Genomic DNA, 131,929 nt, shown 5'->3' with positions numbered 1-131,929 from the left:
TCAAGAAAAGAGACCTCGAGCAACACACCTATTCCTCTTACCTTTTTTTTTTTTTTTGACACATCTGGTTTTGGTGTATTTTGTTCAGATAACTCAGCTTTCAGTACTTGAGCAGTGAATACTATGGAAACTAATTTAACATATTTTCCCTGAGTCTTTTGTCAAGCTGTCACTTTAAGTAATTTACTTCAGATCAGGCAGACTGCCCATCCCAGAAGCTATATTTGGGGCTGGTTTTGGCCTATAACATTGATCTAATGTGCAGGATTGGGCAAGTCACGTTATCTTTCTGCATTTCATAATCTCTGATGCATTCAAAGGCACATTGAGTGGGAGAAAACTCTCAGGGATATAGGATGAAGCCACCCAGGGGCTTTTAAGAGTCTCAATAACTGTGCAACTTCCTCCTACCATGATGTGGGAGCACCAACTGGCCTTGCAAAACATCTGCTTGCCATTGCTCTGCTTTGACGATACTGAGGGTCTTAATCATACTTTACTTCAAGTCTTTCCACATGTGTGCTTATATGCTCAGTTTTAGTGTGGTTATTCATGTATTTGTGTAGCAGAGAAGTCAAATCTAGTGGGTTTCTTTTTTTGCTTTAAATCCCTCTGCAGTTGGGCCTCCATCCAGAACTCAGGGCCTGCTTTGACAAAAGGGAGCAATTTTTAATAAAGTTTATATTGCATTTATTTCATCACAGAATCATAGAATGGTTTGGTTGGAAAGGACCTTAAAGATCACCCAGTTCCAACCCCCCTGCATGGACAGGTTGCTCCCACTAGACCAGGTTGCTCAAGGCCCCATCCAACCTGGCCTTGAACACTGCCAGGGAGGGGGCAGCCACAACTTCCTTGGGCAATCTCTGCCGTGTCTCACCACCCTCAAAGGAGAGATTTTTTCCCCAATGTCTAACCTAAATCTCCCCTATTGAAGTCTGAAACCATTTCATCACTGCTTCATCACCTAGGAAAGCTGCAATGCTTCCCCCAAGCACATGACATCATCAGCTGAAGGCGATGTGAGGATGAAGAGTGGGAGAGGCAGATTTATGGGCTGAGTGTGTGGGAGGCTCACAACAGTGGGAGAAGGAGCTCTCCAAGCACAATATCCATGGGTGGCTTGGGAAAGGCTCCAAGACCCTGTCTACTCCAGGGACATGTGGCTGCACTGTGTGGTAGGGAGGGCATGAACAGTGGACAGGGCAGAGCCAGACCTGCAACTAACACCTCAAGTTCATCCCTCCTCCAGCAGATCCTTGCATGTAAAGCTTAACCCAGATGAGGTTCATCTGCCTTTTAGCTCCTTCCTGGCCCCTTGACACAGAAGGGCTCCTCCAGGACCAGGCAACACTTGGCTGCAGATAGCTCAGGTGGCTGTGAAATAGCCCTACAGCAGTATTGGTGCAGCTCCTGTTTCCAAGGGGCTGTGACCTTGCGGGGGGCAAGGAGATGTGGTGAAACCTCTAACCTGTGGGAAGTGTTGTAGGAGCCAAGTGTGGGAGATGTATCATGCAGTCCCTGCAGGGCTGGGGCTGCTGATGTGGCTAAGTGACCAGGTGAGCAGCATTGCAGTCCTGGTGTCCCTGCTGTTGTCCCTGTGGGGAGTGGTGGCTTTCACCCAGAGCTTCCAGGGTCATCCTGCTGGTGCCCTCCTCAACATCCCAGAAAACCTGACCTGAGCTGCTGTGCCTTCCCACTCCCTGGACAGGGAGATCCTTGGGAAGGATGTGGCACTGCTTTGCAGGCAGTCACTGCCTCTTCAGGCTCTGAAGGAGGTTACTGATGCAGCAGCTCTCTGTATGGGTGTATCATCAGTACCTAGGAGGGCTCTCCCACACATGCGTAGCTTTGTAGACCATCCAAATGGAGAGAAACACATTTGTCAGGCTAGCAAATTCTTTCCCAACTATTGGTGGGCCCAGAAGAGACTGAGAAAAAAAACAGGGAGAAAAAAGTGGGAGAAGGGAATCAAGAGGCAGATGCCAGAACTTGCAGAGCTAGCTCAGGAAAGAACTGTTATGGAGGAGTTTCTTTATTGGTATGGTAGTGTCTGGGCTTGGAAAATGGACTGGAACTGTCAGGAGAAGCAATAATTGTCCAGGGTGATCATGGCAGCTGAAATGAGAAAGCTGCTTTCCTAGGTCTTTGTGAGCAGCCCACTCCCAAAAGACTGGGGCAGAACACCCATAGGAGAGTCCCCATTCCTTTAACACTGAAGATGCTTTAGGAAAATGATGTGGCAGTGTGTTAAGTGCTCTGTGAAAATCCCCTGAAGATCATTGTTTTGCGAAACTGAGAACCAGCATCCCAATTTAAGACTATGAAAGAATGAGTCATGCCATCTCCTACTCTTATTATACTGCTTTTCATTCACTAGTTAATTTTTAAAAGAAATTTATTTTAATTGCATTCTTCTTTCATAATGTCTTGGATTGTGATGTAGGTATTACAGGCATGCCATGAGATGCTTATTTTATATACACAACAATGAACTCTTGCTCATATAATATTAAAAATTTTCAGTTTCATCTAGATATTGAATTTCAATCAGTAGTTTCAGCTAAAAAGATTGAAAATACAATCTTGTCCCCAGTCATAAACAAAGCTTATAAAAGTTAAGCCTGAGACCTTATTTTAGTTGACATTTGATGTTTTTGCTAAAAATTCAACATTTTCTTGATCATGTTTGGGGAAAAACACATTTTAATATTATATTTCTTTTGAATGTCTGTGTGACTAGTGGCTTGTTTCTTCCTTGGTGCTTAATAAAACTGAAAGGACTAATCAACAGCTTAAAAACTGTTTTAGCAAGTTGCTTTCTGCTTCTATTTCTGACAAGCAACAAGCTTACTGAAAACTTTTCAGCTTGCATCCTTTAGATTCCATGATCTTCGACATATTTTTAAGGTCCAGCCTCACAACAGTCATCCGGAGAAGATGGAGAATTCCTTTTGTCTTATTTCAAAATTACTCAGAAAGATACAATCAGAGCATTTCTCAGAGATGACAGTGTTTGTCATTGGCAAACATCAGTATGGTGTGAAGCAACATTGGTTTTGTTACTTCAGTCCTTTTAAGAGAAAATTTGGGTGTGGGTACTTTCAGGACCATTTTCAAGAAGCTAAGCTGATGGCATTGGAATTGTGTGGCAAGCTGGAAAAATTAAGTGTAAGAATTTTTCTTCATCTGGCCTGAAGTCTAAAAAAATCCCATCACAAATGAGGCACCTACAGTTTTTCAACAGACAAATGGGTATAGATTATAGCATACTTTACCAATGCATTGGAAGTTCTATTCCTCAACTGCTGTAAAATGTACACCTCAGCTTTCAGAAAAGGATTTGTGGAAAGCTCATGTTAAACTAAAATCAACAGCTTCTTAGGTAACGTTTTCTGTCACCAAAAAGAAACAAACACAGAACATATGCCTAAAATCAGAGTCAGAAAAAAATGGCCAAAGTATTTTTAGATTGTCTGGGTTCCCAGCCTAAGTAAGGGAATGACTTTAATTAAATTTAGCCAAGCCTCAGCCATTCTTTCTGTGGTTGACTTCAGTTGTACATCTCACATCTTTGAGCAGCTCTTCTCAGTTGCACACAGGCAGCTTTGTTTATAGCACAGGGAAGGATCAAATGGCTTCCACTGAGGGGGAAGGGAGAGCAGAGGAAGGCATTTTCTTCTCAGTGATCCTTGCTTACAGAGGAAGCTTTATAACTTCACAAGAGAGAGTACAATATGCTCAGCATATGTCAGTCTTTCCTCCCAGTAAGAGAGATGAATCACCTGTTTTCTCTAGAATGGAGATGTTTAAATCCTCTCTGTTCATTAGGAATGGGGAGCAGCTTTTTTATTATAATGCATATTAGTAATAATCCTGGCAAGAATAGTAGCATATGCAGTTGATGCTTCAGATTGGCTGCTGATACTGGCAGAAGGGATCTTGAGGAAATACCCATTTTTCATGAATAATGCAAAGTACAGTGTTTGCAGTTCCAGTAATTCAAGGCCTGGGGTATGAAGCCTGGTTCGTTCTGCTTCAGGTCATCCTTCCTCCCCAAGGGCACTTATCATTTGGCTGGGAGCCCCCAGCAGACTCCAGAAGAGGAACCGTGTCACCTCAGAGAAACAATCTGGCTCATAAACACAGGGCCTGGAGAGGAGTAAGACAGGCAGCACATCTTCCAGGGTAGTGGGCTTTAAAAAACACCTACAGCAAAACATGTATACGTGGACTTCAGTTCCCCTCTGTTCAAGAAGGCATTTCAAGACAACTGGAACAGCAACAACACATGGGATAAGTCTTTGCTAAAAGCCAGGTTTATGTCAGAAACTCCCCAGAATAAGTGTGGTTGGCAAATCAGCCTGCAATGTTAAGGAAAACATTGCTGAGTAACCTCAAGAAGGGCCCTGCAGTTTCCACTGTAAATCTGATATTTGCAATTATTTCTGTGATGACAATACCCACTAGCCTTAAATGGGACCTATTTGTGCTGGGGAGGCTGCAGACTGGGGGGGAAGAGGATGCTCCTTGCTCTGGAGAGTTGACAAGTATAAGGTAAGGCAGTTTATTAGTATAAAACAAGGGCAGATGGAGCCCAAGGAAACTATAGTATCATGCCAACCAGAAATTATTTGTCTCATGGATGGTTCGACTCTTTAGGCAATTTGTTGATTCTAACAAACTGCAATTCTTTCAGGAGGCTGTATACATCATTCTGTGTCAGGAATTTCTCTAAGTTCATTTTACTGTTTGCTTTGAAACAACTTCTTTTAAAATTGTCATATAAAGGGGAGCAAAATTTTTCTCTTGGTTGGCAAGAGCAGAAAGAAGTACTACTATGAAAAGGCCAAATGATTTAAACTGTTTTTGCAATCAGCCTTTCTTGTTATATGAATTGATCGGTCGTGTGGGGGAAAACACCCTGCCTGAGCAGACAGTCATGATTGCATGGAGGTGGAGGAGAACACATAACCTGGGGTGGGTCAGGCTCCCCAGAGCACAGGTTTGTCATTCATTTTTGTGTTAACGAAACCCAAAACTGAGCCAAAAAAGCATCAAAAAGTACTCGATGTCACAGTTTGCTTCTGATGATGGGGCAGGGCAAGAAGGTGGGATTTGAATGCAAAAGAGAAATTGTTGCTCTAAACTCATGTTGAACTAAAATAGTTCAACAAATGAAAATTAGTAAAGTATCCAGGGAATTAAATGTGGAAGGATTTATTTGGGAAGTAAGTAGTTAGAGCAAGCTTTAAAGAAACACTTTTGACATCTTTAAATTTGAGATTTAAAGTGCTTGTTATTGTCTCTAACCATTTGATCCTTGGAAGCAGAGAAGGTTTGCTGGCAAAGGAGAATGTTTTATCAACCTGGTCTGTCTGTACCTTCCCTAAACACCTGTAAAGTCCTGTCACCTTGCCAGTCCTGGCAAGGTTATCGAGTGGACAGCCTGTGCATATGGATGCACAGCTGCCTGTGTGCCCCATCCTGGAAATAAGAATATTGGTGGTGTTGGGACTGTTGTTCTCATCACACTGCTTTCATATATTAAAAGTCTATACACTTGGCTTGATGGCTTTTCTCTTGCTCATTCAAATCCTAGGCGTTGATTAGACTGAAAATCTTCCTCAGTTCTCAAAATATTTTACTGTACTTAGAAAAAAAGGAATATGGACACCATTTGTCAATGAGATCTTAGAGTCAAGCTCCCTCTGATACATTTATTGCCATCTGTACATGTCAGTGTACAGTGCTGTGTTCATGTCAGCAACTTCATATATCTACAAATTTTTTTAATCCTTTGCAAAGTATTCCAGAAAGTATCATGTGCATAATGTATGACCTGGATTGTTAAAGTGTTAAGAAATGTGTTTCATTATCTCTAAGATCTTAGGAAATCCATTTCCTATGAGCAGAAGAAAATTAGTCTTTCTCCTGACTAATTCCATCATGTACCCTCTGTCTGTCACTGAAACACTCCCCATCCTGTCTTGGGATGAATATTGTAGATGGTAAATTTTTCTCAGCACCTTGAGTCCTGTCTCAAGTTCTTCAGCGGAATAGAAATATTCCTTATTGATTTATGCAAAGTAAACATTCTAGCTTGAGTCAGAATAATTTGGATTATTTTTCTTCTTTTAAAAATATCTTTTTGAAGTTGAAAAGTTTAAGTGTTGCCCCAAGCATGATAGTTGTGGAAAAGCCTGAGGCTGAAACTATACTACCTTTGAATCTCTGATAGTCTGTTTTATATGTTGGAGAGTAAAGGTTATGCAAGTCTATTTTGGAATAAAATAAAATATTTTACTTTTACAGCTTGACAGTTTATGGGCATTGAGGTGAATACAAAGGCAGGCTTTTCAGATCAATACCTTTATTATCAGCCCAGATATTTTACCTTTGAAAAGTAATCTGGCTGAAAGAGCTGGAAAAGTTTCTTTTAGTGAGGTGTCCCTGGTTGCTGACAAGACAGTATTTACAGAAGCTGGGGCACATTTTTCAGTAAGCAAAGGATAACCTCAGCTCTCTGACCTGTGTTTATTTCTTCCATAAAACAGACCCTAAAGTTCAGGGCCCTGAACACTGCTAAGCACATAATGGCCACTCTATTCCCTCACAAAGTCAATGCCCTCTGCGCTTCCAAGTTGCACTTGTATGGGTAGCGACCCATAAAACCCAGTTTGAGGGAAATCTGGGGTGGGAGGTGGGTTAAGCCTCAAGAAGCAGCATGAAGCTATGGCACTTGGCTGTGCCCTGGGGTTTGCTGCAGGGATGGAGGGCACCCAAGGGGCCCCGGGGTGCTGGGGCCGGGAGCATCCAAACTGTGGGGGGAAGCCTTGCCCTGCCTGCTGCCTGTGGGATCAGACATCATCTGTAGTCAGTGGTTTCTCCACTGGGATGCCTTTGTGAAGAGGGCTTCAGATCTGGTCTTTTTTTGCTGCTATTGCTGCAGTAGCTGCTGCCCAAACCCTCCCCTGCCATGGTAGCTGGGATGGTCTGAAGAGGCCATGTGGTACCTGAGCCTGGTGCAGCCCTCCCCATCAGCCTCACACCACAGCTGGCTCCAGCTGAACAGGAGGACCTGTCTTGAAACCAACACGACTGGTTTTGTCCTCACCTGCAGGAAAACTCAGGGTGGATGAACTTCCCCAGGGGCTGTCTGACCTACACAGCACCAGAGCCAAGCCAGCTCTTCAGCCCCATGTTGGATGCCCCATGGCCCCAGTGCCAACCCCGCTGGCTCTGAGATATTTTTCTTGGGTTTCTTTGTTTAATGAAGCATTTGCATCTCCTCCGCTAGAGCTCTGGAGCTTGGTCCAGAAGAACCCCCCCATATAGTCTGGAGAAGAGGAGGCTCAGGGGAGACCTCATCACTCTCTACAACTCCCTGAAAGGAGGGAGTAGCCAGGGGGAGGTTGGTCTTTTCTCCCAGGCAGCCATCAGTAAGACAAGAGGGCATGGACTTAAGCTCTGCCAGGGGAGGTTTAGGTTGGATATTAGGATTAAATTCTTTACAGAGAGGGTGATCAGGCATTGGAATAGGCTGCCCAGGGAGGTGGTGGATTCTCCATCCCTGGAAGTTTTTAAGAAGAGACTGGATGTGGCACTCAGTGCCATGGTCTGGTAACCACAGTGGCAGTGGATCAAGGGTTGGACTTGATGATCTCAGAGGCCCTTTCCAGCCTGGATGATTCTGTGATTCTGTGATATCGGGCTCCAGCTCCCCAGGGAAGATCTTGCTGGCCACCCACAGGGACACAGTGACAGGCAGGATGCCACAGAACCCTACCATGCACAGCTGGTCTTCCTGGGCAGGCAGAAAGGGGCTGAGGGATCAAACAGAACAAGATAATTCTCAGAAATGCCTCAGCAGAAGCTATCTCTTTTTTCCAGGTGCTGACCTCATGGATGTAAAGCCAGGAGCAGATCACTATCGTGCCTGTACCACAGTCAAAGGCTGCCTGTGTCCTGCTATGAAAGCAAATCCAGAGCCACTTCTACACTAACCTGCCAGTCAAATGGCCTTTCATTTTCATGAGAAACCTTGAAATTTAAAAATGAGTTTTCATTCTAGATCAATAGTCAACTTGGAGTTGTATAACTGTCAGTGAATTTAGGTTGCTGGAAAATTTTTTTCAAGATTTTTTTGAGTCCATCTGTGTAGCACATTCAACATGATTTCTATCTTCTATTGCAAGGAGGAATCTCAGATGTATTCATTTAATTCTGGGCTGCTTGTTTGAAAAGCCATAGTTTGAGGTTTTTAGACTTCTTTGATCACATTTTCTCTTAATGCAAAATTCATGGCATAATATTTGTAAACTATGTGTTGCACCTTGTTGGGTGATTCTCTCCAAATCAGAGCTCATGCATTTCAATGTATAGGTAGTGGTTTTGTGCATGGAAAATCAATTGAATTCCCTAGAGAAAGTTTCCAGATTTAACATCTATACTTACTGTCGGTGGAGATAGTATGTTGGAAACAGAATATTCTGTAATGCATTAGAGGGATGCAGTCTTAAGTCCTTACTCAGACAGAGTCTCAGTCTTAGTCTGCCGCTGATTGCAGACTCTGGCTTTAGGCAAGCAAAGAGTATAATACACAGAAACCACACTCTCAAAAATGTGCAAGCAGTTCTGTGGGAATTATGAGGATTTACCACATGCATTTCTCAAGCTGATAAAGGGCTACATTTTCAAACTTGACCTTAAGTGCCAAAATCTTTTGTGTCTACTAATTCACTTTGCATGTGCGCACCAACATTTTATAGTGTTGTAGTTTCTCCTGCCTGCTATAAATCTCTTCAGAAGGGATCAAGTTGTACACACTGAGAACACACAAAGCATATTGAAATCTTGGTCCTGAATGAGTGGGAGTCTTGCCTTTCATTTCTGTGAGTCCCAGAATTTACCCACAAAGTTTAAGGAACAGGAGAATTTTTCAAGGCCTAAAAGTGTTGTGGTTTGATTTGGGTTTTTTAATCCTCACTGGCGTTTACAGTTACACTGCATTTATTTCTTTTAAACATTGTATTTCATTGCTTCAATAAAAAGAAAAGGCAATGCTTTAAAGCTAAAAAGAACAGTGCCTAGTCCACTAATGAACTGTAATTATCCTTCTATTCACTAGAAATTGCACTTAGCCCTGAGCCTAATGGGTTGCTAATTTTGAGAAGAAGCAGATTCTGGGCAGATTTTGTACATTACTACATGCAGAGAGATACCTGTATGTACAAACAGACACACAAAAAAAAGGTTTTCCAGTACCTATCAACTCAATCATCTGACTTTAAGAGCACCAGAACAAAACTAAAATAAAATTCTGGCAATTTAGCTTTACCGCAAACTCCCTCTGGTCTGCTATTTGTGTATTTTAGACCATTTCCCTCTGTTTTCCATGCAGATGACCAGACTATAAAATTCTTCATGTCAGTCGTGCCTGGGGAAGACACTGAGATAAGTTCTCAGTCAGTAGATTAGATTTCTTTGTCATCTGTGGACAGCTACAAAACATCCAGGAAGATCACTCAACACAACTGATTTCTATGTTATGCTCATCCTCAGTTCCTGTTAAATGTCTAAATAATTATATTTACTCTGGGAATACGTCTTCAACAGCAATTCAATTTAATTATTACTTAATTACACTGTTTGTCTGGGTACTAAAGGCTCTGACTCAAGTTAGCCAGACTTACAGATTGTATTAGCTGGCTTATCTCACATCAGAGGCTAAACCAAGGTCAAATCTAAATTCTGTGGAGCTCAGGAATACATTGGCTTCATGGTGGTGGTAGAGGCAAGCTCACAAAGAGCTATTTGGTTTGTGGTTCCCTTTTATGGGCTCAGTTTTCCTGATGATCCTGAAGGAAATGCAGACTCTTCCCAGTCACTCGAGAGCTAGTGCACAGCTGCCCAGCTCAGTGTAGGACCTTGCAGCTGTGCTCCTGGGGCCTGGTAAAACCCAGCAGAGACTCATGTGCTAATATTTTGCTGGGATACACAGCCACACACCAGAGGATGGCATGGTTTCATTTTGGAGGCGAAATACTTAAAACAGATGGAGTCTTGGGTGGCTAACACTTGTTTTCCTCACACCAGACCTGATTCTGGTCTTTGTCATTTCAAATGGCTGCTTTCCTCTGAAGCCTTTGTTCTGTCACTTAAAATCCCTTCTGTGAATGCACTGCAGTCACAGTCATATTCATTTTGTTGCTACTCCATTTGTACCTGTTGCACAAGACCAGAAGGAGAATTTCTAAGACTGTAAGTGGCCTCAGGAGTAATTTTTATTGGACACAATCACCTCTGTTCGAAGAGATCTCAGTAGTCGACATTCCTCATAAAAGCTTCTGAAAACATTACTAGGCAGTGATGATGTGGACATATTTTGGAGAAGGTTTTAATCTCCTTCAGACCCTTGTAAGTGTCAGGCTTTCCTGTGACAGTGAAGATCAGTCCTCTTTCCTCCTCATGGGAGAATGCTTTCTGTGACAGATAAGACACACATCACACATCAACAAAGTGGTGTGCTTCTTGTTTTATTCCCTTTGTCCTTGAATTAACACTCACAGGGAGGCTGCAACTACTTTAAATGCTAGCCACTGCAGGGCTTTGATTCCCAAGGCTGAGGGCTCTGAAACTGAAAGAATTATTTGTTTGCTTGTGATCAGGCCAGCCTAAATGGGAACATGATTACTTATTGAGTTCTTAAAATAACCCTCTTTATTTGCATTCCCACTGCCTACAGAGATCATTTGGACCCATAAGCAACACTGATTGGTTTTAAGTTTACATTGTGCTTTTAAGAACAAGAGGTCTCACATGCCTAAACCACCTCTTTCCTTTCCATTCTTTCATTAAACCATCTGCCAATTGAGATGTTTAACTTTCTAAATAATAAAAAAAAAATATAGTAAAGTTCAGAGCAGGCATATGCATGGAAAGGCTCCCCTTTCTTCAGATAGCCAGCTGGACCAAAGCCATGTCAAAAACTTCATGCAAGGAAGAGAAGACATAACTAGAACAGGGAGAAGATTTTTCAATAACTCCTGCTGCATTAAAAGCAGCTCCGGAGAGCTGCCAGCTTGCTGAGCTGGACTCTGCAAGGTCACAGCTGTACCAAGCTCGCAACAGCTTCCATAGGGGCATTTCTATAGGTGTATAGGGCTGGATGCAGCAGGTGTGAGGATGGAGAGCAGGGGGCACCCAAGAGTTGCGTGGCTGCTGCCACATCATTGAGATGAGAGCATAGGTCTGGAAGCAGACGTGGCTGACCGGATGGGACAGTCAGGATCTGCTGCTCAGTAAATCACTCCTGCTTGACTCTGTGCTTGCCCTTTGTCTCCTGTGACTGCATGTATCAATAATCCTCTGAACCAAGGCCAGAAGCCTGGATTTCATCCTTGCTCTGAACATTGTGTGGCTGCAGCCTACTATGCAGCATTTATGTTTGCTCCAGAGACCCTCAGAGTTAATGGGAGGCTTTCCAGCAACATCTATGAGCTTTTAATTAGCCACAGGTTGAAAAGCAGAACTCATGGCCTGAAGGTGATGGAGCACTGTTGCCTCTGTCAGCAATGGTTTGTCAGTGCAGAAAAACATACCCCACTGCCTTACCCCAGTGGGTAACTTGCTGTGGAACAGAGAAAGAAGAAGCCACAGCTTTGTGCAGAACATCTATTCAGTGTGTTCTCTGCATTAGCTGAGTCTTAAAGTGCAGCCGTGTCCAGTGTTAACTCTGGTTTCTAGCCAGCTAAGCAAAGAACAAATCCTTCCTCTGGATGACCCACTGAGACTGGTATTTGAATCACTCTGGAAAAAAATGCTAGTAAAAATTTGCAGGGGAAAAAGAAAATAAAAGTGTGATGTAATGTATGTGCTGTCTGGGCTTACTCCTCCTTGCGTTTTCATCACAGGAGTTGGCAGCTCAGTGCAACACCTGAGAGCTGCAGGGCCTGGAGAGTCTGTGTGTTGCCTGTGTTATAGGAGCTGGCTTGGCAAAACCAGTACCACATGGATACCATGATTTTCTTGGCTGCCCCTCCACTGTATTCAGATCAACATTTGACTGTGGTTGTCCTATCTTTACCCTGTTACCTTTTCACCATGTTCCCTGTTACAGCCTATTTTGGACCTTGATGTGTAGGCTCTCTGTGCAGCAACTGTGGTCCTCCAGCAGAGAGCAAATGCTTATTCTCCTCTGACTCACTTTCCAAGCCTCATCACTTGTAAGAAGCAAACAAGGTGGAATTCCAGATTTCTTGGCTGGTTTAAATGGGCAATGTCCTGCTGGGCAGCAGAATCCTAGCGACTTTGGGATGCAGCAACACGAAGTGGGATGTCACAGTGTGCTCTTAGCTGTGACATGTATGTCCTGGTTTGGGCCAGGATAAAGGTGGTTTTCTGTTTCTGTACTTTTGCTTTTAGCTAAGTCCCTTGTAAGTAGTTGCATTTGCTGAAATTAACAGCAAGTTTCTCATGCAGTGTGTGTGCTTTTAGGACTGATAACACTTGATGTTTATAGTTACTGCTAGAGACTGGTATGCAGAGCCAAGGACACAGAGGTCCCACCTGAACCCTCCTTTAGGGAGGAACGGACAAGATAGATGCCAGAATTGACCAAACAGAGTATTCCATCCCATATACGTCACACTCAGTATAAATTTGAGGCATCACGTGGGCCGAGCCAGATCTTTTCCTGCTTCCCTTCCTTCACTCGGCATCCTGGAAGGATCCCGTCCGTCCGTCTGCCTGTGGTCCTGATCCGTGCCAGCCCATATCTGTGTGTTCCTGCCTCCGGTTCCCGACTGCTGCCGACTCCAGGAGTCCAGCCTGGACTTTCCCAGGGCTGCCCTACAGCCTCGGCGGTGACGTGAGAGTTTATTGGGGGAAAGGGGGGAGGAATGTGGTTTCCATTTTCCTGTATATTTGTATATATTTAGTAATTTTTTCCCTATTTACCATTACTGTTTCATTAAAGTTGTGTAGTTTAGTTTCCAACTCATAAGTCTCTCTCCCTTATTCTCTCTCCTTTCTTCATTGAGGGGAGAGAGAGATTAAAGAGAGCGTCTGTTATTCGGTTTAATTGCCGGGCCAGTGTTAAACCGTGACACATGTAGGAACAGCTGATTCCACCTTCACCAGGATGGGGATTTAGTCACTCACACTGAGTATGAAGCATTTGGATGTATCAACTATAAACAACCACCCAGGCTCAAAGATAATGAGAGCAGGGAGCTCTGGCACTTGAAGGAGGGTATGTCCTTGTCTCTCCCATGGTAAAAAAGGGCACAAAAGGAAGACAACCATCCAGTTTCCCTCAGGGTACAGGACTGTGGCAACTGAGGAGACCTGGAGGTGCTGAAGGCTCTGGTGGCAGCTACACAGCCCTTCTTGCCAAATGGAAAGGAAACAGAGTCCTGCTGTGACCAGGAACAGCATGGTGCTGAAAGCTCTGATTTTAGGAAAGCCAGGGTTGCCACAGGACGTAAAGATCCCAGCTGCTTCAAATTGCATCACGCTGGAATTTAGCAAACAGAACAAAACATGCTCATTTGCAAAGTATTAACTGGTGTCTTCAGTGTGAGACTTGGCTTTACTTTTACTTGCCATCACAGCTTTCTGTTTTTTTATAGGGCTCTGAAGCATGGGTGTGGGTTGCTTTTGAGCAGCCCTGGTGTTTGAAATGTCAAAAGCCTTCCAGTCCACAAGCAGTCCTGCTCCTCCAGCTCATGATGCATTCCTTTTTTTCTTCTCCATTGTTGTGTCACTATACAACTGGCTGAGCAGAGGATCCCTACACAAAAGCCTGTCACTACAGGCCTATGGAGATGACACAAGAGCATCATTGCTATCCCAGCACAGTGTCAGGCCAAATGCACCAGGACAGCATTATAGACAGGGGGACTGCTTAAAGAACACAGAGAGATATTTTCAGGGGCATAGAAGGTTAAGATGTTTTAATTCTGAGATTCAGGCACTGTTTCATAAAAATGAGCAGAGGAAGAACAAGAGACTGAGGCAAAAAATGCATTTTAAATTATCTCTGGTCAAAGAGGAGCAAGGGGGATGGTTTGCCTGGCTTCTACAGAAGCATGCTCAGATCTAGAGCAGAGGAAGGGACTTCAAGGCCCTCAAGCAAGATGCAATGTAGGAGGTTGCAGAAAAGGACATTTCCCTAGCAGGGTTCTGGTCAACTTCTGCTGAAGTTAATACATAGTTTTTTGCCCTGGACTTTGGCGGGAGATTCAGTCACTGCATTGTAGAAAGTGGTAAAGTCTGGTTCATCCTCAAATAGCTGGCTTTCAACTCACAGGTGTTTTGTGGTTATACCATTTCTTCTCCAATTCAGCTTCCAGGGATTGCTTTGCATTTGCTGCTGAAAATGTTACTTCTCATAAAACAGCAGGGGTCAGAATGAATTTCTTAACATTCAGACCCAGAAAGTCAACTGCATCAAAAGAAGTGTGGCCAGCAGGTCAAGGGAGGTGATTGTCCTCTTCTGTTCAGATCTTGTGAGACTCCACCTGGAGTACTGTGTCCAGTTCTGGAGCCTCCAACATAAGAAGGACACGGAGCTCTTGGAGCAAGTCCAGAAGAGAGCTGTGAAGAGGATCAGAAGGATGGAGCACCTCTCCTATGAAGACAGGTTGAGAGAGTTGGGGTTGTTCAGCCTGGAGAAAAGAAGGCTCCAGGGAGACCTTCTAGTATCCTTCCAGTACCTGAAGAGGGCCAGTAAGAAAGTTGGGGAGGGACATTTTACAAGGGCACGTAGTGAGAGAAGTAGCGACTTAAAAATGGAAAATGGAAGATTTAGATTAGATGTTAAAAGACAATTCTTTGCTGTGAGGATGGTGAAACACCAGCACAGAGAAGCTGTGGGAGGCCCATCGCTGGAAGTGTTCAAGGCTGGGCTGTATGAAGGTTTGAGCAACCTGGTCTAGTTGGAGGTGTGCATCCATCTGGTTTCCCCATCATGCAGGGAGGGTTGGAACTAGGTGATCTTTAAGGTCCCTTCCAACCCCAGCCATTCTATGATTCTATGAAACCCAGATCCTCAGTGAACTCAAGAAAACCCACCCATTAAAAAATCCCAGTTAATGTCATCTTTTTATAGGCCAAAAGATTTCAAACAAAACTATTTATTATGGGTGTAAACCTGTTCCTTCATATCAGCTAGAGACAACATTAAGGCAATCTATTGTCTTTGATAGGTAGAAACTAAATCAAAACTATCCAAATGCTGTTCTCCCTCCATTTGGGAGATACCTGAATGCAAGATCTGTTTAGATTTCTGAATTACGCTTTTTTTCTGATGGGAGAGCAATTCCAATTTGGACTGAAAATTCATACACGAAGATGAAAGTACTTTATAGGCTTCTTTTGAAGCCCACAGCTTCTCTGTATTTCCCACTTCAGCTTGTAACCAATTTGCAACTGGAAGGGCTGAGAGCTAAAACCCAGGTAATTTAACAAGCAATTAAAAACAAATCCATTCCACGTGCTAAACGATTTGCAAAAGCAAGTTACTGTAGCTCCACTGAATAGTGCCTGTAGATTTTTATGCCCAGGGGAACATCACTGAGGTAATTGCCTTTCCATTTAGAATAAATATGTTTTATTCTTTGCTGCTTAACTTGGTGTTTTTAAAAGAATGATTTCCATTAACATAAGAAAAAAAACACAGAGAAACTGCTCCTCAGGCAAAAAACCCCTGAAAGTTCTTGTTAAACAGGAATAGAACATCTGCCACTAACATTAACTATTTTGCAGCTTATTTTTTGGCTGTTGTATTTTATTTTTGTTTGTTTGTTTGGAATTTTTCTTCCCTAAGCAGAGTTCACTTGCATAATTTGGAGACTGCACACACTCTAGTCTCTTCCAGTATTAGACTAAATATCTTACTTTTCATTCACCTAGCTCTGTTAAGCTTCTGTTCACAATTTTTCCAACTAAATCATCATCATTCACAATCATGACTAACACTAAGACATTTTTGTCACCTGCATATGTTGTCATTTTACAGTTTGAGGGGAGGTCTTAGTCATTCATAATATTGGTTTAATTTGAATTAAATCTTTCTGAATGTGCATGTTTAAGTAACCTCCTCCACTTCCAGTTATTGAAAAAACAGATTCAAAGAAATATCTATATGTTACCAGGCATCTCCTCCCAAAATGAAAACATACAAATAAAGGGATGAGGGGACGCAGAGAGAAAAAAGGAAGGTGAAGACTTGGGTGTCTCTAAAAGGGACATAACAGAAAGATGGAATGAATTCAAAGAGAAGTAAAAAACCACCAGATGCAGCTTAACTTAGCTCTAGGGATACACTACTTGGAAACTCCTCTGGGGATATTACTGATCAGAGAGTTGGCTGAAAGGAGTCTGAAAACTGGAAGCAAAGAAGTTGGCTTCTGCTGTGGGCTTTCTACTGGCTTTGGTGCAGCAGTGTTTTGTCCGTCTTTTGTTAACAGGTTTCTATCAGGGGCCCTGAGTGCAGATGATGACTTGAATCAGAAAGGCTAAAAATATACTGACCAAATTCATATCTTGCTGTGGGAACGTTCATGGGCTCACTGAGGGTTTGAAGGGATCTCAAGACTTCAATCTCATGGCTTAAAGGCAGGATCTGTTATACTTATCTGTTATACTTATCTGTTATACTGTTATACCCCTCCTGACAGATGCTACATCATCTTGTTCTTCAAAACTTCCCCTGCTGGAGCTTCTCCAGTTTCCCAAGGTAAACTGGTCAAGATCTTTGTCCAAAGGTCATTTAAAAACTTTCCTCATAACTAACCTAAATCTTCTCTTGAGGCCATTAATGTGCCCTGAGCACATGAAAGAGCAGTTTACTCTTGCATCTGTGCAGCTACCGTTTTTGTATTTGAAGATTACTGGCATCTTCCCTTTAATGTTTCTTTAGGCTAAACTTTTTCATTTCACAGAATCACAGAATGTCAGGGGTTGGAAGGGGCCTTGAGAGATCATCGAGTCCAATCCCAACATTTCCTTCCTTCAACATTTGCTCACAGGTCTTGCTTCTTAAACCTGGTTCTCATCACTCTCCTCTAAAACATTTTCCAGTTCACAATCTTCTTGGAGAAGGATCCCCAGAACTAGGCAGAGCAGTCCAACCAACATCTTCACAATTTGACCCAACAGAGTGAAAAGATTTTTTTCTCATCTTATGTGTGGCATTCGTCTCACCACTGGGTGCTTTCATCTCAGCAATTTGTCATTACCTATCCAAATTCATCCTATAATTGTTAAACAACCCAAACTTTTTCTGCAAAACCGTTCCACAGTTGTTTTTTCTTCCCTGCATTTGTGCAGATGGTCCCTCTGGAGTCACGAGCAGTGTGCTTGTCCCTTTTGGATCTCAACTAGTGTTTTTTTCATACTGGATTCCCAGTTGCACAAGATTAATCTGAATTCTATGCCAGTCCTTCAGACATCTTATAGTCCTACACAGCTTCATACTTTCTGCATAATTGTTAGGCGTCTCATCTATCTCATCAGCCTTTAATGAATGTGTATCACTGGCTCCAGTAGACATTCTTGGGGAACCCAGCTCAGTCTCCCAGGTTGATAATGAATGACTGAGAAATGCTGTCTCACTATCTTCCCTTTCCTTTCTCTCTCTTAGAGCTGTGAGCAGATGACAAGGACATTGGCTGAGCCCTGGCCTCAAGTTAAGCTAACTGAACAGGACCTGGGAAATTGCTGGACAGGACATGAGAAACTGCCATACCTGAGAGATAACAAATGTGAGAAGATGAAAAAAGTTACAGATAGAGAGGTAAGGGGTGGCTGGATTTTGCAGGTGGTTAAGGAGGTGTTAAGTGAGCAATGGCCAAAATTAACAGATAACTGGAGGAAAGCACTGAGGAATTTTCCAGGGAGTAGAATTTTGCAAGACCAACAACGCACACAGGTTACTGTACCCAGGAGTGCCATGCAAGGACAGTAGGTACCAGTGTCAGAAATATTTGAAATATCAGAGTTGGTACAGATGTAGCAAACAGAGCAAAAAGAACTAAAAATTATCAGGGATGGGTTGTTTATTTGGAAGAAGTGTGGGGTGGAGAAAGAGAGGAACAAAGTACATCAGAAAGAAGGATTAATACATGAGAAAAGGGAGAATACATGAATCATGCAACCGAGGCTGAATGCCAGGCAGTTCTGAGCTTGACTGCAGCTCATGCAGGGCAATACAGCAAGCCTGGTGCCACACAAACCCAACTTCCCTCTGTGATCACGAGGATGGGGAAGAGGGCTGCTTTCCTTAGCGAATCCAGGGAACATCCAAAGATGGATCAAGCACCCTGATGTCACTGGGTCCATGCCCATGCCAAGCCTGACAGAATTTCTCAACAACTTGCAAACATTCTTTTATGTTTAAACTTGATTAGATATTTCCTTGAGCCTGTTTACAACATGGCTTCCCAAACAGTTGTGTTAATGCAGTAAGGGCATAGTGTGCTGCTGCTCAGGAGCAGAAATAGAGGCCAGGAAAGGAACCTATTTAAAGCAGCATGGTCACTAAAGCCTCCATTCCATCAAACCTTGGCCCAAGAATAAAAGAAAAATATTTTACACTATACCCTTCTCCTAGCCAAGGTTCAGACCCTTCTGAGTGAAATGTTATGTGTTTCTGCCTTTCATTTCCTCTCTCCTTTCATTCAGCTATTTATTTATCATCCAAAATCAGAAACCTGGGGATTAGCTTATTCCTTACAGTGTGTTGTTTTTCTTACTTCCAGACCTTCCATATGAGTAGGAGAGAATATTTGTTAGCCATTAATATGTCCCCGTTCTATTTATATTTGCATTCTTTCTTTCTGTGATAGGTACTTCTCTTCACCCTCTGACATTTTATTAGTCCAAAATTTGTAACTCTGGCCCCACTGACATTAAGAGGAGTTTAGCTATTGATTTCACTACAAATGCAGTTTCAAACAGTGACCTGACAGACTGCAAAAAGCTATGCCCAGGCTCTCTGCATGCAGGGGGCTGTCATCCTCATCACACACCACTTTCATTTTCCTCTTATCCATCTCTAGGTCCAGCTCAAAAATACTCATAGGAATCAGTAACAGACTGGAAAGATGTGAGCCTTGATATTAACTATCTGCTTATATAGTTTCTCTGATGTTGGCTTCAATTACCCATAACTGGGGGTTATGCTTTGCTGCCAAGTCACTGAGCAACTTCCTCTGTTTAAGTAGAACATATAAGCCTTACTTTTTTCCAGAGTTCATGACTCTTTTGTAAAGTGTTTTATGATACAGTTGTTATAGAATCCACCATCACAGTAACAGCTACAGACAAGGCTTCGCTGTGGGCCTGGCTTCAAGCCTGTTTAATTGAATGGAAGTTTTTCCATTGCTATCAGTGGATACATACATTAAACTCCACCACACATCCCACTGTAATAACAATGTCACAGGGTATTGAGGGACATGTCTAGTTGCTGGGGTGTTTTTTTTTTGGGAAAAATCAGAGGTCATGAAGCTAACCCCATGCAGAGGATCCACAAAAGGTTTGTGCACCTTTGAGGCCCTTGAAATAAATTCTGAATGCATTTGCAGTCTCTTTGCACTGGCACTCAGCACAGGATCCAGGGAGCCAAGTATTGTCATTATGCATGAATTCACACAAAAGGCCCAAACTTCTCTTCTTTCCCTTCCATCCATAATTTTCAGAGTCTCTGTTCATGTGAGATTTCATATTGGCTGTTCAGCCTTGAAAGATGGAGCAATACATGGAATGTGGTGCTTCCTTTTACCACAGAGTTAAGTCAGGTCAGCTCATTAAGTCATAGCTCTGCAGTAGTAAAGCAAAGCTGGGTAATCCACTCCAAAGGGCTTAGGACTGCAAGTACTTCTGAAGTTTGGGGTAAGCATGGGGACATGAACCCAGCATGCCTGTCCCCTAAGTATGATTATGCCACAGCTTTAGCAGTCACCTTTCTGCAGAGAAAACCTGTTACTGTACCTAATGAGGAAAGAAATACCAGCTTTTCACATGGCATTGGTTTGCATGCATGCATCATTTCCTTTGAGAAAAGGGTGACATTTAACTCAGCAAGTGAAGCACCTACTGTGCAAAAGAGCATTTGGGAGATGGTGCCATTTAAGGCAATGAAGGAAAAGGCAAAATCAGCACATTGTATCATATTTTAAATAACGTCATATTTAAATCACAGTATCTTGTCAGGGATGTTGGAATTCAGAGCAGTTTTTTCATTTCATAATTTTAAGTCTCACATATCTTTATTATTACAGGAAGCATAAAGTCAGTCTCCTGTAGCTGAGATATCTGCTGTTATTTGACCAGAACAGAAAAAGTACATTCACATTGTTCTTGTGCATGCAGTTTCAGCTGAACACTTAAAGGCACACAGATTAAACTTTTACTGCACTCTAAAGGTTGTGTTTTATAGAATCAATGTTAATACATTCTTATGCAAGCAGAGGCTTTTCCCCCCATTCCTTTAGGTTCAGATTAATCCTTTATATCCTGACTCCAAGAAGTGACCAATGCCAGATGCTGCAGAACAAGGACTGGACCATTTTAGAGTATGTTGGACAAGAGGAAAGCTTTTTCCCAGTGTTAGTTTGAAGCACAAGTTGGCCTAACTTCTGAAGCATGTGAGGGGAAAAGAGAGGAGAGGCTGCGCCTTCATAAATTCCCTTTAATGTAGATCTAAAATGGAGATTTTTGGTTCCCATATGAACACAGAGCTATTTTCTCTTCTGCTAAAAATGACCATGAAAAAAACCCCCAACCTTGTAAACCATAGATTTTTGATCATCAAGAGGACAGAAACATCTCTCTAGTAACTTCTAGGGGTCACTGGACCATGGCCCATGCTGAGTTATCAGTGCCCACTTACCCTGGTCATTTGCTTTCCCCTAAACCTTCTCTGAATGCTTTTCATATGGGAGTATCTGGTTTTTCAGTGCTAACTGTTACTGCCTGGGCCTGAGGGAGTTCAGCAAACTAATTCAGTTTCTCTCTTTTATTTGCTATGTTTCTGTTTTTAAAGCAAAACAGCCTGTATTTCAAAATCCCTTTGTAAAGGATAAAAAAGTAGTCCCTCGAAGTCTCTATTAACATGCCAATTCAATTACAGTGTAATTAGCCAGTACTGTTACTTGTTGAAATCCTGTCAACAAAAATAACTCGCCCTTCCCCTTCAGATTACTCCAGCATCTCCATCTTCTTGTCAGGGGTTTTGAAAGGCAGACCACCTTCCCCCTGCCCCTTTCAGGCTGAAGGCAGGGAATGAAACACAGATGTGTTCCCATTACAAACTAAGGAACGCTAGAAAATAGTTGGGAGAAAAGAGAACAAAGCTGACCCAACTGATCCACAGTTGCTTTTCCAGGGTGGGATAAGACCTTTGGGCAGGCTGGCCCTGGCTTTCCCTTGGTGTAATCCTGCAGGCTGCAGCTGCCTTCCCTGATTTACACCAGCCCAGGCAGGAGGAGGCCCAGTCCTGGCAAGCATTATGGGCAATTCATTTAGAAAAAAGGCAGGTCCTCTCCTCTGACCTAATTGAAAACAGGCGGCCTCCTCCTAATTGTGCATTAACAGAGGAAATTGGAGAGGAACAGGGTTCTGAGTTGTCATTAATTTCCCACACTCAGAGAGCTGTACATCGGGAATGCGGGCTGTTCATCTATATGTATCAGTCACATTGTTCTGCTCCTTTATGTAAAAACCTGACCTCTGGTAAAATACAAGCATCAGAAATTTTTTTCTGCTATAATTCTAGGCAAGTGTGTAGAAGGCTACTGTTTATCCAAAAGGCACTTCCTAACCTAATGGGGTGGGATTTTTTGTTCTTTTGTTTTTTTAATATAAAAACCTCATAATGCCAGCAGATGACTGTAGAGTTAATGCTGTTCATAGTTTTATTCCTTTCCTCAAAGATACTTTCCGTATTTGGTTCTGTTCACCTGCAAGGAGCCCTGCAAGAAAGTCATCTGGGTTGCTTAAAATGTTGCAGCCCTGAAGCAGAAAGTGGCTGCCTGGGGGCAGGCTAGCCAAGGACACCTGGAGATCCAGCAGAGTGGTGTGGGAAAACCCTGCAGACACATCCCATCTCTGCCACAGTGTGGTCTTATGGCTTTGGGGGGAACAGAGTGTCTCACAGAGCCTGGAGGGCATCTAGCAAGTTATAAAAATCAGACACCAGGAGCAGGAGAGGGCCTCACCCCTCATCTGGGGAAGGCATTCATCACTAGCAGCTGCCCCTAAACCTAGGGGGGAGGGGGCAGGGGTCTCTGGGTGTGTCTCCATGTCCCAGCAAGCAAGCATTTCAGTAGAGTATTTCTGTCTTTATATCAGTTGGTGGGACCACCCTGTCCATGTCTTCTGCGCAGTGCCAAGGGCTTCCTCAGGCAGGGGCTGCACTTGCCTGATGGCAACAGTCTCAGAAGAAGATGTTTCTGTCGGTGGTCCACTTGGAAACACCTCTAAGGAGATGAAGGCATTATTGTCCTTGCGCTGTGGAAACACCACCACAGCTTCTCAGCTTTTTTCTTGGTTTTGTTTCTGTTCTTTTTTTAAATATATTTTGCAATACTATTACTCCTCTCCTTCTTCCTTCAGACCTGGGACATTCATACACACTTGAAAATGTACGTAAAATGCAAGTCTTTGTTAAGAATATATCTATATTAAGAATATGTCCTATAGCTCCATTAAAACCAACCCTCTCTCAATGTAAGCCTGCAAGAGGCCTTAAACATTGCTTTGTTTGAATTTGAGCTCCACGATACTGGCTAACCAGCTCCATTCAACCCAGAGCCTTCAGGAATTTCATGACTGAGATGGTCCCTGATACAGTCAGTCTAGATACACCCAGGGGGGGAGCCAAGCCCCAGTGACTCCTGTGCATGGCCCTGCATCACAGGGTCTGACATATGGGGTCCATACAGTGTCTGGACATGTCCCTCTGAGCAGCCTGGGGGCCCCCTGCCACATTTCCCAGTTTTCCACCATGGAAGGCATGGTGGGAGCTGGGTGCAGCATATGGAGCTAAGCTGTGTTTGTTTATATACCTGAGCAATAAAAACTGTGATTTGGAACCCAGCTGTGTCTTTATGATTTCCTCACACTACTAATGAGAAAGGCTTCCTTAACAGTGTGCTATTAGTGGTTATCCAGGCTGAATGAAAAATAAAGTCACAGCTCGTAGATAGGTGTTGCATGCACCTGATCTAAGGAGATGACAACACCTCCTGTCTTTCAGACTTAAACTCCCAGATGGATAGATATGCAGCTTTACCAAATTCCTTCTAGTCACTGCCAGTACAGAAAAGTAAGAAGACTGAAGAAGAGAGATTGGACTGATGGGGAAGGATTTCTGCAGTAATTGTAGTCTAAAGTTGTATATGCTCTTTTCAGTAAGTGAATATCCAGCAGAAAAGTTGTTTTTTTTTTCCCATTGAAACTGAATAACTTTGGTCCAGATCTCTTCTGCCTACAATTTAAAGCCTTCAATAAATGGCAAACAGGATGAGAAATCTGCTTTTCAGTCAGCAGCTTCAGGAGGTCTACATCTGCAAAGTTATATGTGCTCTGAATATAGTTACATTACACTAATACAACAACGGCAGTAAAGCTTCTAGACAGTACTTAAAGTCTGTGTTTGTATTTTCAGTGTTTCTGTACCTATACAGGTCTCAGTGCTGGCAACTCCCACACAGTCAAGGTCCTTAAGAGCTATTTCAAAGTCACTGTAGGATTTGGAATCTTGATTTTACCTATCTGGTCATGTATTGAATGTGATTAAGCAGAAATAGAAATTACTTTTAATTGCAATCAGGGGACTGTACATAACAAAGTCACCTCAATATGCTAAGGAGGATGCTAATGTCCCCCAGCATATGTTGATGCAGTGATACCACGATGGAGAGAAAGAGAGAGAGTGGTTTTGGGTGGGAGGGAAAACACAAAAGATGAAGTCCTGAACCACACTGAATGCAGAACTTTGAAATCTAACTTCTTGCCCAGTCTTCCTGCCCCACTATGTAGCAGCCGGGCCCTGGGGACCCTGGCTATGGCCCCTCTGAATCTTGCTCCCATGTCTGGTGGTCATGGCTCCCAGCTACATGAAATCTCTCCTACAGTGATGGAGGACATCTTACGGCTCTTTTCATGGGCTTTGCCAAGTCCCTTCCTGGATTTTATCCACTATACAGAACCATTTTGCAGTCGTTTACTGAGGTAGAGTCATAAGGAAAATTACTGCTTATCAGGTGGCATTTCTGCCACCTGAAACTGGATGCCTCCCTTCAAGGCTGGCATAGGCCTTGGACACATGCATGACACTTGAACCTTGGACCTGTGCTCTTTCCAGCTCTGCTAATGCATGTGAAAAAGGGAACCTGCCTTCACTGTTATGGTTAACTGCAGAATTATTGATGGGAATTTTAAAGCTGTTTGTCAGGCGGAGGTTTGGGGAACCAAAAGGGGCAAACAATTTAAAGCAAGTCTGCTGGTTACTGGCCAATAACACAGACTAAGGACTGAAAGTGGGTGGTCTTGGAAAAAAGCCAGTCAAAATAGGGCCAAGAGATGGTGTCATCCTTGACTCCAACACATTCATATTTTCTAGCAAGTGTTATTTCTTCTCTTTGTTCTGCTGTTCAGCACAAACATTTCGTTTTCTAAAAGCTGTGGGATGACGTGTTCCATCCGCCAAGTGCAACACAGTTTACCAGAAAAATTACAGCAAATTACTAGAAAGAATAGACCAAGAGCAAACCCAAGAGAAAGCATCACACCTGCTAAGTTGTCCAACTAGGAAAAAATCTTGGCATTAGACTCGCAGAAAGGTGTGTAAATGAATCTTGAATATTACAGAATAAACATGCTTGACTAGTAGGACCTGCCCTTGCACTGAGCTTTGAAACCTACCTTAAAATAGGTTGCAGGGCTGGTGCAAAGTGGGTATGACATTAGCTGCCCCTTAGCTGCCATCAAAGTTTTAAGCAGAGCAGCTTGACATTTTCCTAGCAATAGGCAGGATTTTTAAATTTTAAATTGTTACTTATTCTTTTTGTTGACAGTAGAGGTTGGGTAAGTGCATATAGGTTTTGTGGCACGTCTGAACAGGCTCCAGCTGAGTTGAGAGGTGCCCTGCATCACCCTGTTGACACTGAAGAGCCAGTCCCAAGCCATGGAGTTCCGGGGGTGTCTCCAAATCACCCTCAGTGACAAAAACATTTTAAAGATTTTAAATTATGGAGCCAAGCTAGGCAGCTCTGCAGTCCTCATGGTCACCTGACTTCACCTGGAAATCAGAGTTTCCTATCTCTGAGACTAGATTAATGAATCAAAAGGGCAAGCATTTAACTGACCTCAGATTTATTCCATAAATTCCATAAACTTATTCCATAAATGGTTTCACACTTAACGTATGTCACCTTGAAAACCTCAGTGTTCCACTAATGGTAAAGCATGATGGAAATTTTGATTTGTTCCCATAATTGGTGCCACTTTGGTTTCTCATTGCTTTATTAGTGCCATGTGATAAAAATTCCATGGTAGACACATAGGTTAATTGTAGTGGTGATTTGGATTTCATATTATCCTTTGCAGAAAAACATTGCACAGTACATTAAATGTTATTCTTATCTTTTTCAGAGGCGTGCAGCTACAGTGTTATGAGCTACGGATAGGTAGAGCTGTAAAAGGCAGAGGATTTGCAATTAAAGTGTGAAAAAAATCGAAAAAGAAAAATGTTCTTTTCTCTTTTTATTTATTCAAATTCATCATTAAATGACAAGAGAGGATACAGAGCATTTCAGAAGAGCTTACTGGGTGCTGCTTGGGGCCAAGAAAATAAAACTGATTTTTCAGTACATCAGCCCAACAAAACAAATCGGTTCAGAATCCCTCTGGAGTGAACCAACTTATGAAAGATTTAAAATTAATTTCTTCTAGGGGAAAAAAAATCAAAACCAAAAGAAGGTGCTATTTTCTGCACAAAATAAAGCCTTGAACCTGGACAAAATTATGTTTTCTGGGCTTGTAAAAAAAAAAAAAAAAAAAAAAGCAATCAAAAAAAAAGCAAACAAGAAGGAAAGCAAGGATATTAAAACTGAAAGAAGAAATGTCCCTATTTTCAGTATTTCAGGCTGAAAGGATTCACTGGGATGTGGCAAATTTAGTTCTCTTCCTTCCTCTACTTGAGGAAAGTTGACTCCCACTTCCCAACTTCCAATCAGTTTTATGAATCTCTTCCCAAAATAAATGTATTTCAAGCACAGACATTTTTAAAGCCACTGATGATTTCAGAAGGACCAAGGCCACATTTTTCAGTGAATTTACTATTTGTCAATGTATATTCATGGCTCTGCCCTGGTCTAGCACAGAGTTTTAAAAATACCACTCATCAGACATGTTAATGTCTATTTTAAGTTGCTTTCCAGTGCTCTAGAAATTGAAAACAAGCAAGTCCAACAGAACTATGAAGCTGGGTTCAAAATTTTTTCCTTTAGCACTCAAGGCTTTCAGTAGGACTGGAGTGGCCAGGTGGAGGTAGAGACTTGGCTGTCTCAAGAGGTCATCTGAAAAGGACCAAAGGAGGTCGCATATCTTGAGGGCACAAAGCATGAAAGCTTCCCCACTGTAGTGCTCTGAGTTGACTTGTTTGCTATCCTCCAATGAGTTTTATGAATCTCTTTGCAGAATAAATATATTTCAAATCCAGAGTGTTCTAAAGCCACTGCTGGTACTAGAAAGACCAAGTCCAGTGTAATGGGAACCTCACCCAAGGAAAGAAAACAGGGAAGTTTTTTCCCTTTCCCAGAGCAAAAGGGGAGATGGTTGGTAGTCACCCTTGTTTGAACACCAAGGTGTCTCCCTGTGACGCTGATTTTCAGACAAAACCATCTTGAAATTACTGCTGATGGGATGGAGGGATTGCTGCCCAAGCCTGAGCACAGCCAGTCAGTGTATCCAGCCATTCAGGGCTGGGCAGTACCAGAGACACTGGAGCAAAATCAAACACACTCCACAACAAAAATAGGGTACATCCTACCCAGAGACCATAATTCCTCTTGGCTATGCTGCCCAGCAGCTGACTGAGATGGTGAATCTTAAATAGTCTTCAGTCTTAAAAAAAATCTTTTCTAGCATAATACCATTTTTAGACTCCAAGTGAAACCTGCACCTCTTGTACTTTTTGGGTAAAGCGTGTGTTAATGGGAAAGTATTTCTTGTCCTCCAGTCTCTTCTTCTGTGACTGAGACCAACACTGTCAGGTAGGTGTGTCTTCCTCCCCTGTGCTATGCCCTCTTCTTGTGGGTGGCACTGCACATCATCTGGAAGCGATGAGAAACCGAAGCCAGGCTCTTCCCCCAGTGAGGAGAACAGAGCCAAGCACACATCATTGGATGGGGGAAATCTTCAATCTCCATCTTCACGTGCCTTGGAGGACCTTTGTCCTGCCACCTTGGAACAGCAAGATGGAGTCATGGCTATGTTGACAAAGAAAGATATCCAGCCCAGCAAACACCAGCCAAAGAAAGGACCCAACATTTATGGGCTCTTCAAGGCAAAACACAGGCTTAAGCAGAATCTTGTTCAGCAGAAGAGAAAGCAAAGGCCAGCCTGTGTGTAAAGATAGTTTTAACTATTGGCAGCTAAATCTGTCTTTAGATGTTGCTGAGGTATTTATATAGCTTCTGGAATGGGATTTGAAAACATGCTATAATTAAACATTTGAACTGGAATGATGTTATGATAAATTATCATATGGAGGTTCCAAACACCTTAAATAGTCACTCTGTGCTTCTAATAAGAATATTATTGGTTCTGGTCTTGATTTAATGTCCTCAATAGGGGCTTTAAAAACAAAGGCAGGACAGAGAAGTCAAGAATCAAGTTTTTATTTCAGAGTTCAAAAGCCCAATGAAGTAAGGAAGCTACCAAGAGAACTATAAAAAGAAACGCATAAGGCTGAACAGTCAACAAACTTAAACAGGAGGTGCTTGCAATGTGCATGATATACAACACAGGACAACTGTTGAACTTTTTATTCACATATTAATCAAAGCTTTTCAAAATAGAAGCAAGAAAAAAGGATTAATTCCTTTTTCTGAACTTCATTGGATCGCATCCAGACTGCCCATCAGCTGTAAAAAGGCTGAAGGTTACTGGTTGCTGGCTGCCTGTTCTGGTAATAAGGTTTTGATGAGGAGTGAGCTTTTTGCCAAAATAGTTGTATTACTGTTTTCCCTATCACAGTCGTAGCTGAACTGGCATAAAGGTGTATTTTACTATCAATAAATCAGTCCTTACTGAAGATGATTCAGCAGCAATATACATTTGCATCAGAATAACTTCAGTCATACTAAGGAGACCATGCCAGTATCCACCAATCTAAGGACTTAGTTAAACTGAAAGGGCTATACTATCATCAGAGAAACCTTCCAAAAGGCAGCAAAGATCACTCTTTTTTTGGTGGAAGTTTATCTCAGCTGCATTTGGGTCAGATGGCAAACAGCAGAAATTACTGGCATGTGTCCTGCCCTTGAAAACTTCAAAGCAAAGAAAGCAAAGCAGTCACACATTTTCATCCCAGATGACACTCCAGTGATAGCCTGGTGCACCTTAAAACAGCTTCAGCTTTAAATAGATTCTCACTTGTATGGTAGAAATTATTTCTGTACTACATGACTATACAAAATGGCAATGTTAGCAAAAATACACCAGTCAGAATTATGATAGAGTTATCACTTGAGCCTTGGCCTTTTACAGAATCTTCTACCATGTGTTAACTTTCAGAATGAGTGGGTGAATTTTGATAGTGCAAAGAATCCAAAATGATACTGGCAACGGACAGTTAAATCTTTGACATTTTGGCACATCCTCATTTTGAGTGGCTGCTGATCAGTGCTGAAGGAGCTATAACAACTTGCACCTCCTACATGTCTTCCTAGATCTTCCTTCTTTACTGTACAACTATATATAACACAACAGTTTGACTTAGACTGATTTTGGAGGTGAGTTAGCTGGCTGGCCTTTTGGATTCAAATGCAATAGTCACAATGAATGCTATGGTGAAAATGCCACTGGATTTTCCATGGACAGCCTTTTGTCTCATCTTGTCTGCTGGCTTTCCTGACAAATCCAAGGCACTATTTTTTGAAGTGCCTGTCTAGTTATGGATTTCCCCTCTTTGTAATGGAGGCTGGAGCTCAGGCAGGTTTCTCTGTCCTCCAAAGAGCCACTCAGAGCAAACATATTGGGGAATCCAAACAATTCCAGCAGCAAGTTGTGAGCAACCTGTCTTCCCTCAATACACATTGCCAAACAAATACACTGACATCATCCTCATTCATCGCACAAAATCTATAGCAAGTGCAAACACCCTTTTCCTTCCTTTCTGTTCAGCTTTAAAAATGCAGAAACTAATCCTCCCTTGCCATAGGAGAAATGATCTGTGTTTTTTACATTTTCCTGTTCCTGTTCTTCCATAAATAAACTTTTTACATCATTGTCTATTAAACCAACACCATTTTCCTTAACCTCTTTGACAGATGAGCTGGACAGGATGTAACATGGTCATGGGGTGAGTCTGTGGCAGTGTTATTTGGTTAAGTTCCTGACTCTACAAACAAAGTTTTGCTGACTTCAGTGAGCTGAATCCTGGCACAAACTCAAGGGCTGAACAAATGTGAAGGATCCAAGTGTGGATCCTAGGGAGACCAACACCTTAAGAATACAGTGTAGACTTAAATTTGGATTCTCCTGATTTCTGTGTATTGAGTCATTCTTTGGTTTGATATTACAGTCATGTCTTCTTCATGCTGTCATTCATATGCATAAACCAAACATGGCAACACTCACATACAAATGTTAAGTGTATTTTAATATCTTCCAAGACTTTATAACCATAGAGGATGAAGTCAAATGGAACAAATATTCTAACACAGCATTATAAGCAGTAATGTGCTGAATAATTCCAGATGTATAGTGCCTCAAATACATGAAATCAATTAGTCAAAAGCAATTGGTCCATTAAAATAATGAATCTGTGTGTGGAAATAATGACATGAGTATCTTTGACTGCTTCTGTGATTTTTCAAGAGGTGCTAGAGGTTCTTTGTTTGGAGTGGGTTGTTCCATTGGCACCATGGCTTTGCTTAAACAGGCAGGAGACTTTCGTGTGTGGATTAACACATCTTTTTGCAAGAAGCTGACTCGGCATATTTTGATTTCTCCTTTAATATGTCTGCATATACATACACGTTCATATATATGTTTATATGCAGAGAGGCAAATCAGGGGCCAGGTCCATGGGAGGGCCACTTTTCCCTCCACCCCTGAAAGCTGCTTGCAGGAGGTCATTGACCTCTGCCCACCTGACTGTATAATCTCTGTGCAGTGCCAATCCTCAGGGCACACTAATGCCTCCCTCCTTCCTCTGCCCTCACATCCCTCTGCAGGGACAGGGCCTTTATCCCACTCCTTGATCTCTGCAAGGAACACCAGCCCACTCAGCAAAGCACCTAAATGCCAGAGATCATTCAGCACTGCATCATCCCTTGCTTTTTGCCTTCACACTTCATCCAGGACCTCCCCCTGTAAAAAGCCTACAGCCCCCTGACACTTCCTTTTGGAGTCTCAAGTTCCTTTTTTGCAAAGCTGGGTTCAGACCTTATGTCCAAATAGAGGAGTGCCTGTGGAGAGCTCAAGTCCAGATTCAAAATGTATGTCTAGCTCTTGTTTATGTATAGCAAGCTCAGGAGCACAGTTGCAACTGTAGACACAAATACATTCAGACTCCAAGGAATTCAGGGTTCAGACTTACTGATGGCCCTTCTTTCCTACTGTGAGCCAAAGGGAAAACTGCAAGTTCCATGGAGCAGCTCTGAGACTGGGTCTTGCAGCTGGCTGTATTTATAATATGCTTAGGAGTAATCAAATCCCATTATATGACTAAAATGGTTGTGATAATAACAAAACGTGCTCCACTTTTCCTGAGCAGTGAAGTTCATGGCTCTGTGTGTTGTGTGGCTGTTGCATGAGAGTAAATATGATTTATGGGCTGTATGTTTGGTGTCTATGAGTGTAAGACTTCATAAGTAATTCTAATAATTTAAATCAACACCACCATAGGTTCTCCATTCTAGGGTGAGTAGCTACCTGTTGAGTTGGCAATAAACACTCTAAGAACAGTATACCTTAGTAAGCAGACAGAGATCCTCAGAGAGTGTCACCAGTGTGGGGAAACTCCTCTTGGGTTTAATCACCAAGTTCTCACTTTTATGGATAACCTTGATGTCAGCCATTAAAAGGTAGCTGATCAATGAAAGATTTAACCAAGACTGGCTAGGAGAATAGTAAGGAAAACCATATTAATTTGGAACATGTTCAGCTTCCTGCTGAACCTTCCCACATGGACTGTTTAATGTGGGAGCATACAGTGGGACCAAAGGGAGGACAATGAGCTGGCCACTGGGAGCAAAAGCTTTCCCCTGGCCTTCAGTAGAACTGAGCACTTGGGAATTTGCCTGGACTTCTCAACAAAGAAACAGCAGAGCTACAAACAGGACCTTGTTATAAAATGTTGAAGTGTTTTTTTGTTAACAAGGGAGCATAAACCACCCTGTAGTGGCTTCACCAGTTTTGCTCTACACACTTCTAGGCCTCTCTCAGGACAAACCCTACAATGACCTCCTTGAAGTGTGCAATACCCGCGGGCAAACCTGAATGACCACCTTGCTGCAGGAAAGCCACGGGAGCCCCTAAGCAGCGCTCCCCCTCACCCCCCTACCCCAGGGGCAGGAGCCACCCACCCAACCCCACGCAACACGTGGTGAGGCTCCGGGACCACCCGATGGATCTCTGCTGCATCTGCTCCTGCCAAAAGTCACTGGAGAGGGTCCAACCACCTCGTGAGCTCTCTTCCCTGCAAATTACTGCAGCACGAGGTTAGTGACAACGCGGCCAGGTGGAGAGTATGTTGCTTCTCGCTTTTGGAAGGCGAGCAAAGGGCTTGACTGGCTTCCAGCTAGCGCCGCGGCGCATAAATTAGGTTGGTGTGTGGAGTACTTGGCAGGAGGAATCCCCCACAGCAGGAGTACAAATGCACTGGCTCGAAGCCCCGGTGTTTATCAGAACCAGAGGAGCCATTCGAGGCACGCAGGGGGCCCTGCAAGGACATTCTCGCTGGTGGAGGCTCAACCTCCAGCCCTGATGGAGGAGCAGCCCTGAGAGGGGATGGGGTGGGGAGAGATTAATCCTGCCTGATGGTTTCTAGAGAAGTTTCGGTGGCCTTAAGTCAATAGAGGATTACAGCAGATGGGAACAGCCCAGGAATGCTGCTTCAGCTGTTTAATAAGGAAGGAGGCTTTGCTGTGCTTATAAAACCAGTCAGAGTGTGTTTCTGATACCTTTAACCTTTGTGGGGTAGCTGGACTCTTGGCTGAGGGAATGAGAACATTGTGGAACTGTGGCTGTATCTGCAGTGCTTGGGATGTTTTCTCAGCAAGAGTCCTGTCCTGCCAGAAGGGGTTAAGATGGTGAGGAAAAGGCTGGTGGCAACTTTGGCAGCTGCTGTACCATTCATTGGAGAGATAAGTGGATTTTAGATACACTGAATGCTTCCTCTGTGTTACCCATCCTGTGACACAGCACTCTGTGCCAGTGACAGTGAGATGATAATGAACTGCTTTGCTTATTCACTGGATTAGATACCTTTGACTGAGGGTAACTTTTCCCAGCCCTTTAGTGACAAAGTTGGAAAAGAAAACTGAAAATGTGTTTGCAAGTGAGTGAACAGAAAGGAAGGAAAAGTGCAAAGCTGAAAGCCAGCTCTCCCAGAAAGATTTTCAGTATCATACAAACCACGATAAAAAATTGAAATAATTCTCTTTTTGTCCATCCATGGAGGTCACTCGGTGAGTCAGGACTGGGGGAGCAGGACTGGGCACAGGCAGCATGAGATAGGCCTTGGGGGGTCCTGTGGGCAGCAGTATGCATGGGGGTGTCTGAGGATGCTCAGGGCCATCAGGGCCTGTGATGACTGACTTGGCTTTGGTAACAAGGAGAGTCAAAAGTGAGGACGATAGGGAAGACAGGTTGCAAACATGCAGCCTGAGCCTTGAAAGGGAGGTCTGCATCCCTGAGGGAAACTGAGGCACTGGGACTGGATCTGAGGATGGAGATGAACAGCACATCTCATAGCTCAAACATGTGCTAAAAGAGTCCAAAGGCAATGCATTTTTTATGTCCTGTGTTTAGACTCTGGAAGTATTGGTCATACCCTCCATGAAGGCTTCAGCAGCCATCTCTTCCCCTGCAGCCCAGAAAGTGGGGGTCAGTGTCTCGTGGGGTCAGTAGGTTGGCTGTGGTGGCCCAAGAAAGGCAGCCCCACCTCACAATATAGCTCTACAGATGAGTATTTTAATGTGACTGTCACCATTGGCCTGTCTTCATGACAAGATTAGGTTGAATTTAAAGCATTTTCAAAGCAGTAACCATGGGGTATTTTTAACTGACTTGTGCTTGCAGGAAAAATATAGTTCCTCTTATTTAAATACAACTTGAAATTACTCAGCCCACATTCATAGGACATGTCAAGTGGGATGTGTAATGCCAAGTTGTCCTACAGTTGTCATGACATAACTACATATGGTGGAGCATCCATTTTATATAAAATCCCTGTGCTGAGCATGACATGAAAGGCTTCTCCACACCTCATGCTTAGAGGGGGAACACCATAAAGTCAGCTACTACAGAGGCTTCTGTCCATTTTGCTTCGTGATGTGTTGTACAGAATAACACTCTTCTCTTCATGCAGCAGTTTAATGTCTCCTTGGTGTGAAGGTGATGCCTTGCACAACACAGAGGCCCTTCCAGATGGAGGTTTTGGGAAATAAACCTTTAGCAGCATTAACTCCTGATAAACAGGGCAGCCTCCGGCCAAGTCCCGGTCATCTGCCCTGGGGTCATCTAAAAGTTTATCATCCTTGATCTGGCCATTGGTGAAAACTGTCACCCCCAGGGCAAGGGTAACCAAGGAGGGGGTGTGCTGTTGGGTCAGATGGCATTTTACATCATTGGTGGCCAAGGCATGGCACACCACCCAGCCCAACACTCCTACTCGGAGGAGTTTGGCAGCCAAACAGGGCTGCAAGCCCAGGCAGTAAATTAACTCAGCCAGGCTCACAGCAGCTCAGACAGACACGTCTCTGCAACCAGACCCCTACACAGCAATTAATTCCTTATGCTTGGACAGGGAAACTGCTCATATGGGCCAAATGGGAAAAGCAGAACCCCCTGTGTGCTCAACAGGTAAGCACCTTGCAGACTCAGGGTTGCCCTAGGGCCACCTGGCACTTGAGCCATATTCCTACTCAATGCCAATCACACTGACTCTCTGAGGTGGTTTACATCAACCCTGTATCTGGCTCTGAGACTTTACACAAGTGATTTTAACTAGGTTAAAAAGCATGTGACACGTTGCAGATTGTCCCACTGAAATTTTGCATTGTCCACCGTTGCCAAATCAAGAAGGCTCCATTCAGCTTCATCATGGCATTGGTGCTGAGCTGCTCCACAGAGAAAACTGTAAATAAATGGGAACTTGGCCTCTAAAAGTAGGTATGTGCAGTATCAGGACCCCCAACTTTACTTAAAATTTAAAAAAAACACAAAACAAACCGACGAAGTCAAGTTGGCCAAGTCATTGGAATTGCCATCCTTCCTCCTCCAAGGGAGAAGTTGCCTTCATAAATAACAAAACACCAACCAACACAGAGAAATATTACATGCTCTTGTCAAGTGCAGAATTAACAGAATATATTGTTATGCCTGTATTATACCTATCAAATGCAGGAAAACATGAGAATCTGAAACTGAAATTATAAACAGACAGCAGAAATCAGCCAGAGGCATGCACAGATATGATATACCATGGAGAGATTTTTCAGGCTATGATGACAGAAGGCATTCAGAAACATTTTTCTGGGGCCATTACTTGTTGGGAAAACTGAGACCAAAATGACTTTTCAACTCTCTTTCAAGGCAGCCTGACATGCATGTAGCTGTGCAAGTCTAACAAAAGTTAATAAAACAACTGGCAGCATTTTAGAATCCATGCAACCACTGATTTTTCTAGCTTTTTTTTTTTTTTTGCTGCTATATTATTGCTATATGGACTTTTTTTATACTAGGGCAGATCTAGATCTTCTGCATCATCATTTACTAAGACGTGATGTTCATCTGATTGTAGGAATTTAATAAATGAACACTGGTTGATAAAATAAAAAAACAACAACAAAGCGAGGGAAAGGAAGAATGGCTCAGCCTTTCATCTGCTGTGAAGGTTACTGTGGGACAGTGGAAGAGCCAGGGGTGCTGAGCCGTGTGACGTGACAGCCTGCAGAGCCTCTGACAAATGGGCTTTGACAAGAGCAATTGACAAAAGCAAGAGTCAGTGCCTGAATTTTAAGGACTCTCTGCTGCTTCTTTTACTTTTTAGGTTCTGTTTTTTTTTTTCGCTTGCTTTCAGGAAGGCTGTGTCAGGCAGCTGTTTGATGCAAAGCAGACTGATATATTGCATGGCCCTGTGGGGATCTGAGGGAGATGAACATAAGATCCAGCCCATCCTCTGGCCACACATCTTCACTATGTCATATGTGAGGTGCCCAGCAGCCCCCAGCCAGCCTCCTACCTCTCTTGGGTGCTGGGGGGGCATATCTCATCTCTGAGGGGGCCTTGAGGAGAGCTGCATTCATTGCATTAACAGCCACTGCCTGATCTCCCTGTAGTACCTGAGGGGAAATTCCCTCTAAGCATCTGTAAAATCAATCTCAGCTTTTCCTCCTAACCCCCACATAAATGCTTTTTTTTTTTTTTTTTTTTTTTTTTTTTTTTGTGGGCCCTGCAAAAAATACACAACTTCTGGATGCTGAGGAGATAGTTTATGACACTAACCAAAATTAACTCCTTGTTACCCTGCCTTTCTGCATTTGTTTGCTGCAGAGGGAGGAACCATCTTCATCGTGGGTATTTGCATAGCACTTAGGATTAATTCCTTGCTGGTCCTTGACAGTCTTGCAGGCTACCCACACAAAATATATGAAAGCAGCAAGTAACTCTCTTACAGGGCTTTAGCTAAAACCGCCATACACGTAGCTTGCTCCTCTAATACCCTGTTCTTTTTATTTCCTTCCAAATATTTAAACAAACAGTATTTTCATTTCAAGCTCTTTAACTCTTTCCCACATCTTCCCAATGAAAAGTGCCAGCATTCCCAAATCCTGACGATCCTGGTTAGCAGATATGTGCATGTGGATGACACACACCCAGAGCTTCATACGTGCCTCAAGAGCCCCCTAAAATCCTCCCCCTGCCTCTGTTTTCCCAGCAGATATTTATTCCCTGTCTCTTTTTCACAGCAGACTCAAGCAAAGAGCTTGGAAGACAGTCAACACTTGTGGGCTACTCCAGCTTCAGGGCTGCTTTACACACATGGAGCTGTGTAGAGAAAATAACCCAGTCCTATCCTTTCATTTCAGTGGTTTCACCTTAAAATAGAAATTACAGTTTTGCTTTGAAAAATTAACAGCATAAAACTTCATACCCAGCTGGTGACTGATACACATTTTAGTCCAAATACTAGAAATGCAGGATGGGAGGGGACGAGCTGGGCCAAGATGCCCAAACCCTGAGTGGTACAGACAAGTAAACCTTACCTGAGAGTTCAGAAAGGCAGGCAGAGAGTTCAAACTTCATGTGGGACTGTGCTAAGCATCTATGCATTCTATCTATCTAAATGAACATGAGGAGTAAAAAATCCCAAAGCCATCATGGCAGTGTGCCTCAGGGAGAAAACAAGAGGGATCAGGGATAAAATCACCCCTTAGTAAAGCTGAAGAGACAAAGAAAGCCTGGAGGTGGAGTGTTGAGAAAGGAAAAGAACTGTGGGCTACAAAGAGAAACTGGCTGTGCAGCATCTAGGCTATGTCTGGAGGGCCTTGTGCAAAGTCTGTCCATCATTTGTCATCAGAGTTAGGGGAAGGTTTTGGGTTTAGAGAGACTGACAGTAAAAGCCTGGAGGTACACCTAGAGCGTGGATGGAAAGGGAACTGTGGGCTCACAGGAGAGGTTGAGTGTGAGGTATTTTTCAACTCAGGCAAGGCCCTTGTCTAGAGTTCGATCATCAGCTGTGACTATTTTTGAGAGAGAAAGAAATCAAGGACTTGCAGTTAGAATTAGGATGGAAAGGACCTGGCCATGGATATTATGAGCTGTTCAGTGGGCTAGGCTGTGAGATATTTTTCCTTAAGGCAACATCTAGATGACCTTGTGTGCAGGTAAATTTTCATGTTGCCATTAGGTTGAGCATAAACATTATGGTCAAAAGAGGGAGAGAGCCTGGACAGAGCTTTTGTGTGGATGGAAAAGAGCTGCCCAAGGGAACTGATGGCTGTCAAGAGAGCTTGGTTGCAATGTTTTTTGTTTGAGCTGTCTGGGTGACCTGTTTGAAGGTCAGCCTGCATGGAGGGTTACAGTGAGGGTTAAGGTAAAGGGATGGAGACAGCATGGAAGTACAATCACTGTGTGCAACAGGAAAGGTGTCTGTAAGAGTGCTTGGCTATGAGATACTTTTTTGCATGGGATATCTGGAGGGCCATGTTGAAAAGTTGTTCCTCAGGTAAGGTTTGGGGATGGGGAAGGAAGGAAGCCTGGAGTTGCACTTGATGTGAAGATGGAAAGGGACTGTCCAGAGGAAGTGTGGTGCCAAGAAAACTTTGCTGTGAGTTATTTTCAAATTTGACTAATGTCTATGGTACCTTGTCCAAACATTGGCTGTCAGTGTCATGTCTGGGGTTTGAGTTTGGGTTAAGAAAGGGAGATGGCTGGAGTTGCTTTTGTCTTGGGGGGTGAGAAGGCATCTGCAAAAGGGAAGAGTGGGCTGCCAAGAGAGATTGGATGCAAGTTGTGCTATATTTGAGCAATACCTCAAGCCCATTGCCCTTAAGTCAACTGTTAGTTAGAGTTAGGACTAAGGGGGGGAGAAATTATGAAGCTGCATTTGATATCAGGATGGAAAGAGAAGTGTGGGTTGCTGAGAGAGCTTGGCAGCGAGATATGTTTTGTCTGGTTACCCTCTCCAAAGGCTGACCATCCATTACTGCTTGGGTGAGGTTAGGATTAGGCTTAGGATTCAGAGTGAGCCCAGAGTTGCCATGGGAGAGGGGCTTGAAAGGGGCTGCCACAGGGAAAGTTGGGCTACGGAGAAAGCTTGGCTGTGAAACAGATTTATATGGGATACATCTGCAGAGCTTTGTCTAGCAGTCTGCCTTCCACCAGTCTGTAGCTGAGATAGAAAGCCGAGTGCTGCTTTTGGAAAGGGGCCACCTAAGGGAAGTCTTGGCTGCAAGTCAAAGGCAAAGAGTTCAGACCTTGCTGTTCAGGTGCTCCTTCCTTCTCTGCAGCACAGTGCAGACCCCACACTGAGCAACTGGTGCAAAAAACATGGAGCAATTCTGAAACAGTTTCTATCTACTATTTTTTGTCCAGATGTGGAGGATGACAGGAAAGGAAAGTGTAATCTTGAGGTTATTTTTTGTTAAACCTCCTCCTAGTGCCCCAAATACGAATTTGTCTCTGTGTGTTGCCTTCTTCTGGATTGCAAGGCTGGTTTGAAAGTAAACGTTGTTCCTCCTGGTGATCATTTGGGAGTGGAGTTGTGGGAGTTTTAGTATCACAGATTAGCCCAATTATCAAGCTTTAAACAATTCTGAGCTTGTTCCACTTGTCTCCTTCTACACCTTGTCCCCTTCTTAGTACTGCTTTGCCCTCTCCCTGCTGACAGCTAATGGAAGAGCCCAAGGGCTGGGCCAAGGGCCATGGCCACAGGGTCTCAGCATAGCACTTCTGTTGAGTACCAGCTTTTCTGAAGGCAGTGCTCAGGGAACCTTACAAGAGGGTATTTTCCCAGCTGCAGCTTGAGAGATGGCCCCTGCCTGATCACACTTCCCTGCCTGCGTGGGGTGTGGGGTACACTGGTGTGCAACAAAATGAGAAGGTTGAGAGTAAGGACAGATGCAGGGAGATGTGACTGCTGTATCTCAGCAAATTCACTGATTAAAATACTACTTACTTAAGCCTTGCTGCCAGCATCCTCTCTATGGGGTCGAGTCCCTGAAGCTTAGGGGAAAAACAGGATGTGGCTCACCACGCCTGTTTGCATCTGTTCTTTGCAGAACTTAGCTATCACCTGTAGAAGGGCAGCACAGGGGACATTTCAGAGTGCTCTCCTCAGCCATCTGGCATCTCCACCTTTTGAAAGGAAATTATCATGTGCAGAGCTTTGAGGTTCCCCTGCAAGCCATGCTCAATCACAACACGAAGTCTCAGAGCAGGGTTTACACTACCAACAGGGTTTTCCTCAGCTGGCTTTATCCTGCTCAACTGCTCCTAATATCCCTGTTTGCCCAGGATGTTAGTTGACCTAAAAAAAGTACCAGTTCCAATTCTTGGGGGCTTAATGGTTTTGTTTTTTCCCCTCCCCACAGAAAAGGAGAATAGTCCAAATCCAGTGAAGCACATGCTAACCTTAAATTCATGTCTGTGACACGTTTGGCTGGACTGAGGCAAATGTAGACTTTCTTCACTACTCAGCAGCAGCCTTGCACCAGCTACATAAGGATGGAGGAGTCCAGTAGGATCTATTTTACAGACATGCCCTGAGGTTTTAAATTGTCTTAGTCTTTTACATAGTTTGAACAAACCCCACAAAGGTGCTGTATGGCTCTTGCTCTTCAGTTATTTTGGGGCTGTGTCCTCCTGCGCCAAAATACATGAGACGGAGGAAACTTGCCAAGACTCTGAGAGGTAGAAAGAACAGGGGAGAAGAGTCATTAAAATGCTTAGCACCCACTGTGAGTGCAATTTGAGTCTCTGTTGCATTGTAGAAAGACTAGCTAAATTTTCACAGTGACAGCCAGAGATAAATGAGATGAGCCTCCATTTTACACATAAAGAAAAGGAAATAAAGATTGCAAAAGCCTGTTTTTTTCATGCCTATGAGGGGCCCAGTACTCCTCTTGGAGACAACTGGGGGATGCTGGGTTGGTGTCTTTAGAAGCACCATAGGAAACACCTGGTGGGATACACATCCAGCCCAGACCCCTGAGGGACCGATGACTCAGATTAAAACCAGCCCTGTGGGCATCCCCACTGTGTTCCCCCCTGCTGTCCTCACTAGACTACATCAGCTCATCAAGAAATTACAGGCTGCTCCTTGTCATCAGGAAAGCTCTGTTCTTCAAATGGAAATCAGAAATGCTATTTTCCTGCAAGCTTTAGAATTTAGGCTTGCTTGTTTCCCTCACAATCTCTAATGGGAAACAATGACTGATAAAATTATGCCTGACTCATGCCTTTACTGATTCATGCCTGAGGAGCCCCAGTATTGGAAAGAGCTGTGCAGATAGTCGGGGGGAGCTGTTATTCAGTGGGTTGAGTATCATTTGCATCTGTTTTTGTGCAACCTCTTGGCATTTCATGCGGTGCAGCTGTGGTGTGGGTTAGGGTCTTACACAAAACCCTGGGAGGTGACCTAGAAGCCCTTCACCCCTGAAGTCACACAGCTGCTGTCAGTGAAGACTTTTCCTGAGCCTTGGATTTTCCCAGCAGGTCAGAGTATCTGGAAGAAACAGGTGCTCAGCATAATTTGTTGTTGTAGATTAGCAAGCAAGAGCCAGCAAACTAGTGTCATTTTACATTAAGCTTTCAGACCTCTGATGACTTTCCTGATCCCACATGTAAGAGGACTGGAAAGTGCCAGGTGTGTAGGACTCCTCACCCTATGTCCTGAACAAAAGCAACCCTGTTCTTGGGGCAGCCCAAGAGCTTGGCAGGTATCAGACCTGCCACCAGCAGATTCCAACTCACACATTGCAAGGAGAAATGGTACCAGACTAGGGGCTCAGTGACCCTGAGTGATGGTGAAGGAGCTGCTGCCCAAGATCACAGCCCACCCAGGGCCACTGTGGAACTCATAGTGCAGTCCCATACCATATGGCATATCTCCTTTATCCAGCTAGGTCCTGTACTTTCTTTTCATTCATGAAGCCCCAAAACAGCACATCTTAGCTTACATGTTTGCTCTGCCCTTCATGATCCATGGTAAACTACTCTCCAGGGCCATAAGAGCTTGTAATCTAAACTGCACAAGAAATACAAATGAGACAGGAGGGTGTCTCCTCAGGAGAGAGGGACATGGGGGGGTGATTTATGAGGAGTGGGGCAGGACTGATTGCAAAGAAAGGTTTTATGGCAGTCATTGGCCTAATAGTACTAAAATAGGACAATTTCTTATTCTGAAATCTGTCAGTGCTGTGTTGGGTGACCTTTGGCAAATCAATTCATCTCTGTCTGTGACTCTGGTAAATAGGAATAATACATCCTCACTGTCTGGAGAACCCTTAGTAATTCTCAGATGAAAGATGCTTTACTGGTACCAGTATCGTCCTTTATTGTCATTAGCATGATAAGAGATCTATCACCTAGCAACAGGGCAGCAAATCTTCTTGCTCTGGTTGTCCACATATTTTTCTTCAATTTTGGCTCTCTGGTAGCCTGCTTTTCCTTTGGTGATACTTAACAGCTTGTGACTGTTCTTCCTTCCTTGCCTTTGCCTGCCACAGAAAAGCTCAGCTGCTACATTCCAAGTCCCCCTCACCTCCTTTCATTACCCCTTTTAGCCTTTCTAAGGCCCAGCCATGTATGCAAGTGGTGAGAGAGTATTGGCTAACACAACAAACAGCATTTGCTTCTCTTAGCTAAGGCACCCCGGTAGAAGTCTTGAACTTTAAAATATAAGCATAAACTTTAAAGTACAGTTCTTTCTCAGATTAGCACCAATTACAGAGGAAAAAAAAATAGTTATCAGGAAACTTTCTAAAATCTTGCAGAAGCAACCTTTGTCACAGATATTCCAGGCATCAGTTTTAAGGACAAAGATACATGTAAATAACACCAATCACTGGAGATTTGGAGTCCTGCCAAGTCCAGTGATGCCTTAGACATGGGGTAAGAGCAGTCCTTCCATCCTCAAGTGGATAGACCAATATTAACCATTAAAGCCAAGAATCAGGGTTCTTATTGTTTGATTAAGCTATTTTGTTATATCATTACTTAAGGAGAACCATTAAAAAAACCCAAACAAAATCTCCAAAGTTTGGGTCAGAATCTGAATCCAAGATCCAGTCTGCTGGTTCATTAGTGTGACGAGCTATAAGTTACATTACCTCCACTAAGATCAGTGAAGCATCACTGATTTCCTTCAGGTAGGGTTTTGAGCTAAAAATACTCTTATTTCTTCTGTTGCTTTCTCTTTTGCTACTTACAGCGTTATCCTGTAACCTAAAAATATGACGACATACCAGTTCTGTTCGTCCTGCAAGATAATTCAAGGAGTGGTATCCCATTCCTCTTTGGGGGTGAGAGAACTGGGAGATACGGCTTCTCTCCCTGGGAATGACTGCTATAAACCAGCAGTGTCCTGGGTCATCTGTCTGACACTTCACAGGAGGATAATGTGCCAGCGGGATGTTTATTGCCCAGTAAACCCCATGCTGTTCCCTGCCCTGGTTGCTGTAAGCAGAGTGATTACTGGCATTCAATGCATATGCAGCTCCCGCCTATGGAAAAGGAGGGACAGGAGGGAGTCTGGGTTTCAGATGTTTCTGGGCGCCAGCGCTGTGGGAGGAACCCACACTTTCTGCCTCAGAAGATGCCTATCAGGAGGAGCACAGATGTTTGCTCATGGAGCTGATGCATCCATCATCATTAGGTTTCCTTTTAGAGAAACCTTTGCCAGGACAATTGCTTCTTCTGTAGTGTTTGTGCTCTGGAGTGTGCTCTGTCCTTTGTGTGTACTTTCATTCTTTGTGTGTATCTTCCTTCTTTGTGTGTACCTTCCTTCTTTGTGTGTATCTTCCTTCTTTGTGTGTATCTTCCTTCTTTGTGTGTATCTTTCTTAAAGGTACTCTGCTCTCATGTGTGAGAAGGAATTACGGTTCTGATGTCTCACCTGGCTGTGAGAATCCCCTTCACCAGCCTCATCTTCTTCCAGTCTCTTCAGGTCACTGCTCATAGCAGCTCTTCTAAGTCCTGCCAGTCTTTTCCCCAGAGAACTGAGGGATTAAAAAACACTGGAAAACAACATGGAATTAACTATAACTTCTTTACTGTGCCCCTTCCCCTGCCCTCTGTTCAAGCACAGCAGCTTTGGAAAGGCTTCTGGCTGAAGATAGGCTATTTTTATACTGCTTATAGAGCAGCACATTGAAGAATAAAGGAGGAATAACACTGCAGGAGACCAGGCCTGTTGAATAGGAGAGCACTTGACATTGCTAAAAAAGCAGATTTACTAGAAGCTGCAGCTTCTCCAAGGATATATACAGAGGTACTCAACCACCTCCCTCAGTCAGCAGAGACAGCTCAGCTCCTTCCCAAGGCAAAGGCAGATCCTTCAATCATACTCCTCCATCGGCTGACTCAGAGCAGGAGCCTGTGAGTCCCCATTGACTGGTAAAAAAAAAAGTTTCACTGCTGAATTGAACAAGCACAGTGCAGTGCAGGAATGCTTCAGTCCAGGAGTTATGAGTGTCTCCTCCACTCAATGCTGGTCAACATCTGCTCATCTGTCTGACTCTACCAGCCTGATGAGCAGCAGAGAAGGTATTAATCTGATTTGATCTCATCTCCCTTTCTGTGGCTGTCAGAAGCATGGCTCTCCCTCGCAGGAAAAAACACTTCCCTAGGATGCAATTTATAGCCCTAAGGAATAGCTTATACAATAAACTTAAACGAGGGACAAATAGGGAGAAGTTGTCAACAAGAATTTTTAGAACATGAATTAAAAAGGAGAGGAAAGGAAAGGGAAGGGAAAGGAAGGGAAGGGAAAGAAAAAAGAAAATCCCTTGATGCTTGCCAGGGATTTGAGAAGGACTGAGATGATGAATTTAGCACCCAGTTGGAGTAGCTGGTTGCATTTTAAAGGGGGAGGGAATGGGGCATCACTGCATGGTGAAAAAAGAGTAGTTGCATAAGCAGAGGCAGTAACTAAGACAAGCCTCCCACAGATCAGTCCCATGGTCAGAGACTGTGGAGCCCATGGAGGACTCAGGCTTTGACTGAAGCTTTTCCATGGCTGTGGTGGTCACAGCAATCACATCCTGAGCAGGCACTGCAGTTTCTGTTGCAAGTGGAATGCTGCCTGCAGCCCATGCTCTGTGCGAGTGGAGTGCTCTACCTTCTCTATCTCCCTGTGTATTCTCATGAAACTTCTAGAAAAAAAGTGATTTCTGCAGTTGCTGTGATCTGCAGCAGAGCTTGGGTCAACAGTGCAGAAATGACTAGGGAAGACAGACACATGCACTGAGGGACAGAAAACAACTGATAATGTTGAAAGTCTGTCTTCTCCCACTTACTCTGAGTGTGAGTCAGGTAGCAGACACCTGTGAGTTATATATTCATGTACAATGATATTCATGTCTACTAAAAATGCATGAATACATAACTGTAACCCTCAGATTATATTACTGACTATTTATAAATATGTTATAGTCGGTAGCTCTTTAAAACTTTGAAGGCACAGCAGCCGCTCCAATGCGTCAATTACTTTTTCTTTCAAAGATTAAAAAAAAATAAGCACACAGCTGTATCATGTTTCCAGGTCAGTACCTGGGTCTAAGCAGTGCCGTCACCATGGTGCTGTCTGGGACTTGAGACAGGGAATGACAAGGGTAATTGCCAGCAGTTTGCTTTTCTTGGCCCTCACCACCTGAGCACGAAATACAAGCCACAATGGTTTTAGGAAACCAGCTTTTGAGATTTCATTTAACATCCCTGAAAGGATTTGAGGTAAGGACAGTCAGTTTAAAACACTTGTACAAATGGTTTGCAAGGTGTCAGCATCCCTTCTAATAGGCTGGGTCTGATTGTCTGTGAATGCCATATAATCTTATTCTTTTAACCTGGGATGCACAGGCAACTGTGAAAACTGATCAGTTTTCTAATCTGGCTGAGAGCTAGGGATTTGGTGTCTTCATTCAGAGGACTGAACATAACTGAATAAAGATAAGAGAGGATTCTGAAGATGACACTGTCCATGAAAGCTACTCTCTTGGCAACCACAAGTTGAGAAGCAGAAAACATCAGGAGAAAAGGATGACCTGGAAAGAGGAGCATTTGTCCAGTACAGGGTTGCTAGGCTCTCACAGAATACATCTGCAAAGACAGAAAAAGTGGAGGACACTTTTATTATGGCATCCTTTCTTCCCTGTAGTGTTAGACCATCCTTAAATCATTCTCTTAAGAAGCTCACCCAGGTATCCCACCCCACAGGCAGTGAGTGGCTCAGGTGGATGCCACATCTCTGTTTCCTGGAGGGACCATTCAGTACATGTGTTGCCAAACACAATGAGGATTTTCATCCCCCAGTGCTGTCAGCCCACTCCTTCTAATCACTTAAGCATTTAGATCAGTTGCAGTAGGGAAGTGGTGTCTTCCACGAAGTAATTCATTTGGGTTGCAGGGGGAATTCTCCACCTCAGCCCCTTCCACAGACCTGGAGACTCCAAGGAGCATCAATGGCGATACAGAGCAGGAATCAAATGCCTCTTGCCAGTTTTTTCACATGCCAGGAGGCTTTCTGTTTCTGCATCCCTGCCAAGTCAGGCTGCCCTGTCTGTGGAGGTACAATTAATCACTATGGAGACTGTTGCAAAGTTACCAGTTTGGGCTTAGTCTATCAGCTGAGCACTAAGGGGTGGCTTTGGGAAAGAGGTTTTAGTTTTGTTTTCTTTTGTTTTTTTTTCCCCATGCTGGTCTGCAGTGGCTAAAGGCAAAGAGAAGTTTTTCCCTCCCAGTTATCAGTATGTGTGTAGGCCAGATGTTTATGTGGGATTTCCCAAAGCAGCGGAATCCGCATGGCATGGATCTGATCCCTGTCCCTGGTGAGGTGGTGGGAGTTTGGACTTGCTCATCAGAGGAACAGTCAGACTCTGCTCTGCCAAGTCCTGCACAAACACAAGTCTTGGAGCTGAGACTAGCATGTACCTTTTAGACATGGGAGCCCCTTCCTGGTGCTTTGGTACTGGTGAACTGGGGGACTGCACTCAGTTTAAAGCACCCTCCTGGAAAGCAAACCTAAATATGGCATCTTTTCCAAATCCTATCCCTGTATAGGGTACCCCCAGAAATGCTCTGTGTATTTCAGCAGCCTTACAGCAGGTGAATCTACAACCTCACAGGCACTCCGTAAAAGAGCAGTGATGAATAACTGCATCCAGAGGCACCTCAGGACAGCAAGGAAAGCATTTTTTAACCAGGTGCTGCTGATGCAGAGCCATCAGCAAAACTTCATATGAAACTCCCAGTGCAGCTGAAGGTTCACATCCTCACCCAGTTGCCAGGAAAGGACAGAGGAGTTACATCCAGATGCATAAATGGATGAAATAGTTAAAGGAAAAGCTGTGAAAGGGATCCCTGGAGCATGGCAATAGATAGCCCTTGTGATGCACAAGACAACCCACCCTACTCTGGGTCTCTTCTTTGGCCTAGTTCCATTACTACAGATGTAAAGACAATAGATGTAGATCCTGAATAATTGTTCCTCTTCCTTCGCTCAGTGTTTTCTTGGTAGGGCAGACACACTGCCATACCTGTTCACAATGCCAGAGTGTAATTTTGGCTTTGAGGTATACTGAATACCTAGCAAAGGAGATCTTCCTGTTTGCACCCAGAGGCACCTAAACCTTAGAGACACATGTCAGCATTTGATTCAAAGCAGTTCTGCAGCTTCCCTGCCTGGGCTAGGCCTGAAACAGTCTCCAGGAAGCCCTGTCAAGTGGGAACCCTCCATTTCTGCTTGCTGTTGAACCTTCAGACATTGTACCAGCCCCCCAAAACTTCAATGGAGATGCTCCAGCCAAATTGAGTGTTGTGGAAGATCTACCGAACAGTTTGCTGGTTCAGCAGAGAAACCCAAAACACAGCTGCTCAAAAAGATAAAGCATGCCTTTAAAAGCATCAGTTGCAGCTGTTTTCCAAGCTGAGGAAGGGGAAAGGTTAGAATTGGTTTCAGTTTGGGGAAAACCACCAGACGCACTTGAATTTTATCTCAATCTCTGCTCTTAGACTTAGGCCATATGTCACTGGTGTTGTGGTAGCCCCAGAAGACCATGGGGCTTTGCCCTGTTATGTGTTCCTTAAAAATAAAGAAATTATGCACTCATCAAAACTGGCCCAACAGAAATCTGGGCCAGCAAGGGCCACTGTTGAGGCAGAAGTAGTCTTTAATGTTGCATTCAGCAATCCTCCCTGCAATTTCACCTGTTTCTCTGCAGTCATCTTAAAAATGTTTATTTTCTGACACAGTTTTATATTCTTACCTAATTTCACTGCCCAAACATACCAATTTTTTCACCTGAGGCTTTGCACCCTGAGGCTGTCTCGCTTAGCTGCAGCATAGCCCCTGGCAGAATCTTGAACCTGCAGAAATTATAATAGTGGATTAAAATTGTTCCAGTTTGCTTGCAAGAGGTTTGGGTCAGAAGTGTTGGTGAATTGTCACAGTTATCACTGGACACTGATGGAGTGTGGCCCTGTTCCTGGCAACTGTGATGCCACCTTTGCCCAAATGTGCTGTGTCCTCTTTCTCCCATGCAGGAATAACAGATTTTCCTGCCTCTGGGGCTGTGGATGGGAAAGGTTGAGCAGGTTTTGCTATGAAGGCTGAGGCAGACCCACTGCTGAAGCAAGCATGTGCAGATCAGGGAGCTTTCTCATCTGAAATTTTCCTTCATGTTCAAATGAAGAAAAAGGCCTTTGATTTCTGTTTGAGAGCTGTCACTCATGGTCCTCCCCGGGAGCAAAGCATCTGAGGATGAAGTTCTGCAGCACCTTGGACTGGTTGCAGGGGCTGCCCTGGCTGGTTGGGTGACAGGCACCCCCACCTCATCCATGTGCTTCCATCCCCTCTCCACGGTGACAAAGAATGTGGGCTCAGGAGAGCTGAAAACCATCCCAGTAAATAAGTTAATTATTTTTCAACTTTGTCACCTCCTGCAGTTACTCCTTATGAAGTGCCAAAAAAACAGCCCCAAGGTGGGAGAGGGCAGAAACAAGTCAGCAGAGCTGGAGGAGGGTGGTGGGCATGAGAATAAAGGGGTACATGATCCAGCCTCAGCCTTGATTTTGTGAGGTTCCAGCTGTGGGAGAGCAGCTCCTCATCTACTCCTTGTCTTCCCTCTGCCTGCCTTCCATTTTTGTTTGTCTGAGTTAATAATTAGTGAGGTGACTCTCAGAGAAAGCAAAACAGGACAGTCATTGCTTCAATGGTTTCTGCCATGCTCTTGCTACACAGCAAGTAGAGGCATGGGACTTACCCATAAATACCAGTATGTAGCTGAATACAGGCTGAAGTCAGATTTTCTCTCCTAACATAGAATATAAGCCCAAATCGAAGAGCTCTCTTCTGCTCTGTGCTAATAAAGCAAGCATCCAGCAGTACTCCCAGAGCCACAGATTTTATCCTGAGGCAGTTGTGCTTAGCTGTAAATGTAATCTTCTCTCCTGTTGTTTCAAGACACTCATCTCTGAGGGAGGTGTTTTATATTAACTTCTCCTTCACAATTTCCCAGGCTCTGTTTGCCTCCAGTTTCCCTGAAGCAGCACCGATGGGGTCCACATCCTGGTTAATCCCACCCGAGCCCCTTACATGCCCCAAGTGTGTCCCACACCAGCCACTGCCCATCACTTGAGACATCAGATGGCAGCAGCAGCAGCATCTTTCTACCAGGGAGATATCCTCCTCTGCTCATCCCATGTCATGCCCATCTCAGAGGCTCAAGATACTGCTGCATTTTATTCCCATTAAACCTGAAAATCACACTCACCAAAGTGTGAATTCCCATGGAGCTCTCATTCCACTGGAACGATGTGAGTTGTTGTCCTCTCCCAAGGCTCAGCTGCCAACCCAGGGATGAGGGGGACATGCTGCCTCATGGAAGCTGCCAAAAAGCATGCATGAAACCTGCTTGTTCTGAGCACTATTTTAGCTGTGGCAAAGACAGAAAAGTCCCATCGAAGAACTGCACTCTAGGGCTCCTACTGTCAGTCCACTCCCCTCAGATAGGTCTCCTCTTCCTGCCCTCTTGCCCTTAGCTAGCACCTTCCCTGAGCCAGCACCTGAAGGATGCAGCCAAAAGTTCACCTTCTGCAGCTAACACCTACTGAGCATCAGGAGGGAGGCTTCTCTTTCCCTTTTCTCTTCTTCAAAGGTCCTTGATGAAACAGCTGTGTGAGTTAAAATATTAGCTGCAACACCCAATACACCATTGTTTTCCTACAGCCAGACTGGTTTTGTAACTTGCAATTTTGCTGTGTGCTTAAGTAACCAAATAAGAAGGTTTGTGTTGCACATGGTTGTTAAGAAGGTAAGCCTCGAAGCCATCAGTAAAAAGCCTATCAATAGCCCTAGGGTTCAATGTAAAATCAAATTAATCCATAAACCATCACAAATTGTTGGCCTCTGCAGGGACTGGAGAGTTAACCACTGATTTAAGACACACTCTGTTGGGGTAGCTAACTCCTCCACTCAGAAGCCATGCTGTGAAAATGGACTTTTTCACCCCTCTCAAATTGTTTTGCATTCTACGTAATTGCTCTTTGAAAAGTGATAATTAGCAAATATGAGAGAGGAACTTTTTTCTGGAGGACTTACTGAAAGCATCCTAATTAAAATGTTAGGGCAGATCCTCCCAGTTTTAGAGATGTCATCCCTTGGGGACTTCTGCTCTGCTTTAACTTTGAGGGTGGCTTCCCAATTCCCTGCTCCCCCAACTGCACTGGTGGTGTTTTGTAGAATGAGCTCCAAGGTCTCTGGGCACTGCTTGGAGGACTTCCCAACAATGCTGCTGGGTGCTGATCACACTCAGCAAGATCATGTCAGAAGCTTGTCTCATCCTTCAAAACCTTCTGCAACTCCATATCCTACCTCCAGCTTTCACTTAGGGATTTGGTTCTGCCACCCAAAATCCCTTTTTCCTGCAGTGCTGTGGTCTTCCAGGCAGTCTTTGGGGAACTGAGTAGCTAGAAACAACACACCCTCCTCTCAAAAATCTGCCCATCACTGTTTTTCAAAGACTTTATGGTCTCGTCCAATGTGGATGGCTCTCATGGGAATGGACAGACCCCTTCCTGGCACAAAGGCCACCTGCAGGCACTCTGAAGGTGTTTGTACCTGAGGGTTTGTACTCAGAGACCTGCTGTAAGACAGAAGCTGCAAAAACTTGCCAAAACTTGCTAAAAGCCTGGCAATTACAAAACTGTATTCTTCCCTCAGAAGTGCCAGAAACTTTTTAACTGCATTAAAATTGTGTTTTAAAAGTGGAGCCTCACATCAGGCACCAAACCTCCCCATCATTTCCAGTGGCTGGACTGGTAGACTGTGCAATCTCAGTGCCAGGCCTTCCAGGAGATTTCCTGCATCAATGCCCAAGTAATTCCTGGGGTAAATGCCCCATGCATTGGGTATCAGTATGTGTTGGATACTCCCTGCAGTAACAGTTGGGTCAACGTTGGGTGAAAAAGATATTTCTGTCATAGATCCCAGATCAAGCTGTTCAGTCTCCCGAACAATGTCTGAGCCCCCCAGGCTGCTTTCAACCAGAGGTGGTCTCTGAAATCTGAAGTTTTCACAGATTTTATGAGGATCAGTGACCAGGTCAGCTCAATTGGGCTGCAGAGGAAACACAGGTCCAAGACCACACGCAGACAAGTTGGAAACAACTCATCTGGGGGCAGGTAGAGATGGGAGGGAAAAAACCATTTTATCAAACAGCCACCCCTGTGCTATAAGCTCAGAACAATACTTCTGTTTCCTTCTGTGAAACAGAAAGAGGAAGCTATTTCAAAATAAAGCCTGTGGTGGCTCTTGTTCTCTTTGTTTTAGATTGAGTCTATCTTTTCTGGTTGCAGGTGACGCAACAAATTAAGGGATTTTTACAATTATAGATAGGTAGAAGAGTGGTATTCTTACAAATATTAATGAATATATTTCTTTATAATCTGTATCTCAAAAATGCAACAGTCCTGATTTCAGATATTGACCGACATTTTAAATTAACTCACCTTTAAGCAATAAACTTCTTCTTATTTCTTCTCTCTTGGGTATTTCTCTGCCCTGACAAAAGCAGGCACACAGCAAAGATGCTCAGATGAACTCCAAATGCTTCTTCAGGCTTCATCCTGACACCCTTTGTTTCTAACAGCAGCTAATTGCCTGTACCTAAGTAACAGAAAGTGTTGTATTACAGGTTTCTTTTGCTATTAAACACTGAAGAGGCTCAAAATTATTTTGCCTGTCCTCCCCCTGCACACATCTGCAAACCGTCTTTGTGAGGAACAACTGCAGGTAAGGCAAACATGCCTGGGGAAACCCATGCAAATATACACGGATAAGGAATTAATGCTAAAGTAGCTCCCTTGACAGAAAGCCTGCTGCAAGTAAGACAGTCACTCACTCACTCCTGAGGAAGCATGTTTCTCTCAATGAGAGGCCATGACATGAAGTTGAACCCTCTTATTCCCCCGGTGCTATTCCTGCTTGAGACCTCCTCCGATGCAAACAAGTCACAGAAGTAGGAGGCAGGGAGCTTGCTGAAAGACTGGAGGAGTCACACCTAATAATGTATTTGCCACACGGCTGTATTTCTGCACGTGAGTGATTTGTAGCTCTCAGTCTACAGCACTGTGATAACTTTTTAATAGGAAAAACAGGCCCCAGTTTTGCTATGCTCCGGGGATGCTATGTGGAAGGGGAAACAAAAAAGAAAACTGACCACCAAGTATTAAAAAAGCAGAGTAGAGGAGGGCAGACTCCAAACCACTGCACACAGCAACAGCATCCCTGAAACTTCACCTTACCTCTTGATAAGCAAGGGCCTTAGGAGCTTGGGGTGATTCGAGCAATAAAGTTTAAAGCTTAATTACAAATGAACAATTACAAATGGGCTGCTTCCCCTTGGGCTGGAGGTTTTTATCACACCAGTCATGGAGGGGGTGTATCTAATATCACATAAACTCCCTTACGACTAGCAGCAGCCCTGGTTCCAGCAACAAGCCAAGAGTTTACCCACCAGCCTCACACTTTGACAGTGGCACACAATCTGTCTGTCAAAAGTACAGCACAGCTATACTGACCACTGAGCCTTACCCCTCTCCTTTCCCTTCTCCCACACACTTATCACAGCTGCACTGCTGGCCTGAGCATGTTTGTGCTCAGCTGCCCCCAGGGAGTGGCTGACAAACCATCTTACTGGTACATTGGAGAGCTAAAAGTCTTCTCCAAACCTGACCCAACAATTCTGCAGCTACACACTGAGAGATTTTGTTGCAAAGATCAAGTGATGTCAAGTGCAAAAGTATGAAAGTCACCACTATTTATTTTTAGGATTTCTAAACCTAGGTCCTTGGGAATTTTAATATTTATCAGCCCATTTACAAGACAAGTACAAAGGCCAACACCCCTAGCTAGAGATGCTGATTTGTGCTCTTTGCCTTGCTGAATAAATTTTTCCAGGCAGAGAGCCTGAATTAAATTACTTTCATTCCTGAACTGCTCTCCAGTGATCAGCTAGTCTGCATAACCCTTCTTAAATGCTTCTCAACTGCTCCATTGATTCCATTAGGCTATGCAGGTAAATAGCACCTCAGAAGGACCCCATAAAGTCAAGGTGCTTCCAACCTGCACCCACAGCTCTGCAGTGCTCCTTTCCCCAGTGCACAACCTGACATGTATGGTGTATTTCAAACAGGTGCATTACAAGCTCAGTGTCAAGCTTGTAAAAACACCAGAAAAAAAACTCAGCTGATTCTGGTGGTCTTTGGATTGGTTGTTTTTTACAAAAGAGTTGTACAGTGGTAGGAGGAAGAAGAAATAGTACTTACAAGAACTGTTGGATCAAGATCAGCAATGCCTCACCTGAAGCTGCAAGAGATGGTCAGTGTGCAGGGCTCTGCTATGCTTAGTGAATGTAGGGATAGTCCCAACCAATTGAAGACATTAACTAAAGAGGCACAGAAAGCTGATCAGCAGAAGTTGTTGGTTGGTTTTTGGTTTTTTTTTTTTTTTATATTGAGGTGACTTCCTATGGCTGTTTAAAAGCTGGATTCACACCTGAACTAGCCAACTCTATTCCCTTTCTCGTATCTGCATATAGCTATGTGTTGCTGAGGAGAAATTCCCATCATTTTTGAGTTCTGTTTTAAGTTGGGAAGAACTGGAGATACTGGGCTCCACTGGTGACGAAGAGAACTTGGATAAGCATACACTCATAGAATTGTTCTGGCTGAAAAAGACCTTTAAGATCATGGATTCCAACCATTAAGCTAACTGTACCATGTGCAGTGCTAAACCATGTCCCTAGGCACTACATCTCTATGTCTTTTAAACATCTCCAGGGATGCTGATTCCACCACCACCTTGGGCAGCCTATTCCAGTGTTTAATCACTCTTTCAGTGAAGCAGTTTCTTCCAGTGTACAATCTAAACCTCCCCTGGCACAACTTCAGCCCATTTCCTCTTCTCCTGTTGCTTGTTAAAACAACTTACAAAGGGTTCAAATTGAACAAGAGAAAAATCCCCTTGTGACTTTTAGGTCATTCTGGGTTTATAAGCAAGTCACCAGCCAGATTCAAAGGGATAGTCTTTGATGGGTGAATGTAAAGGGGCTGGTAATACTTCTGGCACTTCACCATTTTGCTGGTTGTCTTTGTACTTAGATAATCTTTGCTACATAGTGACCTGGCAAACAAAGTCAGCAGTCCGTGGCAATCTTGTTCAAAAAGTACATATATTTAATAATGATAACAAATACAAATTTTTCCCCCTGGAATTTCCACTACTGTATTTAAGTAAGTCCCTACTATGGTCACTGCAGTTTGACTGTACATAGCTACTGTCTAAGCTGGATACATGGTTACGTTTTAGCTGTGTAGTACTCATATATTCTCTATAAATATAATAAAAGATTTAACATCTGTTTTCATTCTGATTCTTCACATATTTACTGGGTTTTCACAAAAAAAAAAAAAAAAAAAATTACATGTCTCTTTCCTGCCTCCCCTAACCTTTTATTGGTTTCCAGATAAACCTGAGTTTGCAATTCAAGTCAGTGTCTGCCATCTGTTCAGGTACACAAGTCTGATGCACATAAAAGATGGGATTTCAGTGTTCCCTGCTCGCTAGCTTTGCAGCACAAACACATTCTTAGCACGAAGAAAAAGAAAATGCTTAGACTTGGACATTTTTAAAACACAAGGAAGAGCTAAAATGGACACCTGAGAAGCACAGGTGCTCTGTACAAACATAAGATGACATTTTTCAATCTGAAAATGAGTAAAATTGTTTCAGGGATGTCTTTCTTCCCATACTGGGATTTTTATGTATATTATTTCACAGGTGGCTGAACTACTCCAGAGGGTGTCCTAGCTACACTGAGGAATGCAACAAGATGCATATGGACTCCCCCATACCGAACTGACAGGCAGCTTCAGAGCTGAGGTGAAGGTCCCATCTGCAGGGATGAGAAGGGTGCTCTGGGCATTCACACACTGATGGTTTTGCCAGCAAGCGTTCCTAATACTGAACAGTCCAGTTATCTGCTCTGTCAGTATCTGGTTTAACGACCCTGGTTTTTTTTTCCTTGCTCATTTTGGTGTAAGGCTGACAACTGGGAACACGCACTCAGCTATGGGCTCTGCTGGGGACCATCTCCCCTGCCCCTGCTTGCCCTTCCCCCACCCAGTCCCTGTGTATATTTCTCAAGAAACTGGAAGGAAAGCTTTTCAAACAGGGGCAATTGTCAGCATTTGTACAGACACCAAAGCAATGGGACCAAAGAATATTGGTAAAAATGGGGCATGGATTTCTACTGATGGGCTTGATGCAAAATCCCTGTTTTCCAACAACGGCCCCATGAAAAAGACAATGCCTCTGCTGCCTGGGTTTTGAAATAACATCAAGGGAGTGAGTAGCAGTGGGGCACATGCAGGACAGGGCTGCCCACTTGAGAACCAGACTAGAACAAGCTTTGTGGAGATGTCCTGTACATACAAACAGACACACAAGCGCAGTGCTGACAGTAGAAAATAGTAGTCTTTGGCTAAACCTTCTAATTTATAGGAAATGGTCTGAAGAAAAAAAACGAACAAAAAAAATGTTGTCAGCCTCTTAGATGTAACATTTACTTAGAAAAACAAGACCAGTATGCAGAACATGGTGCCTTTTAAGAAAGTTAATCTTCACTGCTCATAAATACAATTTTATGGTAATCACTGTGCTACCAGTCTTCCAGTATAAAATGGCATTGGTACAGTCTTACGTGTCCTTTGTTAGTCTTTTTAATTCACTGCAGTCTCTCAGAAAAGCTTTCAGGTATTTCCAATGCTGTAAAGGGGGCTAAAACAGTCCTGCACATAGGCACGCCATGGAACTAGGATGGCTACAAAAATCAGAGGTGACTGCATCATTTAAACACAGAATGTTGCAACCTGGATTACTGCTTGAAGCATCCTCTTGGAGACCCGCCATGTGAGAGGAATGTGTAGTAGATTTCCAAGTGATGAAACTTGTTTTCAAATAATCATGTTTCTTCTGATTGACATATTTAAATCACCATTTTCTCTAGGAAAATAATTATTCTGTGATTAGCTACTTTAGGTAATTACCAGTAAAATCTGCTTTTTCACTTCCAGTACTCCCTCTTCTTCTGAATTTTTAGATCACTTGTGCCTTTATTCAGGCTTCAACCAGCTTCATCTTTGTGGCAGTGTTCACTTAGCAAGTTGACTTCAGTATCTTGAGTTTTTTCCACTTGTCTAGCCACATGAACAATGCCTGTAGCAGTACAATGGACTGTGCAGTACAGGCAGATGAAGCACGCACAGTCTTACCACAGATCCTGGATGGGACTGGCATTCATGGCATCACACAGATGGCCATGATGAATCAAACCATTAATGCTTGCTGGTTTTCCAGTCTAGAAGAAAGCGGTGAAAATACATAGTCATGTAGCTCTTTCAAGACATGTCTTACTACACAGTCAGATGCCAAATGCTCATATTTCCAAACATCACAAGCAAAGCCCTTGTCTTTAAACTTTAATATACAGGACAATACCTTCCTTACAAGCAGACCTCTGATTTTCTACATTGGACCACTGTAGTGTATTATGTAGTGTCAATAACATGCCTGTGGCTTTCCTTTTTTGTTAAAGGTAAAAAAGTTGAGGTCCCAGAGAACAGCAGTGAAAATCCCAGGATGTCAGACTAACACTGGCCACTGACAGCATCTGCTGCATTGAAGGAAATCTGCGTGGGGCTCATCTGCTGCAGCTGAGGCATCCTTGCTTCCAGCGGCTTGTCGCTCGCCGACTGCATCGTCTGGTTCCTCTTCCGCAGCATCTGTCCAATCCCCATCATAGGGAATCTGCCTCTGCTTTTAACACAGTTAGGGCTGCCCAAGGGATTGTTGGAAACCAGCTGAGTAGGGGACACTGCTTCTTCCTTCGCTTTTTCTTCATACGTGAACGAGACTTGGGTGGGGTGGATGGGGGACGTACTCCCTGGCTGAAAAAGCGGGGACAGTGTCCTTTCACTTGAGCTTTTGTAAGGGAAGTTCATTGGTGAGCCTAAAATCCTGTACTGATGAGAGGGGGAAACCTGGTCTGTTTGGTCCTCTCTGTCAACCGACTCGAAGGAGTGCACAATATTCAGGATGAGAGGAGAGTCCTTTGCCCGGCCCCCGATCCGGGCTGGCTCCTGCTGTGGAGACTCCTGCCTCTTGAGGAGCCGAGGGGTTCTGGGGGGTGGCTGCTGGACTTCAAGGTACTCCAGAGAGCTGGAAGTGACACATCCTGTCTTGGTTGCCAGGGGTTCATGGAAAGGGCTCACCCCACCGCTGGAGTCTGCAAAGCAATCAGAAAAGGGACCAGAAGAGCCAATTGCATTTAGCAGCACTGCCTCTTTTGCCTCACGGCAGACAGCATCCAACATCATCTTTAACAAATTTTAGAAGAGCGTGACAAATGCACTAGCTAAAACAAATGGTCTCAGGGATCTACTCAGAACCTAATTCCCTGACTCCCATTTGATACTTACGTTGTTGTTTCACGGGTAATTTATCTGCCACTTTCCTCAAAGGCAGGAAGAGTGCTTAAACTCAGTAAGACAAGGACATGAAATGGAAAACCACAGATGTCTTCAGCTGTTTTTATTAATTATGTCCTCTAAGGCCATGTCTGAGAAATCTCACATTTCTCCTTTCTTAGCAGAACTTTGCATGGTTTTAAGTGGGTCTGTGTACTATATTCACTCACATACCTAGAGATGCAGGGGACAACAGTGAGCTAATTCCTAATGCCCTGCATTGCCTTTTGGAAAAGAATCTGCTCTTGGTTTCACACATGTAAATACGGAGTAGCCAGATTCAGGCAGTTCCAGTTGGAACAGATTTGCTGCATTGACTTCAATGAGAATCTTCCTTCAGCAAGGACTGAATATAATTGAACAATCTTTGCAGGATTTGGTCCAATAAAGCAAAACAACTCATGGAGAAGATCTGCTCAGTTTCTACAGGATGCTGCCACTCCCTTATGCCAAGCTAAGTGCAAGAAAACACATTTTGCTGCCTTTATGGAAAGCTCTCCAATGAGCCACCTTTGCTAGGTTGCCCCTAATTGGAAGAATATCAGATGGGCAGTTAATCACTGTTCACAGGTTCCCTCGGTCACAAATCATCTAAGAGGGAAATAAAATAATTTAGGTCTGCCAGCCCTCATGTCACAGCCACAAATCTCACATGTGTTTCTTTTGAAAAGGGTGACTATGGTCTTGCCAGGGGTTGAGACCTAAATGGGTGCACAGGATAAAATCACACTGAGAACTGTTTGGAAAAAATGTTTGGGGAAAGCAGACCAGGTTTAATTTCATTAAATTTTTTTCCAAAATGGGTCAAAATTATATGACCATTTAATTTAAGAAGTGTCAAAACATAGCTTCCATAAGCAGATAAATGCATTAGCTGAGATCCGAATGCTTTTGAGGTTTCAGTTCAAAAAAGCAGGGAGAAACCTAAAGAGGAAAAAAAACGACCCAAGTCTGCTTGCCCCTGTATCTCCCTCCCAAAAGAAATGAGGATATGGACAAAATGAGCATTTTTAAAAGTTTTTTTACATTTTTCAGATGAAGTATTTCCCATTTCTCTCCAACTCAATGGATCACTGCTACCTTGCAGCAGCGGTGCTTGTGCTGCCAGATGAACATCATTTTGACATTTTTTTTAGGTAGAAAACATCAAATGATAAGTTTTCCAAGCCACCATTCCAAATAACACCCTGACACACAGTAAGCATTTTACATCACTGTATTTCCCCACACTCCCTCCCCTTGTTTAGTTTCCTCACTTAACATCCAGCTATGTCACCTTCCTGCTCCTCCGTGTCTCCTGTCCACATGTTCAGTAGTGACATCCCACTTTCCCACTGACTCCCCTTTTCCTATACTTCTTCCTTCTGCCTCCTTTTGTGAGCAGCTCTCCCCCATCCTTCCCAGGCTGTCTCCTACCTTGTGTGATTAGTGCTCTGCTCTCCTTTTGCTGTCTGAGATGTGCTGGGGTTGGCAGTCCCACCTGAATTTCTTCTCAGCTATTAAATTCCCCTTCCTCCACCATCCCCTGCTGCACCTGCTGCACACTACTTCTCCCAAGGATGCCCCATTACTGGCATTCTCCTCAGGATCAGGGATTTCTTCCTGTGCTGCCCCTTAGTTCCCCCTAAGCAAAGCACATTCCTTGGTAGGAAGAAGCTTGTCTACCAGCTTTGGCTTGTAGTGATCTGGGGTGGGTGTTGATGCTTTGAAAATGCCAGTATGAAGTGCAGCTGATTTTGTATAAATATGTATAAACAGGGAAAGAAAGCTTTTTTTAAAACACTGTGGGAATTCTATCAAACAAAAAGAGAAGTAAAAGTGAGCACTCATGACTGCTGAACATCACGGTTTCCTCAGGACTTTTCATTCAGTGTTTGACTATGTTATCCACTCCTCTTTCCCATACCACCTACAGAGCAGACAGTGAGTCCAAGCCCACGACTACTTACAAGCAAACACAAAGCACAACGTGCAAAACCACTGTCATTAACACCACACATGCCCACACATGCACATGCACACAGGGACACACCACTGGCATTTCTCCCTCTGACCTTTCTCCAAACCTCCAGCCTTGGTGACTTTCCGGTCCTTCAGCAGAGCCTTGGTGTTCTGTATCTGTGAGATAAGACAGGAAGAAGGCTGTCTATATGAAACTGGACTTTTCTCTGTTTTCTTTGGGAGCTGACGGTGAAGACTTTCCCCTTTCTTTTCTTGTTCTTTGAGTTTTTTGTCCTTTAAGTTGTAAAACAAACAAGAACAATTTGGTTTACTTAAGGGAGGTTTAAATGAACCCTAGACTTAAAAGCACAGCACTTACCAAAGCCAAATTAAAACCTATACAAGGAACTTACCCTGGCTACTCAGAATGACTAAAACTTCCATGCCTGATGGATCTGTTTGACATGATTTCATGGCTCCCATCTGCTCTGACATTCACGCAGTGTGGAGGTTGGTTTTGGAAAATAAAGGAAAAGGAAAGCTTTCTCCTCAGAGGCCATTTGTCCTAGGAGACCACATTGGAGCAAGCTCCTCCATACCTGAAATTTGCCTCAGCTATTTAAGCACTAAAAAAAGTCTTCCATTTCTCTTTACTGCACTTCCTCTGCCATTTGAAAAGGTGAGCTGCAAAGCTTCAAACAAGTTTAAACTCTTTGAGTCAGTTATCCTCTACCTGAAAAATATCCAGAGGAATGCGGTCCTTGTGTTCACAGCAAGCATCTCTGCAACTGCACAAGACATGGGAGGTGGAGGGAGAAACTCCTGACCCAACCATCCACTGACCCCTAACTCCTTCTCATGGCAGTGAAGGCAGCTGAAGGTAATACTGCAAGCACATACATCCTAAAAGACAAGTCTGAACTCCAGTGACAATGGAGGAAAAAATGGAACCTGGGAGTGGGATTCTGAAGAGGAATCCAATTTTCGAAGCACTGTTCTACAGTGAAATACATTTTTCAAGGTGAAGCACTACGTACAGCAAGCTGTGTAACACTCTCTAGCCGCCACTGATTTCAGGGGGAGCCAGAAGTCCTATTTCACTTCTAAAAACAGGGGCATCAAATTTGTGGTCCATATTTTGCTATCCCTCAAAGACCTCAAGAATCTCTCAGCTTTCTGGAACATATCTGAGTGGTTTTGTTTTAGTTGTCAAACTCAAAGAATAATAGAATGGGTTGGGTTGGATGGGACTTTACAGATTACCTACTTCCAACCCCCCTGTCATGGACAGAGACACTCCCACTATACCAGGTATTTGCTTTGGGGTTGATTTTTTCAGAGGGGCAACTATGTGGCATTCTTTGTGTGGTTATAATTCTCATTTAAGTAGCACATTTTGCTGCACCTTATTGAAAAGTCTTGTAACTACAAGCCTATTTTTTAAAAAAATGCAGCAAAAGTCCTTCATCCAATTATGTGCTGTAGTTTTCCTGGTAATAATGCACTAACCAAAGGCTGGCTCTCTTGGTGATTTTGCTTTGAAAGTTCATTGACATGAAGGCTATTGAAACCCTAAAATGCAAGGTAACTTGCAAACATATGAGAGAAGGAAAGAAAGATGCAGAAGACAGCTTGGGTCTTCCACCAAACAGCTCGGGAGACATACTAAGACAACTAAGAGGAAAATAAATGCACAGAATCTGTTTTGATGATTCCCAGCTCAGACAGAGTTCAGACCCCTGCACAGACAGCATCTGAGCACCACTGGGCTCATTAACCTTTGAATTTTCAGGAATTACGGAGTCGGAAGGCAGAGCTTCAGTGAATCATGAACTGAGGTTTTTACCTCTCAAGAACCAGAGCTCTGTGAGCTCCTCACTGTCCTCACCTCAGTCTCCTTTTGCATGAGTTTCTTGTCCCCAGTCTTCTTATCCTCTCCACTTTATTTCCCTTTAGCAAGCTAAAGCTGGCTAAGCCTTCCACAGAAACAAATAAATTGTGGAACCATCATCACTTTGTTTGTGTGATATCTCTTCTTTCACCTTATGTCTTCCTCCTTGCATTTAGAGGCAGCAAACACCTCTGTCATGGAATATTTAATCATCCCTGCCTGTGTTGTGCTTGGAATGATGCAACATTTGATCTGTCCCAGGCACTATCTTGGCAAGCACAGTCACTATTGATGATGATGAAGTAATAACAACAGCAGCAGTAATAACAACACTGCTGTGTGAATAACACCTTGCAATAATAGAGACAGTGGGAGCTGTACAGTTAATTTTAAGCCCACCAGACTGGTTTTACTCTCGAGGCTCTGAAGCTGTTGTCAAGTTCAGCAGAGATTGGGCTCTATCGAGTTGTTTTTTTTTTAAAGGTACTTGTGAGGAAGACACCAAGTTCTGACTATACCAGCCCTAAAGGAGACAATCAAGGCTTTCCTCTATTTTGGATAGGCGAGGGAAGAATTTGCACGTCATTTGCTAGAGCATCTGTCAGAATGCAGGACTTCTCAATTCCGAGATGTTTTTAGCCTAATGGTGCAAGAGTCAAGCTGCAGCTCCTCATCGCTCTGCTCTGAGACACCTGACAAGTGCCCCTGACTTTGCCTTCCCACTGCTTTAATGTTTTATAAGCAGCAGTAACACAGTCATACCGCACAATTACAGCACCCAAGTAAAAGACAACCCATATATCCGATGCTAGCAATTAATTATTTTGCCTACAATTGATTAATTACAACTGATTAATGTTGCAAATAGTCTCATAAGAATTTTTAAAATTTATTAAGATCCCTTCTCTTACATGACATTTGTTGGAGGGGAAATGACCAAAATCCTAAACCCGCAAGGTGCCACATACTATTATATTTTAAAATTAAAGGAAGATTTTCTTCAGAGGAGGTATAAAAGTTCCCTTTTCACTGTACCATGCACAGCCATGTAATGGCATGCTGTCACACAATGCAGGAGTTGTACCGGTATGTTATACTTGAATAGGTTTGGCATTACATCATCCTCTGCTATTTCCTGTCCTGACCTCAACCCAAAAAACCTACTCTTAATCCTAGCAATGGATTTAGAAAGAAGATAAAGGGTGTTTGCCTTGGCAATGTCTGAAATAGTGATAAGACAGTAACATGAGTTCTGAAAAATTGCAAATTCTCTGAGTCCGAGCCCACTGGCTACACCGTAGGAGGCAAGTATCCCCAGAGCTGGTCCCCTAAATTCTCTGCAGGGACCACTCATCACATAAGACCCCTCCCAAAAGAAGAGAGTGAGCTGGAGAGAGAGAGGTTGCTGCCTCCTTCCCTCTTCTCTGCATCACCCATCCACCCCAAGCACCAAAATGGAATCAGCCTGCCAAACAGTCTGGTTATTCAGCACCCATGGCACCTCTCAGCACCCTCCGTCCCAGTGCACTAATCCCAACACCTCAGGTTAGGAAATCTCACGGAGAAGAGGGTCTGGACATGGACACAGCTTGAGCACCCTTCTTCCTGCCCCAGCTACAGGCAGTGCTGCTGCCAGGCAGCCCCTCACCCAAGGCAAAGCCCTAATTTCACATCTCTTCTGTGAGGTGGAAGAAATTCCATCAGCTGCTGAAGCTGAAGCTGACCAGCTCTCTCCCTGCTATTCCCATGGCAACACACAGATACACTCTCTTTGCAATGTTTGCCTAGGGACCAGTTCCTCCCAGTTCTCCTATGGAAATGGGGGCTGGTAAGGGGACTCTATCTACAGTTAAGACCCATCCCCGAGTTCTGGTGGTACCCTCTGATCCCAGAGTCATGAGAGAGAGACATTACTGGGGCTATGCTCCCATACACAGGAAGGCATTTTAGGAGAGATCATAGAACCATGGAAGGACTTTGGTTGGAAGGGACCTTTTAAGATTATCTAGTCCAATACCCCTGCAGGGAGCAGGGACATCTTTAACTACATCAGGTTGCTCAAAGCCCCACCAAGCCTGACCTTGAATGTCTACAGAGATGGGGACTCAACCACCTCTCTGGGCAACCTGTTCCAGTGTACCACTCTCAGAGTAAAGAACTTCATCCTAACATCCAATCTGAATTTACTCTTCCACTTCAAGACCACTGTCCTTCATCCTATCATTACATGCCCTCATAAACAGTCCCTTCCCAGATTTCCTGCAGGCCCTTCAGGTACTGGAAGCCTGCTGCTTGGTCCTTCTAGAGTCTTCACCTCTCCAGGTTGAACAACTCCAGCTCCCTCAATCTGTCTTCACAGGAGAGGTGCTCCAGCCCTCTGATCACTTCTGTGGACCCAGATGTCTGTCACAGCTACAAACAGCTGTAGCATCCTAGGGTCTGTATTCACCCATGTGTGCTGTCCCAACACAATAAGTGTAACACACCTATTGACTCATGTAAATACAGCTAGAGTGTTATGAACATGCTTTATATTCACCTATCCCCAGTCAGAACATGCTGCATTATTATTATTGTAGTGTCTGCACTGTGACTGCATCATGATAACTATTTCAAGAAAGAAATGACACCCTCTCATTTTCTGCTGGGACTAAGTCCAGGGAGCCTTTACTCCTGGAGTCACACAGCAGTGCTACTTTCAGTTTCCAATTATCCTTGCAGAACTCAAATACCAGTTCCCCTCTAAGAGCAGTGGGGGTTTCAGGACCACCACCAAACCAGCCCACATGTTTTTCTCTTGGCCAGAAATAGTGCACAGGCAGGCCTTGCTGCAGCCTCCCCTGCATGGGGTAGATACCCAGAAGCTGTGAGCTAATGGGCAGGGTGTGGCTCTCAGTCACTGCACAGAGGAGTGGCACCAACATCTGGAAGAAGCTGGTCCAGAGAGCATCAGGATGCACCATGCCACATCCACAGCATTCACTTCCAAGGACTTGCCAGGGGAAGGCTGCCCTGCAACAGCTTGAAGTAAACTGTAAAAGAGCATTTTGAAATATCATACTCACTGAGCCTACCCACTGCTGATGTGTTTTAGGTCAGGTGGTTTTTGAGTTATGTATGAAAAGAATGGTAAGTACTTTGCCCTGATATTTCCATCTGGCTTGCAGTTCAGATTGCCTTGCAAGCAAGACTTTAAAATAAACAAAACCAGCCATCATACAAATCTGTCCCTGCAATTAGATCATCCCTACAGTGCCGAAGAGTAGCTTTTGAATTAGGTATACTCTTCAGGAATACTGCTCTTTGTGTTGGTAGGTAGGACACGGCCCATACTACTATTGTAATTATAGTGCTTGGCAAAGAATCAGCCAGGGAAATAAAATCCAGCCATGAAAAGACTCCTATTATCTGATACGTACTCTTTTAATACAATTTTCCCTCTTTATTTGCAGTCGTAATTACAGGAGACCAATACAGCAAAAGGAAACCTGGTTAAAACTTTCTCTGGCCAAAGGAAGTCACTCATGATGCAGTGCATCATGATGCTCTGCATCACTTCTGCTAGGAAGCAAGCAGTAGTAACCTGGGCTGAGTTTTGTGCTAACACAGTTTCACTATTTTTGGTAGTCAAGACAGTGTTGGCTCAGGACACCAGCAACAACATCAGGCAACCAGGGAGGGACACCCTGACTGTCACTAAGCTCTCTGTTCTACACCAAGGTGCTGGTACTCAAGGCAACAGTTACAGGTTTCTTACAACACCAGCAACTTGCACCCCAGAATGAAATTAGAGAGCCCCCTGAAGAAGTCTGTTATTATTTTGTACTTCTATTTTGTTCATAAAAGCTTTACACTTCCACTCCAGGGGGTTGATATTTATTCCTTCAGAAAGAAATCGAGGCAAATTTCTTTCTGCACAGGCAAGACCACAGGTCTTTTTTTTCTCCACAGGTCCAGAAACCCATTGCCTTAATCACAATCACCAGGGAGCCTCAAATTCAGTCTGCTATCCAAGTGCCTTAATGAGTTTTCATGAACTTTACCTCATGGGAGTCTTTATTTGCCTTGTATTTTTCTATCTGGTATAATTGGTTCTTGTGGCAAATACTGTCCTGGCCTTCAGATTTCTGTGGAGAGAAAAAGCACAGAAAAGTAAAGTACTTAAGATAACTAGAGAAAACTAACGTCAGTTACTGCTTAATGGACCATATCCAGTCTTGACCTTCAGTGGAGATGCATCAGCTTACAGAGATGGTGCATTTGGTCCATTACATTTCAAATATCATTGATGGCATCATCATTAAAACAAGCTTGCTAAAAAAATAGGAAAATGAAAAAACTAAGAAGCTACTGTCAGATCAGAAGGCTGTTGGACATAGTTTTGCTAAGATTCAAACACATTAAGAAGAAAACTCCATAGGCATCTATGTGGAGAGGCCCAGGAAAGAGAGTGTGCACCTTGTCTTTGTGCACCGTGCCCATCCTAGCACTCAAGCAAGTACCATGCAAAGTGTGGCTGAAGAGCTGAGATCCCCTGGATGTACAAGGAAGGGTAATGTGATGCAGCAGACTCCTGCCCCAGAGAAAGCTGCTGTGCAAACCCTTCAGCAGGGTTTCTGACACCCAAGCCATACCCAGCCGGGGGCATGGGAGGTCGGCAGGAGATTAGGGATTTCATATTTGTATTATATCTCATGTAAAACTTTCCACTATGTTTCCACTTTAAAAAACAACACAATTTTAATGGCTCTTAAGCTTCCTCTTGGTTTTCTGAATGAAATTACATTGCATTATTGATATTTCAAGAAGCAGAATTATCTCAACATATGGACACAGTTCAGCACAAACCACAAGTAAGGCTCTGCATGACAAGTTTGCTTTCTGTAGGGTTAACTGCCTAGACAGGAGATCTCCTCTGGAAACAGGGACTCACCAGATGTAAAGCTCTCAGCAATTACCTCTGAAACCTGGGGAATACTTACCTGAAATGCTGTCATTAGTTTGCAAGGAATACTTCCCCTTCATGGCTACTGCAAAAAAATCAGTAAGCAGTACTTACCCTAAGGCTTGCCAAGTAGCGCTCCAATTTCTTATTAAGTAGAAAGTAGATGGCAAGTGTGTGACTCGCCCTGTTTGAGAGCACAGTGTTGATGACATCGCTGTTCTTGTAGCCAAGCTTCTCAGTCATATGGAGCAGGACACTTTGGCTGAGGTCCTCAAGGTGAATCCTGCACAAAGAGAGAGGCAGAACACATTCTTTGGACCATCCTGCCAGTGAAAGCTCTCTCATAGGTGGGACATAGCTGAGTGTAAAGAAGAGGTCTGAAAAGCTCAGTAACAGGGGAGTGATTGGCATGGAAAGGGCAGGCTGTCTGGAAAACACAGGAACTGTGGGAAGCTGTGATAGATGAATGAACAGCACCTTCCCCACCATGTCCCATCCTGAGACGAAATGGCACCACGATGCTCAGGATGCAGCCTATTGTTACCCTACATCTGACCAATGATGGCTGTCAGGATCATCCATCTGGCTTTGAATAAAAAAAGGTAATATCCAACTCAGGTAGCTACCTTTGACTTTCTGAAATTACTCTTTCCTCGTAATCAAACACCACTGCATTCAGTTTCACTCCTTACCTATTGCACAATATTCGTGCACTGAGCAGCTAGGGAATTCCATGCTGAAGAAAGGGGATGCAGGGATGCAGCAACTCTCAAAATGGTAAAACTGCTGCTATATTCATGTCAGTCAAAAGCACAAGACAGACTTATGCATTTGCTCTTCTATAAAGTCTACAATGGACTGAGAAATTAAATGAGAAATTAAATACAGCAGCCTTGTGGATATGGCAAAGCATCTTCTCAGTCTAAAATTAAAACCAGATTTTCCAAAGAACTCTGCTCCTATTTAGACTTCTAAATGTGCTAGCCAGCTTCCAGATGAACCTGTCAGCTCCTACCCATCTCTAAAGAAATGCTAGGTTTCTAAAGGATATTCCTTACTCCTAATAGTAAGCCTAATATCTGGCTAAGGCAACTTAGGGGAACTTAGGTTGAGGACTTTTTCACAACCTATCTTCCTCCTCCCAAAGGACCATTCTCTGGTTTTCTCACTCCTGTTCTCTTGTCTCCCTGTCCTGTGCACCTGTGATGCAAGGAATGGTCAGACAGCAGTCTAGGTCTGATATAGATGATTTAGACAAGATGTAAAACAGTCTGGAAAATCTCAAATAACTCTTTTCCTTTACTTGGTGTGCTTATTAACATTTGCTCTGCACTAAGGAATGCTTGGCATTGGATTTTTATTTTTTTTTAAAGTTCAAAAGCAAAACTTATCTTGGTCATTGCCTGTTAAAGAATGTGGATAGCAAAAGAAATTCAAGCATTTTCTACTTGAAGTGCTCAGCAAAATGGGCATTTTTTGCTTCAGGGAATGTCTTTAATAAAAACAAACTTATAAAAAGCCTAGGAGAATATTCTCCTGAAAATGCAGTTTCTGCAACTTTTCCTCCTTATCTCCATGCTCTCCTTTTTCCTACCAAGATCTTGTTTTGAGAGCAATGGGTGCTATGTCCAAAATCATGAAAGTGCACTGCAACAACGTAACACAGTTTCTTGTTTGTTATAAAAAGCACGACTGGGAGAGGAACTGTTTTTTCCTTGAAAATTCAGTAATGGATTTTTTCGTACTTATTATGATGCAGCTCACCCACATTTGCACGCTAACAAAAACTTAAGAGCAATTCTGTCAAAGCTGACTCAAGTGGTACTTTTTGAGGCAAGCTCAAAAGGACTCCAGTCATGTCTTTAAATATTACAAACTTCAGTGTTTTCCCTATAGGATTCCAGTGTGACAAATTCCAGACAGGTCAACCCTAGGGCATCAACTACTTAAACTAAAGAAACGCTATCAAAAAAATTAAGTGAAAGAACGAATCTCTATGGATTTTGTTCTTTACTGCATCACATAAAATCTGAATTCAGATAGGAGTTTCTCCTTTTTTCTTGTTTTCAGACCAAATGGAAAGAAAAGCACTTCAGTGAGAAAGAAAAAAACCCAAACAACTGTTTTTTTCAATAACAAGGCATAGCATTCCACATTGATACTCCCTTTAGAAGTGCTTATAATAGGAATGGATTATTATCATTACCATATACCCATACATGCATGAGCAAGCATATGCCCTCTCCATGGTTTGTCACTTAATTTTCTTCTGTTTTTCCATTTGTTTCAATTGCCTTGAGGAGGGAATGATTAACAGGCACCTCATAAATAAAGAGCATTGCACAGCTTTTGTGCCTAACAGAGGCTGGCCTCTTCTCAAAGTCACCCACCTAACTACACCAATGAGCAGACCCTAGAAGGGATGCTTGCACCACAACCTGAGTAAAGCCTGACAACTGCAGGCTAAGAAATCAAAAACAGAGACATGAAAATGTACCTACAAATGCAAAATAACCATGAAAGCCCATTCAAACACGATTTCTTTTTTCTTTTCTACAAATCAGATGATGCACACAGAAAGAGAATTCAATTACCCATACAGCTTTCAGTTACACTTAGATTCACTTAACAGATGCCACATTCTGTAGATTGATTAGACTCATTATGACAGTGATTTCATTAGCTTAATGACTCACTTAGTTTACACTCGTTTTCCCTTTCTTTACCATACAGTGCTCATATGTACCATACTTCAGTAAAGTCCAGTGCAACATGGAAACTCAGATTTCCTTTCATGGATAAAATGTTACTACACAAATTAACTCAACCACCCTTAACTTTGGGCCAGTAGCATCTATATAATGTGTCTGCCTGTTCTTGTTCATATTCCTTGCAAAGCAATTGTTCACAGAGGGCATCTTTAGAGTCAGTCTATGTAAGTCTGAGGACTGCAGAGAGTTAGCCTCACATTTGCCCTCCCCATTGTCCATCTAGTGATGCCTCCAGGCATCCAAGCTGCTCAACATCTATCCAACCATACTGTGAGAGTGGGAAATCTGTTAATCTCTTCAGGTCAAACAAAATCATAGTCACAGCAATTCTCCACAATACAATAATTGAAAGTCAGGACCCTGCCTCTGGAAGGGAAATGCTTGCAGCTAAATTAGCAATTCTCTGTCAATGCAGAGAGAAAAGGGAGATGACTCAGGTAGGAGCCCAGACAATGTGGGCTGCAACCTGTAAGCCAGCTAACAGCAATGTCAAAGGGAAAGGTCTCAAAAAATTCTTGAAGATTCAGGGGTCACAATGATTTTCTGTGCCTAGGTCTCAACATGATCAAGTGGTGGAAGTACTCATCACCTGCTTCAGTAGTAAGGTGGGTGTCTCAGGTACCTCTTAGCCTCACAGGAGTTGGAGACCTGGCGCTGAAACATATCCTGCTAGGAGTGGAGCAGAAGGGAAAACAGGCACTCTCACCAGCAAAGCTGTGGCCTGGGCTGAATGCTGAAGGCTGGCTGTAAGCATAGCTTAAAGATGCACGACAATGACACAAAGGCTGCTCAACATCAAACTATCTTTGGGTGGAGGACAGCAGTTCAGCCATTCAGACAAAAGCGAGTTGCCAAGCCCTTAGGCAAACACTATATCTGGTATATGGCAACTGAATTAACTGTAGGGGAGAAGTTAGGATCTTCACTCAGGGACTCCCCTCTCAGCAGGAAATTGGGGCACCTTCAAATTTTAAGCACAAAAAATTGGTTTTAAGTTGCTGTCTTTGCCTCAGTGTTCCTTAAGATCTTGGCCTGCAAGCTCTAACTCCTATAGTGAATCCTCAGCTGGTACTAGACTATGCATGAGACACAGCTGGAGGGCTTTGATATGGGAAAAAGGTTTTATCTGATCAAATACATATATATATATATCTATATATATATATATATGTCTAGGTGGGTTGCCTGAGGCTCCATTTACAATAACTGGAGAGGGATTTGGATCTCCTGGGCAAAATGTTATCCTATTGCAGAATCAAAAAGTCAGATGAATAATTCTATGAAAAGTGCCCTTATTTCTCTTCATTGACTGTAACGAGAGACCAGGCTGGATGGGTCATGTGTTGACTCTACATTGCAGATGTCTGAGGTCAAGCAAGATTGTTTTCTTTAACCAAAGTGGATCACAAGTATCTTTCTTTTTTCTCCTAGATGGTTGTTTGACTGACTATGAAACTTTTTCTCTGTTTGTATTAATTTATCCATTCAGCGTTGAACAGGTATTCATGATCAACAACCAACAAAGCAAGATCTTTAAACTCTGACCTCTCTCACCTGGGTTTTCATATTTACCTAATCCACAGAACCTCATACATGTATGACAAAACAAGCATAATATCATAGCTGATGTCACTCATATCTGTTCCAAGGTCTGGAGCCATTCAGTCATACAATCTGCACCCCAGACCCTTCTGCAAATAATGTATCTATGCCAGCTTCTAATTTAAGGTGGGGTTTTTTTACCAGTTCAATCAACAATATTTAATGTAATTAAAACATTACAGTCACAAAAGCAATCCCAGAAGATGCAGTGGGATGCTGTCACACAAGGAATAAAATTTCAGTGCCAGAGACATTTACTTTTAAAGGGATATACACCCTGGCAGGCTTTCTCCTTTTTTTTGCACAGTACCTGTTTGGATATGTGACATTAGGTGGTGCTCTCCCAGGGTAATTCTCATTAAGCCATCGATTCGCAAGTGCTTGCTGGATGTTTGGTCTCTTTGCAGGATCTGGCTCTAGTAGAGATCGTAGAAAGTTTACGGCCGCTGTGAAGAAATCAAGAAAAACAACAGCTATGTCATATACTTTATGATGTAACATGGTAGCTGAGTTACTACAGGTGTGTAGCCTGACCGAGAGTATACTAAACCTTATGGTACATTCTAATGTTCTTGAGAAAAAGGAAAACCCAATAAAGTAAGTAAAATAAACAATGATTCACAGTGATTTATAGTGTCATAAAGGAGAGGAGAAAAAGCACCTTTTGTTTCAGAGGTTTTGTTTGAGGTTTCCAAGCAGTTAGCTAAAACTTATCTTTTGTCTGAGGACAAGAGGCTGATGTCAGGTCAGAGGCAAATCACTCCATCTGTACTTAAAGTAGAAGGAGATAGACTGCGGGTGAGTGGAGGGGAGGGATGCAGAGTTGGGGGGGAAGACATGGAAAATTGGCTCCCCTTGACATCCTAAGGACAAATTCTCTCTTGGTTTCCATCCAAGCTACAATCAGTTGCAGGAGGTTTTAGCCAAATTAAAAGAGTACAGTAAAATCACAACACTTCCTTCATTCTCTTTGCAGATACTGAACCTTTAACTTTCAGTGACATTCAACCATCCCTCAGGAATTTCTTGCAAAAACCCAAGAAAGTACTTTTCTGATATGTTTGGAGTCATGTGCTTCTTATATGGTTAGGAGCACTGAAATCAAGTGATTTTTAAAAAGACTCACAAAAAGTGCATATCTGAGCTGAAAACAAACTCTGTTTTGACTAGGTCTAGTCTTTATTCCTCATATTACCAGGGCCGGATTCAGTTTATCAGCTACAAGATAGTAGAGTTAACTGTCTCCTACAATTCCCTTCATGAAAGATAAAGAAACCTACATCTGGGAAAATTAAAATTGGAATTATTTTGTAGAGGACATACAGTCAAGTAAGATCATGCCGAATTAGTCCCAAATGAAGTCAATGGCAAGTGAGAAGCAGAAGTGATGACTGCAGCAGAGGTTTCACCAGGTCAGATGGGCAGAACCGTGGGGACTTTTTACCACCTTCTGCCATAGCAGAGCCATGGTTGCCCTCCTGCACTCTCCTGAGTGTGTCGTGTCTACTCCTCTCCTTGCTGCCCTGGGCAGTGACAGCCCAGGACCACTGTGGCACATCATAGTGGGATGCCTGCTCTGGGCAAGCTGCAGTACAGCCTTGCTAACAGAGTTACTTCATCTCAGTGCAGGCAACCCAGACCCCATAAAAGCTTGTGATACAGAGCAGATCAAGCTGCATGTGCTAATACCTCAATGCTAGAAAACTGAATTACAAGCCAGTTGCTCACATTTGGCTTTAGAGGTGTTTGGTCTGACCACCACAGCATGCATACAATCCATGCCCTCTGTTCTGAAGCAAAGTAGCAGTGATGTCCCTTCTGCACCAGCAGTAGAGTGAAACCTTCATGAATCCCCACTCCCATATGCAACTTAAGGAGAAGAACATTCCTGCCATGAAGCCATGATGTCCACATCTGAAAAGGGCATACACCTAGGTACAGGCATACACCTCGGTACAGTGTACCTGGGCATACCTAGGGACAGTGCTGCTGCCCTCCACAGATTCACATTTATAAGGCTGCTGCCCTCCTTCATGTTTGCCTGGGCGCTCTCCTCAGCATTTTTTTTATTATTATTATTCATTTTTATTTTTCTTTTTTTCCTTGAGCTTACCTGCATCACCCCACACACAGTATGGGAAGGGATGGCTGGGCTGATGCACCAGGCCAGGGTGGGTATCAGGGAGGGAGGCTTTATCCCCAACTAAATTAGAGTTACACACAATTGTTGCTGGCTCCTACAGTCTGGGTAACCTCAGTGTTCTACATCCTGCAAAAAATCAACTATCAGCTGGAGGGGGCCCTGAGAGGCTATCAATTTCACTGCAGGCCTACTGTCAAAAAGTTAGTATGTGGAAGAAAGAGAATTCTGATCATGTATTTACTGGTTCAGTTAAGCATCAACTGCTGCTTTGTTTTTTTTTCCTAAGCTCTGTCTTCACAAATTGCTGATTTATTTGAGATACTTTAATATTTAATATTTGAGATACTTTAATATTTTGAGATACCTTCCCACCATTTTTTGTTTTTTCTTATGACAGCAATATTGCAGCAACAGCAGGTAACCCCACATCCAGGTTCATAAACCTGCTGGAAGCTGATGCTGTGGCTGCTCTCCACATGCCCCGAGTGCCTCCCGTGATGCCTCCCTGGCACAGAACCCGCTGTTAGGACAAACAACAAACCCCTTGTTCTTCCATCTGATCTCCTCTTTCTCCAGTACTTCCCTCATCTCAGAAATCACATGCATCCCATGGGTTTACAGCAAAGTAAATAACCTTTTCCCAATCTAACAACCTCCTGTCCATCACGACCACCTTTAGTTCCCACAATATCCCTGAAATATTTTATTTATTTATTTATTTATTTTTCCCCCACATCCTGGGCTAAAGAAAACTAATTAAATGAGGCTTGTGAAGCGCCACAAAAATAACAGATCTAGACCTGGAATGACTAATTCTGTATAAAGGATTCACCCCTGGTGAGGCTCCCAGGCCAGCTGGACCCAGGTGACATGGAGCAGATGAGAAAGAGCACCTTAGCCACTTTGAGCTGCCAGATGGTACTGGAAGAAGATAAGCCTTTTCCACTTAGTCCCACGGCTGTGAGATTTAAAAAATAACTCTCCAGGAAGCAAACACAAAGTTGTCCAATTGATTTTTGGACCCGTTGCACCTGAAGCTATTTTTCCTGCTGCACTAAGCAGGCTGGTGAACAAAGGCTGCTGTGAACCATCCCATGGGCCTCATTTTGTGAGGCCTCATCTACGATTTGCTCAAGGACAGCACTAATCTGATTACCTGGTGACCTTCACTCAGTGGAATTTTGTTCCTGTGGTGTAATTTTTAGTCAAACTTTGCTCTTTTGACAAATGAGAGACCAGCATCATGAGACACTGCATCACTCTCCTAACTTCCTTGAGCATACTGAGCTCAGTGATGATAAGAAACAGTGGCTTCAGGGGGGATTACAAGAACTCTTGCTCTCTTCATCTTCCTCACCATGAATGAAAACAGCTTGGTGTCTTGCTTATACTGTGAGGGCCAGCCTGGCTAAAATCAGGTGTACAGGTGTTGTTTACAAAACCAGCTGGAGAAAGGGCAATGAGGTCATTTCACAAGCCATGAGCAAGGCCCACTTAATAAAATCCTCCCTCTACACTACAAAAATAGGCAATGCCTCTTCTTAATATCTCTACTTCATTTCTCTTCTGCGGAAGAAAGACCATGAACCATGAAATGTTGGATCCTTGAGGTCCTTCCCAATATGGCATTCTATGAACACAGAAAAGTAATAAATTGAGGATAAAAAAGGAACGTGTAAGAGGTGAGTGCCAACTTCCTGGACAACTAAACTCTGCTCACCTAAAATCAATAATCAGATAGCTGTGTTGCTTAAGAAGCTTAATGAAAAATGGTTTCCTAAATGGGAAAATCAAACACTGATTCCAAATTTTCCCTGTTGCTACACAGTTGCTTAGCGTGCTCAAGGTCACCCAGCGTTTTAACTAATACAAATATAGCATACACTTGCTCAATGATAAGACTGTCTACTTTATGATGGGACTGTGTTTCGAGTAACTGTGAAATTAAATATTAAACAACAATGTACTGAAAAGGCAAAACAGGCTCCTGCAAAAAATGTCTATAGGTGAATATACAGAAAAAGAAAATATGATTAAAGAAGAAGATCCATAAACCTAAGAAGTTAACAAACACAACAACTGGTAGAGCAGAGGAGCAGAGTTTCCACCTACTGACCCAGAGCCAGAACAAATGTCATGTTAGTTAAGTTTGTCATGTCAGTGAATGAGCAAGGCTGCTAACTTAGACCAAGAACCCACACTTACCTTTGTTCACAGTGAGTAAAGGTTAACACACTTAAATCTATTCCTTTATTTTGCCATCATCTCTTAAAGTTCAAGCTGCTATAGGTCTTGCAGGACAAACAAAATACCATATGCACTGGAGACCATTGTGTCAGTGAGCTACAAGTGTTACAGAGATGCATTTGGGATAAAATTTGATCTCCCCTATGAAATGGTAAGATGAATGAAACAGCAAAATGAAACCTGTCAAAAGTAATGTTCTCTTTTTTGCTGGTCTCCTTTAGGCCTTTAGTTGGTGATTCAACCTTTAACAGATGAGTTGCCCCAGTGAAGTCAGTGAAATGTCCTACTCAAAGATGACTGAACAAAAACAATTAGGGAAAAGGTCCATTGGTTCAAAGGCACTACACAGACATGATATAACTGCTCTTTATTGGTAAAAGCCTCACAATGGGAGGTACGTTTGGTAAATTACTTGATAAACTTGAAAAATGTTTATTATCAGGTGAAAGTCCTTGAATTCAAGAGTAACTTTGGAATTGATGCAGGATTTGTCATCTAGATCAGTAGAGCATGAAGCAGGCTGTATAAACTTTCTTCTAATTTACTCAGCAGGGCTTTAGAGCATGTCCTAGAACATTAAAATCACCATTCTGTGCAACTGAATCCTAACGGGAAGTCTCCAGAACAGAAATACCAAACACTCTAATTGCATCAAATGAACTGCAAGACTTGCAGCATCCCAGCTCACTTTTAAACCTACCACTTCACAACATGCCAGCAATATGAACTGCTGGCAGGAAAAGCGTACTTCATACAGATGCTGAGTGAGCAAAGAATAACATACTCCACTTGATTCCTGTGTGAGAAACCCTTAACTACCTACTTCTTCCGTATGCAGGTAAATTTGTACTTGGAGAATTCATCTTGAGACACAATTTCCAAAGGCTTTACCTCACCCCCCATGACAATGGTTGCCCTCCCTAGTGCACTGTGAAAATGTATGCTCTGTTACCCTTTTTCTCTTTCTCAGTCTTTTAATTTCAATGAATGTCCCTTGTAAGCAGGCCGACAGATAAGGAGAACAGACGCTCTCTGTGAACAACAAATGTATCAAACAAAAATAAAACCCAACTACAAAACAGAGTTTGTTCCAAATGCTGATGATGGTCTTGCAATAAGCTGAAAAATTATTCTGTTGCCTAGTGACATGGCTTTCAAGCAGGAATTAGTATTTCTAATACTAATACATCAGCAACTTTGCATTTTGTGAATACACAAAGGTTATCGCAGGCCACTATCCCAAAATAATTTTCTGCATATGTGTGATTATTCCATATAATTAGGAAGTCATTCAAGGTACCGTATCACTCAACCTTAATCATAATAATCTCCAGGAATTTGTTTCTTCAGAATAACCTGTTCATGCATCCATACCCTATGCATTTAAAATCTTCTGAACATCCAAACTTAACCAACTACTCTACAAAAGCAATTGCACAGATTTTCACAGATTTGTTCCTTTCTCATATTCAGCCCAACCTGGCACTTCTCCATCTTAAATAAAAAAATAAAAGCAAAAGGAGTTATACTAGAGCAGCTCCCGCACATCTTTTGGAGGATAAAATACAAAGAGGATTGTTTGGGGTTTTTTTTAGTGTGCCATGGCAGCAGCAAGACTCCACATTTCAATGCAGTGGTTCTGATGAACTGGATCTGAACAAGTCCCAGCACACCCCCTTGATTACCTGTGGAGAGCTGGGTGGGAAAAGGGTTCATTTCTTTGTCCACCATTTTCTGGTATAAAGCTCTCAAGCTGAAGGGCTCCACGGTAAAAGGTAATGTTCCTGTCAGCATCGCGTACATGTTCACCCCACTAAAAGAAATCAGAGAAAAAAGAACGCAAAATGATCAGGAACAAGGAAAAACTCAATCTTAGGTTTTAATGACTGTACTTCATATTTAATGTCTGACTGCTATTAGAAAATATGGAAAAAAAAAATCTCTTTCTTCTGCTGCACACAACAATTTGGGCAAGAATTCCCGAACGTTTGCTCATGGAAGGTCACACAATATGTAGGACATAAGCTTGGAGCTAGAGAACTCAGCCCAGCTCTTAGGCAGCTCCTGAGCTAAATGCCACACCACAGTCAGGCTGCGGTCTCTCCTCAGGCTGCAGAAACATGCTGCTTTTGGAGACCATGTCCCAGACCTGCCCTGGGTGTGGAAAGACTGTCTGCAGCAGTGGGGACATCACAGGTCCTGGTTCAGTGCCCAAAGGTGACCTCCACAGCCCCTGCTGCAGCCCAAAGATCAGGTGTAAACAACTACATTTTTTAGAGCAGAAAAATTACTGCTAGTTTACACCCAGAGAAGTCAGTGATGAGAAGTAGGTTGGTCACTCTTGTTCTTTTTCTTCTTAAAAGGGCTTTAAGTTCAATTTGAGTGGAATTACTCCCATTTGGGAATTTGTTTCCCCAGGGTGCTGAATATACATATATGAACTGAAAGAAACTAAACCAGTGTGCTGTCACAAACTGCAATCAAAGACACCAATTGTTCAGCTATGAGGAAGAGTAGGAGTTAACCATATTTTCTTTTTTTATTATTATTATAAAAGGAAGTGGGACATTATTTCTGGAGAAATTTAAATGGTTTACAAGAATGACTGTGCTCTGTTTGCCTGCAGTGCTCAGGGTTGGTACTTTCAACCTTGATGCTGGCGGATGTCCCACTGCTGAGGTAAGAAATTCAGTAGCCATACAGATTTAGCCATGGGTCTCCTTGGAGAACAGACTGCAAAACAGGCTTCAGCAGGGGAGTTTCTAAAGAGCCTTGAGGTGCAACAGGGGACCTACCAGAATTTGACCCACGTCCTAGTCTAATATATAAACTCGGACCAATTTTTCTTAGCAGTGTCGTGCTTATACAGTACTTCAGACCTTCCAAATGCGCTAAATACTTCAACTTGGGAATTACTGTAATTCCATTATTTCACTGAAATTTATACTGATGTTATTACCTCCACTTGGTGAGTGAAAATCTATTAATACTAAAGTAAAAGCTGAAATTTAACTGATTTCAACTAATTCCTCTCCAGGACTTACCAGGATAACTGATGCCATTTCCATGGCCAACTGGAAGGTAGTGGGATTTGCACAGTCTACAGCCGTACTGCAGACAAATTCGTTGACCCCAAAACATCTTTGTAGCTTCTTCTACCCCTGGTATTGGGGACTTCTGTCTGATCTTTTGCCTGAACACTAGTAAACTCAAAAAATCTCATGAGTTTTCTGGCTGTTTTGATTTCCCCTTTAATAACCACGCTTGACTCAGTGTTACATTTCCTGTCATACTTGACAGTGGATAGTGCATGGAGCTGAGAATTCTTGAGTATCCTTTGTGGAAAACAAAAAAGTTTTTGGTCTTCTTCTGCCAGAGCCCTGTCTTCTACTCTGTCTGAACAATTGATCGGCAGCTGTTCTTTATTTCAATTTCTCTATGCTACATGTTCTAGCAATCTACTTACAGTTATGTAAAAGATCTATATCAGAACCAAAGAGCTGTGCAATTTAGTTCAGAGTCACCTTAATCAAACAGATTTTCTTGCTCAGACTAGACAAATGCACAAATAAGGTTTTGAATTGAGCAGTGGGTAAAGATGACAGTAATAACGATTATAAACTAGAGAAGAAGTAACTCACATGGACCAAACATCTATTTTGGGCCCGTATTTTTTCCTTGCCAGAAGTTCAGGGGCTGCATATGCTGGGCTCCCACACTGGGTGCTGAACGGATCAGAATAACCCAAGATGCCTGCACAGTTGCTCAATCCAAAGTCTGTGAAAGGCAGAGAGATACGGTTATGAAAGAGACAGATACAGTAAAACTGCACCAGAATACGGGGAAAAAAACCCACTTTTTTTCCAAAAGCTAAGCAATGAACTGCCTAAGAGACAAACCATCCACATGCAAAAGTTTTATAGAATTTGTTTCTCTGAGGTGATAAATAACCACAGATATACACAACAATAAAAAAAAAATCCTAGAACAGACACGATCATCTATTTCATACAAAAAGAAACTACATTTCACTGGGAACTGGTTGGAAGCACCCAGAACTGAGCTTATCCCAGGCACTACGTGATGTGTACGGGGCAGAAAGTTGCATCAGGATGTCTCATGGATTCCATACTGCTGCAGTATGCCACACAGAAGCCAAGTTTAAGTAGGACTTCTTCAACATTTTCCTCTAAATCGTGTAAATGAGGCACCAATTGTAAGGCAGGGTGGGGGGTGGGCTGCTTCTGGTAATGCTGTGGTGATGCACAAAGGCACAGGGCTGCAGACTCAGCATTTCAGCTCTGAAATAACACGGGGAGATCTCAGAGCAAGAGGAGGAATGTGCTGATTTGGCTCTCCCCCTCCCCAACTTCTGCCTTGAATTATTGTCTTTCTGGCCCCTGGGTGTATCTGACACTCTTTTGCTGGCAATAACAGCACGGGACTGGCAAAGGCTGGCACCATGAGCTGAGGGGAGACAAGAGGCAGGCTCCCTGCACCGAAGGAGGCTGAAGTTTCCCAAGTGCTCTCAGCCAACCCAAGGCCAGACTGGCGCCAAGCAGGGTGTTTCCAAAATCTCCCGTCTGCCTCAGTGCTGGTATGGCTGCAGGCTGAGCTGGGTTTAGGGAAGGATCTTAAAAAGTAAACCACAGAGCAAGGGAAGAAAGGCAGACAGAGTTGCACCAGTGGCAGAAGCAGCTGGGGGCAATGTGCAGCCAGGGGAGTGCAAGCCCACCCTGTTGAGTGGTAGCCCATGCTGGGCCTGGGAGAAAGCAATTATGGAACCACAGCTGACACAGAAGGAGGAGAGAGGTTTCAAAGGATCTTGAAAGTAAAGTCAAAAAACTTGACGGGATCAGAGGAAGAAGCAAAACAAGCTTGCAAGGAAGAGGATGACATGGGCAAAGCTGACAGGCTGGGAGCACAGCCTTTGCTTTTGGGCAATATATCCAGGAGTAGAGGATCTAGGGAAGTCACAACCAAAGATACTCACATTATTAATAATTGTAATTGATGACAGCAGCAACAATAAAAATACTGCTATTATGTACACCGATGTCTCTTTTGTTCCTTTCTTTTTTTCTTTCTTTTTATTTGATCTAATCTGCTTAAAAATTCCCAGAATGCATGGTTGCTTAAAATGCAAACTATCTTATACATAAACAGGGCAGTCAGGAGATGGAGAACACTGAATCTTCGTCCTCCAGACTCGCATCTGGCATCCATGTGTCTCATAAACCAGGATATTTCTGTGTGTGCTACCCACCTGCTTGGATAGGCTAAAAGCATCACATCTTGCAGTCCAAATATAGCAGGCAACTGTTGAGCTCATGCAGTACTCTCTCTACAGTCATTAATTTGGGTCTCTCTCCCTTATCTGCTGAAGACTTGAAGTAACCACCTGTCCTGGAGATTTTACTCCAGATTTGGCTGAAATCAGGCAGGAGATCCTCAAGGTATTCAAAGCACCCTGACAGGGGGGTCACATAACCCTTGTTCCCTTACAAAACCAGGTGAAAAAATAATAATGTTTTTTAAAAAGTGCAATTATAAAGATGACTATGTGAGCTGGAGTTCCTGAGTGACTGCACAGGACTTGCCACTCAACTGGCTGCACCTCTGAGAGTGAGAAAAGCACAAGTGAGAAAGAATCACCATGCCTAAAGGTCCAAAGAGGCTCAAAGATGTTTGCTGGGAGAACTCTGTCAAAATGGAAGGAAAGATCAAGACAATATCCTTCCCTCTGATGCAAAACAATTTGTCTCTGGATACTGCTTAATCATGTCTGCTAGATGTGTATTATCCCTGGGGCTTATATGCATATTTCTGAGGATCTATTTATTTAAGTAATGTTTTTATTAGCTATGGCCTGAGATGAGTTATTTCAACTGTAAAATGCCTTTTAAAACTCCTAGAAATAATATCCCCACACACTATTATTCATGGTCTTTTCTGTGTCATACCACCTCAAAATTATTTGACTGTAATATGCTTTACAATCAACACAGAAAAGGGCTATATTCTGAGACCCTTTTGTCATTAACAATGGAGGTACACTCTAGTGGAGGTTTTCATTATCTTACTCGCTTAAACTATAAATAACTAATTCACTTTTTTCAGTTCATGCATTTATTCTAGGCTGGTATGCTTTTTTCTTTTTTTCTTTTTTTGTAGCCCATGTTGAAATACAGAATGCTTGTGAATACATGCATATTGGGGACAGGGATTTTATCACAAAAGAAATAGGAATATTGTTATTAACACTGTGGCAGCACATCATAATAGCAGTGTGATTTTATTAAGGATGCACTGCTGATCTTGGTAAGAACGGTATTACCACCAGCACTGATAATTGCACTGCCATTCCTGCCTCTGTCTTCCTTTCAATAAGCTGAACTAATTACAGAATTCAGATCAAAGGCCACACTTGGTTTTCCAAAGTAAATATTATGACATGGGAACTCCACCACCCCCACTGTTTGTACTATCGAAGTATTGCATTACACTACAACTCTTTTAACGCCTCCAAGAAATCACCCTCAAGCTATGGATCTATGGCTACCTCTGAAGTTCTGACAGTGGGAATAGGGGAAGAGTTTTTCAATTAACAGAAGCCTTAGCACCAAGCTCATGGACAAGTGTGACCACAGAGCTATGTATGAGCAGGGTCTTTTCGGTGCCACAGGTCTCTGAGCAGGATGCCAAGGACTCCACATGGCCTCTGAGTGGCTTTCAAAGCAACTTTTTCAGACAGCAAACACCATGGGCTGCTACATATAAAGAAGCAAATTATTTCCAGTGACTCCAATCCTTCTGTTCTTAGATTTGAGACAGAGGGCTAAGAATAAGTCCACTTAACAAAGCAAAGGGATTTTTTTCTAATAATACTGTCTAAGAACATATTATAAATCACCTTGTCACATAGCTAAAAAGAGTAACAAAAGCAAGGTGCCATTAAGCAGCTGGGTGAAGAAATGGACTCAAGGGATTCAGGTCTCATTGAAATGCATGAATGAGCAGGTACTTTCAATGTCCTGGTACATTTTTTTAATCTTCGTTTCACCTTTTTTTTTCCCTTTATGGTGTTTTGGGTTTGTTTTTTTTTTTTCATTTCACAGTTATTACAAGAGCAACATTTTTATTAGGCAGCTGCTCCATAAGACACAGACACCAAGCTCCTATCCTAAAACAACAAGTGTGAGATGGTTTGTAGCTTAAAGTCTCTTCTTCCAAGCACGAAAAGCAGCACATCATTCCTCAGAACATGTACTTGACTCCTGAAGAAGGACTATGCAATGACACAACTGATCCATCATATTTCTAGAAAGACGGGCTACATAAAATGCTTACTAAATGCTGAATGGCCTGATTGAGAGAACAGGCAGGAAAGAGGAGTAAATTAGTTGGTCTATAAATTAATTCTACCAGCCACAGACATGTGCTGGAAAATTTTCCTCATCCTGGGAAAATTTGGTGGCAATGGAAAGATGTGCACTGCTTTTGCTACCAGGTGGAAAAGAGGTGTTGGTGAGGAGAGATTGCCCAGGGACCTGAGGCCAGTTCTGGAAGTTCCCAGCCCCAGCTTTCCACACAAGCACAGCAGACAGAGCATGAAGATTGGAGGCACTGTTTCTTCAGAGTGAACAGCCATAGATCGCCAGCATCACTAATGTAATACAGCATAAGCTGACTGTGATACTAAAGCTGGTTTTACTTACAGCAAAATTATTACTAATAAAGCAACCTTTCTTTTTCTATACCATATCCAGTTGGACAGTGGGATTTAATTGCTTTGTTTTAAAATGCACACTATGTACAATCTGCTTTGCTTAAAACATCAGGCTGCAGACCTGAGGACAATTTATTTCAACACTAGGGAGGCTATGGGAGATCAAACTGTCTATTTTTCCTATTCTTCCCACACCACCCACTGAGAGGAGACCTTTCTATGCAACCAAAGCAAATGAAACGGCAGGAACAGTTCTGAAATAATTTTTTGGCATGTGAGTTTTAGCTATACATGTATCATCTGATTAGGCCTGGGTTTGGATGTCAAGTTCACACACTGTTGTGTAACCAAACACCCAATAACAGGGAAGTTATAGAAATTCTTTAAATCTATCAGATGTTCATCTAGTGCTGTTGCAAACCATCTGGTCTCACTTATCTACTAAACCAAGATAACGGGTGGTAACCATCATTACTGATGAATGATTCATGGTAACATATCAGTATCCTCTTGACCTGTAGCTGAGGTAATGCAGAGTTCTCTTTTGCTATTATTTTTCCAGAGCCAGTTGATTTGCTACAGAGTAATGACTAAATGTCACGGTATTATTTCCAAAGACTGAATTCTCTAAGTAAATTTTTAGTATTTCAGATTTCATTAACCATTCTCCTCTTGTTTGTTTGGAGATGCATGTGCTTTGGATGTTACAATGAGTGCCTATTTCACCCGAATGCTGTGGTTTTCATCACTTTTTTTGATGATTAAACCTTTTGAAGAAAGAAAGTCAGTTGAGTTTTTAAGTCTGCATTCAGAGACACTGATGTTGGCAACAGTATAGGCATGGAGATAAATAGAAACAGAAATCTGAGGGTTTTTTTAATGAAGAGCATGTTTTCTTATCAATGCCCATATTAACATTAATGGGAGTTATGCAAAGGCAGTGAAAGACTATACCCACCAATTATTATAAAGTGTCTGCACAACTTGAATGAATTTAGTGCTGTGTACAACAGACACCTGAATAAAATCAAGACGCTGTTGCTGATCTTTTTTTATTTTTTAACAGTGCTCTAAACCAATTTTATATTGGGTGCTGGAAGCAAATATAACAAATATAAATATAGGTCAAAATTTTGCCAGCTGCTAAAAATATCTTTAACTCCCACTGACTTCAGCAGAAGCATATGTATATGGGGGCAGAATCTAACCCTTAGTAGATATGAAAATATCAAGATGATAAAGTACATTACTTCTGCGTTGTCAATTCTTTAATCCCCTAAAAAGTTTCCCATTTCAATATGAAAACTGTTGGTTAAAAAATGAAGGATAATGCTCATACCCGGTTTAAGCTGAATTATTTGGAACATTTTTTTCACAAGATGCTTTCAGGAACAGCTTGATTGCTATCTATACTCAGCTCCTCTCTGCAGCAACATTAGCAGTTGTCACATGGAGGATTATGAAGTCTCAAAAACTCTCTGTATAAAACTACCAATTTTAATTACTGGAATTGCCAAACTGGTTTCATACCAATAAGCTTGATATTGTTGTCTTCATCTAGCAACAGATTTTCTATCTTCAAGTCTCTGAAAGAAATAAAATATTTTGAGTGAGCCTCCAAAATACTGAAGCAGCTTCCCATCATGCTCATCAGTGTATTTACAAGATTCCTATTTCATATATAATAACACATATAATGGAAACTTTCTTTTGCAGAGATAAACCTTCTTTTGTAGAGATCTGAGGAACCAAATGTCTGTCTTTTGCTATTGTCTGCTTGAGGAGGCCAGAATCACCTTTCCCTGGGGATGAGACATCCAAACTTCAGAGGTGGTCAGCAGTGGTACTCATGCTCTCAGAGAAAACCAAAGCTCAGGGATTGAAATGACTTGCCCAATGCCACCCAGAAGGCCAGTAATAAAAATAAGAGAAGAAGCCACACAGGTTTTCTGAGTGCCACATAAGTACTTTTCCTACCGTGGCTCCCTGTCCCCACCCCACAGAGGCACTGCACAGATAAGGGGCTGAACCAGTGTTGGGAAGAGAGGATAAAATGAAAGTTGTCTCCTTCTACAGGACAACTGAACTTTCTTCTGATATCTATGTCAGCACACAGTTCACTTCACATGTACCCTTCAATCATTTAAGAATGCAGTTGTGCTTTCCCAAAACATGTCCTTCCTAAGAAAAATATCCCAGAACTTACCACTTCCACACTCACAAAACACTCCATAACCCCAAACTGTACAGACTAAGCATTAAGTATAACATAAAACCCATCATTTAGGTTGCCACATATTTTATCCATGACTTCTAGCAGTTGGCTGTGTCTTTATCACAAGAATTTTCTCCCCATACAGACATAAAGTATTTCTAACAATTAGCATGCTGGGATATCAGTAGCTCAGGCAGGCAATGATGCTTCTCCCAATGTGCTCCAGACAAATCTGGAAAATAAAGCCATCAGCTATAATTATGGGAATTCAGTGATATCCATGGTTATTTTGCCTTTGTAAGGCAAGATGGAAGGAAGGAAGGAAGGAAGGAAGGAAGGAAGGAAGGAAGGAAGGAAGGAAGGAAGGAAGGAAGGAAGGAAGGAAGGAAGGAAGGAAGGAAGGAAGAAGGAAGGAAGGAAGGAAGGAAGGAAGGAAGGAAGGAAGGAAGGAAGGAAGGAAGGAAGGAAGGAAGGAAGGAAGGAAGGAAGGAAGGAAGGGAAGGAAGGAAGGAAGGAAGGAAGGAAGGAAGGAAGGAAGGAAGGAAGGAAGGAAGGAAGGAAGGAAGGAAGGAAGGAAGGAAGGAAGGGACTATAGCAGCTGCAACCAACTCTAAGCCTTTCTTAAACATTTCCCTCCATTTCATTTTATGCTTATGCTCAAATCAACCTGAGGCAGAAGACTACTTGCAGGTAGGATACCATTCCATTAATACACCCACAAGGACTTCTGAATTGAACAGGTGTTTCTACACATCAGTGAGCATTTCTTGCAGATTTTCTTTCCTTCACATGTAAAAAAAAAAACAAATAGGGGAAACACATTATAAATCTACCAAAGGAGAGCATTATGCAAATTTGAAGTATTCAGGAGTGATATTCAGGCTCTTCTAGAGTGTTCAGCCAAACACCAGGCTTCCTGAACAGAAGACTGCATTTTTGTGCTTTGTAGCCAAAACACATCAGCACAAGTTCTCTTTGCAGAGAAGCAAGGTAACTCAGTCAATAAAGTGGGAGATTGAGAGGAGAGGGGGTTTATATTCCCTTTTCTGGCAATAACCCAGTGTGCTGACTTTACCAGCCACATTAAAAGTGACAATTAATTGCAAATGTCATGGCAGAGATGTAACCACACTTGGCCATGTTTTGACAAAGAGCCAAATTACAAAGAGCCCACTCTCCAGCCCTGCTCCTGCTCTGAGGGAAAGCTCTGGTTCCAGCTGGCATCCACATCATCCCTCTCCTCATCAATGAGAGACCCCAGACACATCATTATGCACCCTCCAAAAGGAGCTTCCCTTGCAGGGCAACCCCTGCTGACAAAAAATGGTTTGATACAAAGGGAACCTGCCCTGCCAGATGAGTCTGAATCAACCCACTTCTGCTTTCCCCTGCTGCCAAAAAAGGGCTTATTTCTTCACATCTCATGTTTTTATTGCTTGCAGGTGGACATTTTCAAGACAGTGTGATTAGCCTCTAGAAAGATATTGGGGCCAGGAATTTAACAAGAGAGACTGCCAAAAAAAAAAAAAAAAGGTATTAGAAAAAAACCCAAACAAAACTCAAAAAACCTAAACTGAAATCAAAAGAAAAGGAGCACATGGAGCTTTGGGTCATATACTGCAATGCTTGATACAATGTCTCAAAGCAAGGAGAATGACCATTTGGAAGCTCTCAGTATATTAAACACTAGCAAAGAAGTGCTAAGACTTTAAAAATAAAGGCAAGAGAACGGAAAGATGAAAGATGTGAGCTGAGAAGAAAGGACATGCAGGCAATTAGAATAAAAAACGAGCCACAGGACAGCTAAAAATAAACACAAGAAAAGATATTTTAAAAGATCCAAGGCTAAAAAATAAAACTAAAGGTAAATATTACAGGACACTTTAAAGCTATCAGAGGAAAAAAAATTAAATATAGCCTCAGTGTAGAGTTCAATTAAACCTGGTTAATTAAAATGTTTACCCCCGTGTCTATTCTCAGCAGATTTGCTGGTAAGTTGGTAACTGATCTAATACTCCATATGCACCACATTTTTGTCAACACATGTCAACATGAAAGCACTTTTTTCAGTGTGACACTTGGAACAAAGACAACAGTTTTTTTCTCCTTGATATAACCTAATGGAATTATTTAATGTGAACCAGTCTTAGAAATGCAAAGCAAAAGCTGTAAGTTATCAAACCAAAAATTCCCAGAGTAAGCCATAGCTGGAGCACTGCTGCTACATAGACGTGCACCCTTGGGCAGGCTCTGGGCAGGACCCCCAGGCTGACCAATATCCAGCAGCAGGTTGGCAGCGAGGCTTAGAGATGGCGGGGACCATCAGACAGGACAGCAACTGGAGTCTGTGTGTCTGGACAAGATCCACATCCATCAGGACAAAAGGGTTATTTATTCAGTGCATACTTCAAGAGACTTTCACAATATCCCAATTACCCTCCTTTTAGCAAAAAGTGCAGTGCTACAACCCAATTATGTATCTGCTCACCCGACCAGAGAGAGGACTGATTTCCCTAGAGTTCCTAAATGCTTTATTATGTCAGTTCTGTCCCATTCAAACTGAAATTACTTTTTACAAAGAGAGGCTCATATGAGTTGATGCTTTGTTTGCAGGTTTAAATTAATTAATTATAATGAAAAAAAGTAGCACCATTGTGCCCAAAAGTGTTAGGGAACCCCGAATTTCATGCACTATATTCTAAATATTTTAACAAACAAAAGTAAATATACCAGCTTATTATTGATTCTAGCCAGTGGAGGGTTTTGCATGTTTTTAATAGCTGCAAACTGCAAGAGAGAATGGGAGTTACCAGCTATGACACATACAGCACCCAAACCCCTTGTTGGAAGTCAATGTGAAAACCCAAAGCATTGAACATCTGGTACACATGATGGTTCCTGGAGGCTCAAGGGTTCTCATAATTATGCCTGTGACTTGCACTTCTTGACAGGTTGCTGGACCTGGACAAAGTTGCTTTGCAACTGGAAAGGATGGGCAATCACCCCTGATGGCACCCCAGCAGCATGTGCCATGCTGCATGGGGTGGAGGTGGGAAGAAGAAAGTAGCTTTAGCTTCTCTCCTTGAGGTAATCTGATCTTGTTCTTTACTGTCTTGGCGCCCTCAAAAAATGGGACTAAAGAACTATTTATTTTTCCCCCCTTAAGCAGATTTTTGCATTTATCTCTGAAAAACTTCAAAATAGAAGAATGCACTCTCAGTATTAAAAAACAGAGGTACAAAACCTTTTACCTTTTTATGAGGGCCTAGTTCCACGATGTATCTATGGTACCCGTTAGTCAAATCTATGAATAATGAAGACACTCAAGGAAGATCAAACTGCATTACTACGACGTGAAGAATCACCATATATTTATGCCTTGTCAGCATGTGAAGCTAGTAGCATCGGGCCATCACTCCTCAGCTTTGAAAATAAACCTCATTCATGGGAATGGTTTGTTTTGGAAGTTGTTCCTCTTCTGATGATGGGGCCAATTTTCCTCTGGCATTGCTCAGAACTTCACAGTCCACTTCGGAAACCCAAACTCCAGCCAGTGACCCCACCAAGCAACATGATCCCGCTTCAACTGAGCGAGCTACCCCAGGCTTCAGCTGTCAGCTCAGTGTGCTTCTGAAAAAGCAGCTTTCTCAGTGCCATTGTAGACATCAGACAGTTAAACTGAAGTTTTTGCATTTCACACTTAATTTCTTGTCTGGGGGAGGAGTGATGAGAAGGAAGGTTTTACCAGCAAGCAGATGCAAAGCAGCAGTGTTTGGCTGCTGCCTCCTGTATCTTATTTTCAATGGGAACAGCACCATGAAAAATCACACCTTAACTACCAACCTGCAAGCCCACTTTCTAGCTCCATGCAAGAGCTGGAGGTGAGTTGGAGAGGTTGCAGAGATTTGGTTTCATCAGCACACCAATACACATTTCAAAGCCTTTGATATCAAAATATTATCGAGCATTATTCTTCCATCAGTCACAGTGTCACTTAATTTGATGTGCCTGTTTCTGTAGAAGAGGAATTGAGTCTATTGTCTTCACTAAAACAATGTTTAGTTTGTTTACAGCAGTAATCCAGGAGATAATGCCCAAAGGTAATTTTGAAATCTGACACAAAATAGGAAGACAAACCAACTTTGCACTTCAAAAGGAGGCTTCGTTCTGTAGTGCAAGATCTGTCATAAATATTGCATCAGCAGCCAGACTACTGGCACTTAAAATTAATAGGATGGAAGTTATCAAAGCCAACATGTCAAAGTAGCAGGTACCAAGGCAGGAATCCCGTACCACCTTGAGCAACTGGATCATACGGCACCACCTTACTCTTCTAGGGATAGACATGGAAAAATATATAAACTCCACTCAAAACCTCAAGGCTTTCTCGTGTCTTTCAAATTCCTGATCTGCTTTTGATTATGAAATGGAAGGTATGAATGTGCTGCCACAAAGAGAGAAAAAGGGGGAATACAGAAAGCTATCTTTGCTACCAATACATTATTAAATTCTTTTCTTTGACATCGTGACAGTAATTGCACTAAATGGGATTGAATTTTCTTAAAATTACTTTAAAAGGCTTGTTGAGAATTTCCTGTGGGATGTAGTGGCAAGCACCAAGGCTTTCACTGCATTTTCTCTGTTGTCCTTAAACTCCCAAGGGGCTTATTGTTCATCCAGCTTTTTGACAGCATGAAGGCCTATGTAAACACCCTCTAAAAAGAGAAAGCTTCACGAGATACTGCCATTTGGCTTTGTTTTCCTCTGTCAGAAGGAAAGATAAATATTCCTACCTGATTCACAGCTGAGCTTGTTGCAAGCGTATTTTTAGTAACCAACCAGCTCTTCTGATAGAACAAATGAAACACAGATGATGACATTAAATTGTATATATAATAGTGGGCTTTTTTTCAGTGAGCTGCCATGAGTTCTAAACTCTGAACACTCCACACGATAGGTATAGGTCCTGCACTCAATAACTTGCAGTCTTCATACATCATAGCAGACAAAATATTTATAATTTAAAATGCACCTATACAGACAAACAGGAGTTTCGGGGTTTTTTAACTCTCTAAATAAAATTAGGTTTGATTAAGTTTTTTTAATTTTAGGCTGTTCACACATCAGTGCCTCTCAACAGAAGCATTTCCATTGAATTCTGGGTCTCAGCTCTTGTCCAAAGATCAGGGTGCTTTTCTGCCATGCCAAGTCTTGTTTGCAAGTCATGAAGCTTACTGAGTAATATTAATCAAATAATGTAAGCCAATTTCACACAACTTACTTCATCTGGCTTCTTTTCATCCTGAGTTATAGAACAGGGTTAAGTCATCTGTATTATTTCCTGAATAATGCAGACAAAACCAAAGATTTTTTTGCAATAAAATACTTTTCAACATCCTGCCTCGTTCAGTGTGAACAATGAAATCCTTTGGAGAGAGACAAACAGTAGACCACTTTCTGGCCTAGGATGTTGTGTTTTGTTTCACAAGCCATGAATGTGAACACCCACTGATCACCACACAGACCAAAGTGCTCTTATTTTTACCTGCTTTAAAAATAACAGCAATAACAACAACAGAACACTGCCATTTCATCCAGGGTGAGAATGAATCAGATTTCTGCACTATTTTTCCCCCTCTTCAGGTGCTGATTGAGTGGTCTGTTTTTAAGAGTTGCCAGAGTCAAAAACATGGGATGCTGAAGGACAACTCCTGGGATAACTATTATTCTTTCTCCCTCTCTTACTCACAGAGAGCCAAGAGAATAAATCTGGATCACTCCATCTGTGTTTTTCCTGCATCTCTCTACTGCTCTACATATTTTATCTGTAGAGAAAGTCAAGAGATGGAATGGTTAAGCTAGTGAAAACACCTGCAGATACACTGAATGTGATTCTGCCAAATTTTATCAGTTTAAGTGGAGTTGGACCTGCTTGCAAGAGAGACAGAAAACTCCCAAGAACAAGCTCTGTGCTGCACTGTGATTTGACAGATAGACAGGATGGAGCATGCTGCCTTTGGGGTAAGGATTAATCCAGTACCACAGGGCTGGATGGACAGAGCTCAGATGCCAGATGCAGCAGAGCATGTCAGTATTTCCAGGGCTGCTTCCTCCCCTGCTCAGGAAGGTCCCTGGTGCTTCAATCTTGTGAGCTGCACTTATGTTCACAGAGACAGTGGAGAGAAAGAAGGGCTGAAGGCCAAAACTGCTGCAAGAGTGCAGCATCCTTATGGAAACTCAGGCTCACGTTCTCTCTAGACCCCAAGCCTGTAGCTATTTTTGTATAAAATGTGGGTCTGAATCCTCTCTGAAAAGTAAGGCAAAGTCAAGCCCATCAACCCCCCATAAGCACTTCAGACACTATGCAGAGGGCAAGTTTTTCAGGGAGAGTGATTGCTGCTGCTGAACTCCATACTGCTGCTAAAAGCTAAACATGTTCATCTGTTCCTGCTGCATTTTCCTCTGTCAGTATCAGAAACTTTCTGTCTTATATACTGGTATCAATTGATCCTTTAAAGCAATATGTAGACTTCTTCCTTCTCCATGCCCCAAACTGTGAGGTTAATAATGCAAAGAGGTAAGCAGTCCAGCTGCTGATAGAAAGCCTGCTGAATAGAACTGGTGGCTGCTTGAATATTTAAATTACAGTGGCACCAAAAACTTAGCTCAAGATAAGACTTCAGTACACCTGAGGCTGCTGGATCACAAGGATTCACGACGAAAAAAAGCAATTTTCAGAGGGTATAGAGCTTCACCAAGCCAGATGCACCTACCAGCATTACACCAGTGTAGGCACCTCAGCACACAGCTGGGCACAGCTGGAGAAGCTGGCTGTGGGATGCCTTCAGGCAGTTTGCCAGCTGACTGCATAGCAGCCCTGTGGACAAGCATATAAACCAGCTCTCCATCTTCTACAGAGATGGTGCAGCCAATGAAATTAAGACCCAAATTCTCAAAAGTATTCAGGTGTGTAGCTCCTGTGATGTGCCTACATAAGGGGCCCACACAACTTGCTCAGTGTCATATGGGATGTGTGTGGGAGTCCAGACTTAACACCGGTTGGCCCAAATTTAGAAAGCAGAGCCTACTTCTTAGACAATGCCCCATAAACATACCTAAGAACAGAAGAGGTGACATACTGGGTCAGAGCAAAGGTCCACCCAGCCCACCATCCTCCTGTCTCCATAGCAGCCAAGAGCACATAAGAGGAGAAAGGTACAGGAACAGGGAATCACCTGTGATACCTCCACCTGCACTCTTCCAGCCTCTACCACTTGCTGCTCAGGGACTTCAGGAGGATGAAGCTACTCCTTATTCAGCAACCCTCTTGCAGACTTTTCTCTGATGAACTTAATCCTCTTTCCCCTGGAGCCCAGGTAAAATCTTAACACCACAGCATACTCCTGGAAGGAGATCCACCTTCTGCTAACACACCAATTGAACAAAGGTCCTAAAGAAAGAAAGCAATGTATTGCAACAGCTCTGCTTCTCTCCTGAGAAGATATTGTGAAATTAATTGAATGGCTCCACACTGTACTTCACAGTCTTCAGATCTGTGAGGTCCTGTCCAGGCAATATAACAAAAGGAAAGAGCAGAGAAGAAGCAAGGGATTTCTGCAGTCCCACTCAGGCTTCATCCCAGCTGTGTTATTGAGAGGCTTTGGGCAAATCAGTTCATCTCTCTATATCACTGTGTTTCCACCAATAAAACAACAGACACAACCACCTCCTCAAAGCAATAGTGAAATGATTCATTAGTTAATGTTGGTACAGAGATATCAAGAGGCAAAATTGTGCTACTTACAGGGAAAGAACCTTATTTTTGCAAAGCACAGGCTTATCTTTAGGCACGTGGAGTCAGCCTGGCTTCTGTGTGCTCTCTTGAAGGTATACACTTACTTAAATGCTTTCTGCAGACAATTGCTAATGTCTGAAATACGAGCATCTAAACAATATCACAAAGATTAGCCAAAAAAGCTGTCAGGAATATGTTTTCATAAGGAAGTCTCTTTAATATGTAAATGAATGCCAAAATACCACTTAGAGGCTCTGAGACAAATTTTAAAGAGAGCATTTTTAAGATTACCTGTGAACTACTCCTGCCCGGTGAAGGTGTTCAACTGCTAGGATAAGCTGCCGGATGTATTTGCGTGCTTCGTGCTCCTCAAGCCTTTTTTTCTCATAGATCTTGTGCATCAAGTTGCCACCAGGGCACAGCTCCATGACAAGGTAGTAGCTGTTCTCAGTTTCCAGTATATCCAGCAGCTGAGCAATATTTGGGTGGCGGATCATTTGCTGGATCTGCCCTTCACGTCGTAGATTCTTGGTGACATAGGTGTCCTTTTTGGCTCTTTTCTTGTCAATTACTTTTACTGCCACCTAAAGAAAAAACAGTTAGCAGTCATACCAATGGTTCATTGCTTTACCCTTATATGAACAACCTAAAAATAATGGAAAAAAAAAATAATTCAAAAGGATGTCAGTCTCAACTGATGAACCACGGTTCCAGGTGCAACTGCCCAGGCCAGAGAAATCTGTTTTTCCAACCCCACTGACAATGTCTTTCTGTTTTTTCCCTCATACAATGACAGACAGAAGTTATTGCAAGGAAATAAGTAACAAAGGAGAGGAGACAATCTCATTTATCATTCCCAAACATTTAGCACATTTAATGCTGAGCATTCATTTTATCTGTTTTCCCAGAAAGTCTTCAGGCTGGTGTCTACAAGATCTAAGTGACGTTTTTGGGTTTTTCTGGCTTTGGGTGTACCACTTGACATTATGTGCTTCCATGACAAGTTTCTTAAACTCTAGCCAAGTGTTAGTTTTGCGTGATTAAACAGAACAAAAGCACACTACAAAAAACAAAATAATTTTTGTACCATTCGCTTGGCACGTTTCTTTTTTCTCTTTTAAACTGTATATGAAAGATGAAGCCCTCATGACTTCTAGAACTGAGCAACTCTGCAAACTCCAAGAAGTCAAAGCTTTTTTTTTTTTTTAGTGTAAGTTTCAGCAGCATAGAGCTTTCCAAATCAACTAAAGACCATCATGAAAGTACATAATACTTGAAATACATGAAAGTACATAAGGAGACTCTACCACAACCTATGGACCAGCACCTGCCCATGCCTATCCAAGTGCTTTCCTTCTCATTGCTGATGCAGAATATCACATGAGAAGAAAAAGATGAAACTGGCTAGGATATCACCCTTTTCTACACCTAAACACTCTGGTCCCTTTTATTGTCTTAATATACTTACTACATAGCTGCAATAAAAGTATCTGCCTTTTTCTGCCTCAAGTTTATAGACACTTACTTATTTATTGAGATTCCTTATTAAGATTGGGTGCTGCAGACTTCCAGGTCATCTGCACAAGGCAAAGATTTAACAGCTTGTGCCAGGCTGAGCTACAGAGGACACCACAAAACTCTCCTCCCAGGCTCCTCCTTTCCTCAGAGCTCTAAAACAAAGGGAATCCTTCAGTATACCCACCCAGACCCCGCAGCTCACACATCATTACCCAAGTGACAGCCGCTTGTTTGTCAGGATGAGGCGGGGGGACACAGTTCTTGGTATTTCTGCATGATACTGAATTTTACATGATGAGAAAGGGTCTTGTTTGCAGGAGTACAGGTCCAACAAAACACACAGAAAATGCTACATCTGCCCCTCCAGATGCACCACAAAGATGCTGCGTCTGCATCTCTGCTCCCTGCTGTGCTTTGGCCTTGGAAGATCTCCTGCATTACCTTACTCTTATAATGAGAAGGAGTAAAAAATGTGGGGAAAACCTCAGAGTTTTACTTACCTTAGCCTTAATCTTAGACAAAAGCATAAGCCTAAGAAGCTTTTCTCCATGTCCAGCTCATAAAACATCCCTTTTCAACTATGGTCAACTACATTGTGACAATCCACAGCACTGCAGGCTGATGGGCTTCAGGAACAGGAAAACAAAACCTATTCCAAACATATCTGGCTGCCTTCCTAGCTTGAGAAAGTGCCAAGAACCCATCAAGCACAAGACAGCTCCCAGTCTGACTAGCCTTACCTTTATTTTCTCTGCAAGCAAAGGAAAGGTTAAATTAGTGAACATTTTTGGTTTTCCTTTAGAGAACAAAAGCCACAAAAAATATGCTCTGGAAATATGACAACAAAAATAAATCCATACCCTTTGACATGAATGCCTTAAATCAGTCAAGTTTTATCAGCAGATGAACCGAAGAATAAAACTTCAAGAACTGGGGCTTCATAGTCTGTCCTAAGAATCAGAAGCCAGTATTGCTGAACATGTTATTAGCTGGATCCATTTCTGCTGCTAAAATATTATCGTGATGAAATACTGTTGATAAAGAGATAAGGCTGAACATCACACATGAGACAGTTGCCTGGGTGAAGCCCAGAGCAGCATCAGGACCACAAATGCCTGGAAGCTACATTCCTGACTAGTAACATTAAAGAATGATCATTTAGTCATAAGATAAAACAACAGGTAAATCAGAGCTTAGCTTCACCATTTTTTGAAGCCTCAGGTGGTTCACCAAGGAAACAGTCTTAAATTGGTATTTTCTTCCATCTAATGAGGTAGAACTGAAAACACAGAGGCTGACATGGATTATTTAGACAGCAAACCACAGAAGTTATTCTGGTGAGGACAAATTCATGGGTTATAGAAACATGAGATGCCAGATTGTTTGCTGGCAGCACAACATAATCTCTGCAAAAATTTTTAAAAAGCCACAACCAAACCTGGTATTTTCCTCAGCTGCCATATACAAAACATGTAGTATGAACAGTATGGAGAAGTAATCTGTTCTCCATATTCCTAAATCATTCCTAATTCACTGACCAAAAATACCCAGAGTACTACATGTGTGCACATCTGCTGCCCAAGCTGAGCATGGCTGTGGAGATGGGAGCAACCATCTGAATCCAGGAGATGGAGCCAGCTATGTGAGTACTTGATGTTTTTTTCACTGTCAAAAAGAATTTGCTTCCTGTGTCTTAAGAATAAATTTTCTCCTTGATTTTGACAGGTACTTGGTCAACAGACCAACTCTACTGCTATCCTAGCAAACAAGCAAAGCTGCTTTCAGACCCACACTTGATTCTGAGCTACTTTTCCCCCTTGAAGGCCCCTTGCTTTGGGTCCAAGAGATCCACCAGCATAGCTGACAGAGCTGACAAAGGTGGAAATAACAGTTTTGTTTCAGTAACAAGCTTTGCATAGGGGAAAGAGAAGAGTAAAACACCAGGTAAGGCTACGCAAGGTTTTGTTTTGGTAGCCAGGGGCCTACAGAGGTGGTTTCTGTGAGTTGTTCAAAGCTCCCTCCATGTCCAATACAGCCAATGCCAGATGGCCCATCAGTGACAGTGGTAAAACCTCTATGATAACATTTGAAGATAAACAAACAAACAAACAAAAAACAAACCCTGCACAATTGCAGCAGGAGATGCTAGCAAGAATACGTAAGAGAAACAGATCTACAGACACACAGATCAGTGAAGGAGGGAGAGAAGGTGCTCCAGGCACTGGAGGAGAGATTCCCCTGCAGCCCACGGTGAGACAGGCTGTGCCCCTGAAGCTCGTGGAGATTAATGATGGAAAAGAGACCCTGAAGCCTGTGGAGGATCCCACGCTGAAGCAGGTGGATGCCCATAGGAGGCTGTGATGTGGTGGGAACCCCTCACTGGATCTGGCTCCTGGCAGTACCTGTGAGCCTACAGAGAGAAGAGCCCACACTGGAGCAGGTTTTCTGGCAGGACTTATGAGCCTGTGGGGAACCCCTTCAAGAGCAGTCTGTTCCTAAAGGACTGCACCCTGTGGAAGGGACCCAAACTGCAGCCTATGGGAAGAACTCACATTGGAGAAGTTTGTGGAAGACTGTCTCCTGTAGGAGGAACCCCACAACGGAGCAGGGGAAGAGTGTGAGGAGTCCCATCCTGAAGGAGAAAGGAGCAGAGGAAACACTGTGATGAACTGACCGTAACCATCATTCCCCAAACCCCTGCAATACTGAGGGAAGGATGTAAAGAAATTTGAAGTAAAGGGTCCCAGGAAGAAGGGAAGGGTGGGCAAAGGTGTTTTTGAAGATTTAGTATTTATTTCTCAATACCCTTCTCTAATTTGATTGTTAATAAATTAAACTAATTTCCACAAGTTGAGCCTGTGTTGTCCATTATGGTAACTGGTGAGTGATATCTCCCCATCCTTATGTTGACCCATGAGCCTTTTGTTGTTATTTTCTCTCCCCTGTCCAGTTGAAGCAGGGAGTAATAGAGCAGCTTTAGTGGGCACCTAGTGTGCAGCCAGACTCAGCCCACCACAACCCAAGCAGCCTAGCAATTTTCATATGGATGTTCTCCATAGTAGCTTCTAGCTTTTATTTTGCTCCTGAGTCTTCTTCCTTGCTACTCTTTTCACTTAATCTTCGGTCCTCCCAGTCAGTGCCCTTTCCCTTGCACTGCAGTTCTTTTTGCTTGCCTGTAGGATGACTTAGCTTTCCTAGATGAAATGCATCCTGCAGTACAAGGTTCTTGTAACAAGATGAGCACTCTCAAGCAGAGCTGCTGTGGGGTTTTTTTGCTTATTTGGGTTTCTTTGACTTTCCTCTGATTCACAGGCTACTCTGAAGCATATAGAGAAAATCTATGGTTCAAAGACAGAACTCACTTGCTCCAGCATTGGCTTAGCTAAGTATCCCTGATTTTGAGTTCACCTAAGTTAGATAAGTGAAGCCCGAATGTGCCCTGATGCACTTAATACATACTGATACACAGCCTCCTGCACAGTGTAGATGTAAATGCATGGACCTGAAAATTTCATTCACGCAGAAAGAAAAAGCATTCAGTAGATAGAATACTGTAGATGTTAGATAACCATAAAATAAACACATTCAAGCTTCCATCGCCTACTCAAGACATGTGAATTATTCAGTTTTGCTCTCCCAACATTCAAGCAGGGGCTCTTTGTCTCTGAATCATGCCTATCTCTTGACTTGAATTCTTGGCCAATATTAGCCCAGAATTTAAAAAATAAAAGATAAAGAAAGCAATTACTCCAAATATGTGGCAACAGTGGTTCTTGACATTGAACACTTTGCTTTTGGCTAAGCTCTTGCTCTGTAAATAAATAAATGGTCCAGGTTATTCTGTGTTATGAGATACAAAGATGAGTAATAGGCCATATTTTGGGTTCCCGAGTCCTAGAATTACACTGTTGGAATGAATTACTTTCCTGAAGTTTATGGTGTGACACATCATATGAGCAATTGCTGCTTCTCTCGATCGTCGCACTAAAATAGTTGAGGTGGGGCTAAAGCCTCCTGAAGTGGAGGTGAGGGGGAAGTGCAAACACCACTCTTCACAGATCCTTGGAGGAGACGGTGACATTGCTTACAGAACTAAGCAGCTAAAACACCATCAGCAAATACAGGCACGTGTCATCACCCAAACAAAGGCACGTGTTTGACACACATGGGCGGAGGATTTTTGCCAGCTAGTGTTTTAGAAGGGTTTGTGAATCTGCAAGAGAGAGAGAGGCGGGGAGGTGGAACTGGCTGGCACCAAACTGCACAAAAACAGTCACAGCAAGGCCCTGAGAAAAAGGCAAGAAGACACAGTTTAAAGGACCAAATATTGCCTGGAGAAATCTGGGATCCAGGGCTTTGGTTGCTAGATCACTGCTGCATCTAGAGAAAACCTCTGTTCCATCCTCTTTGTAAAATCAGTCATGCCTTGAAATGCAAAATTGTAACAAAGCATGGAAGGTGGCTCACACACATCATAGGAATGCCTCAGGGTAGCGTCCATATGTCCATGCAAGATGCACAGTTCATGCCAGGCAGCTCCCCAGACTTACACCCCAACAACACACCGAGCCCATGGGGCCAGTGATGCATCTATTGCACCAGGCAGGAGGAATTTCAAGGTGCTTGGTGGGCAGAAGTCAAAGTCATCTTCTTCCCCTCCCCTCTGCTGGCTATTCATAACCCTCACAGTGACACTTGGAAAGATCACAAGTTCAGGAAGTAGTGCTTTTGCCAGTGAGAAAAAGATGCTTCTTACCCAGTGAACATGCAAAGGTCTGTTTGTTTAGATCTTTCGTTAGCCTGCAGCTCAGTCTTACAGAGATCTTTTACCTTTGGACTAACCCTGCAAAAACACCCCTCGGTGCTAGAAGTCTGCTTTGAAAACTTGGAGCAACCCAGTCTAGTAGAAGGTGGGAGATTGGCAGGGAAGTTGGAACTGGATGATCCTTAGTGTTCCTTCTAATCCAAAAAATTATATGATCCTGTTTTTCTGATTGGTTGTTCCCCCCATCCCCAAGATGCAAAGAGCTTTACTCAAATCATGGTTGTATTGTCTGCCTAGATTTCCCTGGGGAATCACAAGCTTCGACCAGCTTAGGACACATCACAATTCTAAAAACCAGCAACCATTACCAGCAGTGGATTCAGTCACACTGTATATTAGCACTTAAGGAACCCAGGTCTGAGTTCAGCATCTGATCTCTTGCTTGCCAGATCGGATATCTTTGCACAGGCTGTATCTTGGCAAAAGGAAGCAGCTCAATGGCACAAGCCTTCCTGTTCACTGGAAAATGTGTTTTCTCAATGGCCTGGTTGCTGAGTTACAAGTCAAGAGGTCTTCAACAATACTCACATCAGATGCTTGCAATAAATCCAGAAAACCAGCTTCATATTAATGGCCCCATCTGGTAAATAATGTTAAAACATGTTTAACTTTACAGAGAACAGAAGATGGCACGTGACCTTGCAAAATCAGGGTATGACATTTTGAGGGCTTTTTAGAGTTTTTCCCACTTATCCAACCACTTGAATTGTTTCCTTCTGCAAATTCTCTCCTAACTTTAAGGCAGTTCCTGAAGACGTCTGCCAAAGGGAGCTCCAGATGAATTGAGAGGAAACTGGATTGAGTAAGAATCCAGCAAGCACTGTGGGATTTGGCTAGGAGACCAACATAGCACAAGAGAAGCAACTTCAGCTATTGGAGTGAACTTCCCAACTTTTTTTTCTTTCATCTTCTTTTATTTTATTTTTCTCTTTTTTTTTTTTTTTTTCTTCTGCTAAAGCCTGCTTCTGCTGAAGATGATGTCAGGCAGCAGTGCCTTCCCTCAGTACAGTCTGTGCCATTGGAGGCCTGGTGCACCGTGACCATTCAGATGAAGTTCAGAACAACAGGCAAGAGGGTGCAGCTGGGGGGACAGTCAATGCCAAGGCCTGAGACTTGGATCTCTGCACCTAAACCCACAAACTATTACTCCCTGGTTTAAGCTTAGCTAGGAGAATGAGAAAAAGAGACAGAACATGTAGATATTTTACAATCATCATTAGTGCAAGCCCATCTTCAGCCCTTTTTTGAAGTGCCCAAGGCAGCTCATGCAATGAATTTTCTTCCTTCCTTCCTTTCAGTGATAGCTGTCTGGCATTACTTGCAGCTTGCTTTGTATTTAGGACTGCTCTCACCACAAAAATCTGAGCTTAGTTTTCAAAACCAGCTGGTGATTTTGGGTGGCCAATTCAAATCATATTAAACAGAATTAACTTTGAAGCCTGCACAACTGTCAACGCAGCCCTGAAAGCAATCCCTTCAAGGGTATCTCAGTTTAGGCAACCAACCAGCAAGACACACAAGAAGTTGTTTTTCACATCTGAATCCGAGAATAAGAAAATGCCAGCTTCATCCACTGGGTAGTGTTTATTCTCTCTGTTCTTACAGCTTTTACACTACAGAAATTGAATAATTTATATATTCAGTAGTTACATATACAGCAAGTTCCAATATCTTAAGAAATAAAGCATTAAAGAAAAGGATCATTCAAGCAAACTGACACCAAGAATCAATAAACTGTGCACCACTAGGAAGGACATGCACCACATGTCCTACTGAGAATGGAAAGAAATCTCTTCCATTAGGACTATCAGTCACATATAAGACAGTATCACAGAAATACAAACTTAACTGAACACAATGAAACTGTAAGAAAAGTAACGTTTAATGTTAAGCATTTGTCAAATTACATTGTGGTCTGTACCTCCTCATTCAGAGAAACTGTCTGAAGAGGCTGCGGGGTTGGCATTTTTGGTGGGAGACTCTTCACCTATCCCACTTGGCTTCCCAGTTCCCTAATGGGTGTTCCCATCCAATTAGTATTTCAAGAACCACTTTGAAAGAAAACTGCAGAGCATTTCTGAGAGCATATCAAGAAGGTAACTACTTGCTGACCATTCACTTCATGAAAACCAGCAATCATCAAGACCCACAGCAATGTGTAAAGGAAGACTCTTCAACAAGAATAAGACCTGTCCCATTTTTCAAGGATAGAAAAGGATTACTCTTTGCTGATGGCCATCTAGTACCTTTTGTATTTGCCTTGTATGCTTCCTTCTAATGGAATAAGGGGGACAGAGGTCAAGTTAAATATGTGCATGTATATGCAGCACATATATGCACTGTAAAAAGGCTTCTCCTTCTCAGTAGCTCTACATTTCATGTAACTAGTAACAGTTAGTTTCATGTTAAATGAGCAGTATAATTTCTTTGCTTCACACTTGAGTGGCAACGTTCAGTCTCAGACAGTTTTTGTATCTACTCTTTGTAGCATAGCTTGAATATATGGTTTTTCTTTGGTATTTGCTCTGACTTGAGTAAAAGCAGCATTCAAAACAGGAATCTACTCTGTTAAAAGTATTTTCTTTTCTTCTGAGTCTCTGACAGTGTAAGCCAAGAATTTTGAGCTTAGCAATACATAAAACCAGCTGCTGTAGAGACAAGCAGAGGGTAAGTGTCTCAGTAGGCAGGAGGCCACTTTCTTTGTTGGCAGACTAGACACAGTCAGGAAAGCTTGAAATCAGCCCTGAAGAAATATAAACTCCTCGAAATAAGAAAGAAGCTCTGAGTATGCTCACTCAAATACTTCAGATTCAAGGTACCTTGAACAGAAAGAATCAAATTGCCAGAGGATAAAAAGAAAATCTTGCCATTCCCTACAACCCAAAGATGACAGTCTCCAGCAATGCAGAAAAGGATTCAGAAGTACTTTAGATAAGCAAATGAACATAAGTCCTCCTGATGCCACAGCCAACTTAAACATAATCCCTCAATGCATAAGCAGGATGTACTTGCTACAGAAAGAAAAGGTATTAATTACACCTGTCCAAGGCACAGGGGACTATTATTAGATTATGGTATCCATTTCTGCTGCCAGTAATTAAAAAATTATGTTAAAAAAATTGGAAAAGGTTCTGAAAAGAGCTTCAGGAACACTCTGAGGTCTAAGAGCTGTTTGTCATAGTAACTGACAGAAGCTCAAAATATTTGATTAGGAGAATGCTAAGCACTGACGATGATTTTCTGCAAGTACCTACATGAGGAAAAGATTTCTGATACAGAAAGCTCTTTAATCTAATAAAATAAAAATTAGCTTCCCAAAAGGTAAATTGGGCAAACTCAGGCTATAAACACAATCCTTGTTTTTTTTTTTTTTTTTTTAGGTGTGGTAAAGTAATGATGGAAACATCTTATCTCACAGAGATTAATGTAGATCTTGAATTTTTTCCCCTTCTCTTAGAAGTATGCACTATCTCAACAAAACATTGATACAGCTACTTCTGAAGAGAAGACTGGGGCTAATCTACAGAAAGTTGGGCTGGATGATTGCTGGGATCCCTTTAAGGGGCTCCAGTGTCTGTACATACATGGAGAGTCTGCAGAGAGTGGGGAGGCACAAAGCACACCGCAGGAGGTTGAGGGCTGCCCTAGAGAAGATGCTCAGGGAGCCATCTGCAGTCACTTCAAGGGATGTAAATTTTGCGAGCTCTCTCTGACATCCTTGCTGGAGCTTCCCACTGCAGAAGACAAGAAATGTCAGGAGGAGTCATGCAAATATTGATGCTGCTGCAGACAGCCCAACTCAGCTGCCAACTGTTTTGGCGTTTCCACAGAGAGAAGGAGTTTTCATGTGTGGATGCACTGGTAAGGACATGCTACAGGGTTGCTAAGAGTGAGGGCAGGCCACATGAAGGCTTTAAGACTAAATATTGCAAGACTGTATGAATGGACTCCTCAGGGCTTCCTCATCCTCTGCATTAGTGCCTTTCCCCACAGTATGACATTCCCCAAATTTCAGCAATTTTTCCTCCCATTTCCTCTTACTTCAGTCAGGAAGAAAAGAAACTGCTGATTTAACACATGACTAACAGCTTGTCTGATAATGTCCATTTCCATAGAGCAGCTCAGCTTCACTGGAGGAGAGCCATTCTCAGCCATTTCTTTCTTCAACATGCTTTTTACTTCACATTGCATTTGTGGGTAGTTTCATGCCAGACTTCATGGGCAACTACTGTTGTGCTTTCCTGGACACAGTTCTGGTCCAATGTTTCCACAGAGCCAGCTTCCCCCTTCCCCTCTAATGTTCTGCTTCACTCCCTTTTCAAACACCTGGAAGTCAGACATATTCTTACATGCCAGCATCTCTGTCATCTGAAATGGACAGAACTTTAGAAGGCAGTGACCAGCAGTCTCAAAAATAGCAGATTTTGAGGAAAGGAGGGTGCTACAATTCTGCCCCTACCCAGCCACTCTGAAAAGAAACCCCCACAAATTTCATTTTCTCTTGGTGCTGTATATACAAAGCAGCAGGATTTCTACAACACATAGGTGGCACAGGGTCAGAGGACAGCCTGGGAAAAGGGTGGCACAGGGTCAGAGTACAGCCTGTGTGGCTACAGCACATCCCCATTCAGAGCAATGAACGCAAGGCTTCTCTTGAGAGGGTCATGGAGGGGATCTGTCTCGCTTTTGTCGGAAAGAAATGAATTCCAGTGACCTTTCAGTGCTCTCTTGGTCAACTAATTAATGAGGTAGCCATAACTGCATCCCCCAAGGGAAAGAAACACATTTTTACCTCCCTAGCCTCTGAAGATATCTACACAAGTCAAGAGAGATTACACAGAGACTAATGGAAGCAGTCGTGGCAGAAAGCCAGATGCAGAGATACGTGAGAGTGCACTGAAAAGGTTCCAAAAGAAATCCTTATGAGCTTGTCAAAAACAGCCTCTGGGACAGAGACATTCCCTGCAAAGAGAAGGAGTGTCTCTAGGCCAGATGGGTTTGCCTTGCCGTTGACATGAAAAATGCTCATCAAGTATTACCTTCCAAATATCAGCTATTTTTCAGAGGAGGGCTTTTTGACCCCTGTTTATAAGGTAAGATTGACATGTTCAAACACCACCCAGCATTTAGCAGGAAAGCTCTTTGAACCCAAGGTATGATCAGGAAAGAAGTTTTTCAGTGCCTGTCCCATGAGGGCATGGGGAGCCTGGTGTGCAGCCACTGTGGCAGATGGGAACCCTGTTCAGACCAGCAAGGCCCTCACTTCATGTTGACAGAAGCTGATGGCTACTCACAGCCCCTCACAGAGGAAGCCAATGTGACAGCTGCTGGACAGTGGGGGTCCTTTCCACCCAGATGTGGCCCAAACAGACTGTCAGGACAAGAAACACCTACCAGAGCCCAGACATGACCAAGCATGGCTGATCCCTCTGTCGCAAGTGAACCGTATCCTACGCAGCTGTTTCTGATAAACCACAAGTTGCTTTCTAATCCTTAAAACTTCTTCTGTCACTGTGAGATGGATGAAGATCTCAGGTTACATGTGGGGAAGCAAAAGCAGAGAAGCAATACCAAATGCCATTCCTCCAACACCAATCCCTGCAGGAGAAGCCTGGTGGCCAACGCCGCTTCCCATTTTCCTGATCATGGTCTCATAATGTGGTTCACATTAAATAGTCCCTGTTTCACATTTCAGTGATTAAATGCATAACTGCATAGCTGAACTTATGGAAGACGCCTCTGATTTAAAGCACTTAATAAGTGATATGGCTTTATGACCATAAGGAGCTAAAAAAAAAAAACACCACCAAACAAACAAGAACACAAGAGCCACTGCTTTGGAGACCCAGGTAATACCCTCCTTTGTAGTGATTTAAAACACAGTAGATAAACATTTACAACTGTTGGGAGCCAAAAAAGAGGTGTCTCCAATGAAGTTATTATACATGAATAACACTTTTTCTCCCTTAGTTCTTGAACATAATTCACATAAAATAAATTTATTCTCTGAATAAAATGTTTCCATGACAATCTTCCACAACAGGCAGAGAGCAAAGGAACTTTATTATATAAAACATATCTTTTTTTAGTTCTCTTTGTTGAAATTATTTTTCTCACAGCACTAGCAGCACTGATCGTGCACTGCAAATCAGAGCCCTGTTGGACCTTCTGTTAAAGGTCTTGGACCTAGAGCTCAGCAGGGTACCAGCAGAGCAAAATATTGACAGAAAAGGAAACTTTGGCCATCTTTCTGTTCATTTTTGCAGGTGGTCTCCCTGGGGGACCATGGTAACTCCTCTCAGACTGTTTCCATGAGAATAAGGTTTGATTCTGTTCCCTGAAAGGACCAATCCCCTGCCATAGCCTAGGCTCCTGAGCTATGGTTGTGATGGTGGCTTCTCTCTTACTCCAGTAAAGCTTACTGGGAAAACCTCTTTATCAGCACAACCTCCATCAGCCCCACTGAGGACACTGGCACCACTAGATTTGTACCCTCCAGGAGATCAGACACCAGACAACCCATCAGGGAAGCTCATCAGATGGAGTTACAGGATTGTGAGGTTAAGGTTTGGGGCTCTTCAGCTTAACAGAAAAATAACAGCTATGCCAATCTGGAGCTGAAGCTATGCAACAGGCAAGCAGGAGAAGAGCTGAGTTGGACTAAATCTAGCCAGTACTGGTTTGCTTTGGTTTGGTTGTATCCCCTGCTGCTAGGTGAGCACCAACACAGCAATCAGCCTAATTCTTCTTCTGGCTGGCATCCACCCATTCATCATATTTGTACAGTTTTAGATGCTTCTCTATAACCTTGAAAAGTAGTGTAGTCAGCATGTAAACTCTCAGCTCAGTTGATGTTATTGTTCACATAACACAACAGATTGGGGTTTAGACAGATTATTACCATTCAGTTGCCAGAAGACTTGGCATGCCATCTCACAACCACTTTCCTTCTGGGGTTACATCCTTGTGAAGAGTAAGTGCTGCTCATTAATAGCCTCCATTTTCCCAGCTGCAGGCAAGCAACACATGAGGATGGGGAGGCAAACACCTAATGTGTTATATTCATTTAAATGCATCAAACCTACGGTGGCATTTTCCAGCTCATTGGTAAGAAAGGAGATAAAACAAACTGCAAGACATGGAATTAAAGATGTGTTTTAATTACCACAACATTTATAGGTAACAAATGCCTACAAAACCAGGGACATCTTTATGCATCATTAAGTAAGTTAAAAATACTAAACTTGCAAGAATAAATACAAGGATCCAGATGTGAGCATCTCAAAGGAGCTACACCTGGTGTCAATTCAACCTAACGCTCGGCTTCTCTCAATCCTGCATACACCACTAAATTTATAACAGTCTATATGAGAAGCAGCACATTGCTGACATACACTGTTAGCAATGTCCTTAAAACTGCTGAATGTAAACTTGAAAGCAGATTATCTCAAGAGGATAAGCAACTGCCACATGTGCATGAATTCAGATCACTGCAGAACAAGTTGCAAGCTACAGCTGAAAAATATTAAAGCAATCTTCCTGGAAGACAGACTGCACTAATGAACAGGCTCTCTTGCCTGTTTAAGCCTCTTTCCACTTACACCAAGTATGCAACATAGAAAAGGGTTGGAGGGAAGCGCATGGCTTTGTAACTAGTGCAACTGCTTATACTCCAGACAAACAAACTGTTAGCAGGTGATCATATAGCAAAAGGAGCTGGTAGGTGCACATCAGCAGTCTGGCATTTATTCTGCTGTATGCACAAAATTTTGAATGCACCATAACACAAACCAGAGAATGCTATGCTGACACAGCAAACTATCATCTGGTCCTGACTCCAGCCAAGTCCTAACTGATGCCATTTGCAACTATGACACTGTCCTTCAAATAATTTTCTGAAGGATCATATGTCAACAAAACCATGTTTAGTAGCTTCAATTCAGATTACACATCTGCACACACACACACACACATACACACCCCTCTGAGAAAAAAATAGCATCAAAGCTGTGAAAGTGAGGAAATGTCAAAAATTAGGCTGCAGAAATACCCTCATTTCATTCCCTTGGTGCATATAATTAAGAGCAGCATATCATCCAGATGCAACAGTTGGCAGCTGTTAATAAAAGTGAACAGCATCCTGGGAGAAAGCCACCATGCAGATTTGCTGTAAGCACTTTTCAAAACAAGTTGGGTTTTTTTATATAGTGATAAAATTTAAAAATATGTAGATAAACAGGCAAGAAGAGAACTACTAATTAAATACTTAGAGTGAGAGAACAAACACATCTAGGAAACTGATATACAAGTCTCACCAGAGGAAGAATATAAAAAAGAGATCAAATTTCAAATTAAGATTCTGTGGCTTTACCCTCTGAGACACTGAATCAACGAAGACATTCCAAGTTTCACAGTTCTACCTACAACCTTGTGATACTTGAGGGAGAAAAAAGGAAAGGACTGAACTGAAACATCAGTGACCACCTACAAAACTCAACTTTTGTTTGCAACTAAGTAATTTCCTGGCCTATTTAGTTGGCAAGATGGTTTGAAATTGAAAATGACCCTCACACACACAGAGCCTCCAAAACTCAGAAATCAGACAGAGGTAAGGATCTTAGAACTACAGTTGAATGTACACCACATGCCCCAAGTTTTAAGTCAGTATTACTGCTTGGGCAACCTTGGATCTTGAGATACAGACAATGTTGATGATGGCAAATCCTGGCACAGAAATCTGCAACTGGAAGCCCACTCGGTGATGAGAAGCAGCAATGCTGCAGGGGCAGACACAGTCACCAAGGGCATTAATGGTGCAAGATCTCACCTGCCAACACACCCAAAGGTCTTTGGCCACCAAATCTGTTCCCTGAAGTCTACAGTGGGTGGAAGACACAGGAAAATTGTGACTTTGCTCCAGGCAAAATTAACATTGTGACACGTGAAAGTGTATTAGGGCATCATAGTATCTGCTATTGTCTACTGGAACCTCTTTTGTTCACATTTCTCTGTGTCCACCTGCTGATATCTTCTTAAATGTTTGTGAGAAGATAGAAACTGTGCAAAAGGAGTCGCTTCAGCCTTTGCTGAATTCACTGTCAGCTATGCTGACAGCCTGTGCCTGGTGATGGGAAGTATTTTAGGAAGCTTGGCTAATGCAGAGCAGTCGCATAACCTGCCTGACCACGGGTTCCACCTCCCACGGACTCCCTGGCAGTGGCTCCAGCCCCAGCTGCTCCACACCTCCTGAAAAGGCTGGGAGCTGCACTGCTCCCCCCATCTTCATTGAAAAGCCCTTCAGAAAGTAAAGGCAGGGCACAAAGTTTGCACAAGAAACGGTGCTGCTAGGCCAGCGTATAATTTTGCATAAAGTACACAGTGTGATGTGCAGCTAGCAGGGGAGAGCCATGCAGGCACCTTTGGAAACACCTCCCTCCTTCCAGGAGGAACTGTTGGGGCAAAAGTGGCATTTCCAGCTCTCTGCAGGGAGGATGCTCTGCCAGCGTACCCACCCTAGCACCCGCAGGGTGCCCAAATACACCTTTTCTTTATTTCTTTATTTCTTTTTTAGGTTTTTTTTTCACCTCTTTCATACAGAACCGTGTTCTGAACACACTCTTCTGTGAAAAGGCCGTTTTTAATATTAATTGCTTTGCTTTCAATGAAGGAACTGGTAAATTGTATTTTTAGCTGCTGCTCCCCACTGTCACAGAGAGCCACTTGACTAAATGTAACTAAAAACGTACCTTTTTCAAGCTCAAAAATAGCACTAAAGAAAGCGGTAAACAAATTTTGTGGTGGATGAGAAATAAAATGATTCAATTTGCCTCAATGACTCTCTTTTTTTTAGTGCTAAAGATTATGCTCAAAAGCAGTTAAATGTAATCTCAGTTCAAGTTTGTTTATAGTAACTTTGGCTCAATATAGTGTCAATCATTGTCACATAGCAATGCTGTATGGAGTTATTCAGACAGTTCACTGGGTTCCACAGCAGATAACACAATCTATTTGATCTACTCATAGTCTCATACTACGCCCACTGCAGTGAGGGCAACATAATCTCAGCTGTCAAAAAATGCAAAAAAATCATTATCTTGTGGTATCTGCCCAATTCTTGTCAACCAGGGACTGACCCTCCTGAACCCACCGCTGAAGACTTGAAACAATCCAAGAGCAGAGTGTGCAGACTCCCAAATGTCACTGAATACAGCTAAATCAGCAGGGCTTCAGAGCCATAATTTCAAGCTAAATTGGCGTGCTCTTCACAGAGGAACTATGTTTCCTTAGGATTAGCAATAAAGACTGCCTGAGCTGATCTGACAAATCAGCCTTTTACCCAAAAATGTCAGATTATAGGCTGCAACATTTTTATTCAAAAGCAATGGAAAGAATAATCTGTTCAACATTCTCCTGCACTCAGCTAAAATACACTTAATTGCATCAGGCACTACCAAACATTTGTCAAGCCCAGAAAATAATAACATGCCTGACATTATGGCAACACAAACCACAAGAAGTACCATAAAAGGCTTGACTTTAAAGTCCCATGCTGGAGAAATTCATACAGAAGGCTTAAAAATCTCACCTTAGCTCACCCTCTTGTGCCTAGGTGCCTGTGGGAACTGTCGATTCCCATCCCACACAGGTTACTCAAAATGCATCATCCATCAAACTGTCCTCTAAGCAGCTGGTAAAGTAACTAGCGTTTGGCCCTCAGTATATAACATCTCATGCTCTCTTGAAGACCTCTTTAGCTTCTAGCAATTTCAGGGTGAGGTAATGGCAGATTTTTGGCATCCGCTCCACATTGCCTTGATTCTGTACAATGCGTTGTGTCAGTGCAATGGATCCGAGCCTAGCTGGGGACTCATTAATCCACAGATTTCATTTCTAAACACACAATTTTCTGAAACAATAATGCGCATTAACTCCTCCAGAGTTGCTAAAGTCTGCTGCAAATCAAAACCTGTTTGGGCCCCCCTTACTGAAGTTAGATATTTCAGTGACCATAAGAGCTGGGGTTCTGCCAAAACAGCTACCAGACATTAGTAGTAAAACCCCTACTTTACACTATTATGGCAATTTTATTGAATTTAGGCAATGCCCTTGCACAACAACAGCTTTACAAGACAAGAATCAGATGTCAATTTTATTGGGTTTTTTTCTTGCTTTCAAAATACATGCAGGCACTAATCCTGGAATAATAGGCTCATAAAACATCAGCTTAGAAAAATGCAGCAATTACACTTATCCAGCAAGCTGTCCATGGGAGATGGCTTTGTTTCCAGATTTTGCTTTGCTGAACTCCACTTGTGAGCATATTAAGTATACACTGCTGCAAATTAAATTTTCCTCTTCAGGTGAGTGGACTGGAAGACTATACCTAGCCAATTTCTAGCTCATGCCATGGATGAAAAGATAGCATCATGCCCTTACGAAGAGATCTTCTCTTCCAGCCTCTAAAGGAAGGTGTCACTCTTGGGGCACATTCCTCTGAGACAAGATCTTTAAGGATGGAGATGGGTAGGGAGAGATGTCACATGCAGCTCCTGATGCCATGTCTCACATCTGTTAACTCAGGCCTGACTTTGCCTGCCTATAGGAGGAGGTCTGTGATGAGCATTGGTGTCACCCAGGCATAGGCACTGGCACTGTTGTACCTAACTCTCCAGTGCCTGGTCTGCTGCTCAACAAGATTTCTCAGAAGGCGCAAATACATCTTAAACAGTGGATCTGGCCCTTATGTATCAGGATGCTCTTGCTGCAGTACTTTGCCATTTCCTATGTAAAATGCCCGCTTCCCACAGAACCTTTTCCCACGACCTGCTGTCACTGGTCTCCACTGTCATGTGTCATTTTGCCCCTGATCCCACTTCCACCCTTGCCAGCCTCAACTTCTTCTCTGATACACCCTTACACTCCAAAAGAAGAGAGCACAGGTAAGCAGATGCTTTTCTTCTTCACCTCATATCACAGGCAGAGCTCAGTCACCCACAGTGGGCTCCAAGCAGGAAGAGCTGCCAGCAGCTGTAAGGCAGAGCCAGTTTGGGCACGTTTCAGCTGCCTTTGGCTGGAGGCCACATGAAAGCTCAGCAGAGGAATATGCCCAAAAGAGCTGAATGTCCATCAGCTCTCAGGATGAAACTCTCTTGTGGGGTCACAGATGGGAAGGAAAGCATTCACTCCTCTGGTTAGAGGGAGGAACCTCTCTAAGACAGGACCTCACCTGAAGAAAAACAGTAATTACTCTTATCTCCTATCCATTAACTCAAATTGTTTATCCACAAATACCTGGAATTTAAAGCATGGACTTTCTGAGAAGATGGAGCTTTGATTAGTCAATTGGAAACTATGCAACTATCTTTTAACCCACCGAGGTTGACAGCAAGAGCTTCCTTTGATCCCGTGGTACAAGATCAGGTCAGACGGAGCTCAGAAATAATTTTGCCTGTCCACAAAGAGGGACACAGCAGCTCAGCAGGAAGGAAGTGTGATTCCTAGAGTTTCTGCTTGTCACTTTGTCACGGTGTGTGTTATTCAAGACATCAAGGGGGAACTGGGAGGGGGAGGTGGAGACAGTGGGGCGCGTGGTGGATCTCTTTATTTTTTTCCTCTCTTAACAGACTGAGATAAATGTAGCAATTGAAAAACGTGGAGGTGGGAAGGACGCGTGTGTGTGTGCATGTGCCTTTTTTCAACTGGAGGATCATTGGATGCATCTGTTACCAAGGAGAAGCACATGCTTGGTAACAGAAGTGAGCAAAATATTTTAATTTTTTTTTTTGCATTCCTATATGACAATAATCAATAACCTTACCATTTTTCTCATGATGAAATTTAGAGCCCTATATCTAATTTCACTCCATGACAAACTTACTGGAATGAGAAAAGTAAAGAAGAGTGCAGGAATTTACGATACCAACATGCAATCATAACAGCAGCACAGATACAGTGCTGTTCAGAACTGGAGAAAATAACACTGTACTTAGCCCCACTGGCGCAAGGAGCTTTCAGTAACAGTAAGGCATCCTGCTTTGGGTAGCCCTCTGCTAAGGATCTAATAAAACAGAGGCACAAGTCAGCTCAAACAAGAGAGGCACAACTCTTCACCAAGGGGACATGGCAGGCTTCCCCTTCACTCTGATAACCACCCAGCCGAGCCCCTACTCCTCTTTATTACGTTGTGATATAGCTTGATCGATGGGCAACAGCCTCCACTGAAGGGTTCTGGATAGTAAGTAAAATAAACCAGAGACCCTTCACAGACTTTTCTTTCCAGCACCCTGAGAAAAAAAGTAAAAAAAAAAAAACAAAAAACAATCCAGGGTGCATCCCGGATCTTTTTCCATGCAGAGATACCAACAACTCCCAGTCAGCCGAACCGTACCCCCTCCTGCAGGCACACGCAGCATCTCCCGTCGCTTTGATGAGCAAGAACTACCTGGATGTACCTACATGCTAAATGTCGTGACTAGACTGCACACAGTCACTGGTCTTCAACATCGCAAGTCTCACCATTAAAAATACCTTTCCCACCAAAAAACAAACAAACAAACAAAGAAACAAAACCAAACAAAAACAAAAACAAACCCCAACCCCAACCCAAACAAACAGGTTAAAAAAACCCAAAACAACAACAACCAACAGGTCAAGGCAACTGAAGTATTTCGAGAGGAAGGCAAAATCACAGCCACAGAAACCTCCGTATGGGAAGGGGAAGCGCCGTTTTCACGCCCGCTGCGTGCGGCAGCGCGGCGGGGAAGTTGAGAGAGGGGCGCCGAGGGCAGCCCCGCACCGGCCCCGCCTCGACTCCCCCCGCCCCGGTCTCCTCCGAGAAGGGGGCTCATCCTCCCAGCCGGCAAAGACCCCTTACACCCATCTCACATCCCCAATCCCCCAAAAAACCCTCTCCGGGGGTGCCGACAGCCACCCGAGGGGTGCCCAGCTGCCCGGGTCCCGAGCGCGGTACCTTCTCTCCGGTGAGCACATGCAGCCCCTCCCGGACCTTGGCGAAGGATCCCTCTCCCAGCTTCCTGCCGATCAGGTAGTTGCCGACCCGTTTGGTGTGCTGGAAGTCTCGGAGCCTCTCCCGCGGCGCCGCCGCCGCCGCGCTCAGCCAGGCGGCCAGGAAACTGCCCTCCGCGCCCGCCGCCGCCTTCCGCGTCTCCCCCCCGCCGCCGCCGCTGCCCGCCACAGCCGGCGGCTCGCTCAGGAGCCCGTCGCCTGCCGCCGCCGGCATGCCCGGCCTTGCCGCTGTCCCCGCCGCTGTCGCACCGCCGGTCCCCGGCCCGCGGGGCGGTCACCGGGCAGGCAGGAAAGTTGCTCGGGGGAGAGCGCCGCCGGCCAGGCTAGGGCGGAGGAGCCGGGGGGCGGAGCGGGGATAGCGGGGGGCCGGGGCTGGGGCGAGTCGGCGGTGCGGTGCCCCGGGCTGCCGCCCCTCATTGGATTCGGCACCTCCTCCCCTTACTCCCCGCCCGCCCGTCGCTGCTCTGCCCCGCTCCGGCAGCGGCTTCGGGCGTGAGGCTGCCGCGCCGAACGGGGAGGAGGGGACCGGGGGAGGGACCGGCGGAGGGAGGGGGAAAGGGCTCATTCAGTTTGAATTTGAGGTAATTTAATCCTCTCGCACGCGGCGGGAGCAGATGCGATCCAAACCCCGGCAGCCTGGGTGTTTTCAAATCCGGCTGGCCCCTCTTCCCGCCCCCCGCCCGGCATCCTAAAGCGGGGGTGGCACCGCATCCCTCTCTGGAACTCAACCAGCGGTTCCGGCTCCCGGGTAGTGCCGTGGCTCTGCGTGTGACTCGGTGTTATTGCTGCCCGGGAATATCTTTTGTGTTCCTTTCCCCCACCTTTCTTCCCGAGCACGCCTCATCCCCGTGTCGCGGAAACGTGCTACCGCGACGCGATCGTGACCGCCCCGCCCGCCCGCCCGCTGCTCCGGCGGCGCCGGCGGGCTCTGGTCCCGCTCCCCGCCTCGTTCACCACCCGCTTCTCCATCTTATGCCTCCCGGCCCTCTGCTCTCCTTTGCCGGCGGCATCCTCCTCCTGGTTTGCAGCGCGGGGTGGCTGCCTGAGTCCTCCTTCCCCCATCGGAGTCTGCATCCCCCAAAAGCTCCCCGGGGTTTGGTGGACCGAGAGGAAGGAGGTAAATTGGGCACTCGTCCGCCGCAGGCTGCGTTCAGTGAACAATAATTTCCATATCGATCTTCTCCACCCTGTGGCGAGGGAGAAGAAGCGGGTACATTGCCATTTTCACTGCCCAGCCTGCTTCTACCTAAACTGAAGGCTTCACTGGCAAGCAGGAGGCGCATGGAGAGGGAGAACAGAGATGCGAGATGAGACAAAGCTGGTAGGGCTACTCTGCTCTGAGTGTCCGATGGTCAGAGATGCACTACTCTGCATTGAGTTTCTGACGGTCGGTGATGATAGCAACCGTCAGCTCATGCTGTGGACGATTTAATCAAACAGTTAACTCATTGAAATGCCTCAGGGCTTATAAGGATTTTAACCTAAAATCTATTTTAAGTATGGTATCAGCAAGAAAGTAATGGAGGACCTCTATTTAGCTTCAAGCTTCGTCTACGTTTCCAAGTTTTAGTGTTAGTTAACACTTTGGAAAACAGAAATCACGCGCACCCTAGCAGATGCGAGCTATGTCAGCAAAACCTTCTGTAAAGATGCAGTGGTACCAGATAAAAACCGGCTTCGAGCTTTGCTGCAGTCACACTCCCGCCCCATGTGAAGCTGTTGCTCCCACTAGAGGGCTGGCTAGCACAGCTCTCCCCGCTCGCTCACACGCTGCTACCTCTTCTTAAGCTCTTCTTTCCCTCCTTAAAAATGTCAAGCCAATTTTACACCACACTGCTGACCACTAGCCTTTGCTTCTGTCTCGACTCCACTTCTGCCTCTTTGGTGGGCCAACTTTATCTGTCTGGTCCCTTCCACTGAAGTAGTCAAGTAGATTTTGGCTGGCAGAGGTGTTAGTTAGCCCTGTTCTCCTTCCACAGCATCTTTCCTTGACATCACTACTTTGGTAAAACTTCATAATTAAAGGCACAGTTGTGCCAAATCATGATTTGACAATGCTGATCATGATGGTTAACAATTTGCAGTCTGTCAGTCCAGGCTTCCCAAGCCTGAGTTAATCAATTGAAACATACTCAGCTCTGGCTTTAAGCAGCTGCCCAGGCAACCTGGAGGCAAGGAGCCCCTGGGCTGCCTGTGCAGGATGAGGCACTGCTGCTGGAGGCACTGAACCCTGCCATCTCCTGATGACCCCGTGGTAGGGGCTAGAGGGTTGGTTTGGGTGCAGCTAGTGTACAAGCCCTCACCCCCACCTTTCCCAGCCCTCTTGGCCCAGACGTGTCATTAGTCATGCCAGTCTCCCTCCACACTTGAGATGTCCTTATCAGAACCCTGTTTCTCTCCTTGCAGCTCAGGAGGGGTAAGAAAGCATCCAGTCTGCTCAAAAGAGAAGCAGAGGAAATGGAGGGAGTGGGTCCCCATGCTGCACAGAGGTGGTGGTGGTAATTTTGGAATGAAGGCCCTTACTGCCAGGGGGAAGTGCACAGGTAAGGAGAACTGGGGAAGCAGACTTGCACCACAGATTTCTGGAGCTCAGCTGGCTACTTTCCAGCATCTGACTTTAACTCCCTGGAACTTCTCCTGAGTCCTCCAAAATGTATTCCCTGTAGCTAAACACAGACAGGTTGCATTGCTGAGAACCCTGGGACTGGCTCCACAGCACCACACTCAGTATGTTTTCAGATGAAATTTCAAACAAAACAGAAATCCAGCACTGTCTAAATAGGTAGAAATTGGAGAAGGGAAAGCTCCAAAGCCAATAAAGAATATTTTTTCATTTAAAATATAATCTTATTCCATATTTCAGATACATTTACAAGTATTACAAAGTCACCTAAAAAAAGAAGTCTGCATTCTCTGACCTGCCTACCCCAGAAAATCACCAAACCATCATGGTTGGAAAAGACCTTTAAGATCACTGAGTCCAACTGACCCAGGAGCAGTTTGGACCCCTGTGAGAAGGTGTAAGGAGACAGGGTATGACATGTTTTCTGAGCTGATGGCTGCTGTGCTGGAGTTGTGCTTCTGACAGCTGGGGTGCACTTTGGTATGACATGTCCCGAAAAGCAAAACAGGTCCTGCCACTGCTGTCCCCAGCAGTGCAATTTTCTGTCAGCATGTTTGTGCTGCTGATGGTTGATGAGGTGATCCAGGCTTTTTAAAAGCGTTAAGAAGTTTAAGCAACTCATCTACTGACCTGGTCATCAGAGAAATATAAGTGGAATATAAGAGGAGGTTGCCTTGTACCACACTGTGCCACTCCGATGTCATGCTCAGATAAATTACCTCTGCTATCAGACTTTGCTCATCCCCCTGAATCCACCAGAACTGATAAATCTGGTGACCACCAAATCTTAACGGTCTAGAAGCAAACTTTATTGGTGTTTGCTAAATCAGAGCTGGAAGTGGGAAGGTGCCAGAAGTATCCCCATGCTTGCAGGGAAGGCGGCTCAGTCCTTGAACAGGTCAGGATAGTGGCAAGGTCCTTCCAGCAGTGGGCCTGGGTCTACATCACAGATTGGTCAGCATGACATATGTGAGGCTTGTAACAATGTTATTGTATGGAGGAAAAGAAGAAAGAAAAGAAAGAAAGAAAAGAAAGAAAAGAAAGAAAGAAAGAAAGAAAGAAAGAAAGAAAGAAAGAAAGAAAGAAAGAAAGAAAGAAAGAAAGAAAGAAAGAAAGAAAGAAAGAAAGAAAGAAAGAAAGAAAGAAAGAAAGAAAGAAAGAAAGAAAGAAAGAAAGAAAGAAAAGAAAGAAAGAAAGAAAGAAAGAAAGAAAGAAAGAAAGAAAGAAAGAAAGAAAGAAAGAAAGAAAGAAAGAAAGAAAGAAAGAAAGAAAGAAAGAAAGAAAGAAAGAAAGAAAGAAAGAAAGAAAGAAAGAAAGAAAGAAAGAGTAGAACAGCAAACAGTTACATTGGAGGAATAATAACTACATATTATTTTCCAGTTATGTAGAGGCTATATTCTATATAATTTAAAAATATGACTGTGCTAAGATGATTTGCAACTGTATTTTCTATACAGCTGTTCTCATAATGGACCAAATACATGGCTCAGACAGACAATGCAAGAATTCCCAAGTGTCTCCTATGCAAAGAACTGGAACAAGGAAATAGGAAACATGGCTGCCCAAGAAAATGCTGGAAGACACGCTTGGATGCAGCTTCTGGCTAATCCTTACATGAAGTGATGGATCACAGAGGAAAGGCGTAGCCCTGTTTCACCAGTGACAGTGTGCTCTTGGGCAGGAAAAGCTGCAAGGCAAAGAATGTGTTAGTGAGCAGCAGGAGACCAGCCCATAGTTTAAATGGCAATAAGTGCTACGCAGCAGGAGATGCTTAGTACGCATGTGCCTGTATCCTATTTTCCCTGGCTAAAGAGCTTGCCTCAGTTCCCCTCTCCCCCCACACACTGGCCTCAGTATGTGTAAGTATGGATGCTCCAAAAGGGATGCACATCAGCATTGGTAAGTCCTTACTGGCATAGAAGAGGCGAGACCATTTGCCTCCATCATCTGCTTCCCTGCTGGTGTCAGCTGGGGATGGGGGAACCTCACCCAGTGCAAAACAAACCAGACCCTTCCCTTGCCCAAAGGAATATGCTTTCAGACAGACAGACAGACAGACAGACAGACAGAGGTATGTGCCTTTGTTTAGGCACATAGCTCCCATTTGGTTTTGTGTTTAGGCACAAAACCAGAAACATGGTTTTGTCCACTGTGATGATTAAATGGATGTTAGTAATACATTTTCTGTCAAATACCTGAAAATCAACCTCTTTAAAAATAAAACTGGCAAGAAATGGCCATTGCAGCAAACATTTGGAGACCTCTGAAAGAACCCAGTGAATTAGTTTTTTTTTAATTGACTCAACTTGAGAACTTAATGAGTTGACAGTATCCTTTTAAACAGGCGAGACTGCTGCCTTCTCATGATTTCTGTCCTGTCCAGCTGTGCCCATCAGGGTGCAGTCTGGATGGAAGGGAGATCAAAGGCTGCATTCATTTCTGTCCGTGCTTTAATTTAAATTTAACTCCAGTATGCTTTATTTTGAACTGCCATCTTTCTAGGTAATGGCATTTTCTGATTAACTGTTGAAATTACTAATGAATTAAAGGCAGTAGTCTGTCTTCAGGCTGCAAAAGCTGTAATAACAAGCTACTAAAAATAATTTAGAGCTTGGTTTAAACCCATGAAAGCAAAGAAATTCAGAGTTACCCTGACAATATTGTCCTTTGCTGGCTTCAACACTGTAACATGTTGTAGTGAAATGTGTTACTAGCCTGCAAAGAGGGAATTTTGCAGCCCCAAGGAAGACCGAGGCCCCCAGCATCTCAAGTTCTATGGCTTGCTCTATGTGGGCTGAATCCTTCAAGGGGTCAAAGGCTACAGCTGAGTTCCCAGGCTACAGAGCCATGTCCAAGGAGCTTGTGCCTAGGAACAGAAGTGGGAAAAATGCTGGTCCAGTGGCAGAACAGGGCAGTGCTAAGGAAATGTCTGTGAGCCTGGGAGTCCATCAGCAAAATGTTTCACCGTGCTGTGCTGTTGCCTCCTCTGGTGAAGCTGGTGGTGGCAGCTTTCCAAGCATTCCTCACAGAAGCACAGGTCTGTAACCTGGGATGCTCCAATTCTCCTGGCCTCAGCAGTGTACGTGATTCCCATTAATTGCTCTCACTTGCCCTTCCAGAAAGATCCAAGGTTCTCAGGTGAAGGAATGATGAAATCTCAGCTCTTTTCAATGGGATGATGGTAAATGAAGAAGCAAGTGAACTCACAAGTATGCTGCATGACAGCAATGAGTAAATTCCATACTGGTTAAATTAGAAGTGGGTAAGCTCCATTTACCTGCCACATCATCAGTCCTTCCAAAGGCAATGACTTCAGACAGGTTGCAGGAGAAACCCTGGCTTAGTACTGGTGTCGTTGGTTAAAAAAGAAAAGCAATCCTGATATTGCTCATGTGTTATTTTTATTTAAGTATTCTTTTTTTTTAAAAAATAGTTCTTTTTTATTTTTATTTTATTCTACTTTAAAATGAGGGGTTGGGCTTATTGTCCACTTTTTTGAAGTGAGAATGTATTTGTATTTGTGTTCTTAGAGAATTCATAAGACACAGGATTTTTTAGTGTTTAAATCCCTGTCTGAGTTCAGAATGTCAAGAACCTAAGTTTACTGGCACTTTCACAATAAACACAATAAAAAAACCCTTTCTCCCTGCACTGCAACATGGGTAGCAGTGAAGACAACTCCTTTAGTGGGGCAATAATATCCAGTATCAGCTGATAATTTTATGACATATGTGCCTACATATAGGTACTTCAGACACCATTTACCTGACAGTGATAGCAGCATTTATGAACACGTGCAGTCTTGTAATCACAGAGAATAAATGTATTTCACCTTTCAACTACTGCAGAAAAAGGGAGAACTTCTACAGTTAAACTTTCATAAGCTTAACACTTGTATTTGAAAAATACTGAGAAAATTTTATCCTTAAAAATAATCAGAATATATATATGTAAAAATATGTAAGCAAGCATTAGAACTATTTGATGTCATTGTCTGAGCTTCAAAAGCTCTACTTTTTCTGTGGTCCCACCAATATCTCTTATTTTCTCTCTGTCCTGCAGCTTCTGTAATATAGTTCTCTGCAGCTAGAATAAATATTGAGGGCATGTGATGACTTGGAAGAATCATAAACCAAATTGAATTTAGTATCAAAGTAAACAGCAGGGGGGTGCTGTATTGATGCTGTTATTCTTTTTCACATTTCATTAATTAAGAAGTTCAATTTTTGAATTTAAATTAAACTGCTGTGAAACCCTCCATGCAGTGTATGGTGCCATAAAAATGAGGACCCCGAATTTAAGTTTCACTTACTTATGAGGGAACACAAGAGTATTGTATAATTATGCCTATGCTAAATACTTTTTATTTTCAAAAGCCTTTAGATATCAGTGATAAATAACATGTAAAAAAAAATCAAACTTTTGCAAATCCCTGAAATCAGTGTATCATGCAGAAAAAGGTGTGATGTATTCTGAATGCTGACAAAGCCCCTTCAGTGGAATTCTTGGGTCACTTCATGGTGTCACACTGGCACACTGTTATTGCACTCTAAGAGTGATTTAAATGCACAATGAGAACAAAGATGAGCGTGTATTTGAAACAAAGCTTTCTATTCGAGTAGGGACTGATCCTAGTCCAAATGGTCCTGTAATTTTCATGCCAGACAGTATTCAAGCGAGTAGCCTGCCACAGTGGGAACTCAGAATTAAGATGCCCTTAACCTGCAAGACTGTATCTCCTTACTCTTCTCCTTTTTCTTGGCAATAAATCAGAGAAAACTCCAATAGCAGAGTACAGTACAGGACTGGTTGTATTGTTGCTGCAGGCTGAGCACCATCAACCCATGTCTGCAGTCTGCTTCCACTTCCAGTAGTCTCTCTTTATGTCAGTCAAAGAAAGCCATTTACTAAATATTTCTTGCAAAAAATGTTCCAAACACCTTGCTCACATCTGTGCTAAAATGTAAACAAAACCGTGATTCAGTCCTGAAGGAAGATTTCTGTGTTTTGGTTAGGCCTGAAAGAAATTCTGATGACTGAACGAATTGTTAGAAAGCAGAGTTTTATGGTGGCAAAAGTACAGAGTACAGCATCACAAAACTGTGGCAGAGATGTACTCTGTACGTATGGGTAACCACGAAGGGACAAGATCAGAAGCGCTCAGGCCAAACCTTTCACTGTCCCCCTTAGCTCTGCCTTAGTCCTACAGCTTCAGGCTTTTCCTCTGCAGACAAAAGCAGCCAGGTGTCTATCCTCATCAGCCAGCAGCATGCAGGGATTAAATCATCCATGTTCCTTCCAGCTCCTCCCCAACAGCCTCTTCCCTTTATAAGGTCTGTAAAGATTGCTGCACACTGGTGTAGAGCAGGAGTGGGCACACAGGGCAGCACTGAGTTCCATAGTTATGGTTCAGCTCAGGCTTTAGCTTGGGTTTTCATGTTGTTGAGTTATCTTAAGCTTCACTGGAGCTTAAGAGATGCAAAGTAACAACTTTTATCCATGCTGTCAATAATCAGGTTCCTATAGGCTTATAATATGCTAGATATGTAGCCTGTTACCTCAGGGAACACTTCATCTGTAAAAAAATATATAAAGAGTGATACCTCTTCCTGACTGCGTAGTGTGGCAAGGAAAAACAATTTAAAAATTCAGCCAGCCATCATTCTGACTGTTGTACACAAATCCCATCATAAAACTGCTCCAAATACAAATCTTGCTAGCATATTTAGTGCTAATTATAATTTGGGAACACTCATACATTTAATCAGATTAAAAATCTTGAAATTAATGCACTATTGTACTAAGCAGTGAAAATTCACCTTGGTACTTTGCTAAAAACATTAATGTCCCAAGTGTCTGCCTTTGTATATGGATAGACTTGCTGCATGATTATTACAAATCCCATTTGCAAATCATGGTTAACTTGCTACAGTCGTGTCATGTCTGTGTGTGTGATTTCTATAACTATTGAAACCACACCAATATTTAGATTTGGGAAACCCAATTATGAGGTGTACAAGTTTTACAAGTGAATCCTTTGGTATACATTCAGGACTTGGCACAGCCCTGAAGCATTTCTGAAGTGTTATTAGCTAAATAATAACTTAATTAAATTTAAAATCATTAATCATAAAACCATAGAGTGGTTTGGGTTGGAAGGAACCTTAAAGTTCATCTAGTTCCAACCTCTCTGCATGGGCAGGGACACCTCCCACTAGACCAGGTTGCTTGTGATTTTAACTAATTGGGACTTGGAATTTGAAATCTCTAAAAATTCACAATTAGTATAAAAATCTGTATGGGACTATTCTTAAATTTCAAAAAGAGAGGGGTGCACAGCATTCTGCAAACATGAAAATAAGTATGGCACCAATTCCCAGTTTCTTTATTTAGGAGATTCATGTTTAATAGGACAGCTCACGGAAGTAAAAAGGCAAAGATGTGGTTTTGATCCTCACTCTCTAGAGCTTTACAAACACTGAATGGCTGAAGCAGGTGTAGAGGATGAGTGTTGGAAGCAGAAACAACATAATGAAGGATGCACAGAAAGCCAGCAGCCACCCTAAGCAGAGGTGAATGGAGGACTGACTCAGAGGAACGCATCCAGCTTCAACTAGAAACTGATGGTTATGCAGACTCAGAGCTTTTTGCTTGGAGCTTTTTGCTTGGATTATGATGCCTTTGTGACCTAGGGTACTTTCTAACAGTTTGTTGGACACCGGATTCCCACCAGGCTTTGTATCTCTGGCAAAATGAATTAATTACCACCCTCCTTTTAGTCCACAGATATTTCAATCAACAGTTACTTCAGCTTGAATGAAGGCTCACAGTTTTTTTTTCCTTTGCATGCTTACAAGAAGAACTATATGGGCTGAACTCGAAAAAAATAAAGAAAAAAGAAAAGGGAATGTATTTCTTTGTTACCTTGAAATCCTTTTAGTGTTAAATAATATCACATGGGCTCCTTCTATTTAATGATTCAGTGTTGGCTTAGTCCTGAACATATAATATGTGCCAGTCTGTTGTCATGGAGGTAGCTGTGATATTCTTTCTTTGCAGGATCAGGAATGGACAGACTATGAGAGATCACTTTATCATTCAAGCACGAAGAACCCTCATAGCACAGTTACCAGAACCTGAGGGATTAATTTTTTTTCAATAAATTTATTTATTGTATAATGCCTGTAGGGTAAAATGATTTTGTTTAATTTTCTTGCAAAAGTCTGGATTCATACACATTTTTTTAAAAGAACAGATTAGAACCAGGCTGGCCACTGTTCCTCTCACACACACTCCAACAGGACGAGTTGACCACGAACCTCCCAGCCAGAACCTCAGGCAAAAATCTGAGAAAACAGATGGGTCTCCATTGTGCCCTGAAGGTCAATGGACATGGGCTCTGCTAGGCCACTGGGAGAAGTAAATTCCTAAGCTGAGGATGCTTCACAAAGAAAGCAGAGCTTACACTCTCCAGATGTTTAAATTCAGGGTGTGTCAAGCAAAAGCTCTCTGCCTGGTCTCAGCTGTCAATATAGAGCTTAGAGGAGGAGAAGAGGAAATTCCTTGGGAAGCCATTGCCCAAGCTATGCTGCTTCCCTGGTTCAAACTGAGCCTCAGATTCACAGCATCAGAATCAACACAGGAATCCATGCCTGCAAACAGACAAGGTAAGCAGGGACTGTATTTTATAAGGAATCTTTTTCTTGGTAGTGTAGCTTATATACAATATTCTTGTGTAATTATGTTCTGAATTACCTTAAAGTTTCCTGCAGTGAGAAATTTTTTTTTTTGGTCAATCACATTGCTTTGGTTTTCCTTCTGAAAGCTTGGGGACACACTGTGCAAAGCCTTCCTTCCAAAGCTCATTTGCATCCCACCTTTGTTCTAGTCCACAACTGAACCTCTCTGTGTTGCATGGTTCCCTTTATACAGATACCCACCGCCCTCAAATCCCAGCTTCTGGCTTAGGTGTCTGAGGCAGCAAGCCACAGCACCTCCAGAAGCCACCCCCAGCTCTCTCACAGGGAACATGGCCAAAACAACCCTATATGAACAGTGCTCACTGTGTAATCAAGAATGTTTCCCCCCATTTATTTTCTGTTTCTTTCCGTATTATTGTTGGGGTTTTTTTTTTCTTGCTTTTTTTTTCAGCGTCAGAAGTACAAGCAGCAAGCCCAAGTTCCCTATCATGTTGACTCAAAGACCACAAAAGAGTCAGACCTCTGGACCTCTGTGGCTAGTGATGGTTTAGACTGCTTGCCCATGTCTCCAACTTCTCTCTCAAAAGAAAAAAAAAAGATATGCTGGTAAAATAATATTTTCTGCAATATTCTGTTGCTCTTTCTCTTACTGGTGTCCTCAATACAGAGATGGGTTCCTTGACTCCAGCTTCCACTTTGACTGCTCTGATCACTCAGGCTCTGGTCCCAGTCATACCAGGAGAGGATTTGCTCCAAATACTTAGGTATAGAGAGGACAGCAGTTGGCCAATGTTAGCAGAGAAAGTTGTCCAGGCTGTTAAAATGTCTGGCAGGCTCCCAAGCTCAGAAAATAGATGTTTACTTCAACAGTGGCCTGCCTGGCAGCTGTGACTGTAGCCAGTCCAGCAAGACATGGTGCTCAGCAGGTGGAACAGCACATCACTCCCCTGCTGCAACTCTGTTATCTGAATAAAGATTCTAAGATGCCCTAGGCCTGGCACCATCACCAGATGCATCTTCTCAAACCTCTCAACAATGGGCAGCTGTCTCCACCACCACACAGGGGATGTCCAAACCATCTTTATAATCCTGGGCACCCCTGCTCCAGTTCTCAAATCCTGAAACTCAAATGTACAGAGATAAAACTCTCAAACCCCAAGCAGACCATGATAATGGTTTTGGAGAGATTTTTTTTTTGGTTCCATCCTTGTCTCCATGTGAAGATCCTGCAGACTAAACCAAGCCTTCCAATACCCCTGGGAGGGCTGGCTTTTGCACTCCTGTCTGATTCCTCTGTCAGCTCACCTGCAGAGCCAGCCCTCATTCAGTCCCTCATTCAGTAATGCTAATCCATGCATCTAAAAATCATTACTCACACCTCCAAAAACCATGAAGCTGGCTTGAAAATAAGTTCTAGCTCTTTTTGTCTTTCCCTTCTGGTTTCTGGCTTTTTCAGTCTAGCCCTAAGTATATGGTATCTCTTAAACATTTGTTTACATAGGTAGAAGATGCTCTAAAGAACACTCTCATTTAACAAAATCAATTAGTCCTAGTGTGGAAATTTTACAAATTAGACTCTAAATATGTATGGAATGACCAAATCTGTTTTGGGTATAGAAAGTGCTATTTACACATTTTCTGCAGAGATGTTTCAGTCAACATTTCAAGTTCTCCAATGGAAAACTGGAAGCCAGTTATTGCTGGGTTCAAATAAAACTTTTACATCTTTTTACTGGTAGCCTCTCCAGAGAAATGTAGAGGAAAAAAATTACAGATATAAAAATCCTCAACCAGCTCCGGATTTGTGTATTTACATCATTACAGCATTACTTAAAGATGTGGTTGAATATGTCAGGATATCAGGCTGATTATTACAAAGCCCAGTAGGTTATTAATTTCTGCACCTGTTTCTATAGCAAACATACTTTCTCCCTTGAATCAGCACTGATTTATCCACCTGGCTGATGAATGCCATGTATCTTGAAAGATCTGGCAAGGAAGAGGAATTGTTCATTAAATCTTTGGCTTTGGTGTCACTTTCAAACCCTACTACTTCCTGTTTGCTCTCCACTTAAATGACCAAAATTGATAATGTGACCGAGGCTCTGGGTGGGTATCTCTGCAGATCAAAAATAATATCTTAATCCATTTAAAACATGGTCCACCAGTACAACACAAAGGAGAAACAAGAAGGAATAAAGACAAAAAGCTGCTAAATGATCAGAGTATTCTCCACTCCTGTAACCCCCATCTGCATCTGGTTCTGTTTCCCACAATTCAAGAAGAAAGTTGGCAAACTGAAGAAAATTCAGAAAAGAGCTATAAGAGTGAAGAAAGACCAAAATAATAAATTTTACAGTGAAAGAATTTGGTCCTTTTAAGCCTAGCAAAGGGAGGGGGTGATTGCTCGTAGCCTGGGTGTCTAAGTATGAACGCAGGCTCACAGAAAAAGCTATAATGAGATCCAGTGGCTGGGAGCTGAATCTAGACAAATTCAAGCTATAAAATAAGACACACATTTTTAACAGTGAGGGTAATTAACCACCACAGCAACCCATCAAGGCATTATGGCACAGTCTCCCTCTTTGGAATTCTTTAAATCAAAATCAGATGTTTTCCTAAAAGACATTGTATTGCAAACAGGAAGAAGCCTGATGCTGCGTGTCAAACAGGAAGGTGGGTTGGAGCATCGCAGTAGCCCATGTGGCATTACAAACCATAAACTAGAGTTATTCTTTTGTAATGAACCAGATTCTCCAGGGAGAATCAAGAGAAAGTTTTGCCACCAGAATCAGAAGTTATGTTGTTGGAACGGGGAGAATGGAAAGGTGAAGCAAAGCATCATTTCTAGGAAGAGACACTCTTTTATTCAGTCACTGGATACAGCTTGATCAGCTTTCACCAATTTGCCTGGAATTTTTCCAGATATATTAATCTAATAAAATATTTTATCTCCTGACAAACCTGGCTTCACTTATCATGAAAGATGATTGAAGGACTAGTCACAAGCTTGTCATTAGGGAATGCAAAGGGAGAGAGAAGCAGACTTAAAATCAAGATAAGAAGCTGCAAAAGGTGGAAGAGCGAAGGACAAATGGGACAAAGTTGTGTTTATGTGATGACTCCAGGGATATAGTTAGTGATTAGGCATTTCTGCATAGTCAAAATGCAGAAATTCTTGATTTACTCATTGCAAAGGTGCTGAGCTCCTGAGTGCGTGTGGAATTTAGAACAAATTACTATAGAAGGGACAATTGCTTGATTTCTTCATGTGCCTTTCAATTAGGGTTATCTATCTTATTTATGTAAATTAAGAGATCTAAATTCTGATGATTTAACGTTCTTCTTCTCTTTACTTACATATAATTCGTATGGTTTCAGAAGAGGCCTGGGAAATTAGCTGCTTGTCCTCTCGGCCAAGTAATTGAAATTTCACAGATTCTTAGACGCAATGACTTCTGTAAAACAAGCCATCAGAGCATGGAAAAATGTTACCTAAGTGAGCAGCAAATAGATAAGTTCTTTACAAAATAATAAATAGGGATGGCTCCACAGAAAATACGACATTCTATTTTTCTGTGGCAGACTTTTCCAGTACTGGCATTGTATTGTCTGAAATTCCTAAGCCTTCAGAATTGAGACTACAGTGGCTTAAAATTTCTGCTCTGGTACAAGCAATGAGTGACAAGTTTAATTTTGCAGAAGTGTTCAATTGCAAGATTCAGGACACTCGCAGATTCCTACTGAACCATGAAGGACCAGAGATGGAGCAGGAAAGTGAGTGTGATGAGTGTCCAGTCATATTTGTCATCACCAGCTTGCTTCTGATGCCAATAATCATGCAAGACCCTCACATAAATAATAAAGTGTTTTATACGGTGCAAGGCAGTCAAAGTGGGTATGAAAAACCAATCAACTGACAGACAGACAGTGAAGATTATGTAGCAAGAAGATTATAACAAAACACCTTGTTATTAAGTGTACTGCAGCATTATGAATCACCCATAGTTATAAGTACTGCTTTAGTCTGTCCCCTAAAATACAATAATACAGTATAATAAATGAGACAGATGAAAAAAGCAGAACTTTATCTTGAAACAAGTAGAACAAGTAGTTTTAAGTGGAGCAAAGCTTTAAATATTTTGTAAGACAATTATGCTTTAAGTATATTTAAAGCATTTTATTCTTATAAAATTTTATTTTTAGAAGTAACCTTAGTGATAAAACAGGATGACCTTTATATAGAAGCATTACTACTTGAAAGGGTTAAAAGTATGGATTCTTAATAGCCAAGGGTTTATACAATCAATGAATCAATAGCAACACATATAAATATGTCATCCTGTGACCACCTAAGGAACCTGAAGGTGAATGAATCCATGGGACATGATGGGATTCACCCACAACTCCTGAAAGAACTGGTGGATGAAGTTGCAAAGCCACTGTCCATCATACTTGAAAAGTCATGGCAGTCTGCTGAAGTTCCTGCTGACAGGAAAAGTGAAAATATAACCATTTTCAGAGCTGGAAAAAAAAAAAAGATTCAGGGAACTATAGGCCAGTCACTTCTGTGACTTCTGTGCCGGGCAAGATCATGGAGCAGATCCTCCTGAAGGCTCTGCTTAGGCAAGCAGATAACAAAGGGGTGACTGGTGACAGCCAACAAAGCTTCACTAAGGGCAAGTCCTGCCTGACTGATTTGGTGGCCTTTTATGAAGGGGTCACAGCCTTGGTGGACAAAGGCAGAGCAACAGCCAGCATCTACCTGGACCTGTGCAAAGCATTCAACACTGTCCCACATGACATTCTGATGGAAGAGGAAATGGTTTAAAACTTCAAGAGGGGAGATTCAGGTTAGACATTAGGAAAAAAATCTTTCCTGTGAGGGTGGTGAGATGCTGGCACAGGTTGCCCAAGGAAGCTGTGGCTGCCCTCTCCCTGGGTATGTTCAAGGCCAGGTTGGATGGGGCTTGGAGCAATCTGGTCTGGTGGGAGGTGTCCCTGCCCATGCAGGGGGGTGGGAACTGGATGACCTTTAAGGTCCCTTTCAACCCAAACCATTCTATCATTCTATGACCAGATTACAACCTAGCTTCCCCAAAACACAAAAACATGTGCAAAAGGCATAATTACATGAGCTTAATTTTCTTAGTATTCTAAATAAAATGCTAGAAAACCTCAGGGTCATTCAAAGTATAACACACATAATTTGACAGTCAATGCCAAGTGTATCTCATTTCCAGTTAGTTGATTTCCAAATACCGTAAAATAAAAATACAGAACAATTCTAAAAATCTTTCAGAAATGTCAGAAATAATCACTTCTGAGTTATCCCTTAATCACTATATTTGAGTACAATATCTAAATACAAATCTTATTTAGAACTATGTATTTAACATAAAGTTTCCAACTATATCTGTATGCTTATAACGATATTTTTCCTGTAACCCATTATAAATTTACTTATATTTTTAAAAATGTATCTCATATTTGCAAGTGTAGATTAATTACAGGAAAACAGAATAAATTAACGAACATATTGGACAATATCTTCACAACGTATGGTTCTCATCACACAAAAATCCCCAGGCATGTAAACATTAGGAAAATTAAACACATGCATACACGTGTGCAAGACAAGGATCACGCTAATGAAGGCACTGTGGCTGCAGCTAACTTCTCACTGGAGACCTTGCAAATACATTAAAATTAAAAGACAGAGTCATCAATTTATTCTGGCTTAACTTTGGGATAAAATGTTTTACATATTATGCTTCTATTTAGATCCCCCGTTACATGGTCAACAGAAAACCATGCACTTATCTCAAATAAATGATTCACATCAGCTAATACATCAAGAATGCAACTTACAGAAACCCCTTAGTCGTACTCCAGAGGACAAATAGCACCCCTAGAAGTACAAAGGGTATTGAGAACAGCCTGAAAAAAGATGGCACAAGGCAGAGCCCACTTGGAAATGCCAGCCAAAATGCTTTGCTCATGCAGATGAGTAGCAGTGCTGAGGAGGCAAGGTAACTGGCCCATGGGGCAACCAGTGGTGCTTATCTCTACAGTGCCAGCCCCTGCTTTCCACCAAACTTTTCTGGTTTGGGGGAAAAAAAAACAAACAACCAAAACCAAATCCAAAAACCACAACAAAACAAACCAAAACCACAATAGAAAACCAAACAAAAAATCTTTCTGCCATGAAAGAGACTTTTCAGGCAGGTACAGCCAACAGATACTAAACTGCCATTGAAAATCAACAGGAATTAAATGCCTAAGGGCAAATTCTGCCTCTGAAAATCCACCCAGAGGATTGTCCTACCACCAAAAGATAGCCAGAGTTTAACCCTTATCCAGGAAGGTTTCCTCACATGCCACAAAACCACACAGATTTCCCAAGTGTTTGAATTGTCCCAAAGAATTTTTACAGCACAGCCTTCTAAGTTCCAGTTGAATGTTAGGGCTTGTCATAAAAATCTTTGTCCATCCTCTTATTTTCTGTCTTTGAGCATTTTTATATTTTCAGCAAATGAGGGCAACCTCATGTCATGTTACATTATGTTTCTGTCAATATTCACTTCTTACATGCTGCCCAATGCCAAACAACATATAGTAATTCACTTCAAGCAATATCAGAGGCAAGAAGCAGGCCAAGGGGAGAGGGCTGGCTGCAAATGGTCTCATCACCAACTACAGAGGCCACCAATTCCTGCATATCAATATCATCCAAAGACAGGATTTTTACTTTCTGTTGGGTTTTCTTTTGGTTTTGGCAAATTAGAAACACAGTAATTTCAAATATAAATAATTATCAAAACAGACCCTTCCAAAATAAACATTATATGCAAATCTTCCCCTACCTAAAGACAGAAAACAAGCTGTGTGATGGATAAATTGTTTCATGAGAGACCTGGCTTCTTTTTGTAGCCATCCTACAGCATCCATGTGCCCTGCGCACGTTCTGTGATATGTGGAAGATGGTGCCTCTCGGAAGAGGTCCCAGAGGATTAGCATTTCCAAAGGGAGTAAAAGACTTTAAGCAGTCCACTGCAAAATAAGAGGACATGAAACACCAATGTACAACAGTTTGTGTTTGACTTTGCTTGATGTCTCATGAGATATCTTTACAATTAATTGGGTAGAGAAAAACAGCTTCTGAACCTGTTAGCTGAAATTAAGACCATGAAAATAGCAATATGATGGTAAGGTGAAGTTTTCAGCTAATTGCATAGCCTCCTACAGAACATATGTAGGTTATTTTAACTTACACGTACACAAAAATCCTATTGTCTGCATGTGAAGTTAGCACTCACTCATGCAGGTGCTTGTCAATCAGGTCTGCAGATTGAAGCCCTGTTTTTTTTCTGCAGAAAAGCAGTAGACTGGTGCCAGCTGTCATTCCTTCCAGAGTGTCACCTAGCACACCTAGTTATCCTGTCACAGTGACTGAAAGTGAAATTCAGCCTATTTGCTGAGACAGCCAGAAGAATCTAGTAAAGGAAGATGGTTTAGTGGCTGCTGAAGCTCCTAAAATAGTTGAAAAGCACTCTTGAAATCCTGCTGTGAAGGCAGGGGTGATCCTTGGTTATTTTGAGGAGCTACTAAAGGCAGCCATCCCAGACCTGGGCAGCATCACATTAATCTTTCAAGTAGCATGATGCCTGCAGAGTGCTAAAAACTCTGCAGGATGTCCTTCAGCTGTGCTTGCTCTTCACAGGGATGGCAAACTTTACTTTTCAAGGCAGTCACAAAGCTGTCATCAGAAGAGAGCAGAGATGTGGAAATGATAAAGCATTTTTCAAAGCCAGAAAAGCACTCAGAAAACTGCATCCCACAGAAGTCCACAGGAGATAGGTGGACACATAATGTCCAGTGACTGTGCCTAGTGACAGCATATGGTGAGACAAGACAGGCACCCAGGGAAGGGAACCTGGTCAAGATGCCCCAGTGACACCCACTTGCTATATACAATCTGCAGCACCATGTACCATGTGGAAGTGGGGGAGTAGCTGCAGGGTTCCTCCATCAGCCTCGTGGACTAATTGAATAATTTTGATTGGAAAAGACCTTAAGATCATTGAAACCAATCAAAAACCTGACACTACCAAGACCATCACTAAACCAAGAACCTAAGCACTGCATCTACATGCCTCTTTAATACCTCCAGGGATGGTGATTCCACCACTCCCCTGGGCAGCCTGTTCCAGTGCCTGACAATCCTTTTAATAAAGAATTTTTCCTAATATCCATTCTAGAGCTCCCCTGGCACAACTTGAGGCCATTTCCTCTTGTTCTATCACCTGTTACTTGGGAGAAGAGTCCAACCCCTCCCTGGCTAGAGCCTCCTTTCAGGGAGTTGTAGAGAGTGATAAGATCTCCCCTGAGCCTCCTTTTCTCCATGCTAAACAACCCAAACTCCCTCAGCTGCTCCTTGTAAAACTTGTTCTCCAGACCCTACACCAGCTTCATTACCCTTCTTTGAACATACACCAGCACTTCAGTGTCCTTCTTGTAGTAAGGGGCCCAAACTTGAACACAATATTCGAGGTGCCACCTCACCAGTGTCAATTGCAGGGGGACAGTCACTGTCCTTCTCCTGCTGGCCACACTATTTTTGATACAGGCCAGGATGTTGCTGCCCTTGCCCACCAGGGCATACTCCTGGCTCATGTTCAGC

General features: G+C 42.9%; 1 protein-coding gene and 1 long non-coding RNA gene across 3 annotated transcripts; one reads left to right on the top strand and one right to left on the bottom strand.

Moving 5' to 3' along the window:
• Nucleotides 1–56,045: 56,045 nt before the first annotated feature.
• Nucleotides 56,046–113,137, bottom strand: HUNK (hormonally up-regulated Neu-associated kinase). 2 transcript variants are annotated; one of them, XM_030469353.1, is made up of 10 exons: nt 112,868–113,137; nt 92,847–93,139; nt 84,076–84,131; nt 78,458–78,593; nt 76,502–76,629; nt 70,737–70,872; nt 66,168–66,336; nt 65,152–65,235; nt 59,331–59,511; nt 56,046–57,035 (listed from the first exon to the last, which is right to left on the bottom strand). In XM_030469353.1, the coding sequence occupies exons 1-10, from the start codon at nt 113,135–113,137 to the stop codon at nt 56,398–56,400; spliced, it is 2,091 nt and encodes a 696-aa protein (XP_030325213.1). In that variant the 3' UTR covers nt 56,046–56,397. The 2 variants fall into 2 exon arrangements, with proteins under 2 accessions (XP_030325213.1, XP_030325212.1); XM_030469352.1 differs by having other exon boundaries at nt 56,048–57,035; nt 59,331–59,394.
• Nucleotides 113,138–113,884: 747 nt separating this feature from the next.
• On the top strand, nt 113,885–117,058 carry LOC115600470. The gene is made up of 3 exons (XR_003988994.1): nt 113,885–114,040; nt 115,330–115,466; nt 117,004–117,058. It is a non-coding gene; the product is annotated as an uncharacterized LOC115600470 (long non-coding RNA).
• The last annotated feature ends 14,871 nt before the right edge of the window (nt 117,059–131,929 follow it).

Source organism: Calypte anna, chromosome 1 (genome assembly GCF_003957555.1).
Source record: "Calypte anna isolate BGI_N300 chromosome 1, bCalAnn1_v1.p, whole genome shotgun sequence".
Classification (NCBI taxonomy): Eukaryota; Metazoa; Chordata; class Aves; order Apodiformes; family Trochilidae; genus Calypte; species Calypte anna.
Note: the sequence above shows the minus strand (reverse complement) of the source record. Positions and strands in the feature narration are given on the sequence as shown.

Coding starts and splice junctions, on each gene's coding strand:
- HUNK (XM_030469353.1), bottom strand. CDS start 113,137: ATGCCGGCGGCGGCAGGCGACGGGCTCCTGAGCGAGCCGCCGGCTGTG. Junction 84,132..92,846: donor CGGGCAGGAGTAGTTCACAG/GTAATCTTAAAA, acceptor TATTTCTTTCAG/AGACTTGAAGATAGAAAATC. Junction 70,873..76,501: donor TCCCACCCAGCTCTCCACAG/GTAATCAAGGGG, acceptor ATTTCTTCACAG/CGGCCGTAAACTTTCTACGA.